This window comes from Wyeomyia smithii, chromosome 3 (genome assembly GCF_029784165.1).
Source record: "Wyeomyia smithii strain HCP4-BCI-WySm-NY-G18 chromosome 3, ASM2978416v1, whole genome shotgun sequence".
NCBI classification, from domain to species: Eukaryota; Metazoa; Arthropoda; class Insecta; order Diptera; family Culicidae; genus Wyeomyia; species Wyeomyia smithii.
The window spans coordinates 203,824,413-203,965,391 of record NC_073696.1 but is presented as its reverse complement, the minus strand read 5'-3'; the positions used below and the strand labels follow the sequence as shown (position 1 = coordinate 203,965,391).

Sequence of the window (140,979 nt, the reverse complement as noted above, 5' to 3'; positions counted from 1 at the left end):
ATGTTTAAAATTCGACTTGGATTTCCAATTCAGATTTCGGGTTGCACACATAGGTTGTTGGTTCAATTCCCTATATCAAGACAAGATCACATTCAAAAGAAAGTATTTGAAATGCGCGTTACACTTTTACTTAGATTTAAGAACTGAATAAGATTCCATGTTGAAATCGAAATACGTACCTGAGTAATGGTCGTGGTCCCCGTGGTTCTGTGGTTAGCGATGTCGGTCGGCTAGCTCTCCCACACTGTTGTGATATCGGGTTCGATTCCCGATCGAGTCGAGGATCTCTTCGAGCTGGAAATTTTCTCGACTCAGCACTGGGCACGGTGTATCGTTGTACTTATCCTACACATGCGAAATTTGCCAAAAACAATATCGATAACGAATTCTCTCAACTAATCTAGTTGATCGAGACCGCTATTAGCCCCAAGGCTAAGCGTGCGATATTGTTTGTTACCTGAGTAATGGGTAAAATGATAAGTGCTCTATAGTGATTGAATTAAAAAGTAAAGAAGAATTGAAAGAGTTGTGCATTAACCCTCTTCCCACGGAGAGAAATCAGTTTTTGTCTTGAGAAATGTCGATCTGTTCTCTAACCGCTTCATTGTTTAAATTTTCAAGCATAGTTGTTAAACTGTATTCAAAGTTTAGATGTCAGGTGACGGCATGATATCGGCATCCTGATGATTGGAAACCAACTGCTGTAGCTTAATTGCCTTTGGCTCTACTAGCTTGCGAATAAAATGGTGTTACCGATCAACTGTTGATTATTAGAAAACAGGACGTCAACGTAAAAGGCCATGATGATAAGCTTTCCTTTGATCACCTTGTATTACACAGCTTGGTATTCTAGACCCTGCTTGCTCTTCAATGGAGGATCTTGAAGATCCACGTGCTTTTCAACGCTTCCTTTGGAAAATCTTCCAGACTCGTTTCGTTGGCCCTCAACGCATTGTAATTGGACTCAATCCACTAGTCACGATCATCCCGGCCTAATGCCTTCTGCACTATTTCAGGATCTTTCATCACCTAAATCATTCAACGAGAGATGCTTGTCGCCATGGTAGTAGCAGGGCTGGTAGCAGGTCTCTTTTTAGAGACTTGGTCTCTATTTTAGAGCTAGTCTCTAAAAAGTCTCTTTTTTCAACGAAAGGTCTCTAAAGTCTCTTTTTTCTTCTAAAATGGTCTCTTTTTCACCTAAAAGTCTCTATTTGATTTCTCGTTCAAAGTATTAGACGAAGTTGGAAGGAGTATCTGTTGTGCTACAGGAAATGATATCACAAATAAGGACGCCCGACAGAATTTAAGAAAATATCCTGAAAAAGAAAGACTCTCTCGTCCCAAGTTATTTTTTCGAAGCGACCAAAAAAGTAGTTGCCAGTGTGCTAGAAGTACGTTGCTTTTATGTGATGTGGAAGCAAATCCCAGGTACATTCCGTTTCGAAATTTAACCTGGCCAGAGGCGAATGCCAAATTAGGCAAAGCCTCTTAAACAAAAAAAAAAAAAATTTAACCTTGTGTTTTTATTTGACACAGATTTCGCAGTCCACCGTTATATTGTACAATACAATTGCGCGGTTAGCACTACGACACTAAATGTCTCTCTTCCGAACTGGATTCAAACCTACGACGACTGGCTTTTTCGACCAGCAACATACTTCAAGACCAGCAAATGATGCAAATCCGGAAACTAAACATTCAAACAATTTGGAAATGCAGTAGTAATCATGCGACCAAAGTAATAATTTACAGGGTGGCCACTTTCTCCAGCTTCATTTGTTGAACCATTTCTGAAAAAAAACATCAACTTGAAAATCTGTGAGCCAATTGGCTCTCTGTTATAAAAACCTGAATTAATCCACCTAGCAGTGCAGAAACCTTTGTTATACTAACTATTACTACACATAAACTTATTATGCCAGTAAACCATAAATCGTTAAAAATTGAATTTAAAAGATAGTTTTCCGGAGGATGAACCAAATACGAACATTGAATCAATCCTCGACGTGGTTTTCACAAATATTGTGAATGTCATCACTGGAGTCTGGGTTATATTTTTCGACCCTAGACCATTTTCTAAGCTGTCTAGGGTAGAAACAATTTATGAATTTTTGACATAATCGAACGCCCAGAAACAACGAAGATAACAATGATGCAGATTTCATTCTAGAACAGTAAATATGTTTGTCAGTTCATTGCAATACTATTGATATAATTCATAATAATCCAAGCTTAAATACCATAATGGCTTCGTTTACAAAAATCACAAAATCCAGGAAAGAACATAATGATTGTAGATTATGAATTAGCATCGAATATTTCCTACGAATTGCAACAAAGTTCTACAAACTTGCTCTTAAGAAATTATGGTCCAGGATTAGCCAGGAACGCGTTAAATGCTTTGTTACCGTATAAAAGTTACTTGAGTCGTACGTGTGATTCTTTCAAGAAATCATCAAAAATCTTGATAAAATTTGTGAGGATCAAATGCTGAAAGATTTCATTGAAATTCATATAACTGCTGTTGAAAGTTGTCAGTTTAATTCCATTCCAAATGTATGATTTGAAAATAAAGGTTTTTCGCAAGACTTAAGGTTTTGGGCTTCTTAAAGTGTATCTAGAACGTTACTCTTTTTCAAGGCCTAGGCTGTATGGTAAAATCCGAAACAATTTCAGAACTTTATAAAACTTGCTGCGACAACGAGAAGTGGGATAACATGGATACTCTGTCTGCACTGACTTTTAAATTAGAAAGCAATATTTATAATACACAAAAGCGTAGTGTATCAGGTGAGTAAGAAGCGAACAAAAGGTTCATTAATTTACACCAGTTAAGACGCACTACATAAAGTATGAAAAACAGTACACATGTCTTTTACTCTTAGTTTCTTTTGAGAAATAAATAGCGGTTGAAAATAGAGAGAGCAAAAGAAAGGGAGATAGAAAAAAAAGAAAGATAGAGAGAGAAATTATCCAAAACGTAAAATATCTTATGTTTAAAAATTCTGATTTAAATATTCTAACATTCAAGCAAATGATAGAAAAAACTCGCTCAGTATGATTTTTAGAAAGCTTTGGAGCTTGCATTTGCACTTGTATACACATTCTCCAAAATCGGATAATGCGTTTTATAAGAAAGGTGGGATTTTTTCTTGTTTTTCTTTGTTCGATTTCGATATACCACGCAGATAAACAACATATTTACACCTACACATGTACATACACACATACACATATATACAGCCAGTGTTCATTTAGTTGAACTGAGTCGATTGGTATACAACACTTGGCCCTCAACAGATTCATTTGGTGTTTAAAGTTAAATATCCTATGCAAAAAAAACTCTTCGATCAAAATTCTATCAACGTGAGATACAAATAACATATTTTGATACAATTTTGTATTTTTTATATAATTTTGATAACAAAATTGAATCTGAATGAGTTATAATAACAAAACGTGAAATAAAGTAGTTCCGAAACAAGTCTAACTAATTTTTCGTTTTTATCAAAACCTGGTGTTTGTAACAGTGTTTGTTATTATATTGTTCTTTATACTATCTTATTTTGTTAGAAAGCTTATATATTAGTAACAAATTTTGATATGTGTTTGATACTAGTAGAATCATTTCTGTTATAATTTCTGTTATTTTAACACCTAACGGGACCAAATTGAAAACGCAGCCTGTAAGGGTTTTCCCGTAACAAACTAACAACTTCTGTTACATTTTTGTTTTTTTTTTTCTTTCTGATCGGGTATCTCGAAACGTAAGCCACTAATCATAATCCACTCGGTAGCATTCTGAGGGAGCACAGTAGCTTTCATTTGCATATAAAATCATCAAAAACAGATATCGCGTTCTATTAGAATGGTGCGTTAGTATTTTGCGGCACATACATACAGACAACACACATACACACACACATACACACGAACAGACATTGCTCAGTTCGTCGAACTGAGTCGAATGGTATATACGGTTCGGACCTTGGATCTATTTTGCGTTTTTCGACCGATTTTATAACCTTTGTTTAGTATAACAAAGGTAAAACCTGGTTGTTGGTTCCAACCAAAATAGACAGCGGTTTAGTAGCTAGACCTGCGAAATCTAACTTAATTAGCCGGATAAGCATCTTTTGCTGTTTCTTAGCAGCTGTAAGCATCGGCGGGGATTAGGGGGACTAAGCACTTTTTAAAATATTTGTCTATACTTTAACTCACCTTTTTGGTTACCGAAAAAAGGTTTACCTTGCGGTTTCGAAACTCGTCAAACATTTTGATTTTTTTAACCACGACTCATTTCAACTAGCCTTTTAAGGTTGAGCAGGTTTAATCACTAAATTTTGAAGTGTTAAATGTTCGTTCATGCCTTGAGTTGATTTACCCAATTGTGCATCAAATACTAATGCCACAGACAAACAGCCGTGCAACTAGTTTTTTGTGTTTTAGCAACATCAGTGGCATTGCTACCTAATAAACAAAACTTCAAAACAATCGCTATTTTTCTGGACAAAGAGTCATCGAGTGGCTCGTCTGTTTGTCTGTGCCAAAACTGAGGCCAAAAATTTATATCGGGGAGGCCCAGCTCTTGCATAACGACACATGTGAGAGACTATTTTACTTAGTGCCACAATAATCTGGGTGGGTGTAGGGGTAAACAGGGTAAGACCGCCCAGCGGGGTAAGACCGTAGTTTTACTACCAAGTTATAAAATAATTGAAAAATTTCTTTAACGTGTCTATTACAGTATAATTACATAACATTTTGCACGTTTTTCTGTGTTGATAGTGTACGAACGGTCGCAGAAATAATCAAAAACAACCTTTCAGCTGGCAACCAGTCAATGCGCTATTGTTCTGCGGCAACGGGACTTAAGGTTTTTCAGTCTAAAAATCTGTTGTTTTGTTCGTGAATATACGTTTAATCACTTGCCTGAATCTATCTTCTTTCGGAAATATCGAAGGCCGTGAGTAATCTTGACTACTTTTTCGGTCAAATATGAAAATGTTCCAGTCGCCCACTATACAAGGGGTAAAACCGCCACGAATCCAACTGCTTGTTGTTTTACTTCAAGACCCAAATGCCTCGACACTACAAAGGGAATATTTACAGGATCAGTAAAGCAACTTCAAGCCACATAAGACATCGATGTTAATCGACCATTTTCGATTTGGTTTAAGCTTTTCTAGTAATATATTTTAACAAGACTTATTTTTGAAAAAAGTAAACCTGTGTTCATGGTGTTATTGAACCAAAATAATTTTAGAGCCAGGACGGTGTGTTTGAAAGGTATGACGTCTCCGGCAGAATTGAAAATAGTAGTTTTTTACTTTCGAAAAAAATACACACTCTAAAAAAATTTAAAGAAAAAATATAGAAATAGAATTAAAAATATATTCATTTTTCAAATTTTTTTGAAAAAAACATGTTTTTGCCTGTAAAATCTACAAAAGGTAAGCTAAAATTTTATGGTTGTTGGATCATGGAGTAATAGAAATATTAATAGCTCAATTTTTGTGTAGAATTTTTTTTTTTGACGGTTGATTTGAACTTGAATTATCAGAAAACAAAATAAGTTAAAACTTAGAAAAAAAATTTTTTTTCAGATTTTTCACAGTGTATATTTTATTTAACAAGAAAAAAAATACCATCTACAACTTCGTCAGAGACACTATACCGATAGAATCAACCGTTTCGGCCCTAAAAATATTGTTTATCCTCAAAAAATGGTGGGCGATCTTAACCCGCTAGTGGGCGGGCTTACCCCGCATGAAAAAGATCTGCACATTTTCAATGAATTTTTAAAATTAAAAAAAAAGCTGGAAAATAAACAAAAATATTTCAGTTCTTAATTTTTAAATGCGGGTATTGAATAGAAGAACCTCTTAGCGAAGAAAAAATGAAATTGCAGCCGCAACTTTTTTTTCTATAATCAGAATTGCTTAAGGGGGTGGTCTTACCCCGCTTACCCCTACGGGTTTTTATTGGCTCCTGCTTCTTTTAAATGTGTAGGAGTCGTTCTAACACAAATTCAGACCATGATGAATTCTATATGACAATAACCAATTCCGATGTAGAAATATTCGATTCAAATCCTCGTTTAAAGTTGCCTCAGGGGCGAAAATGTAAGAGACAAACTAATATGATATAAATTCTTGCCGAAATAGAGACTTACTGTGTCTTTTTCAAAATTATTACACTTTATCAACACAAAATGTACAATTTACAATCAGTTTTGCGATAAAAATTTATGAAACAAAACTTTCTCCAACAAATTCAATCTTCTTGTAAAAGTGCTTGCACTTAATTGAAGAAGAGCGGGCATGAAACAAAAGTATAGCTTGCGCATAGTTACTCCTAGGTCTTGGTTTTGACAGTTGAAAGATGCGTTTATTGATATTCACTATTGAAAAATAATAATAGCAGTACATCATCAACGACCGAAATGATGGCTCTTGTTTCATCTTGTTGCAAAATTATTCTGAAAGAAGGTTTTTGTTAAAAAGCCTCCTTCCTTCAAGAGAACCCCTTTCTTCAGAAGAACTTTGGGCAACTGAATTGTTTGTCTGAAAAAACATGTTTAGATAAAATCTGAGAAAATCGATTTTTTGAATATCACTTCTTGTTTTTAGTATAGAATCTCAAATTCAAGTATCTCAATATTTTTAAACTTTTTTGAAAGTCATCCCTTCGCAACTTTCCTCTATCTCGGTTTTTTATTCAGATATATCGATTTATTAAAAAAAATTAGACCCTTTGCAAATGTTAATACATATAAATTAAAAAAAATGCAAAGTTTCTTAGGGTACTAAGGCCTACACACCCGCAAAGTTCCATTGAATTTTGAAAAGCTACTACCTCAGTCGAGTTGGCGCGAAGCCCTTCTCATCTTTATCGAATTCTTGAAAAACCGTAATGATTTTTTTGCTTTTTATGAAATTTTTACCGTGGTTCTGAGCGACTCGGATTATTTAGAACGATATTTTTGTTAATCATTTATTTGAAGTGTCAGTTTAACTTAATTTAAGGACCTTGAAAAAATTGCTGATACATTCTATTGGCCTCAGCCAATTTTTCCTAAGTCTAAATCACATCCTCAGCCCGTGTTCATTATTCGCATCCTTGAAAAAATCACATACACAACAACAAAAATGAAAGAAACAAGACATAAGGCGAAGTTTGCGAACGATTTGGAGATAAAAAGAGCGAAAATTGTGCTGGACTTTATGTAGAAACTTGTCGGAGCCAACGAACAGCTGAATATAGTGTTTTCATAGTTTTCTAGCACTCTCTTTTCCTAATTTTCAAAAATAAAACAACGGGAAAATTTAAGAGAGATTGGTGGATTTTTTTGGCCTCTTAGTCTGAATTTTATCTTTATAAATTTTCTTCATGGTCACTTTTTGGTCTCTTTTAGGTTCCTTTTTGGTCTCTTTTTTCAGTCATTTGGTCTCTAAAGTTCCTATTGTTGAGTCACTCAGTTACTACCAGCTCTGCATGGTAGTAGAAATTAACTTTCCTTTAACGTCACTGTGTGCCCCACACACATCACTGTGCTCAGTAGTACCGTGCTGAGTATCGCATTACTTACTTCGATTGTGACAGAAGCGCAGCGGTTTCTTTGCTGCCTACGTTGGATTCGCATCATTCATCGTCACGTTTGGTCTTTGAGTTGCAAATACTTGCCTTGGAGACGGCGCTACCTCACGCTGCGCTTAATCGTAGAAGCATGAACAAGTTGCGAGGCGAGCGCAATCTATTGCTATCAGTTGAGTTGGTTCTCGTCCAGTACACATCTCGGCTCTCCAAAATTTCTTTCTCCATTGTACATTCGATGAGCTTTGGAACTAGCCGAATAACCACATCGCTTTGGGTCCAAAAACACGTACAATCGACAAATCTGTCTCCCTTCCATCCTCTTTGGACTTCAGAATACATTGTCCCACGGCGATGATTTCTCCCGTGGATTCGTCCTTGACCACACACGATTTTCTTGTGAAAGTGAGAGATCTGAAACACACGAGCTAGGCTTCAGCTCTATTCGTCTACATCAGCATTAAGCTTAACGTTTCCAACTGCCACAACCGGCGTTTCAGATGCATCTGCACATATGGTCTCCAGCTCCGGAATCCAGTTTGGCTCCATCCTGCCTTGACCATGATTCTTCGGCAAACCCATTCATCATCTAGCGGAATTCCAATTTTCTGCATCTTCTGGCTTGTGGTCAAAATTTCATCGACATACTAGCTGACAAAAAAAACTTCCAGTTCCATCCTCATCCTTTCGCGCAGTGGCTGATCTTACGATATATGCCACAGTCCTGGAAAGCAGTCCTAAGATTTTTCCATGCATCTTTGGCCGATCGCGCATTCTGTACAAGGCTGTCTCAATGCCCAAGCAAATCGTCGCTAGAGTACACTCCGACAACTCATCGCTGACGTCCGGAGAACTAACAGCTTTCCAGGTTCCCTGCCTTATCCTGACCGCAGGTCCGAGTATTCACGACCTCGAAGCTTCTCAAACGATTGATCGGACACGCTACTCGGAATCCTCTGCTCACGCGCCCTTACTGACTGATTCCGTCCGGAGCCTATACTCGCTAGCTCATCAAATCCGTTGACTTGCTCAGGAACACTTGATGCTGATTCGGTATTGGCCGATCATTCATCTTGAGCTGGTAATAAACCGTCTCCCATTCCCACTACGGACATCTTGATTAAACTACTTAACCCTTTCCCGCTCATGGTGACTCTAGAGCACCAAGAATTATAATCATCATACCTTGACATAAAATAGTTTGTTGTGCTTACGATTGTTCCATAGACTTTTATATGCTGTCTCAGAGCATCACTGGGCGTTTTCTTCAAAATACTACAGTTAACAGTAATTTTAGTTAGTCTACAAATTGTTCAGCTTGAAGTTTCTCGTGAAGCTATAAATTTTAATAATAAACCTTGTGAGCGGGAGAGGGTTAAAATCTTCGTACGATAAAAAGATTCCACTTTTCCTTTGTTAGGTTGCTGTTGCTATGTACCAGTTTGCTCAGAGCTATTCAGAGGGGCCATTAATCTGATAGAAAAAAAATCATCTGATTAGGTCGAGTAATGGGACACCCGAAACAATGTTAAATTCTAAGAGATGGCGCTGCAGTGGTAGTGGTAGTAAAATCGAAATTTCAACGAGCATTTTGCTTAAGGGGTTATATCTACCAAAAAAAATTTTTTTTCGCCATTTATTTTTATTGGCCTAAATCATGCTAAAACTATCCAAGAATCAAAATCTACATCGCCCAAGTACAGATCTAAACTCAAAGTTCGTTTAAATCAATTTTTACTGAACAATTTTTATACTCCAAAATCACATTTTTCGTTTAATTTGGCGATGCTCGTTTTTCTTTTTATTTCGAGGCTTTGTAAACTAGCAGAAGTTACCTACGATCGTTATCATGTTTCAAATTTGAATTATAGAGGTCTCTGCATCAAATTTCGACCGTTATAGCGTCTCTACAGAACGTGTTTACTCACAATTTTCCTTTGTTTAGTCGATCAGCCGTTCTCGTTGTGTACATTCTTTGTTTGAGTTTTTCTATACTTTTTAACTGTGAGTTATATTCAAAAGTACTTAAATATGAGTGACAAATTTGAGTTTTGCGTGGGATCGGGCGCTAACTGTGTCAAAGTCGCTAAGCATTCCATGTCCGACATCGCGAAAGAAGTTGGGTGCAGCCATACATCAGATGACAAAAAGGAAGAAGTGGAAAATAAAACCCAGGAAGGACAATTTTACGGCGCAGGGATAGCTGACTGGAGGTAAAAAAAATATGAGGGGCTTTGTTATTGCGATTCTTAAGATTTATAGCATTTTGAAACTTTAAACGCGGCGAGCAGTAGAACTGAAAAAGTTTACATCCGATTGACTTGAAATTTTAACTGTAGCTTCTTCATTAGTTTATCTAGTGAAGAACACACGATTTAAGCGATTGATTAACAACAACTAAAGTTATAAACAATCAAAGTCGATTTTTTTTTTGTCGAAACAGAACTTTTTTTTTCAAACCGTTGCCATTTTGCGATGAAAAATTCTAAAAATATAATCATGTGTACTTCTTTAGCGACACTTATGTAGATAATAAAAAAATTAAATTTAAACCTGGTGGAGTTGGGCACGACTTCTACTGCTCGCCGCGGAACAACTTTAAAAAAAAAAGCGGTTCACGGCAATTGCTGCACAGCCGCCATTTTGTAATGAAAATAGCAATAAAAATATTTTTTCTAATCTGCAAGTGTCGGGAAACTATTTCACGACGAGGTTAGAAAATGAAACACGATCTCTTAGCAAGTGAATAATGCTTTAAGCTGTAAATTTATTTTAATAATTATTTCTCTGAAACCTTTTAATTGATTTATAACTCACATTTTAGTGTTTCAAGTGATTCCGTTATGCGAACACGATCGATTTAATCTTCCCTTTCGTACAGTATGTAACAGTATCCAACTATAGCTACACCACGTTTTAATCAATGTCTTTTATTGTATGACATTTACATGCCCATAGGCGCCAAAGCAGGGGTGGACAATTTATTTATGGCAGCGCGTTGTAATGATTCTGGGGTGGTGCTTGGATTATTTTCAGCGCCCCGACATTCCCCGGCCCGTAAAACAGAGTTGCGCGCATCACCAAACTCTGTTTTACCTGAATCTTCTCGACAAACATCAATTACCGCAAGTCTAACCGCAGGACGACGGATGATCCCACTTTGAGTTTTAACCCAAGCCTGTCGTGCCGTTCTATCCTTTCCCAGGATTACTTTTACAATTTTTCCTCGGGTCCAACTGTTTCGTTTATCCTGATCCACTATAAAAACTAAATCGCCTTCTCTCATTGGTTTGACATTGGAAAACCACTTCGTGCGTCTTGCTGTTGGTAGATATTCTCGCAGCCATCGTTGCCAAAACCCGTCTAAAATACACCTAACCAAATTCCAGTTGCTACGCAAACATTCGATTGGCTTTATAGCTTGTTGCGGGGGCTGTTGAATACCAGTAGAGCTCCCCAACAAGAAATGATTCGGTGTCAGCGCTTCTTTAGCTTCCGATTCGAGCGGTATGTAGGTGAGCGGTCTTGAGTTGATCATACTCTCAGCCTCTAATATGATTGTTTCGAAAGTCTCTTCATCCGGCATCCTTGGAGCGGTCACAAAGGATTCTAACGCCACTTTTACCGAGCGCACCAAGCGCTCCCAAACCCCACCCATATGGGGAGCCGCTGGTGGATTAAAATGCCACTCAGTGATGGTGTTCGTAAAGAAATCAGCGCACTGCTCGTTGAAATATTTCATCTGTTTCTGCAGTTCATTAGCCGCTCCCCGGAAATTAGTACCGTTATCTGAATAGATTTCGGATGGTGCACCTCTTCGCGCGATGAATCTTCGAATGCACATTTTACATGACTGTAAGGATAAACTGTGGGCTACCTCCATATGCACCGCCCGCGTAGAAAAACAAGTAAATAGGGCGACCCATCTCTTGGCCTGACTGCGCCCTACCTTTACAAGGAAGGGGCCGAAGTAGTCCAGTCCGACGTTGGTAAAAGGGCGAATAAAAGCGATCAGTCTCGCCTCCGGTAATGGCGCCATTCTGGGATGAACTGGTGATGTGGCATAAACCTTGCACCACTGACATCGAGCAGCTACTTTGCGGATAAGGTTTCGCAAACCAGGGATGTTCAAGGCCGTCGAAAGGTGTATGGACACGCGGCCAAAAGTGGCGGTGCTGTCTGAACAACTCGATGCCATAATCGAGTTCTTGGCGAACAGGCGAAACATCGCTGGCGACCTGAAGCAGAGCCTCCTCCTGCTTCGGAGCACCATTGACGAAGCCAGAAAGGAGCACGAAGAACTCGTAGCGCGGGTGAAGGCGGCCGAGAAAGCGGCCAGGACCGGGAGGGCGACTGCATCTTAAGAGGTGCAGACAGACGCCCCCTCGTTCGCGTCGGTCTGCTCCACGGGGCAGGTCGCTAAGCGAACGAGGCAATCCCCGGGGGAAACGGCCCCCGGGAACACCAAGAAACGATTGGTCGTGCTACTCCCACGGGAACACACGCCAACCGGTTCAAGGTCCACCGCGGAAAAGGCACAGGTGGAGGCTACGGGCAACCCTTGGACTACCGTAGAGGGTAGGAAGCGTCGGGAAGGTGCGACGCGACATGATGGCGGAGCGGCCAGAGGACCAAAAAAGGTCAAAAAGGCGCGGAGTAGGGGTGATGCCCTCATACTCAAGACGGATGGGTCGAAGTACTCAGAAGTCTTGAAGAAGATGAGGGGGGAAACCCAGCTCAAGGATCTGGGGGCGGATGTGCGGAGTATCCGCCGATCTCGCACTGGCGAGATGATACTTGAGCCCCGGAAGGACGCCAAGAACAAGGGGGCTACCTACAAAACGGTAGCTGAAAAGGTCCTAGGGAAGGAGGTGCAAGTGCGGGCACTCACCTCAGAAGTGACTCTCCAGCTTAAAAACCTGGACGAAATCACTGAGGGGTGCGACATTGCACAAGCCCTAAAAGCGAAGTGCGGGGTGGAGGTGGCTAAGGAGTCAATCCGCCTCCGCAAAGGTCCGGCGGGGACCCAGATAGCTACCTTCCGACTACCGTCGGCGGACGCCAACCTGGCCCTGAAAGAGGGCAAGTTGAAGGTCGGCTGGTCTGTATGTCCTCTGGGCATACTACAGCAACCAGACATTTGCTTCCGGTGCTTCGAGGGCGGACATAAGTCCTGGACCTGCAAGGGGCCCGATAGGAGCCAGCTGTGCAGGCGATGTGGAGGTGCAGGCCATAAAGCAAAGGACTGTGTGGAGTCTCCCAAGTGCATGGTATGTACGGGAAACGGGACGCCAAACATTTATGGGAGGCCCCAGGTGCCCAGCCGGTAAGCCGGCTGCGAAACCACGGGCGTAAGGGTGACGCAACTGAACCTGAACCATTGCTTCGCGGCTCAGCAGCTGCTACACCAAGCAGCCACTGAGTCGTTGTCGGACATCGCCGTCATATCGGATCCCTACCGCATCCCTCCCGAAAACGGTAACTTGGTTGCGGATAGGTCCAGTTTGGCGGCCATATGTACGACGAGCAAGTTCCCGGTTCAGGAGGTTGTCTCAACCTCAGAAGAAGGGTACGTAGTTGCTAAGGTGAACGGAGTGTTCTACTGCAGTTGCTATGCTCCGCCACGTTGGTCTACCGAAAGGTTCACCCAGATGGTCGATCTCCTATCCATGGAGCTAACGGGCCTAACGCCGTTGGTGGTGGCGGGCGACTTCAACGCTTGGGCTGTTGAGTGGGGAAGTCGCTTCACGAACCAGAGGGGCCAGATCCTGTTGGGGGCTTTTGCAAAGCTCAACCTAGATCTGGCCAACGTTGGGAACAAAAGTACATTTAGCAGAAATGGTGCGGAGTCGATCATCGACGTGACGTTCTCCAGCCCAGGACTGATCAAGAACTGGAGGGTAGACGATGGCTACACTAATAGCGACCACCAGGCGGTCTGTTATAGTGTAGACAACAACGAGAGGCGGCAAGCGACGGGTAGAGCCAACACTCCGACCGTTCGCGGGTGGAAGACATCGCACTTTGAGGCCGAGGTATTCGAAGAGGCAATGAGAAGGGAGCGCAAGGGGGTCAGTTGGCTCCGCCCGACTGCTGACCAACTAGTTGCTATGCTATCGCGGGCGTGCGACGCCACCATGCCTAGGACTCGCCAACCTAGGAATGGAAAGCCACCGGTTTACTGGTGGACGGACGCGATAGCCGTTCGCAGTGCGTGCCTCCGTGCAAGACGGAGGATGCAGCGTGCGCGAAACGAAGAAGAGAGGACAGAGCGCCGCGCAGCATTCAGTTCGGCAAGATTGATGCTGAAGAGTGCGATAAAGGCCAGCAAGAGGGCCTGCTTCGATAGGCTATGTGCGAGTGCCAATACAAATCCGTGGGGTGACGCCTACAGGATCGTAATGGCCAAGACTAAAGGCGCGCTGGCGCCTGCGGAGCGATCACCAGCGATGCTGGAGCGTATCATCGAGGGACTCTTTCCACGCCACGAGCCAAGTCCTTGGCCTCCGGCAGTCGAGTCTCACGTCCGACGTTCCAGTATCTCAGACATAGACCAGAGATGGTCGGCCAACCTGCCGAGCATCCAATCCGTGAGCGACGACAGCCGTGTCGAGGCAGGGGAGGAGGCAAGGGTTACGAATGAGGAACTCATCGTGATCGCTAAATCCCTAAAGGTGAGCAAGGCACCGGGACCGGATGGTATCCCTAACCTGGCGATCAGGCTGGCGATAAAAACGGCCCCCGGGCTGTTCAGGGCAGTCATGCAGAGGTGCCTGGATGACTGTCTCTTTCCGGACAGGTGGAAGCGGCAGAGACTGGTCTTATTGCCGAAGGCTGGGAAACCGCCAGGGGACCCATCGGCATATAGGCCTATCTGCCTGCTGGACACCGCGGGCAAGGTGCTTGAGAGGATCATCCTCAACAGACTGGTAAGGTACACGGAGGGTGTACACGGTCTGGCAAGTAACCAGTTCGGCTTCCGGAAGGGCAGGTCCACGCTGGACGCAATCTCTTCCGTCATCAAGACGGCGGAGGTAGCAATCCAGCGCAAGAGAAGGGGAATACGCTACTGCGCAATCGTCACGCTCTACGTGAAGAATGCGTTCAATAGTGCCAGTTGGGACTCCATAGCGCTCGCGCTCAGGAGCATCCATGTACCGGTGTCGCTGTACGAGATTCTGGAAAATTATTTCCAGAATCGAGTACTTGTTTACGACACGGAGGAGGGTCAGAAGTGCGTCCCAATTACCGCAGGAGTTCCGCAAGGTTCTATCCTGGGCCCGGTGTTGTGGAATGTCATGTATGACGGAGTGTTGAAACTCAAGTTCCCTGTAGGGGTTGTGATCGTCGGCTTTGCAGACGACATAACGCTGGAGGTTTACGGCGAGTCTATCGAGGAGGTCGAGTTGACGGCCGCGCACTGTATACGCAAGGTCGAGGACTGGATGCGCTCCAGGAAACTGGAGCTCGCGCATCATAAGACGGAGGTCACGGTTGTGAACAACCGTAAATCGGAGCAACAGGCGGTGGTCAGAGTCGGAGACTGCACCATTACCTCGAAGCGATCCCTGAAGCTCTTGGGGGTGATGGTGGACGAAAAGCTCACGTTCGGGAGTCACGTCGACTATGCCTGTAAGAGGGCCTCATCGGCTATTGCAGCACTATCTCGTATGATGTCCAATAGCTCAGCGGTTTATGGCAGCAAGCGAAGACTTCTTGCCAGCGTGGTTTCGTCCATACTTAGGTATGGTGGGCCAGTGTGGTCCAGAGCGCCAGGTACTAACAGTTACCGTGGTAAACTGGAAAGTACCTACAGGCTCATGTGCCTGAGAGTTGCGAGTGCGTATCGTACGGTGTCATACGATGCAATCTGTGTCTTGTCCGGCATGATGCCTATCAGCATCGCCATCAAGGAGGACAGAGAGTGTTTCGACCAACGTGACACAAGGGGCATACGAGGTACCAGAAGGTCATTCTCGATGCTCCGCTGACAGCGGGAATGGTCCAACTCCACAAAGGGCAGATGGACGCACCGACTCATACCGGAGATATCCGGCTGGGTCGGGAGACGACATGGTGAAGTGAACTTCCACCTGACACAAATCCTGTCAGGCCATGGTTGTTTCAGGCAATATCTGCACAGGTTCGGACACGCGGTGTCCCCAATGTGTCCCGAGTGCGTGGAGGAGGAGGAGACTGCTGAGCATGTCTTCTTCGTATGCCCCCGTTTCGCAAGAGCAAGGAGCAACATGATGGCTGTGAGCGGGCCTGGCACTACTCCGGACAATCTAGTCCGGAGGATGTGCGACGACCCGGACATCTGGAACGCGGTCTGTGCGGCCGCCTCTCAGATTGTTCTGGAGCTGCAACGTGTGTGGCGGGTCAACCACCAACACGCCAGTGGTAGCTAATTACCAGTCTCCAGGTAGTTAGCTAGGAGGTTATAAGAGTAAAGAGGGTGCATCACGCACAAAAGCCACTCCCCGACGTAATACTTAACCGTCGTTCCGGGAAGATCAGGGCTGGAGACTGGAGGGGTTTTAGTGGGTCGGGACAGGGATCAGTAGGTGTCTGGGCGAGTGTAACTACCCCAGCATCTCTCCCCTAGTCTCATCCCCACACCCTGAGTTCTCTTCTCAGGTGTCTGTTTGCAGATTTCCCCGCCACCTTTAAAAAAAAAAAAAAAACCAGGGATGTACGCTACCTGACGAATTTCGTTGCATACCGTCTCACGGTTGCGGTGGTTGAAGCGACGATGGTAGAAATCTACGAATAGAAAGGTTATTGGATGGTTTGCAGCTAGTATAGCGGGATACTTAGCTTAGATCCGCAAGTTAGGGGCGGCGCCGATACGACCATCCAATCGAACCAATCCCTCTTCATCGATGATAACTGTTGTTCTAAACTGCGGGTAGTATACCGGCACCGCCCCCGAAGGCTTTATATTTTTCTGCAACTCGGCAATCAGTTCTGGATACGATTCTTGCTGAACGTTTTTCCACAAGGCTGCTTCGGCTTTTTGCTGAAATATACACTCCAATAGCTTAGGGGATTTTTCTGTATGTCGTCGAGTTATGCTGCCGAACTGGTACGCGTATGCCAACGCTCTTAGCATGCGTTCCCATTTGGAAAAGCGAGTAACATCGATAAGCTTTATTGCAGTTATTGTGTGCACGTTTACTGCATGTGTTTCACGTTCGGCTTTGGAGACTACCGTTGATTGCCAAGTTTGCTGAGGCCATGACTCTTCTGGTTTCCAGAGAAATTCCGGTCCACGATACCATCTACTGTTAGCATCGAAACTAGGACCTTGACCCCACTTCGTTGCCTCGTCGGCTACGTTAAGTTTAGTTGAAACCCATCGCCATTCACTTGGGTTAGTGTGGGATAATATTTCACCAATGCGGCAACCAACATACTGCGGGTATTTGCGTTGGTCTGAGTGTATCCAGTGTAGCACAGTGGATGAGTCTGTCCACAGTAGGGTGGTTTACCGGTAAAACAAAAACCGGTAAAATCGGTAAAACCGATATTTTTTCAATACCGAAATACCGGTATTGGCGAGGCGAAAAAACCGGTATTTTCGGTATATTTCTTAAAATTGAAAAAAAAACTTGTCACAATTTTCATAAATCATTATAGGGCTAATGAATGCTACCAACTTAGGTAGGCGTTAAAAATCATATGACGGTGTATATAATAAATACATTTACACAAAAGCAACATTGAACATGAATTTATTTACTAAGTAAAACAGCTAATCTCTATACACACTCATACTTACAGGGGCAACTAGTGAGTTTCGAACCTATTAGTCAACTACAAATTCTGAAAATCATAGTTTGAGGCCGCATTCACAATCATGGTCGCGAAAAAACGCAAGTCATTATTCGTTTTGTGCTATTTCAAGGTTAAACTAAAAAAATAAGATAAAAATATAAATTTGGATTAGGAATTTATTTTTTGTTTGGCATCTCCGTGTGCATTGCACAGGTTGAACCTAGTTATGGACAAATTGCTCCTGATACAAAGTGTTTACAGGATGAAATAATCAATCAATAAAGAATTTCATCCTAAAAATAACTGTCCCTTGAAAAATTACATTTAAATAGCTATAGCATACTGCAGTGGATTTTATTAACCATATTTCTAGCTGAGAAAAATGTTGTTTTCAAACAACACTGTGACTTTATCGCAGAATAAAGTCAGACAATTACTTTTGTTAACTTTAAAATTGACCTTTTGTTAGTATAATTACTGATAATTCAGACATTTCCACTAACCACTAACCTTATTTTAAAATTTATTTACAAAGACAGTCAGCACCAGTCGGGAATCTCACCATGTTTTTTTTTCGTTTACGAGATTTTGACAGCAAAAATAAAAACAAAACATTCAAATACAGTACTTCCAGCTGTTGAGTTTTCTTCGTTAGAGTCAAGAGAGCTGGTCTAATGAATTATATTTCTAAAAAATACTAACATACGTATATTTTAAAACGTTTTTAGTAGTGTTGTTTTAAAAGCAACATTGCGCATTTAAGGGTTAATCATGAAATTGTAAAGTTGGTCGGAAGCTTCACATTCATGTCGGCCAAGGAAAGGATTGATTGCAGTGATCGAAGCAAGAGACGCAAAACGCAAATGTTAAGAGAAAATGTACCATTGGATGAGTTGAGTTACGCAGTTAACATGACTCAATGATCTACTGGAAGCACTGTGGTTTCCAAAATATTCATATCCTTTTGAAGCGAGTGATTTAAAAAACGCTTTAAAAGTAGCAGAATCAATTATTGGCAAAAAAGTATTCACCAGAACAAGCTCTTACTATATTTGTACTTTTTTCGAATTTCAGAGTGATGGTGATCTAACTTGACGAAAACTTGTTAATAATAAGTTTTTATGTCTAAATATAAAGTTTATTAGAGATAAAACCACTTTAAAACACATTAGAAATGTAAATGATAAACAATGTAAATGATAAACATTTCAAAAGGTCCTATCTGCTTTCATCGTTTTTCCGAAACGTCTTTTCATTTTGGAAATGTTTAGCTTAAGTAACTCTCCCAAGCGTGTTTTTTGTTCAGATGCTAGAGTAATCCCTCCGCTATCAACTTGTGCAAATAACGTGTCAAAAAAGATGTTTAATAAGTTGCGGTGATTGAATGAAAGTGACCGATCAAAAAATCGATCAAAGCAGATAGACCTTTTGAAATTTTTTCTAGATTTGCTATCTGAAAACTCATTAAAAAAAGTTTGGCCAAGTTTTTGTTCTACGTACTCCTATGTGCAATGGTCTAAATCTTACAAAAAAATCTGGATCGTAATAAAGCATAGGTACTCATAAATGCAAAACCATAGTTATGCAGTGACACGTCCATGCGTCCATGAGACGCTGAGCAAAAAATAAATTCAAAATCAAAATAATGTAAATTTTTATTTTTATTTTAAATAGTACAGTGAGAATAACTTGCGTTTTTTGCGGACATGATTGTTATCACTTCCCCAAACAATGATTTTCAGACTTTTGTAGTTGAACAAATAGGTTAAAAAAACACGAGTCGCACCTGGTTTGCATAAATCCGAAAAAATGAAAATACCGGTTTTTTACCGGTTTTACCGGTTTTTATTTTTATGAATACCGAAATACCGGTTTTTCGAAAAGTCGATACGAACACCCAAGTCCACAGATAGCGTTGACTAAACGGTAATTTGTGGTGCTCGATAATATACTGCAAAAATCTAGTACCCACGGTCGCTGCTTGCAGTTAGAGTCTTGGCACAGACAGAGGTTTAATAGGCGCAACTTTGGCCTTCGCACCCACCAAAGTGCATCGAGGTTGTCCTGCTACGGAAAAACGAATATGAATGACACTTGCGTAGGCTTCCGTACTTGCATCCACAAACATGTGCAATTGAAGAGGTTCGCAGAGCTCAGGAATGTTGGAGCAAAAATAAGCACGCGGAATCCGCACTTCATATACTTTAGGCAAAATATTGATCCAACGCTTCCAATCAGCGTAAATACTATCGTTTATTTCGTCGTCCCACTCGCATTTCGTTTTCCAAATGTTTTGAATGATGATTCTGCCATGTATAAGAAATGTTGCTAATAACCCGAGGGGATCATAGAGGCTCTTTACTATTCGTAGCACTTGGCGTTTGGTAGGACGAGCCTTTTCTTTCACGAAGCACTGCAGCTTTGATAAGTCGGTGGAGAAGGTCAACTCATCCGTTTGTGGTAGCCAGCATGTGCCCAGCACAGCTTCCGAATTACCACTATCGGTCAAAGTTAAAACTTTCACCAGGTTCGAGTCTACTTCCCCAAGTTTTTCTAGAACCTTCGAAGAGTTAGATACGAAGTTTCGTAGTTCGAAATCGCCTAGACTGTGTACCCGTCGCACATCTTCTGCCAGCCGGAAGGCCTCTTCGCTAGTGTTTCGGCTATCCAGGAAATCATCCACATAATGCCCATTTAATATCGCCTCTGCAGCATCTGGATGTTCCTCAGCGTGTTCTTCTGCGTTAAGGTTTTTTATGTGTTGTGCAGAGCACGGGGAGCAAGCGGATCCAAAAATTGTCACATCCATAACTAAAATAGTTGGACTGTCTGTTGGCTTATTTCTCCATAAAAAACGTTGTGACTCCCGATCTCCGTTCCTTATTTGGATTTGATGGAACACCGCCACCGCCACCGCTCGGTGTCTGAATCTGTAGAACACTGCTAGGAGCGGAGCAATGAGATCGGGACCCTTTAGCATTTTTGAATTGAATTACACACCCCTAACCAGCGCAGCGACGTCCCAGATCAGCCGTATTTTCCCGGGTTGTTTCGGATTGGTTACTACCCCTAAAGGTAAGTACCAAACCTTCTGTTGATTAGTTTCAGCCAACTCTTCCGTTGACGCAATATGAGCGTAACCTTTCCGTAAGTAGTTGTCGATTTTCTCACAAACTCGCTCCGCTAATTGTGGATCTTTGGCTAATTTCTTCTCCAAGCACTTCATACGATTCACCGCCATGTTCCAGCTGTCGGGAAACACAACGTCTTCGCTTTTCCACAAAAGACCTGTTTCAAATCCACCTGGTACTCTTTTCGTGGTAGTCTCTAGTAAAAACTGCGCTCTTTCTACTTCTTTAGAGACAGGCAAAAGAGCCGACTGCGAAATCCCTACATTTTCGGTGATAAAATATTGCTTCACCAAATCGTGCAATTCATCATCTTTATTCGTGTATACTGAACGACTAGCATGGTAAATGCCGCAGGCTTGACCCAGTCCACCCGAATGTCCACCATAAATACACCAACCTAATCGTGTTTTCGTGGCAACGGGTTGCTCTCGGGTACCTTCTTGAATTTTCAAAGGGGTGGCCAAGTAAATATTTTCCAGCCCGATAAGAAACTGTGGTCTCGCCATGTGGTATTCCTCCAGGGGCAATCCGCGAAGGTGTGGATAATGTTGTTCGAGCTCTGATGCGTGTAATGATTGCAAAGGGAGGTCAAGCTGTTCAACCGTACGTGCGTTGAAAAGACTGAATCTCTGTGTCTTACCTTCCCCAGAAATTTTTACATCAACTACGCGAGAGTTTTCTTCAATGCGCGACACGTTTCCCGTCCATCGAAGATGAAGTGGATCAAGCAATCCCTTTAATCTAAGTGTATCTGCTAGACTTTTTTCAATCATTGTTACCTCAGACCCTTCATCTAACAATGCAAAGGTGTTCAAGCTCTTTGTTTTATTATACACTGTTACTGGAATAATACGATATGCAATCGGTTGACCCATACTGTGATGGTTTTGGCGACTGACTGACGCCTCTGCTCCTTGAAGAGAGTAATGTAGCATTGGATGGTGTCGCAAACGACACCCATCAACTGTACAGTCCTTCGGTCTCCTGCATGGCCAAGGCGAGTGACCTTTAAGGCAAGATCGGCACAAGTTATGCTGACGAAGAGTTCTCCATCTTTCGTCTGGACTAAAGTGTATAAACTTGCCGCATAAGTCTATGACATGCCCGGATATCCCACACGCCGGACAAACTTTTTCTACTTGTGTTGAAATATGGCCAACTTTACTTCCTTGTCCGCTTGTTTGGTGATTGTAAAAGGATTTAATCCGTGTGTTATTACCTTTTGTCTGTTGTTCGTCACCTCTTTCCAACTTGGAGGATGGCGCGCAATATGCGCTTACTTCGCTGGCTTTCCTCATAATTTCCCCCATGAATTGGCCAAAACAGTCGACATTAGTAAATCCAGCAGCTTCTTTGTAATCGACCCACTGTAATTTTATAGTGGATGGCAATTTTTCCACCATTTCCTGCAATAACGTTGCGTTACCTAAATGTTCTTCCAAATTTGCTGCAATGAGGTGATCACAATAATTCTGAACTGCCAGTCTATACGCTATTAGCGTGTCTAATCTTCCTTCTTTTGGCGAAGGGGTATTTCGAATATCCTTTAGCAACGAATTAATCAGCGTCTCCGATCTGCCGAATAACATTCGTTACTCGGGGAACCGCTGCTGGGAGTAACAGTCTGCTTCGCACTGCTGCTAACGCGTCGCCCTTCAAGCACCTTTGAAGGCGAATAAGGTTCTCTGCATTAGAGTATCCACATTCTCTCGTGGAATTTTCCAAGTTGCTATAAAATATCGGCCAGTCAGCCGGGTCCCCCGAGAACGTCGGTAAATCTTTTGGAAGCACTTGACGTGCCGCTAGCTGGGATTTTGATAACGTGCACCGTCCAGTGTCTCTGTTATGACCAGAAAATTCCGGTTTCTGTATCAGCGGTCGTTCCGCCACAGGCTGACTTACTCTTGATCCCTGATCGACACATGGTCCATCAAATGAAGATTGGCTGTCGTTCTCATCATCCGTTTCAAAGCGACCAGTGGACTTAATTGCGGTAGAATTTACTACCGGGTTGTTTTTATTTAACCCTCTTAGAACGGCTCCAGTAGGTTTTACTTCGCCGGATTGAATCTTCGGCGGGCTCGAAATTGCTACCTCCGGTTGTCCATTGTGCCCTGTTACATTTGCGGGAAGTTTTGATAACCATTCAGTTGTTCTTTTTATATCAGAACATCGACTCGATCCCTTGCGACTCCCATCTTCTTCTAAATTAAGGCTCATAATTTTGTACTTAATTTGTAAATACTCTTCTTCCAGCTTTTTGAATGCGTTTTCGCGCAATTCATCAGCCTCCAACTGCTTTCTAGCAAACTCGGCCTCCTTCTCCTGGCGACGGCGTTCTTCTTCAAGGCATTTTCGCTCAAGTATCGCCTTTTTTTCGTGCTGCTCCTTTTGTCTTTGAAGGCGATTTAGTTCCATCTGCCTTTTTTCTTCCAACTGTTGTAATTCTAATGCCGCTCTTGCTGCTCGTGCAGTAGAAGTACTGGATTTGGATCGAGCATCGGCTTCATCGTTCGGTTTTTTCGGTACATTTCGGCACTTGGAGCAGCTCCAGTCACGATCCGCAACGGAATCTCCAACACCAACACATCGAAAATGATACCATACTTGACAAACATCGCACGGGACCATCATTTCGTCGTCCGGATTGTCGCAAATTCCGCAACTGCTTGTTGGATTTTTCGGCATTTCTTTGATGTAATAAGATTCAAATATAGTAATTTCAAATCATAAGGCTCTTGCTGACTAACTTTCGAAATGCATCCATTTTTTAGATATTTCAATGATTAGTTTAGAAAATTCTAATTTTTCTATGAAAATACGCTTTTTGTGAGTTATTTGTCGTTTTCCAGCAACATACATAGATCAATTGAAACGTAATCAATCTAGCAGATACGAGTAATAAGTGCTTGTTCTTCGCAATTCATTATTTTTTCTCTAGACTTTAACTATACAAGTATTACCTAAGCTAGCATAATAAAAATATTAAAATCAGTTTTCCGTTTTTCAGGATGGTTTGTCACAGTTTTCAAAACACTTTTCCAGTTCCTGTATGGGTGGTTACGAATATTCGATTCGAATATTTAGATGAATGTTATTATATAAATAAAGAGTTTGCAGTCGCTCGACGCCTGGGTTCGAATCCCACCGCCGACATAGGTGTCGATGGTTGTGGGGTGGCGTGATCCACTCACAACCAACCCATCTGGTCTAGATTCAATCCTAGCCGACACCGGGAGATTTTCTGAGGCGAAAAATCTCTGGGATCACGCCTTCCATCGCATGAGGAAGTAAAGCCGTTGGCGCCGGTCCGTTAACCAACGGGTCGTGAGTTAGGGTCCTGGGTAGAGTCGCCTTCCCGGGCGTCGGTGATTGGCACAAAAACAGTGGCGGAACTGGACCGACGGTAAATAAGCGAGAACAAAAAAAAAAAAAGAGTTTGCAGTGTGTGTAACAAGAGTTCTAACGCATATTGCAATCCTATCGTACAAGAACGATAATTCCAATCACTATTATTCTAGCTATGGTAAAAGTTTATCAAATCATAGCAGAACGTGCCATCGATAAGCGCCAAATCAGTTGACTCTAAAGAGGGATAAATTTAATAAAGCAAGTATTTTCTACTAAACGAAGGGAAAATGTATCAAAACATGCCCCTGCCTCCCTCTTCGGTTGTGAAACATATGCGGCAGTGGTACAGCTTATTGCCTAACTCTAGTCATTTTCCTTGCACATCGCAATCCGAAACAATGCACCTGATTTGTACTTTTTGACTTCTACTACCACCCCACCCTTCGCCGACCGTAACCAAACTCTCTCGGTAACATCCGTGAAAACTGACTGAATTAAACATCGAAGCGACTTCCAGAACAGCTAAGAGATGACAATGGAAGGGCGGAAATTATGACAGTTTTATTAAAAACGTGAAACGAATCGCCCAGACAAATTATCTTATAATTGAAGAGGGGTGATTTGTGTCAACCGAAGACGTACTTTGGAAGGGATGAAAAGGCGCTTTCCAGCTGAGCAAGCGATGTTCAAACAGGAAATTAGCAGTTTGCTGAACATACGGTTGTAGTGGATTATCCACCTCTCAAAAGGATTAGGTCCTGGCCTGGTTGGTAGCAGTTTATGTTAGGTATTTTTTCCTAGCGATGCAAGGGTAAAAGCTATTTTTTTAAATACTGGTTGGGAGAGAAATATCCCCTCTAAATTTAGATTTAATTGAGGAATACCGTGCAATTGGCGTGTGAAAATCAACACTCGCTTATGTAGTGAAACAAATTTCTGTGGCGTAAACAATTTGAAGATTTATCATCCCTTTCGAGCAGTTTGCTATAAAATAGTTTCAACGCAAGGCGAGAGTTTTAGTTTATAACTTCCATTCTAGGAAAACAAAAAACAGCTACTTGCATCAAATATACGAGACGTCTATTTCCTCTCATTAATCGAAATTCCAAACTTTGTTTAAAGAATAAACTTTTGATTTACAAACAAATTTTTAGACCAGCAATGCTTTATGCTGTCCCAATCTGGCCAAGTTGTTGTTTAACAAGGAAGAAAACGCTTCGAAGGATTCAGAATAAAATTCTGAAAATGATTTTGATACGTCCCTCTTGGTTTGGTACACTCGAATTACATAGACTTACTGGTGTTGAAACATAAGAAGCTATGTCGAAGAAAATTATTAATAATTTTCGACAAAAATCGTTGCAATCCTCAATTGCTACGGTAAGCTTTTTTATAGCCAATAAATTAGCAATTAAGTTAGTTGTAAGTTTACTACCTCTTCGTTGACAAGTAGGTTTAAATCACTACGAACGATAAGTCCTAACTGCGGAAGCAAACAAATCCTAACAATTAAAAATACAAATTTCTAACAGTGTTGAGAAGTCACCATTTGTGATTGGACACACATACTCATTATTTACTAATATTTTTCATAAATACTTAAGCTACTAACAACCCCCCTCCCCCTTCAAAAAACAGCTACTTTTTATCACTCATTACATGACTACCGTAAAGCGCCCTAATTCTGCGCGGCTCTTAATTCTGCGCACTTCGTATTAAAATGTTAAAAAATATCAATTAAAAGCAGATTTCCAAAAATGATGTTTGGAAGTGATTTCCTATATATTAACTTTTCTTTTTTCGACTTTCAGCAAAGTCATGCTATTTTTAATTTTAGTTTAAGGGGTAAATGTAGTAATGAAGATAGAAAATTAAAATAACTGAAAATATGATTGTAGAAACTACTATATATAACCTGTATACTTTCTACTTATGTTTCCTTTTTAACTAAACGGCATCAAGATTTTGATACGAAGTGCGCAGAATTAGGAGCCGCGCAAAATTAGGGCGCCTCACGGTATCTCAGTTTTTCGATTATGAAATTTACTCAATTCTTATACGAGCTGGTATTATCGTGAATTTTGATGGAGCTTTTTTCCATTAACTACAGAAGTATAATGAGTTGAGAAAACTCCTTAATAATTTGGCCACACTTGACATTTGCAGAATAAACACAACAATAAAAAACTAAATGGTGCCGATTGGACCACATTTCGCACCGTGGGACTCTCCCTTTCTTTGGTAAAAGTGTCATTTTCGCCAAAACTTTTATTTTCTTTCAAAAAACGGCCCAATGTTGTCAAATTATGGCTAAAAATATCTAGGTATTTTTGAAGAAATATTGATCTATTGTAAGATATGTCCGGGTGTCTGCTGTCTCCCGCTCTTTTATTATTAGCAATACCGCTGTTGAGAAGCGGCATGCTTGTTTTTATGTTTTATCAGTGCTTATGTGTAATGTGATGTTACCCTTCCTTTTACACGCTTACTGTTCTACTATACCGAGCCTCGTTCCTCCTGCTAAATATCACCAATTATAATTCCCTGGAGGAGTTTAATCGTGCGTCCTTCCGGCCAGTTTTATTGATTAGAGGGATTCATTTTTGTTAAGAGGAAGTCATGCAAAGGTATTGTAGATTTCAGCGTGAAGGAAAGGGAACTGGTGGGAAGCCTGAGAAAAAACCCATGCTTAAGTCCGAATGGCCTGGTTCTACTAAGATTCGAACCTACGACCATCCGCTTGACAAAGCGAACTCTGTAACCTTGTGGCTATGCAGCTCCCCAAAAAAAATTAAAAAATTGACTATTTTTGAAGAAAATTAGCCAAGGTATTTAAACATAGTTTCAATTTTAAGCGACAGTGTGTTCGGCTGAACAGACGGCCGAATGTTCAACGAAACATGATGATAAGATGAGAAAAATAAAAACAAATTATTCTTGACCTAATGTGACTTACCGTAGACAAGCTCATATTGAAACCACTATTCTGTAAACTGAAATTTCGATACTTTTCACAAAAAAACTTTTTCCCAGCCCTATTATTCGGTGCAACGCTAATCTAAACAAATATCAATTTTGAGTGGCAGTGTCGCCAGATATGTTATTTTTTGCATTTGAAAAATTAAATTGCTTTTTTCGACAAATGAGTATATTTTTATTTAAAACTTGACAATCTCATCGAGTTTCTGGGATTGTTTCACATGCAAAAAAAATCCACTGGTAGGTATTATGCGCAAAAACCGATGAATTCAGAAAATATATAAATTTGGACCGAAAGTTTGGATACTTATAAAACCATTTTTTTTTTTCAATAATTCAAAAGTTTTTAAGTTCTAACTTAAACATCGCAGTGAAAAAAAATTATTGATGGTATTTTTTCTAGGAATAGATCCTCAAACCTTAAAAGTATCAAGGTATCCCTCTTATATATTTTCTTTCAAATTTCTGAGTTTCATTAAAATTCTAATTTCGGTTCATTTGGTTCGATTTAGAAAAATACTTAACTGTCCTAAAGTTTGACACGGTTTTTAGAGTTTTAGGTAGCAGCTCCCAGATGGTCTCGAGGTACGATGCTGGCCTAACAATCCAGTCGTCGTAGGTTCGAGTCTCGGTTCGGGAGAGACCTTTGGTGTCAGTAGAATCGTAGTGCTAGCCCCGCAATTGTGTCCTGTCGGTCGGCTGCGAAGTCTGTCTCTAAATAAACCGAAAGGTCGAGTTCCGAATCGGAATGTCGCACCAAGGCTTTGCTTTTTTGTAGCAGCTGAAAGAGAGCGATTTCCTGATCAAAGCGTGATTTTTAAAAAATGTTTATCGTTGTCCTTCGATTTTTGAATGAAGATTAAAAAACTGCTCGAAAGGTCCTAAATGATGGTTCGCTCATGTACCCTACATGGGCGAACTGTTATCTAAGACCTTTCGAGCGGTTTTTTATTTTCCGTTTGAAAATCGAAAGACAACGATAAACATTTTTCAAAAATCACGTTTTGTTCAGAAAACTTATCTCTTTCAAATGATATATGAAAACTGGTACAGCTTTGCTGCCGTGATATAACATTATGACGTACACTACCAGTCATAAGTTTGGAATCGCTTTACTGAGTATTGCAACACCCAGTTTGAATATTGCAACACATCGAAAAGTTTAGCATCACTTAAAATGGGCAAATTTATGTAACTCTATCTTTCGATTCTGGAAACCTAGATAGTTGTGGTCTTCAGCAAAGTTGCTCAGGAGGTCAAGGGCTCGTGATTGGCAGACAGTATAGTGCGGAATTCAGCTGCAACGCCGCGCTAGTGTGCATGTAGTTTCGAGTGTTTTGAACGTTATTTAGCTCAATAACCCCGCCATTTGGAGAGTTGCGATTTTCAGCAAAGTTACTCAGGAGGTCAAGGGCTTGTAATTGGTGGACAGTATAGTGTGGAATTCAGCCGCAACGCAGCGCTAGTGTGCATTTAGTTTTGAGCGTTTCGAATTCAGTTTAGCTCAATAATCCCATCATTTAGAGAGTTGCGATTTTCAGCAAAGTTACTCAAAAGAACAAGAGTTTCTGGCTGGCTGACAGTTTAGTTCGGAATTTTTCTTCAATGTGCTGCTAGTGTGCATAAAGTTTTTAGTGTTTTCAACAGTGGTGGGCACCATTCCGCTAATTCGCTAATTCGCTAATTAGCGACGCTAAAATTCGGTTAGCGATTTAGCGATTTCGCTAATTTTTGAGCTGGTTAGCGAAACTGTTAGCGTCGCTAAAATTTTGGCCTTCGAAACTCTAATCGCTAATTCGCTAAATTTTGTGGAGAAGCGACAATAGAAATATTGAGAAAAACTGTGAATTGCTGATGGCGTACGTAAATTGCTTCGAAAGATGAACATACTTTAATGCGAAAGTTACTTTTGTCAGTTTTTTACCCTAGAATGGAGTTCCAGTTATCGTACAAGCCACAGGAGCATTTTGAAGAACAAGCACAAGGTCTAGATTGAATTTTTGGCACACCAAGAACTTTAGTAAATTGCAATGCGCTTGAAATTATGACAAGTTTGGTTCTACTTTTTCGATTCAGATAATAATTGAATTTTCATGAAAGCATTCTTAAGAGTATCTATTTTCAATGCAAGCTAAATAACTTTTGTTATTCTTGTTTTTACAAAATCAAATATGAATACCGTTTCGTGAACCTCTTACTGTAAATAGCTTTAAAAAGTAATTATTTTCGTTTGTTTAACCAAAAGAGATCAAAGTGGTCCAAATCTTACAAAACACGAGTAATAAATATAGCGATATGACTATTTACATATTAAAAAGTTAGCGATTAGCGATTAGCGAAAGTTCCGCTAATGTGGGTTTAGCGTTTAGCGTTTAGCGATTATCGAGCTAAATTTCCCGGTTAGCGACTTAGCGATTAGCGTCGCTAAATTTTCGGTTAGCGGTGCCCACCACTGGTTTTCAACTTACTCTATCTTAAACTCTGTTTAGATAGTTGCAATATTCAGTAACACAGTACAGGTCGGACTCGATTATCCGGAGACTCGATTAGTCGGAGACTCGATTATCCGGAATTTTATTTTTTAGTGTGCGTTTTCAATTTTTTATTCGAAACTTTACCTTTGCCACCCCTCCTGGCATATTTGTTACCATTCATGTCACTTCCGGCATGTTTGGGATATGTTCGAAATAAGTGAAAATAATCAATGTCCAATTTTTTTTTATGCTTCTCAATAAATCACCCTCTTTTCACCTCTGAAATAATTTCTGGTTACGCCACTGCATCATACAAGTGAAATAAAAAAAAGTTAATATTTATTTTGTGTTCGTTAATCGCAAATTTTAATATTTTTTCTGTGATTCAATTATCCGGAAAACTCGATTATCCGGAATGAAAATTTTGTTGATGTTCCGGATAATCGAGTCCGACTCGTAACACTTTTTACTCACGCGATTCAACACATGACGAAATTTAACCAATTTGAGTGTTGACAGTTTGATCACTTCACACAATACGTAAGCTTGTGTGTGTTTATTATAAAGAAATGCTTTCATTTGAGGAGGTTGCAACATGTAGCATGTGTTGGTATGTTCACAGTTTGATCACAAACATTAACAACCCGTTTTACAATGGGGAAAATTGACAATATCGCGACTAAATTGATGCCTCATGCCTCTAATCCGATGTTGAAGGATTTGAACACCACAGAGATTATTTCGTATTACACTGAATTGTGATGGAAATAGAATCGATGGAATAGTTTGGAACACACATGCGGCGTTATACTGTATTTCGATACGCTTGACCAGACCTGGTGGCACAAGCCGAACACCGCAACTTTGTGGGTAGTAATGATCACGCGATAAGTTGAAGTCTAAACAAGAAAACTGCATGCACCCCAGCGCCGCATAGCGGGGTAATTCAGTATTAAATTGTCTATTATGTAGAAACCTTTAGCCTCTTGAACAAGTTTGCTGAACACCGCAACTTGCTGGCAGGTCGGAATCGTGAGATTAGTTAAGTTCAAAATACGACTCATTGTGTGCCCACTAGCGCCACATAGCGGTAAAATTTCACACTGTATTAGCCACCATACAGTACCCTTTGACCTTCTGAACAAGTTTGCTGAAAACCGCAACTTTCTAGGTTGTCAAAAACACGAGATATCCACCTATTCCAGGTGATGCTAAACTTTTCGGGAGGTGTTGCAATATTCAAACTGGGTGTTGCGATACTTAGTAAAGCGATTCCAAACTTATGACGGGTAGTGTACATCCATTTGATCAGTTTTTCAATACGACCCAAAAACGAACGGGTTACTTGTCACTTTTGTGTTAAAATGCTTTTATGCATGATTTTTTTATGTGATTTGACGCAAAAACAAATTTACTTGAATTTGAACACATTTCATCTTAAGGGGCAACAGTGGCGCCATTATGATTTTTTCGGAAATTTTCTATATTTTTTTTTCGACGCCATTTTTTTAAATTTTGAAATGACTTAACGCTTTGCTGGAAGGTGACGAGCAAAAAAAAGGTCACCACTCTGTTTCCACGTCTGGCTCAAGGCTAGAGGGGAGGGGGGCCTGTGTCGGAAGGCCCGGGGCATTTGCCCCTCTGGGGGCTGTGCTTATCCATTTTTTTAAGAATTTGGAGAAATTTTGGGCTAAGATCACCAATCGAGCAACAGTAGATTAAAAAAAAAATGTTTATAACTGGAAATGTCACTATTTCCACATTTGAAGAGAAAAAAATGGTTAGTGTAAAAAGCATAGACATTTCATTGAACACAGACTTTGCAACCAACTGTTTAATGTACAGGACGATTGCGGAGCTAGCGCTATGATCCTACCAGTACTAATAGTCTCTCCAGAGCCTGGTTTTTTAGGCCCGTATCCACGAAACCACTGTAAAGAGATGGTTAGTGTAGGAATTCCTCTGGTAAAATGCACCAGGTAACGAAAGCAGAGATTATTCTTGTCAATAAAACCAATGTTATATACTCAGAGAATATAATAGGGAATGATTAGTGTCTATTCATGTCGTCTGTGTTAGGAATGTGGTTGGTTCATTGTTCGCGTAAATTTTTCTTTGAAGCTTTTTATCAATTTGGTAAGCTTAGCAATTCAATAATAGTGATAACTTACATATGAGCAATTCTCCCTGAAACCGTCCCACTGGTAACATGAGGTCTTTAAAAAAGGATATTTTTTAAATCTAACTTAACCTACTATATAGTCGCTTATTAGGGCGTATTCTGAGTGCTGGCATTTATGTAAAAAAATGTAGTTTTGTTTTCTGTAATTTTGGCATCTACTTTTGGAGTAGCTGCTTCTTGGTGGAGGTCTGTGATCCTGGTGTCATAGGGACAATCGAGAATCATCCGCAAGATTTTGTTCCTGTGAGTTTGCGCACATGACTCCCACACCGGAGCTGCGTAAAATACCGCGGGGGCAATTATTTGTTTGTAGACTGCCAGTTTGTTTGTTCTTGAGAGGCGAGATCTGCGACAAATAAGCGGGTATAGTGACCGAACCAGAGCTGAGCACTTAACCAGTGTCCTCTCCACATGCGATCGGAAAAGAAGTTTCGCGTCGAATAGCAGTCCAAGATTGGTAACTTCGGAAGACCACTCAACCCCCGTACCGTTCATGACCACAACGCATGATGGAGGGGGCTTCAGTTTGGGGGATTGTCGATAAAGGAACATTATTGTTTGGGTTTTGAGAGCGTTGATCTTGATTTTCCAGGTGTTCGCATACTCGACAAAGGCGTCTAGGCATCGCTGAAGTTTGTTGGTAATCTCACGAGGCATTCTTCCCTTGACGGCAATTGCAGTGTCATCTGCGAACAGAAAGAGCACGCAACCATCTCCCAGGGAAGGAATGTCGGAGGTGTAAATGTTGTATAGCAAAGGGCCCAGCAGACTGCCCTGCGGGACCCCTGCTGGGATGGAAAAAGTATTTGATAAACAACCATTCAGCGATACCCTGAACGATCTCTGCCGAAGGTAGCTACAGATGATTTTCGTCAAATATGATGGAAAGTTGAAGGCTCAGAGCTTGTATACTAGTCCGTCATGCCAGACATTGTCAAACGCCTTTTCGACGTCCAACAATGCCATTGCTGTGGACTTGGATACAGCCCTGTCCCTTCTGATGATGTTGAGTGACCCTTCCTAAACCCAAACTGTTCCGGGAGAAAGATGTTGTTTTCCTCAGCCACCTTCATCATGCGGTTGAGGATCAGTTTTTCAAACAGTTTGCCCAGCGATGAAAGTAGGCTAATCGGACGGTAGCTTGATGCTAACGTCGGATCCTTCCCGGGTTTGCGGATCGGTATGATCTTGTCTATCTTCCAAATGCTTGGATAGTAGTGCAATTCCAAGCATCTGTTGAAGATAGAGCTCAACAACAGGTGAACCCTGTTGCTGAGCTTTTTTAAAACCATATTGAAGACCCCATCAAACCCAGGAGCCTTCTTGTTCTTAGTACTCATCGGCGCTGAGCAAACCTGTTCTGCTGTGATTTTATGTTCTTGAGGAACGGTACAGGGGGAGTTTTCGAGGTCGCGGACGCACTGCTCGACCTGGTCTTCCATTGGACTAGCCATGGTCGAGCCAAGCAAATGCGATGAGGCAATGCAACAAGAAGCCTCTCTCCGACCCTGAGGGGAGGAACCGGTTTGGGGTGCGATTTCAGCACTTTGGCTACTTTCCAGAATGGCCTGGAGCGGTCGTCCAAACTTTGGACTACACGCCCGAAATTTTCATTCCGGAGTGAGACCATCCTGGAAGCAATTTGCCAATTCAGATCGGTCACCTCGAGCTTAATGTCCAGATCCCTGGTCCTCTGGAACTGGCGTCTACGCACATTCCGCAATCTAATTAGCAGCCGGGTATGGGAATTAATAGCAAGGAACTTACCCTTCACAGAAACACGTCGCACACACGCCTCGTCGGCCACGTTTATGGCTCGTTGGAGACCCTCCAACGCCTGGTCGATGTTTTCCACGCTGTCAAGCGGCGGCGCCTCGTCGATGTTGTTGGCCACCATTCGAGCAAAGCGTTCCAGTCGACATGATGGTAGTCTTTCCGCAGACAGCTGGCAGGAGCAACACCGATCCCCACCTCAGCAACGACAGGTTGGTGGTCTGAGCTCAGATCGTTGTGGGCCACTGGTTTGGAGAGCTCGATGTTGGCCAGGAAGAAGTGCAGGGTTGAAGGGTTCCCCGCTGGGGAGATGAAAGTCGGCTCATCCGGAAACTGCACCGTGTAAAAGCCATGCTGCGAGTGTTCGAAGAGTTGACGACCGTTCTGATTCTGCCGATAATTTCGCCAAGCTTCGTGCCGAGCATTTAGGTCTCCCCCAACGACGAAGCGGGAGTTAGTGCTGGTGATGGTTGCCAGGTCGTTCTTAAACTGGGTGGCTGTACCGTTGCTAATTTTACACTGAAGAGGACAGTAGACGACGATGAACCGGATGAACCCGGTAGCTGATTTGATCGCCACACTAAGGGCTTCAATGATGGCTGTGCGAATGTGCGGCAATATGTTATATTTCATCCCCTTTCTGACGATGATCGTGCCCCCCCCCCCCCCCCTAGAGTTGGTGCGATCGCGACGGATGATGTTGTGATCCGGCAGCCGAAAACTGTCGCCGGATTTCAGCTGGGTCTCTGTGAGTAGGCCCACGTCGATGTTGTACTTGCGGAGAAAATCAGCAAGCTCGATACTTTTTGCTCTAACAGAGCAAGCGTTCCATGTGACGATGGAGATGGGCTTAGGATCCATACTGAATGATAATTTTACCGAGCACAGTCACTGTCGATCAGAGCTCTGGTGATCGCCACCACAGTTAGCACACTTAAACTGTACCGCCCGGCACCGTCCACAGGGCAATCCGACGTAGAGTGGTGCTTAGCGCAGATGTTGCAACGCGGTTTAATGTTGCAGTTCCGGGTACCGTGACCGAAGTTGAGGCACCTCTGACACTGCGTAACGTCTCGACGGCCACCAATATAGGGCTACCAACGGATGATAGTGGAGAACAAAGAGCGGATGGCTCGCAATGCGCTCAGTGTTACTGAGCCTTTCGGAAAGTGAACCAGAAAGAGGCAGTCCGGGTATTTCCTTTCGTTTTCATTCCTGCGTTTGATCAGATAGACAGCAATTGGGGCCAATTTGTACCGATCCTTGATTTCGGCTCCGATCAGCTTGAGGTCGAAACCTGGCAAGCCTCTGATGACAACCTTGAATGGTTTTTCCCCGGGAATGTCGTGGGTAAAGAACTCAGTTTTAGAACCTGACCTTCGCAAAGTCCACCTTCGTGTGGAGCATGACCTTCGTGCCAATACCGCACAGTTTGTATTCGGCTGCAACGCCCAGCGATACAAAATCGCTAATCAGCTTGTTGAGTGGGACATTCTTCACTACCAGCAGGGGAAGCTTCACTTTAACCGTATTGGGGCTGGCAGAGTCCGGAACATCCGTCGGCCCGCCAATATCTCTAACGTCGCTAATGTTTATTTATTTATTTATTTATTTCGTCAATCATATATGTAGACTGGTTACAATAATATCTGAACTATACACGAACATAAAACAAATTAATTTTGTGTCCTCAGCCTCAAGGACTTGAAATACTGTTTTAGTTTATACCGGGACATCGTAAAGTCAATGGCTTCGCAGTGTTGATTATAAGAATCCATCATACTATTTATAGGTCCATTTTTTGCGTATTCCGTACGATGATGGTTAAGAGCAAATAAACTACGGTGTCGAAGTTGTCGAATGGGTGCATAAAAGTTCAATTTAGAAAGTAGTACTGCTGAGTCAACGTTCTGCGAAACGATATCGTTTACAAATGAAGCCATCGCGTACTCTCGCCGTTCTTTTAATGTTTGAATGTCAATCAACATGCAGCGTGCTTCATATGACGGAAGACGATGTGCGGTTCAACCTAGCTTACGAAGAGCATATAGTAGAAATTGCTTTTGTACTGATTCTATTCTTTCTTCATGTACGCCAGGACGAGGAGACCACACAATGCTACAGTATTCCAGTATTGACCTCACATAGGCAATATACAAAGTATTGATAGTGTACGGGTCTTGAAAATTGTAGCAGAAGCGTTTGATAAACCCTAACATGTTGTTTGCCGTGTGTATGATAGTGTTATAGTAGTCGATGAAATTAAGTTTAGAATCTAAGATTATTCCTAAATCCCTAACTTTATCACATTTCTTCACATTCTGATCCCCTAATGCAATTACAATTTAGGGCGTTGTTAGTTTTCTGCTAAAGGATATTACATTGCATTTTTTACATTTAATTCAAGTAGGCTTTTCTTACACCAGATGTAAAATGTGTGGATTTCATTCTGAAATACATTGATGTCTTCTTGATTTTTTATTTCCAAAAACAGCTTCATGTCGTCGGCATATATTAGAACTTTAATATTATTGAGGATGAAGGAAATGTCGTTTACGTACAAAATAAAAAGAAGTGGTCCTAAGTGGGAGCCTTGGGGAACACCTGAAGTAACTTGAATGGGATTTGACTTTTTTCCATTAAATTTTATTATTCGTTGCCTGTTTGTTAAATATGATTCAAGCTACTTCGGGAGACCAGACTCAATTCCAATTTTTTGCAGTTTAAAAAGTAGCATTGGTATGTCAATACGATCAAATGCTTTGCTAAAGTCTGTATAAAGAGCTTCAACGTGGTTCCCATTATCCATTGCATTCAATGAGTAATCTACGAATTCAAGTAAATTCGTGGATGTAGAGCGGCCTTTGAAGAAGCCGTGTTGTTTGTTAGTTATTCGATTTTTGACTTGAGCAAATATTTTTTCATTGACAATTGCCTCAAAGAGTTTAGGTATGCAAGAGATAATAGCGATTCCACGATAATTACGTATGTCAGATTTACGCCCAGGTTTGAAAATAGGCACTAAAAATGAGCTTTTCCATATATTTGGGAAGACTCCAGTTTCCAACGACATATTGAACAGCCAGAACAAAGGAGATGTAAGTTCCTTCGAAAGATTTTTCATGAGTGCTGGAGGTATTCCGTCAGGTCCAGGTCCTTTGGAAGGCTCTAAATTTCTCAGACCCTGCAAAACATCCTGTACCTGAAGTTGGTTGACACCAATGTTTCTTGGATATTCTGGATAAAATGCAAAATAATCGCTGTCGCGATTTTCTTCGGAAAATGTGGTATAGATTTCCTGGAAAAATTTTGCAAAGAGATTGCAATTTTTCTCCGAGTTATCACCAACATGTTCATCGAGTTGCATTATTGATGGAAAATTGTTTGATTTTAGTTTTGTTTTGACGTAATTGAAGAAGTTCTTTGGACAAGACTTAATTTCTAGTTCAATTTTCGCATTGAATTCTTCAAATGCATCACTGATTGCAAAGTTCAGTTGATCACATATTTCCAAGTAAATTGCTAGATTTTCACTGCTATTGTGTTTTTTGAAAATTTTGTGGGCTTTTTGTTTGCGGTTTTTTAAATTTTTTATTTGTTTGTTAAACCAGACTGGATGTTTAGTGTTAGCGTGGCGTCGTTTTTTCTTCAATGGAATCTCTTGAGAGATGATGTTGTACAGAATTTTGTAAAAGACGCTAACAGATGATTCGACATTTCCTTCATCTCTAAAAATGTGTTGCCAATTGACACAGTTTAATTTGTTTTTAATATTTGCATAGTTCGCGAGTTTGAAATCAAGGACTTCCTCATACTCACAGTCGTTGGGTCTTTGATATTCATGTAGAAATAAAGAATATTCAATTGCTGTGTGAAACTTTTCGTTTTTCCACAGTGGGTTAACTGATTCGTTCACACAGAAATCTTCATGGATATTCGTTAAGAGTAGGTCCAAATAGCAATTTTCACGGTTTCTTACATGGTTAATCTGGTTCAAACCTAGTTTAGCAATTTCGTCAAACATGAAGTGCAAAGTGATGTTATCTCCAACGACTGGGAGTAGGATGCTTTCGTTTTCAGGGTCCAAGATGAAGTCAGCGGTGTTTTGATAGTCCCCATAGATAGTCCCCATAGAAGTGAACTTTCACTTCTGGAGGTAGTTCAGATAAATTTTTTTCTGCGCAATTAAAAAACTTTTCATACGTAATTTTATTAGCGTTATGTGGAGGAAAGTACACAGAGGCGAATACGTGTGTTTCACCTGCTATGTGCGATTTTATCCAAATGTGCTCGAATTCTTTGAATTTAGGTGCAGCAACAGTTTCTGAATTAAAATTCACAGAGACCGCTATGAGGACTTCTCCGCCTGACTTCTTTTCGGATTCTTGAAGATTCCTGTCATTCCTGAATACATTAAACATATTTCCAAAAATTTCTTCGCTTTTGATACTTTCATCCCAGTATGTTTCAGTCGCCAATATGACTGAAAAGGATGAGCCTAAAAGATTGTTGTAAATTTGTTTCATTTTGGCTGGGCCTTTTATGCGATTGAAATTTTGACAATAAACCAAAATTTCAGTCGCATTTTGTGTTGGTGAAGAAAATTTTGGGGATATGGTAGTTGACGATGTTTGAGAGTTGGTGAGTGTTACCTGTAAGTCTTCTTCTTTCTCATCGAAAGGGGTCGTTATTTCCGAAAACTCGGTTTGTAAAATTTGTCGGTGCTTTCCCTTAGTTGTTGTAGGCGGTGTGTTCGTTCACTGGATAACGATGTCCGATGAGACTGCAGGTCTGCCAAAGCGTCATCGCGTGATATTCCCAGTTCTTCATGTACGTCCAGGAAAATTTCACGTAGCAGGTTTAAGTCAGTTGGTAGTCCTTTGAGCTGCCAGCATCACCGATGCACTAATTTTGGTGATTCCTCGAATGCATACCGTTATTGGCTGATCATGCAGGAAAGCAAGGAAAGTTCGTACCGTATCCATAATTTTCTGATCACGCAGCCGTGCTTTCAGATAGCGATTGTCACCAGCAGCGGATTGCTCCGTTAGTCTGACAATCGGTGGACGCATAGGATCTAGCAGCGGAGCAGTATTTTCCGGTTCTGACTGTGAAGTAGTGCTCGGTGTTGTACCTTTTTCAGATCGATACGGGTTGATAGTTTCTCCTTTCCTGAAGTTGATGAGTTTTGGAGCAGAAAGTGCAGCTATCGGATGGTCGGTTGATGAGGGTGGCCCGGCGAATTGAACTTTTGCTGTGGCTAGTAATTCTTTGTCTGATGCGTGGATGCGTTGATAGTTTTGCGTACCGCTGTGCTGGTTGTTTTGTTTACTGGTATGAGTGATTTGTTGTTTTCTTTTTTTACGGTTTCTTTTGGCTTTTTCGGCAGCTTTTTCTTGTAGTCTTCGAGACCGTTGCTTGGCATCAAAAGTGGACCAGTCCTGCTTCCATTGCCATTTGTTACCCAGAAATCTCCATCCTGGAGATGTATGGTCCGCTTTCGGGTAGAAAGATTTTTCAGCTAGTTCTTCCTGAAGATTTTTTTGAGGTTTTGCACTGCATGTGTTGGTCACCTGAAGATTGGAGACAGTCCCTGAGACAAATTTCACCTCCTCGAGTATTTCAGTAAGTTTTGAGTCGTTATTTGTATGAGGTTTCAATGACTCAGCCTCTGCGATTGAACTAATAAAATTGCTAGTCAGGCTTGAGAGCCGTTCGTCAAAATATTTATGTATTTTTTGTGGCATCGTTGAAAACGACTCGCTGATGTCGGTCAATGTCGTGTGCAATTTATTGTCACACGACTTTATGTGCTGCCCGACCGCACTGCACATGCTTTGATTGCTTTTGTTAATCGCTGACAAAGTTTCTTTGACATCATTAAGCAGGTGCTCAATACTGTCGAACAATTCTGACACTAAGCAGAATTTTTTCATATCCGCGGCAATTCGATGATTGGCGTCCGTCTGTCGATGTATTGCCTCCACAAGCTGCTCCTGTTGATGAAGCAGCTTCCGTACGTCAGCTTCCTTCCGGAGAATTTCTTGACATTCCGTACACAATGGCGCCATATAAGATGTGATGAAAAGTTCGCGGTGTCGTTGTACGCCGATACACGCAGCATGGTAAGTTCTACTGCAGAACTCGCACTTCCAAAGAAAGCGGTCGTCGTTTATGCTGCACGAATTTACACCGCACGGCATGGTTATTTACGTTAATACACTAAGCGGAAGAGTTATGACACGGATGGTCAGCAAAAACACGCGACGTTGTCAAGGTGTGAAAAAGAAAAAAAAAGTAAACTATAAAAGTTAATTGCGGAGCGAAAAGCAAACGCGTCCGCGCCCGAAGACTGTTCGAGGCGAAAAATGTATTTGTCACCGTGTCGCAATTAGCCGCACTTTTCGAAGTGCAACTGCTTCCGTCTCGCTTTTTCTTTTTACTGCCTCCTTCAGCAGCGGGGTTTCGCTTCGCAAGGCTCGAGCCTGCTATCCTTTTCTTCTTTGACATCTCACAGCGATGCAAGCGACGAACTGTCGCACAAAACGAAATACGATTTTTAACTAACCAAGCGTTCCAGAAATTGAACCGTACTAATGAACGGTCGGAGAGCGAATGTCGCGGAAAAGTTTCATGGTCGAATATTTACATACATTTTTAATACAATTGGTATATTTCCCTAACGCAGACTTCAAAAACATAGACGAAATGATTTCACGCATTCAGTCATTGGCTAGCAATGCCAGCTAATTGGCATCGCATTCATCACCCAACGTAAGCGACGAAGAAAGAAAGCAGAGATGCTTCCACGTGATTGGTTTTTCCCCCAATCACCCAAGTTCCCCACACTGAGTGATGCTATAAAAGGACATTCCGTGTTGAGAGCAGATCATCATTATTTTCGCTCCGTTCGTTTTGTACGTTCGTTCGCAAGTTTGTGTGTTCGCGTTGGAAGCCGACGGTACGGTGAACCCTAATATGGGTAAATCAAAAACCAGTTCCAGTACGGGGAAAAGGCCTCGGCCTGACAATACGCCTGATCCTGCGGCTAAAAAGCTTTTGGCCAACAACAGATTCGCTGTCCTGGAAAACGCCACGGATCCCGAAGTAGTGAAGAAGGAGAAAATCCCGCCTTTCTATGTGAAAGGCTTCCCGGAAGGACTACGTGAAGCAATCGTGTTTTATATCGACAAAGGACTGAAATGCACCATCCGCATGTGCACTGAGGGATACAAACTGATGGTTCCGTCGTTGAATCATTACAAGGCGGTGCAAGTGATACTCAGAAACACGAGGTGGAATATTTCTCCCATGACATCGAAGCAGAAAAACCCCTCAAGGTTGTTCTCCGCGGTCTTCCTGACATGGAAGTTGACACCCTGTTGGAGGAACTGAAGGCAAATGGACTCAAACCAATCCAGATCCACAAGATGACGCGGCACAACAAAGCTCGGAAGTACCGTGATCAGTTATATCTGGTACACCTGGAGAAAAATTCAACGTGGCTGGCGGACCAGCAGTCCATCCGAGCACTTTTTCACATTATCGTAGCCTGGGAGCGCTACAAACCAGTGCATCGTGATGTCACCCAATGCTCTAACTGCCTGCTGTTTGGACACGGGACTAAAAATTGCCATATGGCGTACCGTTGCATCAAGTGTGGCCAATCGCGCGCCCCCGATGACTGCCAGCTGATGGTGACCGCCGATCCGGTGTGCGCCAACTGTGGGGCTGCCCACAAAGCAACCAGTAGAACGTGCCCGAAACGCGCAGAGTGCATCGAGATTCGTAAGCGGGCCTCCACCAACAATCAACCAGGTCGCCGAAAGGTGCCCCCAAACAACACAAAGAAGTTTCCTGCCATTGGCTCCCGGCACCCCATACCTTTGCTCGCCCCGCTACCGCTGAATCCAACCACCAAACCAGTCACAGCTGCCTCTACGTATGCTGAAGCAACGAAATCCGGTAGCCGTTCACCCCCACCAGGTCTCCAAGAGAACTCGTCCGCGATGACTTTCTCCCAAGCTGCAACTGGCACAACTGAAAACGAACCCATGTTCACCATGGAGCAATACGTTTCACTGGTCGTGGAATGCATCAACACTTTTCGCAATTGCAAAAGTAGAGCTGAACAACTGCACTCTGTGGTGATGATCGCTTCCAAATATGGACCGTGAAATCATCAAGATTGCTAACTAGAACGCTTGCTCCATCAAGAACAAGAATTACGAGCTTGTTGACTTCCTCAACGTACACAAAATAGACATTGCAGTCATCACGGAGACGCATCTCAAACCTGAGGTGAACATCTTTCTTCCCGATTTCCGATTGGTACGGCTGGATCGAGCATATTCTTCTGGAGGAGGTGAGGCTATTGCTCTTCGGCGTGAAATAAGCTGTCATCTGCTACCAAGTTTCCAACTCAAAGTCATCGAGGCCGTGGGATTGGAAGTAACCACTGGAGTCGGTCCCATTACCATCATCGCAGCCTACTGTCCCAAGCAAGTCAACGTAAGGGACGGGACGGCAACGAACCTAAGAAGCGACATCATCAAACTGACTCGGAGGCAGGGACAGTTCATCATTGCGGGTGACCTCAACGCAAAACACCAAGCCTGGGGCAACAGTCGCCGCAACCAAAACGGCCTGATCCTCTTCAACGATCTACAAGTACGGTTGTACACCAAGAACTCAGCTCGGACCACTTCCCAGTGGTAGTCGAAGTTGGATCCTCTGCTAATCGATTCCAAGTCTCTCGGCGTAACTATCATCGAGTCGATTGGGCGCGGTTCCAGCGATGTGTGGACAACGCAATAGACTACAGCGTCCAGCTTGAGTCCTCACACGCATCGACCAGTGTCTTCAGTCCATCGATGAGGCGTTATCCCAGGCTCGGGATCTACATGTGCCGGCTTCCAGTCTAGTGAGTAACTCTCTGAACCTAGACAACACAACCAAACGATATATCCAATTCCGTAATACTATTAGACGACAGTACCAGCGCTCTGGCCTGCCTGGTAGCGAGCTAAAGTGATCCCCATCCACAAACCCGGTAAGGACCCTACCAACGCTAAAAACTATCGTCCCATCAGCCTATTATCGTGCATCTCGAAGTTGTTCGAAAAATTGATTCTTAGTCGCTTACTAGAATTCGTAAACCAGAATAACATCTTCCTCCCAGAACAGTTCGGGTTTAGACAGGGTCACTCCACCGTTCACCAACTGACTAGAGTTACTCAAATCCTAAGGCGGAACAAGTCCGTTAGTAAAACATCTGCTATGGCATTGTTGGACATCGAAAAAGCGTTCGAGATTTGTCTGGCATGCTGGCCTGGTGTTTAAGTTGCATCGATTCAACTTCCCGATCTTCCTCGTGAAGTTCATCAAGAATTATCTGTCGAATAGATCATTCCAGGTCTTCCTCAACAACATTCCCTCTGATACGTTTAACGTAGATGCTGAGGTCCCACAGGGTAGCCTTCTTGGTCCCATCCTGTTCAACATATTCACCTCAGATGCTCCTTCCCTTCCGGGTGGTGGCATCCTGTCCATGTTTGCAGACGACACTGTCATTACCTACAAAGGTCGAGTGATCAGAGCTTTGACGCGTAGACTAAAAGAGGGTCTGGATGTTTTGTCCGACTATTTCAACAGCTGGAAGATCTGCATCAATGCAGCTAAGACCCAAGCTATTATATTCCCGCATTCAAAATCAACCCGACTTGTTCCACCTGCCAATGTGAGAATCCATCTCAATAACACTCCCATCGAATGGTCGAGTGAGGTTGTCTATCTTGGTCTCTCCCTGAACCAAAAACTTCTATTTAGTTCACACGTAGAGAAAACTGTTACCAAGTGCAACATACTGACCAAATCCCTCTATCCTCTCATTAATAGGAAATCCACTCTTTCCCTCACTAACAAGCTTGCCGTTCACAAGCAAATAATTTTACCGGTCATAGAGTACGCTCTACCTGTCTGGGAGGGCTGCGCTAAAACCCACCATCTTAAACTTCAGATTGTTCAGAATAAAATATTACGTATGATCCTAAACACCTCTCCGAGGACACGAAACTCTGAGATCCATCGCCTGGCTGGTCTTCAGGTGCTGGAAGAACGGAGAACAACATCGTTGACTAGGTTCAGAGAGTCCTGCGCCAGCTGGACTTAGTTTTAAGTTAATTTTAAGCTAGTTATTCATCGTTAAGTAGGTTAAAAAAAATATTTTTCAATTAAAAACAAGTTTTATAAAGGAAGAACTGTAAAATTTTACACAAATAATGTAAATCTATAAAAATAAGTAACCAGCAAACCTCAGAACAAAGATGCAGAGCCTTGAAAGGCTTAACAAATATTATGTAAACCATATGTAACCATATAAAAATATGAATAAATATACTTTGAGTTAAAGAGAGAAGATCATTCCCTGGTCGACCGTCAAGGCGAACAGTTCGGCTTCCCTTTGATTTGAGTTGGACCCCACCAGTGGTAATCTAATTCAAATATCGTTGTCGGAACTCGGAATACCGAAATTGGACGTCAACGGCACTGGGGGGGGACCGTTGGAAGGGACCATTGGAAGACTTGGAAGCCGTTTGGATGCTGCCGGTGGTTTGGATTGTAGGTATAGTGTGTCGTATATCAAGCGTATGTGTCTGAGTAGCGTGTGGGTATGTGAATAGCGTGTGTGTATGTGTGAGTGGTGTGTGCGTGTGTTTATGTGTGAGTGGTGTGTGCGTGTGTGTGTGTGGTGTGCGTGTGTGTGTGTGTATGTGTAAGTAACGTGTGGGTGTATTTGTGTGTGCGTATGTATGTGTGTGTGTTTGTGTGTGTGTGTATGTGTTTGTGTATATGTGTGTGTCTGTGTGTATGTATGTGTGTGTTTGTATGTGTGTGTGTGTGTCACTGTGTGTGTGTAAGTAGCGTGGGTGTGTCTGAGTTTGTGTGTGTGTGAGTAGTGTGTGTGTGAGTAGTGTGTGTGGTGTGTGTGCGTGTGTATAGCGTGTGTGTATACGTGTATGTGTGTATGTGTGTATAACATGTGTGTGCAAAAATGCATTTATTCGAGGTAAATCTATTTATGACAGGATACTTGTATAGGTATTTATATAATAGTGACCATAATTTTATGCTAGTTATTTTCAGCTTGTTTTGCGTTTATTTGTAACATGGGACTGACCAAAATTCATGTTTTTTTAATCAATTTAGCAACAGAAAGCTTTTTCTTGCGATTTTTGAGAGCACCGGGTATGTGAAGAAGTTTTTGAGGTTTAAGCAAAAAGTGATGAGAAATTACATGGGGCGGTTTTGCATGTTATGTTTATATGCAGTATATAAGGTACTAGCTGAAAGTTCTCGGCGATGCTCGGGATCAAAAGTTTTAAAATTAGAAATCATTTTTTATAATTCATTGCATTATTAGCACAACTCACTTCAAAAATATTTCACATCTTATACGTCCATCGTCACTTCAAGAGAAAGCACAGAACGGAAATAGTTTAAGAGAATGCACAGAATGGAAATACCCATATTGGATTGCATTTTGTGATTTGGGGATGTTTCACAGAAACTGGAAGTCGCCGTTTCGGGATTCAAAATGACATATGGAGTTCGGAAGTTTCGCAAGTATTGAAATGGTTGGCCAAATACCACTTTAGATTATTTTCCTGAAACCAGAAGTCGTTATTTTGAAAAATGTTGTGTGGGGTCATCACAGTTCCGAATATACCACACTCGGGTGATAACCGGATATTCGTCAATCGTTCACAGTAAAACCTCTTTCTATGTAACTTTCAGAAGAAAGAAATCAAAGTAAGAAGAATTTAGCGTGACCATTCATGCTTAGTTCTCCTCTATAATCATATCTAAAAAGATAACATTTGAATTTTTTATAATGAAAATATTTGTTGGTGTCCAAGGAACACGTCTGAGAAGAAGTTAACGTTTTAATCCACATAACTACGTAGAAATTTAAAAAAAAAAGAATAAACCAATGAAATGGGGCCTCTCCTCCAGCCAAATGTCCCAAAATCGAGTTTTAGAAAAAGTAAAAAAGTATTTCGAATACCGTAATGTTTGATGCTATTCACAAAACTACGAAAATATCAGAAATGTAATTATTTTCTGCTCGACTCGCACCAAATGAAAACATAATTTTTTCTGCAAGATATTTGCAGATGTTGAAGGAACAACGAACATTTTATTGAAAAAAAAAAATTACAGGCGAACTAAGCTCATGCTCAAAAAGTCAAAATTTTGCATGTATTATATGTATAACATATGTTAGTTCCAAAAAGAGTAATTTAATGTGTTTTTATCTGTATGCAGAAAATCATCTTCAAACATACGTAGTTTTTAAAGTAATATCTTAACTTTTAGCAATAAGATACCTATTATTTTTCCTCAAATGTCTTTCCTGAACATTAACAAACATTTCAATGAAGAACAATTACATATCATAGCTTTGAATTTCGATTTAGAGGCAAATCGAGTTCAAATATTCATGAATTTGCTCGTTAAACGTAGTGTTGTGAATAATAATGAAAATCTCAATTTTAAGTAATCAAAAATCTGTTATTTTTACTCAAAAGTCTTTCCTGAACATAAACAAACATTTCAATGGAAAAAAACATATATAATAGCTTTGAATTTGGATTTATAGGAAAATTGAGCCTAAATATTTATGATATTGCATGTTTTACTTAGTTTTGTGAATAATATCTCTATTTTCGGTTATCAGATAACCATTTATTCTTCTCGAATGTCATTCCTGAATATCAACAAACATTTTATCAAAAAAAATCACGTGTCATCGCTTTGAATTCTGACTTAGAGACAAATTGAGCCTAAAAAATTATGGTTTTGCATTTTCATGTAGTTTTGTGGAAAATATTTAAATTTCAAATAATCAGATACCTAAAATATGTTTCCTAAACACAATGAACATTTTATTATAGTAAAAATCACAGATTACTGCTTCGATTGATTTAGAGGCAAATACAGCATAAAAGACATGATTTTGCATGTTTCACGTAGTTTTGTGAAGAATATCTCGAGTTTGATTACCAAACAGATACCTGTTATTTTTTCTCAAATGTCTTTCTTAAACATCAACGAACACTTCAATGAAAAAAGAATCACATATCATCGCTTTGAGTTCTGATTTGGAGACGAATTAAATATAAAAAGTCATAATTTCGCATGTTTTACGTAGTTTTGTGAATAATATCTCAAGTTTTAGTGATCAGATACTAATTATTTTTCCTCAAATGGCTCTCCTGAACATGAACAAACATTTAAGTGAAAAAAGAATCATATTTCATCGCTTTGTATTTTGATTTAGATGCAAATTTAGCACATAAAGTCATAATTTTGCATGTTTTACGTAGGTTCGTGAATAATATCTCAAGTTTTAGTAATTAGATACCTGTTATTTTTTCTCAAATGCCTTTCTTAAACATCAACGAACATTTCAATAAAAAGAGAATCACATGTCATCGCTTTGAATTTTGATTTGGAGACGAATTAAGTATAAATAGTCATAATTTTGCATGTTTACGTAGTTTTGTGAATAATATCTGAAGTTTTAGTGATCAGATACTAATTATTTTTCCTCACATGTCTTTCCTGGATATAACCAAACATTTTAGTGAAAAAAAAATCATATGTCAACGCTTTGAATTTTGATTTAGAGGCAAATTTAGCACAGAAAGTCATAATTTTGCAGGTTTTACGTAGTTTCGTGAATAATATCTCAAGTTTTAGTAATTAGATACCTGTTATTTTATCTCAAATGTCTTTTTTAAACATCCACGAACATTTTAATGAAAAAAGAATCACATGTCATCGCTTTGAATTTTGATTTGGAGACGAATTAAGTATAAATAGTCATAATTTTGCATGTTTACGTAGTTTTGTGAATAATATCTGAAGTTTTAGTGATCAGATACTAATTATTTTTCCTCACATGTCTTTCCTGGACATAACCAAACATTTTAGTGAAAAAAATCATATATCAACGCTTTGAATTTTGATTTAGAGGCAAATTTAGCACAGAAAGTCATAATTTTGCAGGTTTTACGTAGTTTCGTGAATAATATCTCAAGTTTTAGTAATTAGATACCTGTTATTTTTTCTCAAATGTCTTTTTTAAACGTCCACGAACATTTTAATGAAAAAAGAATCACATGTCAACGCATCGAATTTTGATTTGGAGACGAATTAAGTATAAAAAGTCATAATTTTGCATGTTTCACGTAGTTTTGTGGATAATATCTCAAGTTTTAGTAATCAGATACTAATAGTTTTTTTTTGAATGTCTTCCCCGAACATTAACAAACATTTTAGTGAAAAAAGAATCATATGTCATCGCTTTGAATTTTGATTTAGAGGCAAATTTAGCACAGAAAGTCATAATTTTGCATGTTTTACGTAGTTTTGTGAATAATATCTCAAGTTTTAGTAATTAGATACCTATTATTTTTTCTCAAATGACTTTCCTGAACATCAGCGAACATTTTCTTGTTAAAAAACCTACATATCACCGCTTATTATTTTTGATTTAGAACGATTTAAAATGGTAATGATTATTGTACACGTCAGATACTGAGGGAATAGTATCAATAAGATCAAGCGTTACGGAATTCCATTTTTATATAGTAGATAATATGAATCAGGTATATCCCGAGTAATCTGGAGAAGGTTTGCGCATGCCAGCGTAAATAAAGTAAGAGTAGAATCATCACTTTTTTGATCCCTAGCTAATTCTTATCAACGAAAAGGGTACGTTTGTTACCTAGCGAAATTCAGCCAATTGATTAAAGGCTATTCAAAAATTACGGTGCGTGGGTGCACTTACTACATTTGAACTAGGTATACTGACTGTCCACATCATACTCACATCACAGGATCAGCATATTGCGTTGATTTGATATTGACCGCGCGTCATGCGTGGAACCGTTCGGAGCTCGATTCCGACAAATGATCTGAATGGCAAGGTAAACTCAATGCTCACCTATTTTTTTTTAATGTTTCTCAAAGCATTTTTTCTCAGCATTCCAATTGTGATGTCAAATTTAGAATCGGTGGTTGCGAACTTACCAAAAACATGTTACAAGATGGCGGCTCTATTATTCCTCTTTAAAACGATGTGCTGGTTGTAGGGGGTTCAATGTCAATTTCAAGAGAAATAGATCGGTAAAAAGATCAAGAATTGCTAAAAAATCATTTTTTGTAAAAACCGTTTAACCGTTTCGTGCCCGAGGGGTCCATCAATATGAACAAACCAAAGTGGTTTTCTCATTTTTTCACTATTTTCAATCATTCGGACACAAAAATATCGTTTTTTAAAGACCTCATGTCACCAGTGGGACGGTTTCAGCGAGAATTGCTCATATTACAAAATTTTCCAACATTTTATCTATCCAACAATATTGATTGGTGGTTATTGATACCAATCATGTGGTTATACTGTTACAACAAAATTACCATGATCCTCCTCCTTTTGCGGGGAGAGGGTAACATTCTTGGCTAGGACCAGTCGGAATATAAAATTCTCGCTTAAACTACGAGACAGAATCTTCGGAATCTATTAAAAATAATTTTTAAAATAGTAAAATTAATGAAATAAAAATAAAAACCATTCTTTTTTGGCCCGGTTCGATTTTGGAAACACAGAGTAATCGTGCGTGTTGCCAAAATCGAACAGGATCTAAACCATAGATTCCCATGCATGATTGGAACAAAATTGATATGATAGATCTTTTTCGCACGGATGGACTGCATAAATGGCTTGTATGACAATTTCACAATTTATGTCAAATGAATATTTCATTGATACATTTTAAAAGTATCAACTTTATTGAAGATTCTGTCTCGTAGCTTAAATAAGATTTCTATCATTTTAACCGTTCCTCGTCTTATTCTTTTTTATTCAATGAATTCAACTCGAATAATTTATTAATTTTGCTTACGTATCCGCGTTAAATATAAGGAAAAATCATTGAATTCCGTTTACTATTACACAAGTTAAAATTACAATAAGTTGAAAAACTTGAAAAGAATGTCAAATGAAGCCTCGCACGACGGTACGATAAAAAAAATACCCGATAGAAAGTTAACCCAGTTTCCGATCAGTTTTGTTCAAGAAGTATTACTAAAGGTGATTCAATTTTTTTTAAATCTGCAGAGAACAACTGACAACAAGCTGTTGCAGTATGAAACTCTGGAAATAATAATAGGCACATTTGAATTGAATTAAACCTAACACCATTTTCAGCACCTACCTATATTATATCCCAAATTATGCAAGCTGCCACACCAAAGCATGGAAGCAGTTCTGTGCACAGGACGCTCCAGATAGACTCCGCCCAACTGTGTTGCACACTCTGGCAGCCGCCAATGGTGAAACGTGTTCGCCATCCGTGCGCCTCAATTGTTCGGCTCGGAACAGAAGGCATCCTTCTTTCGCTGGTGTTTGTGGCCGCATCCATGCCAAGCGCCATTTGTGTCACACTGTGCTCGGTACCGTCACCATGGAAGCAGCAGGGTGGTAAACGAAACGAAGAAGATATAAATTCATTTCGTTCCAACGGAACATCCGCGGTGTTCCAATACTGGAATGAGCTTGCGAAAAATGTAACCAAATTATGTATAATTTAATTAGTTGCGCCAATCCAGGTTACCCAACAACAAAACTGCTTGACTGGAACCAGTAATTTTAGAAGCGGAATAAATATTACAGTAAAGTTTCATAGTGGACCCACGTCGTATTCTCAGCAGCAAATCCCCGTCATATTGCGGTAGTTGGTATTCTTATACAGTCTGTTACCCCTGGTCTGCATTGCACTAGCTTCAACGGGAACGGCCAATTCGCATGTGCGCTTTCGAGGTCACGGAGGGATAAATCGTAGCGGCAATATGACGCCCACCGGCGCATCCCAGACGGCCGAAGCGGGCTTTGCGCCAACAAACATGTGTGAGTGAGTGAATTCGGTTAGTCTGTAGGGACACAGATGGAAAAGGATATTAAATTTATATTAAAAAGGATACACGTAAAGCGTTAGACTTCACTGGTGAGGGTTCGTGATTTAATGTTACAGCCCGTCACTGGCAGGCAGTGCACTGAGAGCACTTCAGTCTTCCGTCGGGCGTCGAGTGAATTGGACCGATCCTTTAAAGTTTATTAAGTCGAGTAGTGCAAGTTATGAGTAGTTTTTCTGGTGACTCGCACCATCATTGGGATAACGCTAACGGTGTATGTGATTGATTTACTCATAGCTTGATAGTGCTGTCCAGTTTTAGTGGTGCATTTTGATAATTCTTTGCTGATCTGGATTTCTCACCATTCACGCTAAAGCATATGGAGCCCCCGTTTCCGCCGGAAGTTTCGCCGTTCACCCCAATTTGGGGCCAGGAAAATCCGTCTCCAATGGTGCACTATCCTGAGTTGATGGCCGCCGGATTCCCATGTGCAGATTTAGGTAACCAGCCGAAAAGTTTATGGTGTATCATCCGAACCATCCGAAAAGTTTATGGTGTATCATCTTGAAGATGAAAATTTTTCGTAGATGTTCGTAGATTGTGCGTCGATTGTAAGATTCATTTGTAGTGGATAACATTTAAGATACTTTATGGTGTTTTTTTGTGAATTAGTTACCGAAGCTGTTAGCGTCGTTACGACGACCATTGAATGATAAATTCGACTATATGCAGTGGAACGATGGAGACACAAAAACAATATGTGCCAATTTAGACATATTAATTTGGATCTTCGGAGGAAATTCGCAAATACCGCAAATAAAAATATCACAAACTGCAATAACTGCAGATTGTCGATAATTCCTTACTAATTAACAGCAATTAATTTTTCCAAAGTATGATATGCGAATAATTTAAATTCAGTAAGCAATTGATGAGTATTTTGCTTTTTTCGGTTAGCAATTAGCGGCACTAAATTCTTAATAAATGTTTCTCAACACTGAAATTCACACCATACAAAACTAATTTGTCAAAAAAATGAAAAAAAAGTATTTCTGAAGATAGTTAGAGTATAACAGAGTGTTAAAAATTTTCGCGACATGTCATGCGTTGCCTCGGGTGAAAAAAACGTTTATAATACAACATATTTTTGATAACTTTATTCTCCTCCTTTATCAAACATAGAAAGGCGTTTTCCGTGGCTTCAACACCGTTTCGCCTCAAGAACGCTTTTCCGACTTGGCTAGGAGCACCAAGATTCTCAGGAAGGTTTAAAAACCGCTGACCTTTCTTTTTCCCGAAACGCTTAAAAAGTTATTTTAGTTCATATTTTTCTTGTTTCAAATCTACGGCAATATCTGTGTTGACGAGTGTGATTAATGTAGAAAGTCTTGGCTTCTGATTTGGCTGAAACTCTGCATAAATGTTGCTTTGGGCGAAACTTTTCATTGGTAATATTTATTGAATCGCTCCTTTATTCATCTCAATACCTCTATTCATCTCATCGCTCTCATTTATCCGATTTACCATCAAATTTCACTAACTGTTTCCAAAAAAAACTTTCGACCACTTGAGTCAATCGAGTGATAAAATTGAAATTACCTTTCCTTTAAAAAATAAAAAAAAAAGTTTAATTTGACGTCAAATTGGACAAATTAGCGCGATGAGATGAATATAGGTGTTGAAATGGATATTGGAGCGATTACCCTATGGTTTTTGGAAGGAAAAAATTATTCTCTACAACTTTGCCGAAGATACTATGCCAATCAAACTAACCGTTTAGATGCTACAGGATTTTTTCATCATTAATAGACACTTGGAACGGGAAATTTATTTATATAATTTCGAATATCTTCTTTTCATTTTTAAAAAAATAAATAACACCGGGACGAACAAAATGGAACATTTTCAATGATAAGAATTTGTATTCAAGTTACGATGTTTGTAGCTGACATTCAAATGAAGGTTGGAAAATAACACTTTATCATTATTATTCTGTCAATGGTATTGTTTGTTGCTAAATAGACCATATGCGCTGTCAAAAAAAACAATAATAATAATAAAACGGCTCGAACTTTTTCCCCCCTTCCGATTTTCAACAATTTGGAAAGGTGAGGGGGGAGGGTGACATAAGAGATGAAAATAAAATTTGTATCGGCCTTAACGAACCGTTCGTTCAGGCTATGAAAATCATTACAGTGACCTTTCGGTTATATCACGTTCAGAAAATATTGTTGCGTGATATTAGGTTTATTCAGTATAACCAATTAAAACAATATTTCAAGTTCAACATGCTTATTCTCATCTGTTTATTAACTCAAAATAACCAATTGCAGTTAATGCAACATATAACAACTCAAGAATATATTCAAAAAACTATTGATTAAGTAACTTTTTCATGGTTACTTAACGTATTTTTCGATAACAATATATACACTACCTGCCACAAGTTTGAATCGCTACACTGAGTGATGCAACACCGAGTTTTAATATTACAACAACCCGAATAATTTATCATCACCTAATATGGGCAAATTTATGCAACTCTATCTCGGTAGTTGTGGTCTTCAGAAAAGTTGTTCAGAAACTTGTGAAAGCTTTTTTGGTGCACACTTTGTTCGAAATCTGACTGCAACGTGGCGCTAGTGTGCATGTGGTTTTCAGTATTTTGAGCCTTATTCACCTCGTATATCCGACCATTTAGAAAGTTGTCGTCTTCAGCAAAGTTGTTCAGTCTAGCGATTTGATTTGATACACAGTTTGTTTTTAAATTTGACCGCAACGCGGCGCTTGTGTGCATGTAGCTATGAAAAGTTTGAACACCACTTATCTGCTGCGGTCTTTAGGTAACTTCAGGTAACTTGTCCAGATGTGGAAAACTTTGCTGAGAAGAAACACGAAGAAACGCGTTCACACTAATGCCACGTAGCGACAGAATTCTGCATTGAACTGTTCATCAATCAGAAGCTTTCGACCTTTTGAACAAATTTGCTGAAGACCGTAACTTTCCATTTGCAAATTTGATTGGCAATCAATTTATAATTCATCAGGCAATTAAAAAACGTTAAAACCTAAATTAATCCACCTAGCGGTCAGACCCAGCCTTTCTCATTCAAACTTATTATTTGTAAAAATAGATTCACATGAACGCTTCAATCTAATAAATGTATATTCACTCTTCAGGTTCTAGAAAATTGATGTTGTAATATATCTATACATATAAAAATGCAGTCCGGTCTGTCTGTCTGTCTGATCCATATAGACTCGAAAACTACCGAACCGATCGGCGTGAAAATTTGTATGTAGGGGTTTTTGGTGCCGATAAAGGTTCCTATGATAGTTTGAGACCCCTGCCTCTTCTGGAAGGGAGGGGTCCCATACAAATGGAACATAAATTTCTGCACAACTCAAGAACAAACCAAGCAAATGAAACCGCATTTGGCATGTGGATGTTTCAAGGGGTAACAAATATGTTCATAATAGTTGGACGCCCCTCCCTTTTCTGGATACAAATGAAACACAAATTTCTGCACATCTCGAGAACTAACCAACTAAGAGCAAGCCCACCAGTGGCTAAATTGAAGTTTCTAAAGCTAGTTTGGCAACTCCCACCATAACGCGGCAACCGCACCGGGCGTTGCTATGTTGGTTTGGGAAATAGCAATCCCCACCTCGGGTAATAGCGAGTTATTAAATTTGGCAACGCGATAGCAACGAGCCGAATCGTTGCCGGCAAATCAGTGATGCCAGAGCCGAATCGTTGCTATTTGATGAAATGTCAAACTGTTATTTTTTTGTGCTCGATAGTGAATGTTCGTAATTTACTAGGCTGAGAGCCGCCCCGAATCTTTCCAAAAACCCTTTTCTTAATCGCGTATAAGGAAATTTGTTTGGCGAAATCACTTTCTTCATCACTAGAATCAACCAAATACTCGAAAACAATTTCCGCGTTCTATATTCAAGTTTCTTTTTTTGGTGGCAAATTTTCAAATATTAATAGCAAACTGTGGGAACCAAGACATCATAGAATACAGAATACAATTAATGAAAGTTCGCCAGCTTTCAGTAGAATAGTCGTTTAAGCCAACGTTGCGGGACGTGCCCACTTTTACGAAATTACTTTAAATAAACATGTAAGGATGAAAAAATCCATGTACGCACAAGTAAAAAAACCTGCAAAAGAATTATGTTATCGAGAAAACGGAAACAAAGTTAAAACAAAGTTGCGTGAAATGGAGGGAACATTTTATGAAGCAGAAAGAACGTAGATCATTCCGGAAAAGATTGACTGACGGATAGGTTGGTTATTACTAGATGCGCAAAAAATATGCGAAATACATCACAAACAAACATTTTGCCAACGCTGGCTAGTGACGGTCTTCAGAAATTGGCAACTGCCGGTGTGAAAAATAAATAGTGGAATTGGTAATCCCCATTAGCAACGACCGGTGCGAAAATCGGTTGCTATCCAAAATAGCAACGGCCAGCGTTGTGAAAGTAGCAACTCAAATGGCAACTCACCGGTGCGCTTGCTCTAAATGGAACCAAATTTGGCAGGTGAATGTTTTTAGAGGTAACAAATATGTCCATAATGGTTCGACGCCCCTCCCTCTTCTGGAAACACAAGTTTCTGCAAAAATTTCTGCACATCTCGCGAACTAATCAACTGAATGGAACCATATTTGGTAGGTGAATGATTTTAGTGGTAACAAATATGTTCCATAAACGACCTCAGGCAACATTTTGGATTGTAGGATGGCAACATCGTATCTCCGGATCTAGAATGATACACAGCAGCTGAAATCGACCACAGACCCCACTTTGGATTCTAGGTTGGCGATATCCGGTTCCTGGGAAACAGCCGAAAAAGATCGAATAACACCCAATATGGGTGTTTCTTCAACCAGAATGACGCTCAGAGGCCAGAAATTATCTTAAATACCATTCTGAAATCCAAGACGGCGACTTCCGGTTTGTGGAAAACAGCCTAAAATAACCAAATACCATCCAATATGAGTATCGCTGGAACCAGAATGATGCATTGAGTTAACAATTGACGTCAGGCACCATTTTGAATTGCTAAATGGCAACTTCTAGGAAGCAGTCGAAAATGACCGAATAATACTCAATATGCATATTTCCGTAATCGAGATGATGCATAGAAACCAAACATTGACCCTGGACACCATTTTGAATTTAAAGACGACAGCTTTTGGTTTCGGGAAAACAACCAAAATTACTAGATACATTAGTGAGTGATACAAAGTGAGTGAATTCAAGTAGTCTTCGGAATAAGTTCCTTTTCATAGCTGGATTTCACATTTTTAAACATAACAGGCAAAGTAACAGTCTGATTGCAAAACAAATCAATAGGGTCTTATGGGGCAACTAGACCTTCCATTTGACACTAATTTTATGAAAATCGGTTTAGCCATCTCTGAGAAACATGAGTGAGATTAAATAGTCTCCAAAACACGTTTCTTGTCATAACTTTTGAACCACAAGTTCAATCTTTATGAAATTCAAAAGTTAAGGGTATTTCAGATAGCCCGTTCATTTGAAACCAATTTTGTTCAAATCGATCAAACTACTTTCGAGATAATGATGTTTCATGATTTTTACATTTTGATACATAACCTCTAAACTAAAAACCCGATTACAATGAAATTGAATAAGGTTTTATAGAACAACCAGACCTTTCATTTGCAATTAATTTTATGAAAATCGGTCCAGCCATTTCTGAGAAAAGTGAGTGAGAATAAAAAGCTGCACATTCACACACACACACACACATACACACACACACACACACATACAGAAAATGCTCAGCTCGTCGAGCTGAGTCGAGTGATATATGCCATTCGGCCCTTTGGAGCACTTTTATACTTTCGGTTTTGCAAGTGATTGCTATACCTTTCTAGGAGAAAGGCAAAAACTTAAATTCGTGTTTTTATAATATTTTTCAAATCTCAGAAAAGTGATAAAACCGAAATGCTTTGCGTGATAAATTCGAGAATGATAAAAACGAAACGTGAAAAATCGAATCATGATAAAATCGACACGTCACTGTATACGGTAACAGAATTTCGGAGAGTAACCAATTTATGAACCTTATTCAGTTTCTCAAAGGATTACTACCTTTTTGAAAAACTAAGATTTGATTAATTTAAAATCCGGAATTACTGTTCGCTTTATAGCAGCGTTTAAATTTTCCAAAAAAATGGAAGCCATAAAGGTGTATTTGATTGGTATATTGCCTTTGGCAAAGTCGTGAACAGTAATTCATCCTCCCAGAAAAAAAGATGAACGAAAATTTTAAAGAAAATCGAAATATATAATTAAAATTTATGACTGAATGAAAAGCTACAACTTTCAAGAAAACAAAATCAGTATTTTTTTAATGTTTCTACAGTGTATACATACATTTTTTAATACAAAATTATTATCTACAACTTTGCCGATAAACAAATCGTTTTGACTCCCAACTTATCTTTAACATTAATAGGCACTCAGCTCTGTCAATTCATAACTTCTTTATGCTAACGAGAAATCTGAGTGTTGAATTTCAACCGTTTCAAAATTGGTCGTGATTAAAAAAATCACAGGAGGGTTGTGTGCAAAGCCACGACCGCAAGATTGAAGTAGAATACTTTTACAAGAAAGATAACCCGGCTGCTTGCGTGTCAGTCATTTTGAAATCGGATTTGTTTCGTATATACGCTTGTTAAGCACAGTATCAACAAACCGTAATAAACATCAAACTACTGTGCATTTGCAGCAGCATCAAACCTCAGTTGCAATTCATTAGTAACCATTCATTCTGCTCTTCCAAAAACATTTAGTATCCTTGAAAAAGGCCGATTGCTGTAATTGCAATTTCCATTCAATTATTGCATAAATGCTTCATGATCAGATATACCCGCTGCAACTGCTACGCTATCCGTAGCCTTGCCACAGTTGTGGCCGCTATACGCTACCATTGGTATTCGCTGCCTCTGCATCAGCTGGCCCAGCTGCTATCGATGCTGAGATCCGCTGCAACTAGTGCGCTATCCATTGCTATGCCACAGCTGTGGCCGCTATCCGCTATGGTCGGTATCCACTACACTGCTACTGCTGCTGCTAAGGGATGACTGCTGTTGTCGCTGTCTAGAACTATTATGAGCGGCTTCGGCAGAAACAGGCTCTTATATAGGCCAAATAGCATATTTTCAATTGCAAGGTATATGATTCTGTCGACCGTGCTTTGGAGGCAAATATATAACGACCAATCAGAGGTTGAATTTTTCGTTTTGACAAGGCTTGACTATTTTCAATAATACAATAGTTTGAATAATAAAATTACAATTATCTTTATTTGGAAAGAATCTTAGAAGATTTACCAATCTATTGCTACAAGAATGAAGGAAATCCATCGAATACTAACCGATTTATTAGCGTTTGAAGTTGGACATATTTTCCACTTTTTTCGGTTTTAGATTTTCATTTCACATCCCTATGTAGCCGAACTTCCTGAGAGAAGTATTCTACTTCAAAACTAATCGCACAAAATGACATCTGCAGCCCATAGGAATAGGAACACCAAAATGACTATTGGAAAAATAATGAGGTTGTGTATGCGACACGACTGCAAGATTAACGTAGCATAACGGTATCATGTCTTATGTAAATGTATTTTGTGCAAAAGGTTAAAAAATATTGGGGTTAATCAATTTGATACTCTGGAGTGGTATTTCAGCAATATTTTTTTTTAACTTTATCTATTTTTAATTGATTGGTAAACCTGGACAAAAGTGTTATCTAGTTGGTTTGAAGAATTTTGAACAAAAAATGAAAATAACATTGGTGGTTACTGAAACACAATTGTTGATAAAGCACCTTTGCATCATCAACAGAACAAAAAAGGGTTGTGTGCAGAGCCACGACTGCGAGATTGACGAAAAAACCACATAAAATGGTTTGTAATATTACTCGCAATGTTACAAATTTTTCAATCTAAATAATTCTTTGAATGATTGACATTAAGGTGAAAGAGCCAACTTCGAATTTTCAAAGGCACAAGACTCGGAAAAAGGGTAATGTATCACCTGTAAAACTATATCCTCATGTTTGCTGGGGTGATGCAAACATGAGAATAAATTTTCACAGGTGATGTATTATCTTCTTTGCGAGTGCTGTGCCTTTGAAAATACGTAGTCGGGCGTAACTGGCTTCTATACCGTTTGACATTAATATTAAGAAAGATTCTTGTATCAATATATTTATGTTAATATCCTTTTTACGGCCTCTAGATATCATCCGTGTTCCAAAAGTGCCCATATTGGATAATATTGAGCCTTGTTCTCAACACTGTCTGGTCGTAATTTGCGTTCAAAACAAGAGCATCATAAAATTACAGTTCCGAAGATACTATGGTATTCGGACATTTTAGGTTTTTACTAGATCCCAAGTTACAATCTTGAGTTTTTAAATGGCATCAGAAGTCAATTCTTGATCTCAGAGTATTGCTTTGATTCCAGAAAACTCATATGAGAAGGTTTTGATCATTTTAGGTTGTTTAACGGAAACCTCAAGTCATTTGAATTTCATTCAAATTTATTCGTCTCAGTCCATATATGCATATCATATAACATTAAAACTCAACACTAGGAAAAAACGCATATTTTTTATCTTAATCATTCTAGTAATCCATGGAATGTATTACTCTTAGTCTACTTCAGATTTCTTATAAAGTAGAATCCTCAAAACTTATATAAATTTAGTATTATAATCGGACTTCTACACTCAAAAACTAATTAATTTCGACCACCTTAGAAAACAATTTCCACGCACTGCTCTATAGAACGGGACCTGTCTGGCGGCCAGCCAAAGTTTTTTATCATTAGCGGACCACTTTCCATATTAATCACTCAGCAATATCACTCACTACACTAAGAATACTTCAATTTTTAAAATGTTCACCGTAAATGTACAAAAATAATCTATAAAAAGCAAACATCAATGAGATGAATCTTTACAAATCTTAAACTCTAACTGTATGTTTTTTCATCTGTCTTCACTACGTTGAGGATAATCAATAGTTGCCATATCAGTTTCTGTTGATACGAAAAAATCTTACTAAAAATGTTGGATTATTCCGACATAATTGACCTGAATCGACAGTGGTTACCTAGGTTACCGATTTCAAGCGTAAACAACTACAGCAGATATCTAAATAACCTACTGCGACGGTATGCGACTAAGTTCATTAACGCAAGTGATTAACAATGTGATGAATATGGGGGCGTCGTGAGATGAATAATTGAGCACTGATTTAAATTTTGAGATGAATATGGGAGCATTGTTAAAAATGGTGTGTTTTACGAAATTCAGGATAAATTTAGCTTACTTTACTTTATTTCCAATGCTGGGCGATTCCATAAGAGCATGTAAGCGTATTTAGTTTATTTTTTAATGATTTCGTGACAATTGAGTGTCCGTGCATTCTCTGAAACGTCGGTTTTGAGATGAATAATGGAATATTGGGTGGTATTTGTTCACTATAGGCTGTTCGTCGTGAAATTCGAAATGATGGTACTTATTACGGAAGTCACTTCACGTTGATTCGACCGTGAAGTGAATAAAGCAAAGTGACATCTGCCGTAAACTCTGGGTTACTATGAGTGTCATATCACTAAAGTAAAAACGGAATAAGTGACGTTTCGTGTGGAATTATATCACGACCATTTTGAACGGTGAAATGATTTCACGAAGACGAGCATGGTTTAAGAATCGATTGATTTGTGATTTGTGAATATATATCGGATTTATTGTTCAGTAACAATACGAATACCGAAATACGAAACACCACAAAAGATCAAAATAATGGTCGCAGTAGTCCAAATCTTACAAAAAAAAAAAAAAAAAAACAATACGAATAAGTTATTTTTGGGAAAAATCAACTCTCTGGGACTTTCAAGCAGCGGCCAGAATGTAATGAAACGTATGGGAAAATATTGGCCCTCGAATTTCGTTTAGCGGTAGGGCTCAAAAGTTGTGCCTCAAGGCGCTCAAAGTTTCACTTTTTCAACTGATGACAAAAGGCACAAGCAATTGACGATATCAAAATTTATTTTTTTATGCTAAATGGTTTAGAAATACATAAAACGTCGAGATCTGGTGTTACCATAAAAAAATCGGAAAAAATCGACTCTCTGAGACTTAGAAATTTTTGTGCTGCGAAACTCATTTCACTTTTCCTATTCTCGTTTTCACTTTACTGTCAATGGTGCTTATTACGGGAGTCACTTCACGGTGAAAAATATTTCACTCTCACGCTCACTTCACTTTTTTCAAGTGAGGTGACAAAAATCACCTCCGTGGAGTGAGATTGACAGTGAAGTGAAATTGAGAATAGGACAAGTGAAATGAAATTGTTTACCAGCTCAAAAATGTCTAAGTCCCAGAAAGTCGTTTTTTCCCGCAAAAAAATGAAAAATTGACCGCTTTAAGGCACGGATCAAACTCTGATTCGCTTCGTTACTGAAGAATAAATCCAATATTTACCATTAGATCACAAATCAATCAACTTTAAGACTTATGGCAGCTTCGTGGAATCATTTCACCGTTCAAAATGGTCGTGAAATAATTCCACGCGAAACGTCGCTTTTTTCGTTCTCACTTCACTGATATGACACTCATAATAACCCAGATTCCACGGCAGATGTCACTTCGCGACGTTTTTCTCACTTACGTGAGTCCCGTAATAGGATTGTGTTCACTTCACTCTGATTTCACCGTTAAGTGACTCCCGTAATAAGCACCAATCTCACTTAACGGAGCTAATTTATGTCACCTCACTGTAGGTGGAATCGGGAATAGGTCTCAAAAATTGAAGTGAGCGTGAAAGTGAAATATATTTCACCGTGAAGTGACTCCCGTAATAAGCACCGATATCTGGAGTCGATTTCCGGCCTCTGTATATCATAACGGTGCCAAAAGTACCCATATTAAATGATAGTTGGCCATGTTTTCAGCTCTGACTAGTCGTAATCTGTGTTCAAAACAAAGTTCTACATTTTTCAATAACTACCATAAGTCAATTTTGTGTTATGATTAAGCATTTCTTCCTGATGAGGAAAATGTTGTTCAAGTGAAACAATGGCCAGATAAGTGCTATCGAACAAGGGAGGATTTTTGTGGCAAAGTGTCTGATGTTAGTCGACCAAACCGTTCAAAAACACAACAATAACACGTTGAAGCGTTGGTCAGTAGTTTTTGGATTTGCAAGACATAGTATTCATCGAATGCTTTGAACATAATAAAACAATCAATAAACAATATTGTTGTGCGTTATTAGATCGACTGAACGGTCGAATGTGGCAAAAAGTGCTCTTCCACCAAGATAACGCTCCCGTTCATTCTGCCGCGATACGAGCGATAAATGAAACTACTCTGCAAATTGAATGAATAAACACTATTACAGTCGAGAGTACATATTATAAAATTTAGCATATAGCAAGAGTATATGGAGGGGACTGACCATCAATTAACCCATGCACGTTTACTCTTTCACCTTACTTCCTCAGCCATTTGGCCTCGACAACAAGTAGGTAGTTTCGTGGCCCAACGACTATCGCCCCGAGGTGCACAAGGTGGATCACAATCGACAACCAAAAAGACGCGCCGTCGAGTAGCTTCTTTGGCACAGCGAAGGGCTGCCAACATCCGTGAACGACGGCGTATGTTTAACCTTAACGAAGCGTTCGACAAGCTGCGGAGGAAGGTAACAAATAGTTTTTGTTTTTTGTAAATACTTAATTATAACATCCAATAAACTCTCCTACAACTTTTCAGGTACCAACATTTGCATACGAGAAACGTTTGTCACGTATCGAGACGTTACGGTTGGCAATAACCTACATCGGATTCATGTCGGAACTGCTGAATGGAACGCCTACCCACGATGGTCGTTCTCCAGAACTGTACCCGGCTTTGGTTCATCCACACCACACAAATCACATTCATCCTTCGTTTCATCAGCGAGAATATATATCTCCGTATGGCACCCACACAGGATAAATGCTGTGTCCAAGTGCATAAGCTGAATTTTATCGTTTTGTGATCTATTGTACTAGTTGAAATTCTGAGTTCTTCCACCAAAAAAATAAATATTAAGCAAATCAATGGGAATTTATTGGTACGGCTGCATTTGACGCTGATTGTTTTCATATTGAAGTAACAATGTCATCGTATATAATAGAATACTGCTGAAGGTGACTGTCATACAGTCATGGAATGTTTTCTGATGTACAGCACCAAACGATGGAAACAAATTGTATCACTGGAAAAAACCTTCTACTCAAGCAAACCCCAAAGGTCGAACATTTTCAACAGTGGCTTTAGATGCAGCTGATAAAGTGGATTATTGTAAACGTCGTTTTTAAATTTAACATTTTCTTCAGTTTCACCGAAAAAGCCATCAAAATTAGCATTTTCATTTTTATCCGCCAGTACGACGGGCAGAATTCCGAACAGACACTGCGTTGCAAAAAAGCCTCTTTTCAGCATCTCTATCCGAAAGTCTCGAAGACTAGGAATACGTTCCGGATAGTCTAACTTTTGTAAACTATCTACCAAACACGAATGGTAATACTGAATAAGCTCTTCAAACTGACTCGTTTTCAAATCAAGCGTGGTCGATGATATGAGATAGTAGTAAAGATCGCAAACTGGCGAGCCATAGTAAGGTCCTTGGAGGTCAATCTAAATAGAAAACAAGAATGTAAACTACGTTTTGTATTATAAATTAAATCAAAGCTCACCAGGAGAGCATCGTCAGGTTCATCCGTTCCCTGATAGTGGTACATGTGGTTGTTAGTCCAAACATCACCGTGGCAGAGCGTCACAAAATCTGTGTCAACTTTCGCCGTTGCTTCCATCATTTTATAGAATAACCCTTGTAAAGCTTTTGACTATAAAAACATAAAATTTAGGGTCAGTTAAACGTAGACAAATGTGCCTTACCATTTTTCTCTGATATACTTCATGCCCTGGCCACGCTTCTATTGACTTCAAAAAGACTGGTTCTACTAGCTTTATGTATTGTTCAAACAAGGGTTTCCCTTCCTCTTGCACCATTCCCATGGAATTTCGCCAACTTAGCCAGCAGGACACGAGCATGGTTCCAATCGGCACCAAGCTGGCGGTTCGCAACCTTGTAGCCTTTCGCGCACAGATCATCCAGCACAATGATCTCCACATCTCCGTCCACCGTCTTCCAGCAAGTGGACCAAAGCTTACGCTTGTCCCAGTTGCTGCCCACAGTTTCTCCAACGTCGGTAGAAGCTGTTCATAGGCAGTCTTTTCTTTAACAAATACGCTGAATTGTTTCAGGTCCGGATTAGATATCATTGCTTTTAAAATTAATCGGAGATTTTTGACGGTACCATCTAAAAAAAAATAACAGGGAAATGGCTTCAATTCATACAAAGTTCATATGATAAAAACATAAACACAGAGATAGAAAGATATAAATCTGAGGGTGGTAATAGCAACGTCATAGCAAAAATATCATATCAAGAAGGACTGGCATCTGGATCCATCTTATACAAATGACAAGCGTCTAATCAAACAAAGCACTCCATCTATTGAAGGTGGTAGCTTGTTTTTTGTGGTAGTTACATCGCTACGAAGTCATTATGTGCGTATGTGTGCCTGCGCGTTTGGGTTGCATTCGCAACGCCAGCATACATACTAGCATGGGTCAGTTCTACCTGAACTCAATAGACTGCGCTGCCAAAACTGTCGCTCGATTTCAGGCAGAGTTCCTAGTCTTCTTGATATGATGTTTCTGGTCAATTGACTATAGACCATCGCACGGTGACGTCACTCATCTGACTTCGACAGATACTGGTAACTTTGTTTACCCTCGAGCGATGCAGTTTTGTTCCGGATTTCAGCAGACCATTTCGTTTGTGACTAAAATGCCCTTTAAATGTTTCGTTCGAGGTGCCAGTACACTAAAAACAACTTTAAATTAAGTAGCCTTTTCACTACGCATACGATTGCTCCGCCAGAAAAAAAAACACACAGTCCTAAACGTAAACAAAGTTACCACTACCTGTCAAAAAATTGAGGTTAAAAAGATTCGAGGTCATGGTCTATAGTAGACGTTGTTTTGATCGTCAAATCAGTACACTGTTAAATTCTTTTACCAATTTTCGACAAAAATCTTGCAATCCTCGATTGCAAAGATAAGCTTCCCTTACAGTCAATAAGTGAGCTATTACGTTAGTAGTTAGAATATTTCCCTTTTCTTGACAAGTAGGTTTGAATCCCTACGATTAATAAACCTGTATTGCGAAAGCAGACTACCAGGACGAACACATACGATTCGCATAGATTCTCTAGGATTCCTCACATTGGATTCATGAGCGTCCTTGAAAAGGATTCCTGAAAAAAGAATCCTCAGGAATGCCCTGTATATGGCTCTAGGATTCTTGAATAAGAATCCTGAGTGGGAATCCTCCGGATCGTGTTTGCGATTCCTTTCACGATTCCGTCACCGAGTTAAAGGTATCCTGGGGATTCTTACTCAGGATTCTCTGCGTGTTAGTAAGGGTAATCTTATCAATTCCGATCGCACATCTCAAATAGTGTTAAGAAGTCACCATTTGTGACTAGCAACACAAAATTATTATTTGATAATTTCTTACTTATACTTGAATTTACAACAAACCCCTTTTTAAGCAATTACATTGTTAAAAATTTATTAATTTATATTAGAACACGCCAAAAAACGTCGGTGTAGGCTGAAAATTGTCGTCATTATGGTATTATTAACAAGCAAAAATTACTGTTAGGGACTGAGTTAAGTCAATGTACAGTATGCGACAGAAAAAAATGTGAAAATGGGGAAACACTTCTATTGGGTTAGTTTGTGTATATAGTGACCTGTTTTGTTGGACAGTGTATTTGTTTACATTTACTTTCAAGTCTACTTCAAGCAGCAAATGTGGAGTTGACGATTGAAAAATGTACTAACTGTGAAAATAGTTATTTAGAAATTTACGAAAAATAGGTGGGACTCGAACCCCCAATCTAATCTCCGGTCAGATACGTTTCCGATTACACCACCGAAAGACGTCTAATCGGCCTCGCTGAATAGCTATTTTGTATCGCTTGCACACTTTTCGCACGTCATCATTCACTAAGTAGAAATTTATTACTTATAAGTGTTGCAACAAAATATCGAAATCGCTTTATTGCAAATAAGTGAAAATGTACACCAAAGGCAAAAGTTTATTGCATCAAAAAGTCTCTACAGATTGCAGCACAGATTTCAGATTGCAACAGCGAAAGCCGATTCTCTGACGAAAAGCTGTTCAACATCGATGCTGTATCCAACAGCTGCACAGATCGGTTCATTTCACCGAAGAAAATTGAGAATGTTCCTGAGTGAGTAAAGTTTAAGTTCCAAACCAAACATCCGGCTGTAATGATCTCATTGCTAAAAATGATGTCCTCCAGTAAATTTGTTGGATAGGACCTTTTACAGATAACTAAATTCGAAAATATTGATATGTTTGCCTAAAAGTACTTCAAATTATATTTAAAAGAAACACCATAAATTTTCGCACTTTTTCCCGCCGCACCCTGTATTTTTTGCAATAGGTTAGAACAGCCTGTCTGAAGTCAATGTGTTTTTTGCAATAGATTTAAAAATAAACTCGATTGAGTTTAATCAATTAGATGGTATGAACCGGTAAAGGAAATAGTATTGAGCACGTTGGTGCGGGAGCACCCGTCTAACTAGTTGCTGTTGTGCAATTGCTTAAATTGCTCAAAATCGTAAAAATTGCTGCCGAGTTAACAAGAAAACGATAATCATCCCACGTCATAGGCAGATTGCAGTTCACAAGGATGAGAAATTACACAGACTTGCCGGATGTCACTATTGTGACACACCAATGGAGCTTTTTAGCACCTCAAAATCATTCTTTTAAGTAGTTGAAGAAAAATATGACACTCGTCAATATATAGCGGATATGGGTGACAACTTCAGGAAAGAATACTGTTGTATACATAGTTTTCAGCTATTGAAAACGAAAAAGAAACGTTTCATTGTTTTCTATTATGGGCTTTTCCGCATTTTAGTGAAAGCATAGTTATTTTTCCAAACGGTTTTTACAATAATGAACAAAATCCGACAATTTTCGTGACGCTCTCGATGTTTTGATTTTCATTTTGCACCCTGCTCCCAGAATGTGGCTATGAGACGTAGTTGTACGTCAAAATTCAGTTAACCCATTGGATTTCTTCGTCAATGGCAAAGAAATAAAAACGAGAAAGATTATTATTATTATTAGGTTATTCAAACGAATTGGAGCCATTATGCGCAAGCTGTGCTTTTGTTCACTTTTGTTTACTTGTAAGTATTCTTTCATAAATTTCTATCGCGAAACTGGTAGTCAATTGAACATTTCGTGTTGATTAAGTATAATAATATAAAAAAGTACACAGTAAGTCTCTATTTCGCCAACAATTTTTGGCATTCCAGCTTGCCCCTTACTTTTTCGCCTCTGGGGCAAGTTAAAACGAAGATTCGAATCGACTATTTTTTAAATCGGAATTGGTTATATTCATCTAGAATTCATAATGGTCCGAATTTACGGTAAAAAAACGGTTTTTAGATATTAAAAAGAAGCAGGCAGCAATAAGTACCCGAACGTCTTTCGACATTTTCGAGACGCTAAGTTCCCAAGCAGCAAAATTTGTTTTGATTATGAATTTTATGCATCACAGCAACAAATTCTTATGCGAAATTAAGTTGCAGTTACATCTCAGTTTCTTATACAATGACAAAAAAAGCGCAGGAGGTGGAGCCAATTGCAACATTTTCGTTGTTTCAAAACAAGTTACAAGAATGAAACCGCAATGTGTATGAACTAATGCATGGAATTTAATAACAACATGGTAAATGCTACATGGTAAAATTTCAGCTACGAAGATGCATCGTAGCAGCAACTAGGGCGCACTTCATGGTGTTGTGGTAAGTTTGTAAAATGGCATATGGTCAGAATGGAAAGAGATTGTTTGTATAGCGATTTATCTTTGATTATTTCCAGAAATTTGAGGATTCAACTCCAGTTATCAATTTCTATTCACTTTTCTCGTTTGTACTATTTACGTCATTTGCTGTAGAAACACTTGCAAGTTCATGACTCAGTTTTAAATATTGCTTCCCTTATCATGATAATGGTCATTACCAGTTTTAATTTTGCTTCTTCAATTCATCAGTACCTCAGCATGATGATGAAATTCAAAGCAATTTATCACATTTTGTTTTAGAGACCCACACTTTTCGGACGACTTCTAGTCCAAGTACCCAAAAGTTACAACGCAGTAAATAACCTCATCTCAAAAACAAATATAAGGCGAACGACCGAGCAAAAGTTGCTGTTACATGGCTTCAGAACATGACAGCAACTTTTGGAAGTATTTTTATGTGTTTGTTTTTTTGTATCTCGCAAGCATCACGTTGGCAACCTATATGCTCCACCCACTAGATCTATTCAGTAAAGGATAGGTTTTCCAATGCCGTTTACACGTTTCAACAACAAATCCAACATCGCGAATTACGTTGTTGGTGTGAATATTTTTGAAGCAGCGATGCAACTTTAGTTGTTGCTTGTTTCTTTACAATTTCATCGTAGTAACAAAAAATGTTTCTTGAAACCTCGGAATTTCATTAGTGAAACAAATGATTTCAACTTATTTTTTATTATGTTTCAATTGTTGCTTGGGTTAAAATTCGGTCTCGTTTTTGCAGGAGCAGGACTCTCCCAAATTTTTTTCATCTTCGTACCCAGAAAAATAACGATTATTTTGGAGGCAGTAATCACTCATAGATATTGTTTATTTATTCATTTATTTGTTTACATTCATCGGAAAAACAGTCTAAATGAACACTTAAAAACTAATGACTAGACCTATATCTGCACATAAAAGTTTGTAACACGATCACAAAAAAACAGTAGAAAAAAACATGAAAGTCCAACAAATAATAATATCTATTGAATTAAGCGCACATAGTTCGAATAGGCTCGTTTTGTGAGTAGTCCGTCCTATGTTGTTGGAGCCTCAAAAGGCTTCGTTGACGCAGTGGACGTGGCAGCAGGGTCTCCTAGCAGGGTCTTTCCGACGAAAACCGCTTTTTGCACATTGCGTCGCTTTTCGAGAGTGTCCATTCCTAAAAGTCTCCGCCTTGCTTCGTATGGAGGTAGCGCATCTGGATTTCTCCAAGGATGTAGTCGTAGAGCGAATTTTATGAACTTTGACTGGACTTTTTCGATTCTAGTTATCCAGATGCTGCGAAAAGGGCTACACACGACGGCAGCTGTTTCCAGAACAGACCGCACTAGGCTATAGTACATGGAGCGCAGGCAGTAAGGATCACGAAATTCGGTTGTCTTTCGGAGAATGAACCCAAGATTCCGCCTAGCTTTGTTGATTATATAATTGTAGTGTTCCCGGAAGTTCAACTCTGCATCAAGCATAACTCCAAGATCTCGCACTACGTTAGCTCTGGTAATGGTTTCATCGCCTATACGATAGTTCCACTGAATAGGTTGTTTTTTCCTCGCAAAAGTAATTAATGAACATTTCGATACACTGATTACCATCATGTTGTGTTGACACCAGTCGTAAAATCTGTTAATTACACTTTGCAGAAGTTCACAGTCGGCAGGAATTTTGATTAGGTAATACATTTTCAAATCATCGGCATACAGTAATTTACAGTCTTTTGCAGTGCTAGACAGACCTCGTTGAAAAAAATGGTGAATAGTAGTGGCCCCAAGTTGCTGCCTTGCGGAACACCTGATCGGTTAACGAGTTCTCCTGACTCCACGGAACCCAGTTTGACAGATAGTCGGCGACCAGTGGACAACGTTCGAGGACACATATTTCAGTCAGCGTCGATCATCGCATCTATATCACATAGACGCTACGGCTGCTGGTTGAAACATTCATTGTTATATTTTTGCATTGTTCGTTGCCTTTAGCCTTTGCCGTTGCTGCTGGACAAGTCCGGCCGGCGGTTGTTTGTTTGTTTAGTATGGACTGTGCAAAGTGTGGTAATGTAGTTCGTGTTAGCGACGATCCCGTAGTTTGCGTGGGCAAGTGCAATTCTCGATTTCATCGAGTTTGTATACCGCTCACTAAAATAGCGGCGAAAGTCGTTAACGATAATGAAAATATTGTTTTCAAATGTGCTTCATGTTTATCGGCCCAAGAAGACGGCGGGAAAGATGATGCTATGAGTAGTGAGCTGACGGAGATCAAGAGTGTATTGTCATCTTTGTCTCAGTCGCTCACAGATACTTAAAGTGGAATCGAAACCCAGATAAACAGCGCGATTAATAACGGTATCGATAGTATTTTAAAATCGATCAGCAACTCTCTCCGTGAGAGTATGGCAAGCAACGTAGCTAAGCAAAATGACGAGGTTTTTGTTTCTAAAAATGCTTTGACATACGCGAACGTTTCAGCAGGGTCAAGTGGGAATGCAAATAAATTGAAGCGAGTGGAAAACCGTAAGACTCGGCCGGTCATTGTGATTAAACCAGTCGAGTCTTCTCAATCTAGTGAAGATACTAGAATTTTTTTGACAAATAATTTAGATTCTAAAATAAAAAAAATTAGAAACTTTAGAGACGGGAAAGCAGGTTCGATAATTGCTGACTGTGCAACAGGGGATAACATTGAAGTCGCGAAAAAGGATATTGAAAGCATGAAGACCTCGGTATCAATAAAGTTAAAGTTATTGCTCAATTTGTAAATTCAAGCTTCAAATCTAATAAGTATAACTCTATCATTGAAGTTGATAAGGACACTTTTAACCACTTGATGACTGCTGGTAAAGTAAATATTGGTGTGATAGGTGTTCGGTCCAAGAGGCCGTCAATGTTTTACGTTGCTTTAAATGTGGATAGTTTGGTCACAAAAGCACAGAGTGTGTTAATCCTGAAACATGCTCCAAGTGTAGCGGACTACATAGGACATCGGAATGCTCATCGACTGATTTTAACTGCGTTAATTGTTTAAAATCTAAGAAAGAATTTCATTTGAACTTGGACGTAAAACATCCGGTATATCGGAGACTGTTTGAAAAAAGAAAAAGCAACATGTTGTCAAGTAAATAGCAGCTGAAGCAAATGCAATGTGAGAGGAAGCGAGAGATAGTTTATCTAAATATTGCTGGTTTATCTACAAATTATCTGATATATCTGATGCATTTGATCAATATAACATACCGGGTTACAAAGTTGCTTTTTGTTTTTCACACTCCAGACATACAGGAGGGCTTGCTATTTACGCCAAGGAATCTGTTAAATTCAACACTCCGTTAAACGAATGTGTTGAAAACAATTGGTTCCTGGGTATATCAGTTGAAAGAGGCATGACGATGGGAAATTTCGGAATTGTATACCATTCCCCCAGTTCAAGTGACCAGCGTTTTTTGTAAATTTTAAATAACTGGTGGGAGAGTTTTGTAGATTTAAATAAATTAAACGTTATCGCTGGTGATTTTAATAATAATTGGCTTAATGAACCAAATTCGAATCAATTAAAGCAATTAGCAGATTTTTTCAATTTGCGACAAACTGTTTATCAATATACAAGAATTTCCAGACATTCTCGTACATTAATAGATCACGTGTTTTCAAATTTTGATAATGTTCATTCCCCAACAGGGGCCGATTACAAAATTACAGATCATGAGACAATTTTTGTTTTTATTGAGAATGACCAAAACCGTGATGATAAAGTAAAGATAAAGTGCTGGAACAGATATTAGAAACAAGCAGTGTCTCAACTTGTTTCGAGAAGCTTGGATTTTCAACCAGCAACTGGTGATTTGGACAATAAAGCATCTGTTCTTACCAACAACAAGAATGTACCAATAGTTTAGTTTTAGAAAAACATGTAAACTTGCATAATGCAAACAGCTGGTACTCTTTAAATTTTTTGCGTTTGAAACGAAAAAGAGTTAACAGGTACAAACAGTTTTACAGAAGTAACAGTAGCGATGATTGGTATAGGCAAGCATGGAAAAGTTCACTCACTAGCAATATTTCATGCAAATGTGTTCTTTGATGCATCAGTTATCGTTCAACTATTTCCACTCGCGTACAAGTTTTCCATAGAAACGCTGCTGATTGTTTTTCGCTTCTAAAGCAGGTATTAGATGAAGCAAATATTTGCTATTTTTTAATACAGATTTTATTTTGTGCAAATAAAAATCGTACCAAAAATAGCAAATATTTGCGTCGTCTAAAGCGGCTATTACACGAAGCAAATATTTGTTATTTTTGATACCGGATTTATTTGCGCAAATTTTTTCTACGAGCAAATATATTTGTTATGGTATTACACAACAGCAAATGTTTACCTCAAAACCTGTTTGCTTGGATGCTAGCAAAGTCTCTTTGTTCATTTTATGGTAAATTCGTTTGCTATGCTATTACACGATGCGAAAAATATGAAGCAAATCTAGTTTTCATTCGCAGCACAATAATTCAACTGTCAATCGAAAACATTGTTTCTGTGTTTTAGTGGTTTTGGTTTAATAACGGTAGTGTTCGACATTATATATTTTGTTTTAAGTGAGAATGGCTGATTTCGAAGAAGAAGATTCGCTGTTGGTTCGCGTTGAAAATTGTGACAATCGGAAACGTCGTCGGATGCGCAGTGTGTGGGTGCGTGATTGGGTGAAACGACGAAAAGACCAAGGATTCTACAATCAACTTATTCGAGAGCTCGAAGATGAGGGGCCGCTGTTATATCAGAACTTTCTGCGCATGAAAATAGACGATTTTCTCACCCTTTTGGAATTGGTATATCCATTAATCAAAAAGCTGGATTCAAATATGTGAGAAGCTATTTCTGCCGGTGAAACGCTAGCTCTCACATTGCGCTTTGTTGCAACAGGTGATAGTTTCATGTCGTTACAATATCTCTTTCGTATCCCACAATCAACAATAATTCCCGAAGTTTGTGACGCAATATACAAAGCTTCAAAGCCTGTTTTTTAAGGTAAAATTCTCTCAACCATCTTTTAGCTCAACAATTAACGATGTTATTTATGTCATAGTTTCCATAAACTGAAGAAAATTAGCTGAAAATTACAACAATAGATGGAATTTTTCTCATTGCATTGGCCTATAGATGGAAAGCACATCATGATGAAAGCCCCAGCACATTAAGGAAGTGTTTATTATAATTATAAAGGTTAGAAATCATTCCAATACTGTATGAGAATCACAATATTAGGGGTACTGGGGGTAAGCCCGGCCCCCTAAGAAAAATGATTCTTTAGCAGCACTTGATGGCGAATATTGTTATTTTTCTTTCACATAATCATTGCCCAGATTGTTTTCTACAAGATATGAAGGTTTTCAGTGCTTTCAAACTGTTATTTTACAAGGAATAGTGAAGTTTTGAAACTAAGATAAAATTGACGTTTAGGAATCAGTGCGGGTGAAACCGGCACCCCTTGGGGGTAACACCGGCACCTAAGTTTGTTCATGAATTAACTCGAATTAACTGAACCAATTTGAATTCGGAAACCGCCGAATGGGAAATCTTACATTTCTGTATGTTACTGTTGAATTTGGTTGTTGTCGGTTAGCTGATTCTAGGCAGATTGCCGGAACAAGTTCCGGTGAACATTATGTATAAACAATGAAACAATTTGATACTCGGCAAGCCTATCATGTCGCACTTTAAATGATATTATTAACTAGTTTAATCGAAGCCAGGATCACATTGACCACACCGGAGCATATTCCAAATACCACCGGGAAAGCCGTCAGTTTTGTGACTTGATTCAGTACATTTGGCACCTCTAATAACCCTTGGAATCATTCATAAATCACAGAAGAGCTTGAGTGCATGGTTCTAAGTCGATTAATTAATTTATTTATTAGCGAGACATCGGTAATAGATGAGAAATATGTGTCAGTAACATCCAACTATCCTCTGACCATGTCGGGCTTACCCCACTCACTGGGTGACGGTGTTACCCCGACAGCACACATTTTATTAAAAAAATATTTCTTCAAATTTATGGCTACAATTTACCTCAGATCGAATTCCTGCGATTGCTAACAATACAGGCAATAAATTGCAGAGCAACGAAAAATTATTTTAGTCTTTTCAAATGAATGTAAGCTTAAGTTCCACTCACGAAAAATTACATCCGTTTACGCATCAGCTGCAGTAGCGTATGTTTTGTCTATTATTTTGACGTTTGACGTTTCACAGTGGCTTCGATGTGTCTTAAAATGTCTAAAATATTAAATACCAACACTTCACATATTCCAAAACACAGTTAATTAGCGTTTTATAGTAAAATCCTAGGGGTGACGGTCTTACCCTCAGTGCCGGGCTTACCCCCAGTACCCCTACTTGCTGCGCTCTCCACAACTAGGTACCTTATGATGCGAAGCAGAATTTATTTTAATCCTACGATGGTCGATCGCTACGACGATCACAGAAGTGTCATTGATGGTGATTGGCGTAGAGTTAACAATATGATGAAAAGTTTTTACTCACTCGAAGTATGTCGCACTTTTGTAGGTATCTGTTACCTAACAAACAAATACGTGATGGATTATCCCAATATTTTGTACATGAAGGGGAAGTTAATTTTTAATATGGTCGTATATAAATAAATTATTTAAATTTCGTGTAATAATTGTTTTGTTTATTAGATAAAATTGATAGAAGGAAAAACATGACTTGTATTTTTTTTTAATATTTGTATTATTTATAATTAGTATTTTAAAAATACAAAAACGACAATAAAACAATAAGAACTGAACCGATGTCAAACAAAATTATGTCATTGGTGGAAAGGTTTTCGGATTCAATGCAGTCCAATCAATAGCAGCAGTGAATTCAAAATTACAAAACAAACACACGAAGGTTTTCACGTTGCTATCACGGACACAAACCATAGACAATCCCGTAAATTACAGTCTCAAAAATTATTAATTATGTAGTTTTTTTTTGCACATCAACACTATTTATCGTGTTGAGTGAACAAAATTTATCGTATTAAGTGAATAATTTTTCAATCATATCGATTGTATAACAATTACTCGAAAACTATTCCCCAGAAAATAAAACGTCGAAGCTTTTTCCCCAGAAAACAAAATCCCAGAATGTACCAATCACCAGAAAACTGCTACCCAGAAAGTACTAATCCCCAGAAAGTTATTATCCGGAATGAATCAATGCCCAGAAAACTATTTCCCAGAAAATAACGTTTTCCAGAAAACTGTTATCCAAAAACGAAGAAATATGCATTTTTATTTTTTTAACATGGAAAATCTGTTAAAACTGAGTTTTTGTATATCTGAAATGTATAACGATTCTATCATTTGAATCAACTTATTGTCAACTAATACATTTGTTCTTTCATGGAGTAAATAAGTAAGCGCTTGACACCAGGCCATAGTCATAAAATCAGACAAATTTCAGTAATCGTTTTTGGCTGAATGAGCATCACAAGTCGACCACAAAAACACAGTAGCGAATTGATTTCTGAGGCTCCTTGACCAAAAATCTAAAATACCCCTTCTTATCTTAATTCGGTTAATCTAGTTCACATGGGGGGCAGCCCCCCAGCAGAAATTACCTCTGTAGAGGTTCGTTCGTTTACCTGGGTTGATGCAACATCCACTAGTATATATTGAACGAGCGAAAGGGAACCCGGTTACAATTCCGGAGCCTGTTGAGTATACGTTTGCATTGGCGTGCACACCGGAAACGGTAGCGCCTTTGTAATCATGGCAACATGAATCCTTTCCTTCGAGAAGCCAACAAGAGATATCGGAAGAGTTTTCTTTTCTGTTTAACAGTCATACTAGCCATGGAAGTCTTTCATAGAGAGATATGGTTGGACAAGCTAGTAGAGCATAGTATTAAATTAATGTGTCGATATTCTCTTCTTGGACCCTGAAAATCGAAGACTGAGGCACGCAAACTCTCAACAGCTTGTACCGAATCCGCAGCAGGTCTCCAAAGTTTAGAGACTCTAGTCGATAGATCGATGTAGGTAAGGGAAGTCGGCAAATTAGATCCGTAACTTCGGGATAAGGATTGGCTCTGGAGACTGGGATGACTCGGGCTACGGGGCTGCCGGGTCACGGGTCTGCAGTCGTGCTTCCGCTTCGTGCGGGTGTCGCGCCGTGGGCCTGCCGGCGCTTCTGTCTCAACGCACTCCGGGGCGTTCGGCCGTGTGGTGGTGTGGGCCGCCCGTTCGTCCGCTGCGCCCGGGTTCATACGCTTCCCGGCTTGGGCTGCAGTCACCGGTAAACAGTCAATTCAGAACTGGCACGGGAATCCGACTATCGAATTAAAACAAAGTGGCGAAATACCGATCGTTACTAGTGTTGTTTTGCAAAAACCTAAAGCTTGATATGTGGAAGCAAGGTTTCGTTACCGTTTTTAACTTAGCCTGTGTTTCTTGAAGGGTACTTACTCCACCGTTCCCCTCTATAAATCCGGAACAAATGTCCCCTACTGTCCCAAAAACTATGATAAATTTGTGATCCTTTGAAAAAGGTTCGATCAAATTCGGTTTAGATCTTGCGGAATGGCAGGTAAAAGAATTTTTATATTTTCGGCTCTGGAGGGGTCTGGTACGCAAGTGTTAATTCAAACGTCAAATAATTTAGAATGTTAACAATATAATAACTGAATACTAATGTTTTTTTTTCTGGTTACGGTGATGCTGGAGAATAGTTTTCTGGGCATTGGTGTATTCTGGGAAACGGTTTTCTGGTAACTAGTACTTTCAGGGGTTTAGATTTCTGGTAACTAGTATATTCTGGGATTTGGTATTCTGGAGAATGGTTCATTCTGGGGAAAATCCTTCGACACTTTATTTTCTGGGGAATGGTTTTCTAGGAAAGTCGGACAACCATCATATCATAAAATAACGCACTGGCTAGTCTGCTACGTGAAAAACTGATTTGACACATTGATACTCATTTGCTGTAGTTTGCTCATACTCAATTTCAGTATGGCCAAAGAAAAAAATGCAACCAAATATTCGCTCAGTCGTGAATTTACTAGCAAAGAAAGACATTAGACGAAGCAAACCTTTGCTAATATTTTATTTGGCAAATACAACAGCAAATTATTTTTCGCAAATAATATTTTGATATTACACGGGCAAACAAATAATAACTGTCATTTTATGCAAATATTTGCTTCGTGTAATAGCCGCTTAATACCTGCTTAAGGGTTTCAAATACCATAGAAGGAGACTGAATGATTCAAACACGATAGTATTTTTTGTATCCAAGTTCACTTGCATTCAACATTATCGCGAGAATTTTTGAGATATTATAGCCAGTGATACAGAATTATGAATCCAAATGAACGTTAGATTGCGTTCAATTGTTTGCTTACCGGAGCAAGCAATGCTAACGGAAATTGTAGCATGGTGCATTAGCATGTGATACTTGAAATCACCAAGAATCATCGTGGTATATCACGGTGAAAGCACGACGTGGAGTAGCCGAATTCCGCCTATAAGCAACCAACATTTGAAAGAATCATTGCGATCGCTTGAGTGCAATCGTTTACGATTCTTTCGTGAAACACTCGCTATATTTTGCTCGCTCCGCCCTAAGCAGGCAATACTGAAACAAAATCATCAAAGAAAGCTACCATATATTTCTTTGCTCTAAGTTGTCACTTGCATGCATGAGAATGTGTAAATTTTAATAGCGATGGTTTGCTAGGATTGAAAGCTTATAAATAGCACGTTCAGAAATGATACCCGAATGATTGTTATGCGATACGAGTTTTTCCATCCTTGGGTATAGGTACACCGCGGCGCGTAACATGTATTCACGTGCCTTGAAAAAGGCCCGGTGTGAATATATACAGCGGAAGATTGATCAACATCAAAATAACAGCAAACAGTTATAAAAATTTTTAAAGAAACTAATGAAAAGTAAACATTGTAACCCGCAATCCATAACATTTAATGGCTTAGAAGAACAATCGGCGCGAGTAATAGTAAATAAATTTAACAGTTATTTCGTAAACAGTGTTCAATCGATCAGCCTCCCCAGCTGATCTCGAGGTACGATGCTGGCCTAACAAGCCAGTCATCGTAGGTTCGAGTCTTGACTCGGGAGAGACTGTTAGTGTCAGGAGGATCGTAGCGCTAGCCCCGCAATTGTCCTGTACACTTAACGGTTGGCTGCGAAGTCTGTGTATAGTAATCAGAAGGTCAAGTTCCGAATCGAAATGTAGCACCAAGGCTTTGCTTTGCTTCTGTTCAATCGATCAATCAAAGCATTGATTTGGTCAATGAGCCGGACGAGATAATACAGCCAATCAATAATAACTGTAGCTTTGATGGTTTTCATCCGATTACTTTTGCAGAGTTGAAAGATATTTGTTTTTCTTTGGAGAGATCGGCTGGTATCGACAATGTCAACGCAAAAGTAATACAAGATTGCTTTCATGTCATTGGACACGATCTGCTGGACCTTGTTAATGAATCACTGCAAACGGGGCACGCGCCTGAAGTTTTGAAGGAATCACTTGTGGTTCCTATCTCCAAGATTACTGGGACGGATAAAGCCGAAGAGTTTCATCCCATTAACATGTTGCACACATTAGAGAAAATATTAGAACTTTAAATCGTAATGATTTGCTAATTCCAGAGCAATCAGGTTATCGAGAGGTGCACTCTTGTGAGTCTGCATTGAATCTGATGTTAGCAAAATGGAAGGAAAAATTCGAGGCTAAAGAAATTATTCTTGCTGTATTTTTGGATCTAAAATGCGCTTTTGAAACAATTTCTAGGCCCTTATTGTTGCAAGCGCTTTGGTATCGTAGGGACAGCATATAAATGGTTTGAAAGCTATTTGTGTGCTAGAATTCAGAAGACTCGTTTTAATGATTTTGAATCGGATTCCATTGCTAATACACTTGGTGTACCGCAAGGAAGTGTTTCAGGGCCCATTTTGTTCATAATTTATATTAATGACATGAAGCGAGTTTTACGGTTTTGCGATATAAATTTATTTGCCGATAACACTGATCTGTTCATTGCAGCGAAAAATCCAAACGATATTGTTGCACTTTTGAATCAAGATTTACATTATCTGGCGAATTGGTTAAAATTTTAAACAGCATAAATTAAATATTAGTAAAACACAGTACTTGATTATTTCTTCTGCCAACTCCAGACCAGACGTAAACATTGTAATTGATGGTGAGACGATTGATCGCGTAAATGAAATAAAGTATCTTGGAGTTATTATTGATGACAAATTAACTTTTAAGTCTCACATAAATAATGTCGTCAAGTAAATGGCGAAAAAATACGGTATTTTGTGCCGTTTGAAAAATGAATTGACTGTTAGTAGTAAAATTAGTCTTTATAAGTCAATCATTTCACCATATATAGATTTTTGTTCATCCATAATATTTCTTGCAAACAATACACAAATGTTGAGACTGCAGCGTTTACAAAATAAAGTAATGCGATCAATATTAAGATGTAATAGACACTTTCCTCGAGTTTTATGCTGGACGCATTGCAATGGCTTTCTGTGAAGCAAAGAGTATATTTTTTGACAATGGTATATATTTGTATATTCGTATATTTTACTATAATTTATCTGACAATAGTCTTAATAAATAGCAAAAATCAGAGTCAAGTCGAAAACATATTTGACAAATGGTGTTTCTATATAAAATTTTGAATAATATGCTGCCTCGTTATTTGTGTGATCGAATTGATAGAGGAAGTGATTTTCATAGGTACAACACTAGAAACGCGGATGATGCTAGAACACCACATTTTTTAAGATCGCAGAACTCTCTGTTGTACAAAGGAATAAAATTTTTCAATTCGATGCCAAGACATGTAAAACGTACAGCAACAATGGCGGAGTTTAAAAGGGGCTGTATTTCGCACATAAAGTCTGTCTTGTAGACGGATTATATAGAATTTTTTGTAAATTAATGACGAAGATTGTAAAATTTAAATATTCTCTCCTAATTTATTGGGTACATTAAGTTATTATGTTCATTGATGACGATGGATTTTTGTTTGAATATAGTTATATAATAATTAATATTAGAGTTTAAAAAAAATGAGTCGGCTACACATGTTTGAGCCACGCGCGCGTAGACTGGCATAGACAATCTGGATATTGAGTACATCAGGTTTAAACCCCTGAAATTGAAACAAAAAGCATAACGGGTTGAGAGTTGCCTTTTGGTTTATAATAGTATATATGCTGTTACCTTTATTTTCTTAATTTATCTGCTTTTACGATTTAAAAAAAGGGTTCGGAGAAAAAAACTGAAAAGGCTTGGGTTTGCCTGTGGACTGTAGAGCTCGTTATCGGGAATTATAGTGTCATAGGATCTCTCTCGTAGTTCTGGATCGTTATGCAGAACCAATTCTGGTTACTTAACGCTCCTAAATGTTAGGTTCAATCAGTGATGCCACATTTTTATCTGTATTTTGGAGCTCAAAAAATCTTGTCACCTTGGTAAAATTTCAAAATATCTGTAAAAAAAACTGCATATGTACTGGACATATCCATCTCAAAAAAATAACGCATTATAGCTTGTTTAACATTTATCCCGTGACTCATTCATGCACAGGTTTATGCGTAGCATATGAATATAATAAAACCTCCGACACGCTCAACCGCATTTGAGTTAATTTTTCTTTTCACTTATACGTGATACGGTGAACATGGTAGCTTGTGTACCACTAGTGTCTAATTCAAAAAGCTTTTTTTTGTGTGAAATAAAGTGCTATAGATGATCCGACGGCCAAATTGGATATCTTAACGGATAAGTAGAAGTGTCTTTGCATGCTTTTGATTTATTCTGTTTTTTATTGATTTAATTTGTGCCAGCGCCGACCACCGCGTCTATATCACATAGACGCTACGGCTGCTGATTGAAATTTCATTGTTGTTTTTTTCATTGTTCGCTGCCTATAGCCTCTGCCGTTGCTGCTGGACGATACCAGCGTATTTGTCTGCAGCGGCGTCTGCTTGTTTGTATCGGGATAATGGATTGTGCGAAATGTGGCAATACCATTCGCATTAGCGATGATCCTGTTATTTGCGTTGGTAAATGCAAGTCTCAATTCCATAGAGTTTGCACACCACTGACTAAAATAGCAGCGAAAGTCGTAAATGATAATGATAATATTGTGTTTAAATGTGTATCATGTCTATCAGCCCAAGATGACGGCGGAAACATTGATGCTTTGAGTGGTGAGCTGACCAAGATTATGGGTGTTTTGTCATCTATGTCTCAGTCGCTTACCGATAACCAAAGCAAAATTGAATCAAAGATAAACACGGCAATTTCAAGTGGTATCGAGATGATTTTGAAATCGGTCAGTGACTCTCTGCGTGAGAGTATGGTATGCATTGAAACCAGTGTTGCCAGTAAGCTGAATGATTTCAAAAAATATCTTGAAATTGAAGATCGGGAAAATAATGCAGCCTCAATGAACAGAAAGAGAGCACGTAATGAGAGAACGGTTCACTCTGAATCGGACTCAAATCCCAGTAAGAAAATGTTTTTAGCACGCGATGAACTGATTGTGGACGATTCGAGACGCGATGACGAGGTTTTTTGTTGCAATAAACAAACCTACGCGAACGTTTTAGCGTTGTCAACTGGGGCCGTTTTTAAAAAAATTGAAAGAAAAGAGAACCGTAAGGCTCGGCCGGTAATTGTGATCAAACCAGTCGAGTCTTCTCAATCTAGTGAAAACACTAGATTATTTTTGAAAGAAAAATTGGATCCAAAAATACACAAAATTAGCAATTTTAGGAACGGAAAGAATGGCTCGATTATTGCTGAGTGTGCAACAGGGGATAATGTTGAGGTTGTGAAAAAAGATATAGAGAACAATCTAGGTGAAAAGTATAGTGTTGTTATTCCCACAATTGCGAAACCAAAGTTGAAAATTGTGGGGATGAGTGATCGGTATTCCTCTGAAGACTTCATTGACCTGTTGAAAAGTCAAAATGACATCAACGTCAATGAAGTAAAAGTTATTGCGGAGTACGAAAATACTCGCTTCAAATATAATAAATATAATGTAATTGTTGAAGTTGACAAGGATACTTATAACGCCTTGATGAGTGCTGGAAAAGTAAGCATTGGGTGGGATAAGTGTCCTGTACAAGAGGCCATTAATGTTTTGCGTTGTTTTAAATGTGGAGAATTTGGCCATAAAAGCACGGAGTGTGTTAATCCCGAAACATGTTCCAAATGTAGCGGGCAACACAAGACATCTGATTGCTCTTCAACTGAATTTAACTGCGTGAATTGTTTAAAGTCAAATAAAGAATTGAAAATGAATTTGGACGGTAAACATCCAGCTTCTAGTTCACAGTGTCCGGTTTATCGGAGACTGTTCGAAAAAAGAAAAAGCAACATGTTTTTTAGTAAATAGCAGCTAAAAGAATCGCAATGTGAGAGGAAGTTAGAAATATTATATCTGAATATTGCTGGTTTATCTTCAAATTATGTTGCTTTGCGGCATCTTGTGGAAACAAAACGTCCAATGTTAGTATTTATACCCGAAACTCTTTTTGCCTTTCGCATTCCAGACATACTGGTGGGGTTGCTATTTACGCCAAGGAATCAGTAACATTCAACATTCTATCAAACGAATCTGTTGAAAACAATTGGTTCCTTGGAATTTCAGTTGAAGGAGGCATGACGATTGGAAACTTCGGACTTTTATATCACTCCCCTAGTTCAAGTAACCAGCGTTTTTTAGAAATATTAGATAGCTGGTGGGATAACTTCGTTGATTTAAACAAATTAAATGTCATTGCTGGTGATTTCAATATTGATTGGTTAAATGATCCAAATTCGAATCAATTGAAGCAGTTAGCTAACTTTTACAATTTAACACAAATGGTTTCAGAATTTACGAGAATTTCCAGACATTCGCGTACATTAATTGATCACGTGTTTGCCAATTTTGACAACGTTCATTCTGTTACAGAGGCCGATTGTAAAATTTCAGACCATGAGACAATTTGTATTTTGATAAAGAATGATCGAAACCGTAATGAAAAGGTAAAAATTAGGTGCTGGAATAGATATTCAAAGCAGGCATTGTCTCAGCTTGTTTTGAGAAGCTTGGATTTTCTCCCAATAACTGGTGATTTGAATAATAAAGCAGCTGTTCTCACCAATACGCTGAAAGAGTGTACCAGTAGTCTAGTTTTTTAAAAATACATTGAATCGGATAAATCGAACAGCTGGTACTCTTTGGATCTTTTACGTTTAAAACGTGAAAGAGATAAAAAGTACAAACAATTTTGCCGAAGTAACGATAACAATGATTGGAATAGGTACACTGTCGCGCGTAATTTATATTCACGCGCCTTGAAAAAGGCCCGTTGTGAATATATACAGAGGAAGATCGATCAACATCAAAATAACAGCAAAGAGTTATGGAAAATATTAAAAACATGAATGAAAAATAAAGATCGTTTTCCGCAATCCATAACATTTGACGGTTTGAGAGAACAATCAGCGCGAGTAATAGCAGAGAAATTCAACAATCATTTCGTTGATAGTGTTCAACCGATCAATCAAAGCATTGATTTGGTCAATGAACCGGACGAGATAATACAGCCGATCAAGAATAACTGTAGCTTTGATGGTTTTCATCCTATTACTTTTGCAGAGTTGAAAGATATTTGTTTTTCTTTGGAAAGATCGGCTGGTATCGACAATGTCAACGCATTCGTTGTTTTGCTTTCGTCTCGATTAGACGCAAATTGTTCATCTCCGTTTGAGTTTGCAAAATAACAATACACGAGTTATCGTACGGGTGTTTTTTTGTCGATTAGTTCTTGTGCTGCGCGATAACAATAGCCGGTAGTTTATCGGCAGAAACATCTTCTGCACACTGGTAGGGGCAGGCTACCCCGCCAGTGATCCGATACGCAGCTGATATATCAGCAAGAATAATTCTCCCGCACCGCTGTTACCCCGCTAGCAGCACGGACCACCATACGATCGAGCGAGTGGAAGTCAACTACAAGTGGCATCTACAAGGTCGCGTGTAGGATACGGCCACTGTGTCACAACACGAAGCTGGATCGTCATTGTTTGTTCTGCGGAGACGCTCGATTAATCCTACTATCAGCCGTGAGGTCGTGACTTAGACGTTCGGTGAAGTATTCACTTTAGAATTTTTATCATTATTATTAATAGTATTATTATTATTGTTATTATTATAATTATTATTACTATTATTATTATTATTATTATTATTATTATTATTATTATTATTTTTATTATTATTATTATTACTATTGTTATTAGTATTAGTATTACTGCCTTTTTTTTATTTTGATCTATTGTAGTTTGAAAAATTGTTTTTAAAATTTAATAGCAACTACTTGACCCCCCCCACATTCGAATATTTATCGTTTGTGTGCGGTAGAGCGTAACGCTCCCGCAAAATGGACGACATGCAGGTGCAACTATTCCTGGATGTGGAAACAACTGGGGAAGAGATTGAGATCTCCCCCATCAATTCCCCTCTACCTTCCCCGCTACCTAGCCCCATACCAAGGGTACCGGCAACACGGGTGAAAGCTTACCCAGATGCTTCGAAAGGTCCGTTCGTAGTTTACTTCAGGCCCATAAAGAAGCCTACAAATATAATTCAAATCGGCAAGGACATGGCAAAACAGTTCTCGGACGTAACCGAAATTACAAAGGTTAGACCGAACAAACTGCGAGTTGTTGTGAGTAGCTTGAAGCAAGCAAACGCAATTGCTAGCTACGAGCTCTTCACGAGAGAGTACCGCGTGTACATCCCTGCCAAGGACGTGGAGATCGACGGTGTGGTTACCGAAGGAAGCCTCACGGTCGATGACATTTTGCGTCACGGGGTTGGCTGCTTCAAGAACCCCCTGATTCAAGATGTAAAGATACTGGATGTCAAGCAATTGCATTCAGTATCCATCGAAGAAGGGAAGAAGAAATTCTTCCCTTCGGATTCCTTCCGTGTAACATTCGCCGGATCCACACTGCCGAACTACATCTCTTTGGACAGGGTTCGTCTGCCTGTACGCCTGTTCGTACCGCGGGTCATGCATTGCCAAAACTGCAAGCAGTTAGGTCATACAGCCACCTACTGCTGCAACAAGGCACGCTGCAGCAAGTGCGGAGGCAATCATGCTGAGACCGCTTGCAGTGAGGATACTGAAAAGTGTCTTTACTGCGAGGGAACTCGGCATGACCTTTCGGCGTGTCCCGCGTACAAACAGCGCGAGGAAAAAATAAAGCGTTCCCTCAAGGAACGATCAAAGCGCTCTTTCGCAGAAATGCTGAAGAGTGCTGAGCCACCCTCGACAGGAAACATCTTTTCCTTTTTGCCAACCGATGAGGGTACATCTGACGATCCCGTCGAAGGGTGTTCTTATGCCATGCCAGAAGGATCTAGGAAGAGGAGAATGATCAACTCTCCTAATCTTTCTCGCAAAGGTCGCAAGATAACCCCTAGCGGAATGACCAATAAGCCAACACAAAAAGGAAGCGGTGAAGAAAAACCGAAGCAAGTACCTCCCGGCTTTAATTTTAAATCAAACCAGGAGTAACCATCGCTTCCTGGGGCACCAAAAACCCCTCGTGCACCCATTTCTCGATCAGAAGATAAAATAGAAACAGGGTTCATAAAATTTTCTGATATTGTGGACTGGATATTTAAAACATTCAACATACCAGATCCCCTACAAAATATTCTTCTTGCCCTTCTTCCTACAGTGAAAACCTTTTTGATACAACTAGCAGCAACTTGGCCCCTCATTTCAGCTATCATATCTTTCGATGACTAATACGGCGAAAGAGGTTAGGAATTTTATCACTGTATTACAGTGGAATTGCAGAAGTATCATCCCCAAATTCGATCTATTTTCTCATTTAATAAATACATACAATTGTGACGCATTTGCGCTCTGTGAAACCTTTCTCAATTCAAACGATCAACTCAATTTCCACGATTTTAACATTATTCGTCGAGATCGAGACTCACACGGTGGAGGGGTACTTTCAGGGATTAAAAAGTGCTATTCCTTCTTCCGAATCGACCTCCCCTCGATCTCGAATATTGAAGTCGTTGCCATTCAAACGAATATGAATGGAAAAGACCTATGCCTTGTTTCGTTATATATGCCTCCATCCGCGCGGATTGAACAGAAGCATCTCACTGATATAGCAGAGTTGCTTCCCGCGCCTTTTTTGATATTGGGAGATTTTAATTCTCACTGTTCGCTATGGGGGTCGCTGTACGACGACAACCGATCTTCTTTAATCTGTAACTTGATCGACGACTTCAATATGACAGTTTTGAATACTGGGGAAGCGACACGTGTACCTAATCCTCCAGCACGTGAAAGCGTGCTTGACCTATCCCTTTGCTCGACATCACTAGCGTTAGATTGCCGGTGGAAAGTAATCAACGATCCCCACGGTAGTGATCATCTTCCAATCGTTATATCAATTGCTAATGGTTCAACTCCCCCGAACCCAATCAATATTTCCTACGACCTTACACGTAATATTGATTGGAAGTGTTATGAGTCTATTATAGCGCAATCTATCGAGACTCACGAGGAACTTCCTCCGGAGGAAGAATACGCGTTCTTAGCTGGCTTGATAATCGACGCCGCGACTCAAGCTCAGACGAAACCGATACCCGGGGTAACGATTAGACAGCGCCCTCCCAACAAATGGTGGGACAAAGAGTGCTCTGAGCTGTACGCGCGAAGGTCCGCGGCGTATAAGGACTACCGGGAGTACGGCACTGTCAACCTGCTTCGAAAGTACGAGGCACTGGGCAGGCAGATGAAGAGCTTAGTAAAGGCGAAAAAACGCGGGTACTGGCGGCGGTTCGTAAACGCGTTGTCCAGGGAAACAGCGATGAGCACTCTTTGGGATACCGCCAGGCGCATGCGGAACCGTGACGTTTCGAATGAAAGCGAGGAGTATTCAGATCGCTGGATACTCGATTTTGCCAAAAAGGTCTGTCCAGACTCTGTACCGGAACAGAAAACCTTTCGCGACGCGGTATTAGTAACTACGGAAGAGCCTCCATTTTCGATGTTGGAATTTTCATTGGCTCTTCTGTCGTGCAACAATAAGGCTCCAGGGTTAGATAGAATAAAATTCAACCTGTTGAAGAATCTACCCGACCCTGCAAAAAGACGCTTGTTGAATTTGTTCAACAAGTTTCTTGAGCTAAATATTGTTCCGCATGACTGGAGGGAGGTAAAAGTCATTGCTATTCGGAAACCCGGGAAACCTGCCTCTGATCACAATTCATATAGGCCGATTGCGATGCTCTCTTGCCTCCGGAAATTAATGGAGAAAATGATCCTCTTACGGTTAGACAAATGGGTCGAAACAAACGGGTTACTTTCAGATACTCAATTTGGCTTTCGCCGGGGCAAAGGGACGAACGATTGCCTAGCGTTGCTTTCTACTGAAATTCAACTAGCCTCTGCTCGAAAAGAGCAAATGGCTTCTGCGTTCATGGATATTAAGGGGGCTTTTGACTCTGTCTCTGTAGAAGTTTTAAGCGCGAAACTTCATTCGCAGGGACTTTCACCAAATTTGAATAACTTTTTGCTCAATTTGTTGTCAGAAAAGCATATGTATTTCTCACATGGCGATTCGACAACTTCCCGAATTAGTTACATGGGCCTCCCCCAGGGCTCATGTTTAAGTCCTCTCTTATATAATTTTTACGTCAATGACATCGATGAATGTCTTGCAAATCCATGCACGCTAAGGCAACTTGCAGACGATAGCGTTGTATCCATTACTGGTGACAAGGCTAGCGATCTGCAAGGACCATTGCAAGATACCTTAGACAATTTGTCTGAATGGGCTCTTAAGCTGGGTATCGAATTCTCTCCGGAGAAAACTGAGCTGGTCGTTTTTTCTAGGAAGCATAACCCAGCTCAGCTGCAGCTCCTACTAACGGGTAAAACGATCTCTCAGGTTTTAGTCGCTAAATATCTCGGGGTCTGGTTCGACTCCAAATGCACCTGGGCTTGTCATATTAGGTATCTGACACAAAAATGCCAACAGAGGATTAATTTTTTTCGTACGATTACCGGAACTTGGTGGGGTGCTCACCCAAGAGACCTTCTAAGGTTATACCAAACAACGATATTGTCAGTTCTTGAGTACGGCTGTTTCTGCTTTCGCTCCGCCGCGAACACGCACATTATAAAATTAGAGAGAATACAATATCGTTGTTTGCGTATTGCCTTGGGTTGCATGCAGTCGACCCATACGATGAGTCTTGAAGTGTTAGCGGGTATTCTTCCGTTGAAACATCGTTTTTGGAATCTCTCTTACCGGTTGCTAATTCGATGCACAGTTATGAACCCATTAGTAATTGAAAATTTCGAGAGGTTGGTCGACCTTCAATCACAATCCAGATTTATGACTTTATATTTTGACTATATGGCTCAAGATATTAATCCTTCTTCATACGATTCCTCCAATGTCGCACTTTTAGCTACTTCTAATAATGCTATATTCTTCGACACCACCATGAAACAAGACATTTCTGGTATCCCGGATCAATTGCGACCCCAAGAGATCCCTAAGATTTTTTCCAATAAGTTTAAACATGTTAGTTATGATAAAAGGTTTTTCACTGACGGATCTAATCTAGATGAGTCCACTGGCTTCGGTGTTTTCCACGAAAATTTTACCGCCTCCTACAAACTCGATGCTCCTGCTTCCGTGTACGTCGCAGAACTTGCTGCTATTCAGTACTCTCTTGGAATCATCGAAACCCTACCCATAGACCACTACTTCATCTTCACAGATAGTCTCAGTGCCATTGAGGCTCTGCGATCAATGATGCCTGTGAAGCACACCCCGTATTTCCTGGGGAAAATACGGTGGTTTTCAAGTGCTTTAACAGATAAAAAATTCCGGGTTACCTTAGCGTGGGTCCCTTCTCATTGTTCCATTCCGGGTAATGAAAAGGCTGACTCTTTAGCTAAGGTGGGTGCTCTTGATGGCGATATTTATAAAGGACCAATTGCTTATGATGAATTTTATAGCATTTTGCGACAGAGAACACTCACCAGTTGGCAATCATCATGGAACTCAGATGAACTGGGACGGTGGCTACATTCCATTTTTCCTAAGGTATCGACGAAAGCATGGTTCAAGGGGTTGGATGTAGGTCGGGACTTCATTCGCGTGATGTCCAGACTTATGTCCAATCACTATACGTTAAACACGCATCTCTTTCGTATAGGGCTTGTAGACAGTAATCACTGCGTTTGTGGCGATGGCTACCATGACATCGAGCATGTTGTTTGGTCGTGTACCGAATACTGTGGTCTTAGGTCTGAGCTTATAGATTCCCTTCGGGCCCGAGGAAAACAACCAAACGTACCCGTTAGAGACATTCTGGGAAGCGGTGATCTCCAGTACATGACACAGCTATACGTGTTCATAAAACACGCTGGTATTAAAATATGAAACTCTTCTATCTATTTGTTAGATTACCATTCCCGCTACACGCTGAAAGAAAAAAAAAACTAAAAAACAATGTCAACGCAAAAGTAATACAAGATTGCTTTTATGTTATTGGACACGACCTGCTGGACCTTGTTAATGAATCATTACAAACGGGGCATGTGCCTGAAGTTTGGAAGGAATCTCTTGTGGTTCCTATCCTCAAGATTACTGGGACGAATAAAGCCGAAGAGTTCCGTCCCATTAACATGTTGCACACATTAGAGAAAATATTAGAACTTGTTGTAAAAGGCCAGCTGATGAATTATTTAAATAGTAATAACTTGCTAATCCCAGAGCAATCAGGTTATCGAGAGGGTCACTCTTGTGAGTCTGCTTTGAATCTGGTGTTAGCAAAATGGAAAGAAAAAATCGAGGCTAAAGAAACTATTTTTGCGGTGTTTTTGGATCTTAAACGCGCTTTTGAAACAATTTCTAGGCCCTTATTGTTACAAACATTGGAGCGCTTTTGTATCGTAGGGACAGCATACAAATGGTTTGAAAGCTATTTGTGTGCTAGAACTCAGAAGACTCGTTTTAACGATTTTGATTCGGATTCCATTGCTAATACACTTGGTGTACCGCAAGGAAGTGTTCTAGGGCCCATTTTATTCATTATTTACATTAATGACATGAAGCGAGTTTTACGGTTCTGTGATATTAATTTATTCGCTGATGACACTGTTCTGTTCATTGCAGCGAAGCATCCGCTTGATGTTGTAGCACTTCTAAACCAAGATTTACATTATCTAGCGAATTGGTTAAAATTTAAGCAACTAAAGTTAAACATTTGTAAGACAAAGTACTTGATTATTTCTTCAGCCAACTCCAGACTAGACGTAAATATTGAAATTGATGGTAAGACGATTGATCGCGTAAATGAAATAAAGTATCTTGGAGTAATTATTGATGACAGATTAACTTTTAAGTCTCACATTGATAATGTCATCAAAAAAATTGCAAAAAAAACGGTGTCTTGTGCCGGTTAAAGGATGAATTGACTATTAGAAGTAAAATTCAGTTGTACAAGTCAATTATTTCACCACATATAGATTTCTGCTCATCCATTTTATTCCTGGCAAACAATACGCAAATATTGAGATTGCAACGTTTACAAAATAGAATTATGCGATTAATATTAAAATTTAATAGATACACTTCCTCGAGTTTTATGCTGGACGCATTGCGATGGCTTCCTGTGAAGCAAAGAGTATATTTTTTGACAATGGTGTTTCTATATAAAAATTTTAATAATATGTTGCCTCGATATTTGTGTGACCGGATTGATAGAGGAAGAGATTTGCATACACTACAACACTAGAAACGCGGAAGATGCCAGAACACCAAATTTTCTTTTTGGAAGATCACAGAACTCTCTGTTGTACAAAGGAATAAACTTTTTCAATTCGATGCCCAGGCAAGTAAAACGTGCAGCAACAATGGCAGAGTTTAAACGGCTTTGTATTTCACACATAAAGTCTGTTTTGTAGACAGCATAGATTTTTTGTAAATTTATAAAGAAGATTGTAAAATTGAAATATTTTTTTTTTTAATTTATTTGGTACATTAAGTTATTATGTTCATTGATGATGATGGATTTTTTTGTTTGAATATAGTTATATAATATTAAATAGTAGAGTAAAAAAAAAGAGTCGGCTACACATGTTTGAGTCACGCGCGCGGAGACTGACATAGACAATCTTGATATGAGTACATCAGGTTTAAACCCCTGAAATTCCATTTCAAAGCATATCGGGTTGACAAATTGCTTTTTGGCTTGTAATATTTTCTAAATTATTTTACTTTCTTTTTAACAATTCATCTGTTTTCACAATTTAAAATAGGGTTTGGAGCGAAAACTGAAAAGGCTTGAGTTTGCCTGTGATCTGTAGAGCTCGTTAACGAGAACTATAGTATCATTGGATCTCTCGTAGTTCTAGATCGTTATCTAGAACCAATTCTGATTAGTGCACGCTCTTAAACATTAGGTTCAATTCCTAATCAAGTCCAGATAATTTTCGGGTTGGAAACGTTCTGGATGAGCCTTGGATTGGAAATCCGTCAAATTTTATTTTTTTTAATTATTGGTATTCATTTGAAGGGTTACTATGTCTGAAATTAATAACCAGTCCGTTATTTGTTTGCCAACTGGTTACATTGCATGTTTTTAAAAATATCTCATATAGATAAATCGTCCAGCTCAAACCGATGTAGGGGTATGAGGTGGGACCATCATCATCATCATCATCATCATTTTTTTCAACTATATCATGAAGTTTAATTTACGATCCCATGAAAACCAAAAAATCTGTATAAATCTGTATTATTTCCAGAAAATCTGTAACCTGTATATGCAGATATCTGTATGAAAAATACGCAAAAAATATGTATAAATGCAGACAAATCTGTATATGTTGCATCACTGGGTTCAATTCCTAACCAAGTCCAGATAATTTTAGGGTTGGAAACGTTCTGGATGAGCCTTGGATCAATGTTCTTAAAAATCGTTTTTTTTTTTATTTATTTTCAAATTATTGGTATTCTCTTGAATGGTTACTATGTCTATATTAATAACCAGTCCGTTATTTTTTTTGCTATATATTTTTTTTTGTTTTCCTGTTTGAGCCCTAGAGCAAAACCTTCGTTTACCAGTGTAATTCTTTACTTTAGATATATTGTTATAATTTTTGCCAATTTGGTAACCGATTACATGAATTTAAATAACTAATACTCGCATAGAAATTAAAATTGCAGATGCTGACAAAAATTGAAAGAACATATGTTGATTTTGAAAGACTATAACTGTTAATTGACTTGATTGGTTACACAAATAATTCACCCAATTTTTAGCCGAGGTCGAGACTAATTGAAAATGATATGATCATTGAAGCAGCTAGTGAGATCAACGCTTATTTATCGTCATAACAAATTCAATAAACCATTCGAAGTAAATGTGAAAATTCATAAAACCTAAGATAAAACATACGATGGTTACATCTCGAGACTAGCTGTGGGGTATTTTTTTTTTTTTTTTTGTTAAGCTTCACAATAAAACATTAAGCCGTTTGAGCTTTAATATTTTCCCATATTAATTATAAAAAACGAAATAATTGAAACTTGTATACGTGCATTTATCAATGTAGTGTCTCTACGCCGCGCTGACAGACAATGACGGATGAACATTATTAAAATCACGATAATTCAGCAGCGCGCGATGTAACGCATAAAAAATAATGATAGAAAATCACCTTCACACTCTGCATCGACATCGGCACGGTATAGTAATGATGTATAGTTCTCGCCGGCTCCACCTGTCGGAACGAGAGCTTTGATTTTGACCTTAAACTTGCCCTGCTCCAGCTGCTGTTTGTCTACAAATATATCCTCGAAGAATGCTTCATCCAACCAGGCGGGAATCTTAGGCTTAACGTCGCTCTCAACTTCAACCTTTTTGCACTCTAAATCACCATTCGTCTCTTGAGAAGTCATTTTTTGTTGATGTTGTACTCCGAATGCAAAACTAACAGTTTGAATCTGTATACGATTCACTCTTTACCCGAAATAAACTAAGCAGTGTCTTACCAACACACCGAACCGATAGCGCGCGAGTAACTGACTGAATGGACGCCGGCCACTTTTATGACCCGGTCGTTTGGGAATTTATCTACCCTTGACGTTACAGAAAAAAAAACAATGAAAAATCTACAATTTCATTGTAGTGGTCGACGTCGCGTCCCGGTCGTACGCCTGTCACTGTGCCATGTTTATCTCTCCACCGATGATAGCACTTTGCTGATTACAGCTTCTATGAGTATCTGCTCAGCTGGGGCGGTACGGCGAATGTGTGGAACAAAATGACGTAATGTTTAGTTAGTGGTTTTCGATGAGACCGGGTTGTTTGACCATTCTCGTGGAACAGTATGAGACTCACATGAGTTACGCAAATTATAGTGCCCATTCAGTTAAGTTTATTCTGTGTTCATTTTATTGAACCGTTCGGAATGGTCATCAGTGCTTAATGAAAATCACAAATATTTTAAAAATCATTAATTTAAGTTAATTGTTATGATCCTCTATTGGTAAATTTCATAAAAAAATATATCAAATTGGATAAGTCACGATAGGTAATATGATTTCAATTTCGAATACTCTTCGACATGTACCCGAAATAGTAACATTATAAACTTCCCAATCAATCCGTTTTTGAACACGGTTGATTAAAATCGCATTGAATGATGACTAACTTTCTAAACGGAATGTCGAAACTGTCACACGAAAGCTATGCTGCAGTATTTTTGAGTTAAAATCATTTCAAAATATTACTAGTTGTTTTGTTGTTGGTCCCAGCGGTCCCAATGCATTTACACAATGTTGTGAAATTCATGCAGTTCATTGAAGTTGAAGACAGTAATTATTGAAGAAGTAATCAAAGTATTAAAAATTGAATTGAAAACGAAATGCTTGTTTTCAACGGACGTGCCACCTCAAACCTAAGGAAAATACCAAAGAAATCGACTTAACGCTTCAATCTGAAATTAATCATTTAAGTCTACTTGAACGGAAGTGTCAGTCATACAAAAATCCAAAGAAAGAAATTCTTCACAACTTAAGATGAGAAGAGAACAAAACCAAAACAGTTGAATTATCAGAATACCAATATTAGAGGTAAACAGTATATTTACCCTACATGGAATGGATTGGAAAAATATTCTAATTTAGTTACGATATGTATTGTCTGTCGCCAGTATGATTCCCATAATTTATTTGGCTAAATAGCTGATAAGTGTGCGAGCAAGTTTCATTCACCTTATTCGTAATCAAAAAAATCACTTCCATGAATGGTAACTGATACGAGTGATCCTTTTGACTATACATGGTGTATAGGAATATTGGTCGCATTGAACTGATAATGGTAATGATTTGCGGAGCTTAAACAACCCTTATGAGAAAGCAAAAATATACAAATTTATCAGGATGTTAATGATTGTGTCATTTGCAACAAACAAATATATTAAAAAAAACTCACAAATATGATACTCAGTAAAACAAAAAAAAACTTAAACTAGAGTTATCGAAAAATCATAAAGCAGATTTCCTCATTTTTATCAGGAACAAAAGATTATAGAAATTGTTATTGCGCAGAGGGTTGATCAATTGAATTACCAAATTTTTGTAAATGACATTTTCAAATCAAAATGGCGACAAAATGGTAAAAATCTAAAATATCCTCCGTAGTATGGGTATTTTCGGAATCGGGATGACGTCCAAGGACCACATTTCGATGTTCGATGCCAAATTGGAATCCGAAATAATAACTTCCGGCTACAAAAAGGCTGGGTGAAATTGAGGAAACTATTCGAAAACCTTATATTGTTGGTATTTCCGGAATAAGGATGACGTCTAGAAATCGTAAATCGAGGTCCGACGGCATTTTAAATTCAATGTGGCCACTTCCGGTTTCAGGGAATCCGTGAAATCCGATAATATTTTTTTCTAGTATGGGCATTTTTTTGAGAAGGAATGACGTTCATTAACCGAATATCGATGCCCGTTACAACTTTTTAATTCAGGATGGCAAAATCCGTTTTCTAGAAAGCTGGACAAAAAGAAGAAAAATGCTTAAATACTCCACAATCTTGGTATTTCCGGAACTGGTATAACGTCAAGCATCATAAGACTAGTGTCTAACGCCATTTTGAAATCCCGTTTCCGATTTCTGCAAATCTCTCCCTTCTATGGATGCGAGTGCCATGTAACGAGAGCATTACAGTTCATATTGGTTTATATGTGAGTTTATGTTCTAGCCATTTTAATATTTTTTACTCTTTGATTTTTTAAAGCTATTTTTGGGCATACAATAACGTTTGCGGTAAAAAAAATAGACAAAAATTGCCGATTTTTCATTGGTTCACCTTTAATCGCACTGATGAAACTTCTCATGAATCATCAATCATAGTAACCCATGAGTTAGCAAAAAAAAAAATTGACAGCTCTATCAGTCAAAATCTAACTATGATGGCGAAAAAAGTAAAGCTACTCCGTTCAGAGGTGTGCGCGTTTAAAGAACGGTACCCCGCCGCGTCAAAAACGGACATCGTGCGGTACTTTGTGGACGCCGGGTATGCCCGAACCGGCATCTACAACATCTTGACACTATTGGACAACGATCAGAGCATCGAAAGAAAGCCCGGTTCCGGACGGCCAAAGACCCTGAGCGACAAAAAGCTTCAAAGGGTGCTGAAGAGGAAGACCGATGGAAATGTGGCAAAATCGCTGCGTGCACTTGACCGGGAGGTTGGTGCTTGCGGTAAAGCAGTGAAAAGTATCTGGAGAACATGGACATACACGTCAGGAAGCGGCAGTCCTGTCCACTGGTCTCTGAGCTGCAGGCAATGACGCAGCGACAGCGGTTGAATAAGATGGTCAAGTCGATTTTCCCGGCGAATCGCGACGTGGCAGTGGTGATGAACGACGAGACCTATTTTACCTTGGATGGCAACGACTGGCAGGGTACTTCGTATTTCACTTCCCCCACAAAGAAAGTGAGCTCCGTGGTGAGTTTTATTCACACACCAAGTTCCCCAAGAAGGTGCTGCTGTGGCTGACAATCAGCGAGAAGGGGATGTTAAAGCTTCTCTTCTTTCGCTCCGGGCTGGCCCTGAACGGAGAAATTTATAGTACGAAGTGCCTGCCAGAAGTTGCGTCGTTCATCAAGAAATACCATAAGGGCGAAGACACGGTGTTCTGGTCAGATTTGGCGACGCACAGTGGCAGGTCTCTATACAAAAGTCGGAAAAAACCTAAAAGTCTTTTTTTTATAATTGGAAATTACATATTATTACAATTTTGGATTGGTGAACTCATTTCTGATATCAGAAAATGTCGAAAATAGCAATTTATGCACCTAAAGTACCTTTAGACCTTTCTCATGATCAAGTTTTTGTTTTTGCTTCAATCTTGCTTAAAATTTTGATAGGAGAACTGCTCTTATATTCATCTCAACACCTACATTCATCTCATTGCTCTTATTTTTTCAATTCACTGTAAAATTTAACTTTTTTTTAAGTAAAAGTAGTTTTATTTTACCTCTTAATTAAGTCGAGTAGTCGGATCTTAAGAGCGATGAGAAAAGCGAAATAAATGCGACGGGAAGAATATAGCTGCTCAGATGAATATTCGGGTGGTTCCCACACTTGTTCTTTATCGAAAATCTTTAGAATCGCTTTTTTTTTTGTTTGTTTCTTAGGGTACTTCTTTCTGCATTAGGGTGGTGCAAGAATCATCATAATTCAATTTATTTTATTTTGACAATTTTTCAGCTTTTAGGCCGTTTGACCAATTCAAAATCTTTCTGCGACAAGTTAGATGTCTTTCAAAGAAAATTATGAGATGGTATCGTAGTTAATTTCAACGTCATTGAAAATATAAAAGACGATATGTTTTTTCTCATCAATTCAACTTATTTTTTCTTTATACATCTTGCAGTGCTGAAAGCGGTTTACAATTTTATATGAAAATGCTCGAAACTTCTGGAAGAAACTTCATGTATACTTCCCAGTCAATCATGTTGTTTAAATATACGAAATTGAATATTTTACAGCTGACCACCATACGTCTCCATAGTTTCATTTTCAAAATATCTCCCTATGAGCAACGATGTGCAAAACGGGACCCAAAAATCTGAAAAGTACAATAAATTTCCCATTGAATGTTGGTTATCCGATCGTTCCGAACTGTTTCACAAGATTGTACGGTAGGAATGAAATTAGAAATACATGATTTTTTAGCTTCCCTGCAATATATTTTACCTCTATTGAGAAATTGGTTAGATTTTTGAAAAGTCTTGAAAATCATCCAAAAAGTACACAAATTTCCCTTCAAAATGAAACTTGTTGAATCAAAATTAGATCAAAACTGAGGAAGTTTCAGGTGTTTGAAGTTGAGCTAAAAATTGTGATTTCAAACATGAAAATCATCGAAATTGCCTGATATAGCAACATTCAAAGTGCGATTAAAAATTGATATCTCAACCGATTGTCATGAAACTTTGGAAAAAGGTCATTAACACTTTGAGAATCTTTGGAAAAATGCAAAACATCAGAAAAGTTGACATGAAAAATCGAGGTTTTTTCCGGCTTCCGACCACTGTGCGACGGCCCACTACTCGAAGCGGTCGTTGGAGGAGATGGAGCGGCTGAATATCGATGTAGTACCGAAGTCGGTGAATCCGCCCAACGTCCCCCAGCTGCGTCCCATCGAGAATTTCTGGGCAAACTTGAAGCGCAAGATCTATTCCCACAATTTTGTCGCGAAAACGGAGGAGTAATTAATGAAAAAACGAAGAAAGATCCTGAAAACATGCCTACACGCATGTTTCGTCCGCCATGGCGAATGTTCCAGTTAACTGCTGGAAGGCCGCACGCAAGGGCGTAGAATTTTTTTGCACATAAAATAATATAATTACCATTAATGGAAATTTAACCAACTCAATCATCTGTCTTAGGTTTTTTTCATCACCATCTGAAAAAAGTCCATTTTTTTACCTTAAACGTTATACAAAGCATAAAGTTTCCGAACTCTGCATACATTTAAGGTTCTTTTTAAGTGCTTTTGAAAAATAAATTAACTTTCTAACATTGGACTTCAATGAGTCTTAACTTAAGGCATTTTTTGACATAGGACTACGTATTGCCGTAAGGGGTCTATTTTGAGATTTCTTCGCATCTTGTAAAACATTTTATATGTAACATTCCAATTATGTATAGCGATGTAAAATATTTTATAATATTTTTTATTAGCATCAACAGTACGACATAATATTTTATAATAGTTATTATTAAACAATTAACAAGAAAAAACTTAATTCGAAATTAATATCAATCAACCAACCACGTGCACGCTTCCCATACACAGATATCACAAAAATGTACCAAATATTGGTTCAAACCTCACATCTTCATCGCTACCACATGATTAGCCGTTTCATTAATCATCCAAGTGTTCCCGTGAAAGAGATGGTCTCATTTTCATACATAAAAACAATGCAGGCATGCGACTCGCGTTTATCTCCAATCTGGCTTCTGAAATAGAAGCATCAGCAGCAGCTGGTCAATATCTTTCGAGAGATGATGCACATACAACTACATAACTTTTCCAAGTTTCATCATTCTAACTTTTTTAAGTTCTGTCATTCTCGCTTCTGCGATTACCAAGTTGGTCGTTTTTTCCTCTAAAACAATGAAAACGACCAGCTTAGTAAACGCAGAAGCGGGAATGACAGAACTTGAACAAGTTGTATAGTTGTATGTGCTTCATATGCATCATCTCTCGGAGGACATTTAAAAAGTGCTGCTGCTGAAAAAGTGAGCGTCAGATTTCAATAGCAATGTTGTTAGAGGACCGTGGTGCGGGAGCGGGAGAAGCGAAAGACAACCGGATCGGACTGTGCCTGATTGTTTTCGGTTCAATTCTTGTGAGGCAGAAGACAGTTCCCGACTGTAGAATACACAAAATGGATGATGTCTGCTGTGAAAGCAGCAGGAATAGTGCTCATTAACTACTAACCGAAACGACATTCAATTTTTGTTCAATGATTGAGGGTAATTGTTCCTAAACAAACATTGTCCTTCTTAGGACAAACAAATCTACAATTGAAAAGTTAAAGAATTTTCTCTTTTGCTCATACCCATAGTGGTAGGTATAGACCAAATTGACACGAGCTTAGAGAAATATTCTTTCTTTTGTGGTGGTAACAGCACAGACTAACAGACGTATCACGAAATTTCTTTTCGTGAATCGAAAATACGGTCAATTTGTATGTATTTCAGTAATGCGGAATATTGCCGCCAGCAGCAAAGGTGGCGCACATCATTTGCCCTTCGAACTCAGTTGACAGTTGTCTCGCGCCGAGCTGCCAGAAACAGCAAATAAGGGATATGATTGCTAGGAATGCTGAAAGTTTATCTTCTGCGAAATATGTCCGACAGGTGTCGCACTAGTTATTCAGAGCCACATTGTTTGAGAATTTCGCATAGAGTAGCACGCCTGCTTGTTTGTAGTGATAGCTCGAGCACTGGTGAACTGTCCTCTACAGTACAAATGGATTTGAAAACTAACCGTTATGTACTCGGCAATTTTAACACACGTGAGTACTCGGCAGTACCCAGGTACCCACCATAATGAAATTCTTCAATTCTTTACCGATTTTCGACCTTGACCCGCCAAAGATTGGAAAATTTGTTTATATTTATTATACGGGACCTAAAGAGTCATTGGTCCCCATATGGTTTCCGTGAATCTGGTTCTTCGACACTATGTTCAAGATCAGGAATCGGGGTCAGATGTGATCACTGGTTCATGTCGGTCTCGGATTCTAAAAGTAGACAGATGTTCCAATCTATTGACAGACCAAGATCGAAAATTGGTCAATAAATGAAAAAGCCAGAATCATTTCATTTTCCGGGTACCCTGCCGGGTACTCATGGGGTTAAAAAATTTGAAGCCTTCCCCTAAGAACCCCCCCCCCTCCTTTTGCTATAAACAGTCGGATGATAAAAAATGGTTTATTTCAGCTGAAGCTCCAGAAGTTTCAGCTGACTGAGTTCAGGTTATCCTTGTTTTTAAAGGCAATAAAGTCTGAAAAGGTACCCGGGTACCCTGCCGAGTACATATCAGTTAATGACGCGCCGCACAGGATTTCGTTTCAACGACTCAACTGGTTTTAAAATATTTGATGGCTCAAATGACTTATTAAGCTAATTTAAAACCCAGAAAATAAAGTTCACTTTTCCGTAATAACCGTCAGTTCAGATTTTTGTTTTAATCGGAAAACCATAAAGCCCTCCGAATTTAATCTATTTTAAATATGTGTTGGTTTTTTTCAGATTGCCTGGCGGGGCTGTAAAGTGTGCAGCAGTTGCATATTGCTTATCGTTTGCAAGGGAATTTTGGGAGTTTTTTTTACGTAAACATTTACGTTTTTTACGCTGCTGGTAACCGCAGATCAGTCCCATCTGTGAAAATATTAAATCGAGAAAACAGCTTCGAAAGATATTTTATTCACGCTCAGTTATCACTTATTTTTTTTTTTTTTTTTTATTCTCGCTTATTTTCCGTCGGTCTAGTTCCGCCACTGTTGTAGCCAATCACCGACGCCCAGGGAGGCGACTCCACACCCAGGACCCTAACTCACGACCCGCTTATTAACGGACCGGCGCCAACGGCTTTACTTCCTCATGCGATGGAAGGCGTGATCCCAGAGATTTTTCGCCTCAGAAAATCTCCCGGTGTCGGCTAGGATTGAATCTAGACTAGTTGGGTTGGTTGTGAGTGAATCACGCCACCTCACAACCATCGACACCTATGTCGGCGGTGGGATTCGAACCCAGGCGTCGAGCGTGGTTGGCGGAGACGTTACCAACCACACTAGGCCCCCGCTCATTTGAGTTATCACTTATGTGAGAAGAATTATTTTGACAATATTCATGCTAAAATATAGTTTACTTACTAGCCTGCACTAATCACGTTGTAAAAACCACTGAAATCATTGATTTCATGATAAAAATATTAAGTGTGACTGACTTGCCGTTACGTTCTACACCGAAGAGAAAAGTAACCGCTAGTCAATCACGTTGCCATATTGATGCTATAGTGCGTGTTGACGTGTTGTTATTCGTTGCCGTGAGAAGCCGTCAATTCTTAACAGTTCGGAAGTGTATGTCTATAAGAACAGTTTAAAAAATGTAGGCGTTGGAAAATCTCATAATGTACGGAACCGATGAAAGCTCATCCGGTAAGGATTTGGAGGAGAAACGTAAGCTGGGGGACTACGATTAGTTTATCGGACAACAAATGTCAAGATGATCGAAATCCGTGTGAGGTTCGAGCATCACCTTTGAAGATATCTTGAACGATTCCCTGGATTCTGATGGAAGTTTTTTCGGTACTGAAGATTTTCCGGATGAATCCACGAAGAAGCGAACCATAAAAATGGACTTGAATTCGTATTAGCAGGAAATTGGTGCATAGAAACTTATCACCAATTCAAACTAAAAAATAATCCCAATAATTGATAATTGTTACTAGATAACTTATTTTTATATGAACGGTCATATCAAACTTCTCTTCTCTACTCCCCATTCATTTTATTGTACCTATTATACATGTTTTTTTTTTTTTAAATTGGAACTGACTTTTGGATATTTTTCCTCTGGGACTGACTTGCACACCCAACGCAAACGGGGAATATTTTATTACTTTTGGGCAATTTTTTATTACTTTTCGTGTCTTATGACTGCGCATTATACACAAAAAGTAACAAGTTCTCCGGGTTCGAATCACCGTAACTTTAATCTTTTCGGGTTTCAATTGATTTTTTTCGGTGAGATTTATTGAAACAAAACAACTAAATAGTTTACGTTTCAGCTTACTAATTTTTCAGCCATCCTCAGAACTTTAATTATACGAAAAAAAAAATATAAATTAAAATAATGTCACATATTCTTCGAAATATCACAAATGTTACAAGACTTACAAACTATTTTTTCGTGTGCATCACCGTGTGGATCACTCTAACTTCTATCCATTCTCATTTTGCGCGCGTTGTCGATCAGCAGGTTGATTTTTGTTCTCGTACACCTCTCTGAGTTTTTTAACCATGCCAATGTATGTATTGGAGAACCCAAGTGCATCGCGTTGTAGATTCACTGATCTGTTCCCGCTCAGCTTAATGTGGAGAGCTTCCGCCGATATTCTGCTTTGCTCTCTGGTAATCTGCTCTAGTATTCGAGTGCGGGAGAAATCGAACTCGTGTCCGTTCTCTATTGCGTGTTGCGCTAAGCCTGTTGTAGTTGTTTGTTCCCGTACGTCATATCGATGTAGGCGAGGCGCTTTTCCAGCGTTTGTGAAGTTTGCCCCACGTATTCCTTGTCTGGACAAGCTCCACATGGTACGCTATATACCAAGTTAGTTTTTTGCATTTTTGGTATGTTGTCTTTAAGTTTTGAGAAAACAGTGTTCTTAACTTGGTCCCGAGGTTTGTGCGACGCGATGATGTTATGTTTGCGTAGTACTTTACCCACCTTCACGCTCAGACATGGGATATACGGTAACGATACATATTTAGTTCTCTCTCTGGTCTCCCGCCTATCTTCGAGAGTATTGTACGCTGCAGGGACTCGTTGTTTGGGTATTCGCTGTAGGAAATGTGTCGGGTAGTTGTTCAGCAGTAGTATCGATTTAGCTTTTTGTATGCTTACAACTCTGCTCTCGACGTCCGTCAGTTTAATCGCTTGGTCGAAAAGTGCGATTGTAGAGTTTTTCTTGTGGGCATATGGGCTTTTCGATGTGAAGTCTAGGTACCGACCTTTTTCGTGTTTCGGAAACCACATTTTCGTTATTTTTGCTTCTGTCCTTGTTAGTGTTATGTCCAAAAACCTCAGTGAACCGGATTGTTCCTTCTCCACCGTGAATTTGAGTGACATTTCGATCGTGTTAAATTCACGTACAACGGCATCAATTTCGTCTTCTTTCCCTATCACGAAGCAGTCATCAACGTATCGTTTGTAAGTTGTCAACGAGATTCCCTTGTGATGTAGTTTTGCCATGCATTCTTGTTCCAGTTTTTCCATAACGATATTTGCAACTACAGGTGATAAAGGTGAGCCCATTGGGACGCCAAAACATTGGTTGTAGACCTTCTCTTCGTAGTGGAAAAACGACGCACTTAGTACCGTTTGCATCGCCTTTTTGAAGCTGTCCCATGGAACGGTTGTGTAATTACGCAACTGGTGCCATTTCTCTTCAATATATTCATATACTTTGTGCACAGGTACGTTTGTATAAAGAGAAACAACATCTAGAGAGTACATCACGCATCCCTCCGGTACTTCTATATTCGAAATTTCTTCCGCAAAATCAAAACTGTTCCGAATATGGTACTGTGTTTCCCCCACAAGGTTTTCGAGAATCCCCGCCATGTATTGGGCCATCTTATAAGTGGCAGATCCCACTGTTGATACCACTGGTCTGAGCGGACGGTTCTCTTTGTGTAGTTTCGGTAGGCCGTAGATACGTGGTGGATAGGAATGAAACGTTTTTAGTTTGTTTTTGATGTACGTCTCTATATGCCCTTCTACCCACCATTCCTCTACAATGTCGTTCAGTTTCTTTAGTGTTTTATTCGATGGGTTACTTTTCAGTAGTGTGTATGTGGCAGCATCGCTTACTAGCTCCGTCATTTTTTGTCGATATTCGTCTGTCGTCATCACCACAGTTTTGTTTCCCTTATCCGCTCTGGTTATGCAGATCTCGGGGTGTTGTTTCAGAAAGCGTTGGCTGTGCATTATGTCCTGATGTATCCAGTTATTTTCTTTTGTGCGTGGTTGTTTCTGATAGTTGATGTAGTTTGAAACCATGGTTGAGACCTTTGACCTTATTTCGTCCGCTTCTGGAATGGTTTTGATCGCTGTTTCTACATCTGCCACGAATTGAACGTACGGTATGGTTGTCTTATTCTGTATGTTGAAGTTCGGTCCTAGACGTAGTGTTCTAGTGTAGACGTATATATTGAAGAGAAATGGCACCAGTTGCGTAATTACACAACCGTTCCATGGGACAGCTTCAAAAAGGCGATGCAAACGGTACTAAGTGCGTCGTTTTTCCACTACGAAGAGAAGGTCTACAACCAATGTTTTGGCGTCCCAATGGGCTCACCTTTATCACCTGTAGTTGCAAATATCGTTATGGAAAAACTGGAACAAGAATGCATGGCAAAACTACATCACAAGGGAATCTCGTTGACAACTTACAAACGATACGTTGATGACTGCTTCGTGATAGGGAAAGAAGACGAAATTGATGCCGTTGTACGTGAATTTAACACGATCGAAATGTCACTCAAATTCACGGTGGAGAAGGAACAATCCGGTTCACTAAGGTTTTTGGACATAACACTAACAAGGACAGAAGCAAAAATAACGAAAATGTGGTTTCCGAAACACGGAAAAGGTCGGTACCTAGACTTCACATCGAAAAGCCCATATGCCCACAAGAAAAACTCTACAATCGCACTTTTCGACCAAGCAATTAAACTGACGGACGTCGAGAGCAGAGTTGTAAGCATACAAAAAGCTAAATCGATACTACTGCTGAACAACTACCCGACACATTTCCTACAGCGAATACCCAAACAACGAGTCCCTGCAGCGTACAATACTCTCGAAGATAGGCGGGAGACCAGAGAGAGAACTAAATATGTATCGTTACCGTATATCCCATGTCTGAGCGTGAAGGTGGGTAAAGTACTACGCAAACATAACATCATCGCGTCGCACAAACCTCGGGACCAAGTTAAGAACACTGTTTTCTCAAAACTTAAAGACAACATACCAAAAATGCAAAAAACTAACTTGGTATATAGCGTACCATGTGGAGCTTGTCCAGACAAGGAATACGTGGGGCAAACTTCACAAACGCTGGAAAAGCGCCTCGCCTACATCGATATGACGTACGGGAACAAACAACTACAACAGGCTTAGCGCAACACGCAATAGAGAACGGACACGAGTTCGATTTCTCCCGCACTCGAATACTAGAGCAGATTACCAGAGAGCAAAGCAGAATATCGGCGGAAGCTCTCCACATTAAGCTGAGCGGGAACAGATCAGTGAATCTACAACGCGATGCACTTGGGTTCTCCAATACATACATTGGCATGGTTAAAAAACTCAGAGAGGTGTACGAGAACAAAAATCAACCTGCTGATCGACAACGCGCGCAAAATGAGAATGGATGGAAGTTAGAGTGATCCACACGGTGATGCACACGAAAAAATAGTTTGTAAGTCTTGTAACATTTGTGATATTTCGAAGAATATGTGACATTATTTTAATTTGTATTTTTTTTTTTCGTATAATTAAAGTTCTGAGGATGGCTGAAAAATTAGTAAGCTGAAACGTAAACTATTTAGTTGTTTTGTTTTAATAAATCTCACCGGAAAAAATCAATTGAAACCCGAAAAGAAAAAAGGGAAAACGTAACAAACAAAAAGTAATAAAAATTATGACGGCCACACGCTTGTATGTGTTTCTGCAGGAGAACATACAGCCAAGCACCGCAATGCATGTGTTGGCAAGACTTCACTCGCTGCATTTGTATTGATGCAACGATCTGGTTCATTTTTGTCTCCCTTCATCCACACATAATCAGAATCTCAACCGTCAACCTCAAATGTCCAATTAGAAACACTTTCGTTCCGTCCCCCAGTGTTTACTTGAAATGGAAATATGTAATACTGTCTGGATGGGCACGAGTTTTGTATATTCAAACAGGTCCAAATGAGTTTCCATGAACCAATGATTATGTGCTGTAAATAGCTTGCAAGAAAGCGAATGTTTTTATTTTTCTCTAACGCAGTTTACAGATCGTGATGTCATTTTAAGGCGCATTTCAAGTCTTTGAAATCATCAACGTTTGCATACTCTATGACGGGGAAAATGTTGCTTGGCAGCTCTTGTCAATTTTTTTCGCTACTCCGTATGCATACAACGAGCGAACTAATACACGCCCACCGGATGAATTGGAGATTGAAAAAACTTGTAACATGTGCAACTTATGCGACGGTGTGTGATTTTTTTTGACTTGAGGTGGAAAGGGAGCATTTTTCGACAGAAAAAACGTTGCATGTGGTTGAAACGACCATTATTAGATAGTCGTACTCTCATAACACGTGCTAAATATATGACAGTATGTGTTGTTACTTAACTGGGGAAGAATTTTATTGCTTTTTAAGTAATGGATTTGTTACCTAAAAGGTAATTTTGCGCTATTGCTTTTAAAGTAATAAGGAAAAGTTTTGCGTGCAGTTACTTCTCATAATGGGACAATTCGACTTGGTATTGATTTCCACTTTTGTTGAACAAACCACTATTTTTTATCGGTACATTTAGAAACACACTCAAAGATAGGCCAAAATCCGATGCTAACTCAAAATCGACAAAATAACAGATAGGACTGACTTGCGGTTACCGGCAGTACGTCTCTCAGGAAATTCTGATACATAAAGGTGTGAATTAAAATCTGAAAACGGAAAATGAGAAATATATGTCCAAATTCAAAAAGTTTTCAATAGATTGGAAAATCATTTGTGCATCCACCTAACAGCAGAATATTGTAATTCGGTTATTCGAACTATTGTACTATTGAAAATGGTCAAGTCTTGTTGAAATGCAGATTTCGACCTTTGATTGCCTATTCAGTGCTTACTTTTCCTAACATAGTCGATAGCATATTATATCTAATTAACCGGAAATGCACTCTTTGGGTTATATAAGGCCTGCTTCTGCTCTAACTAATCATATTACTAGTGGATGGTAGAAAGGGCGGTTCGAGCCTAGTGATAACTAGTAGCGGCAGCGCTAGCGGTAACGGCAACGGTAGCAACAGTAGCAGCGAATACGAACAGCGTTCCGGTAGCGTTAACAGCAAACTTACCGAGTCTGCTTTCGGTTTAAACAAATCGCTACAATGAAGGGTGTCCACGATGAAATTGCCACACCATGAAATTGCTTTTACTTTTTAACCGTTGGGTAGAATTTAATGACAATTTGGGTGGATTTAGTTCATAGTGCATTATTTACATCCTGCAAGTTTTAAAGTCCTGTGATCAAAACTCGCGGAAATGGAGTCGAAAGAACAGCTCGTGCGTGATAAAATCTTGCGCATTCATCACGAGAACAAGGATCTCTCGCATCGTTCCATCGCTGAAACATTGGGAATCGCGAATTCCACGGTGTCGCGAGTGATTAAGCGGTTCGAGGAAGGATTGACCACCGATCGGAAGCCCAGAAGTGAAGGAAAAAGTATTCCGTACAACACCAAAAATCACAACCGCGTAGTTGGGGCCTTCAACCGAAACCCGAACGCCTCCGTTCGGGATGTGGCTAAGAAGCTGCACCTAAGCCGAAGTTTCGTCCAGAAGGCCAAAACTAAGGCTGGGCTTCGAACGTTCAAGGTACAAAAGGCCCCTAATCGCGACTAAAAAGCAGAACAAGTCCGCCAAAACCCGTGCTAGGAAGTTGTACTCAACATGCTGACGAAAGTTGAATGCTGCATCATGGACGACGAAACATATGTGAAGGCCGACTTCAAACAGATCCCCGGCAACCTATTTTTCACGGCCAAGGATAAGTTCAGCGTTCCGGAGCATGTCTGCACTCAGAAGATGTCCAAATTTGCGAAGAAATTTCTGGTTTGGCAAGCCATCTGCACGTCCGGGAAGCGGAGTGCACCTTTCGTGACCCAGGACACGCTGAACGGACAGGTGTACATGAAAGAATGCCTCCAGAAGCGTCTGCTTCCTCTCCTGAAGGCCCACAACGTCCCAACAATCTTCTGGCCGGATATGGCCTTATCCCACTACTCCAAGGACGTGCTGAAGTGGTATGCGGACAATAAGGTCAATTTCATGCCGAAAACGTTCAACCCTCCCAACACTCCAGAGCTCCGCTCCATCGAAAAGTACTGGGCGATTATGAAGCAGCACCTTCTTAAACAACCTAAGGTAGTGAAGACAGTCGAGGAACTGAAGAAAGTATGGGTTTACATGCAAAAAACGGTTGATTCACAGGTTGTGCACAATCTTATGGCCGGGGTTAAGGCCAAGGTGCGGGCATTTGCGTATGGACTGTAAATAAAATACGAGTAAAACGGTAAAATGAAGTTTAATAGTTATTTTTCAATTCCTGAAAATTTGATGGCAATCGGATGAAAACTCGAATTTTGCGAATCAATTTTGTGTGTGGCAATTTCATCGTGGACACCCTTTAGCAGATGTGGGAACGCAGACGGACACTCCTTCGTTGAACCTTCGACTTGCTTTGGGAACAACACAAGCTTTCTGGATCCTGAGAATCAAAATCTGCCGGCCGTCCAATTTTCAATGCGAGAACAGCTTCGTACTGTTTCGTCAGAGTGCTCCAATTCCCATTGTCGGGGTAGAACAAAAATATGATCAGCATCATATCCGATTTTAAATTGAACAACAATTGTTCTTGAATGAAGCAAATAAATGATCGAGGATTTATTACTTTCTCGTTTAGCGCTAGAATTCAAAGTAACATGATATTCTAATCTGCATGCAATCTAACTTTTAAAACTTATTTGCACCGTTTCAATCGCGTTTGCCTCGAAATTATGAATTTTGAGTTGTATGTGAAAATTTAAGTCCAGTACCTAGTACTGTAACTACTGTTTTTACATCCGCGTAAGAAAAAAAACGCGTAAATTCCGGAATCCGCGTTGAAAAAACCGCGTAAATTCCGGAATCCGCGTAAAAATAGCCGCGTAAAAAGCGACCTTAGTGTATTGTAGAATACCGTAATTCAACCCCGGATGCATTTTGAATCTTTTCAGTGCCCTTTGATTATTTTTAGAGAGTTATTTTATTAGTGCTGGATAAAATTTCGTTAATTTAGCCTCTATCATTCGAAGAATTCGCAATCACTCTCGAATGGAACAATGTAAGTGTTATAACAAACAGCTTCATGTAGTTCTACGTCAAAAGTACGACCGCTTTGCATACAACCCTTCTGTTATTTTTCAAAAAACATTTCCATTCACCCAAAAATATCATGGAATGACTTAAATTTGCTGGCCATTTGACTTGAACCTTCCCCCAGAATGAAGTCTAAAACAATCTCAGAACAAATCACCCTTAGCTCCGTGGGAGCTCTACTCAACTTTAAGACGTCATACCTATATCAAGGCCGAACGCACAATGTTGCGTTGACTTGCCTATTCATGAGCCAACGCAGACTAACAAAACAGTTGATTACACCCTAATCAGCAACTCGAATTCGACAATGTCTTGCTGTTTGTTATTTGGTAACCTGTTGATAAATCAGTTGCCCGTTGAGCGCCGTTGACGATGGCAGGAGTCGCGTGTACTGAGATCCCAACGTCGATGAATAAAGATTTTTTTACGGACGTGATTGAAACGAAACTCAATTCTCGTTCCAATGAGTTTAGCATCGAAAAGCTAACGGTAAAACATGCCACCGAAGCCGGTGATAATTATATCTCGAAGCTGTATCGGGTAACAGTTGATGTTCAGTGTCTGGATGGATCCTTCCAACAAGTGCCGCTAATCGTAAAAACGAAGGCTGATTTAGGACCATCGGGAGCGTTTCTTGACATATTGGATGTTTTTACCAAAGAAACAGAAGTTTATACGAAGCTGCTTCCGGCGTTCGAACAGCTGTATCGTGATCAAGGGCAAGAAGTAAGATTTGGTCCCAAGTGCTTTAAAAGCACTAAAAAGCCAACCGACACAATAATACTAGAGGATTTGAACGAACGGCGTTTTAGGATGGTAAACAGAAGAGAACAGTTGGATCAGTCCCACGCCAAAACTTTTCTGAGTAAAATTGCTCAATTTCATGCAGCATCCGTGGTATATCGTGAGAAAAACGGAGCCTTTAGTGCCATTTTCAACGAGGGAGTTTACAAAGAGCAGTCGGAAATCGTATTTCAGGAGCATGCCAAAACGCAGCAAGAATCCACTATCAAAGCGATTCGGTCGTGGCCGAATGGGGATTTCTATGCTGAGTTAATGGTTTGTTTAACGTTTTCACGCTGACTGGTCTCGCTAATTTCATTTTTAATTTTTTACAGATCGATGGGGGACATCTGATGTTCCGTGAGCTGATAGCGGTTACGCAACCCAATGTTAACGGTTTCAACGTGCTGAATCATGGAGACGCGTGGTGCAACAATATGATGTTTCAGTACGATAACGATAATGCCATTGAAGATATGCTACTGGTGAGTGAACGAAAAGATAACTAAGTGTAGGGGACGAAAAGAACCTACGACCTAATGTTATTTTTTTATAATGCGATATTTGAATATCGTTACTTTTTGAACCACAATAAAAGATCCTCAATAAATTACATGATTTCAGGTGGACTTTCAGGTGGGACTTTGGTCATCGCCTGCAATCGATCTGCTGTACTTCATCATATCCTCCGTGAAAGGAGAGGACAAGCTTTCTAAATTTGACAGCATGATTCACTTCTATCATCAGAACCTCGTATCAAACCTTAAACTCCTGGAATATTCCGGTCAAGTTCCTACTCTCAAAGAGCTACACTTAGATTTGATCGATCGCATCTTCTATGGATTTGGTACCAGCATGGGACTGCTGGCCATTTGTCTAATGGAAAAGACAGAAGATGCTTCCATTGATACGATGATGTCAGATGGGGATGCCGGTCGAGCTTTTCGGGACAAAATGATGGGTAATCCTGCTTACACTAAACAAATGGCAGAGCTGTTGCCATTTTTCCACAATCACGGTGCATTTGATATGCGACACAGTGGTTTCCAGACGCCCAGCGGCATTCAAAGCGACTTTCTAATGTTACCTGGTTGGTTGCGTAGAGAGTTTTTCCACGACGTCGTCGAAAAGAAACTTCATCTACGTACGGATCAGTTTAGCATACAGAACATAAAAGTGGAAATAGCCACAAAAAATGGAGAAAGTTATGGTTCAACCATGTATCGTGCAAAATTAAAGGTAGAAAACAAGGTCACTAATACTGTCGATACATTTTCCGTCATTGTCAAAACCCGCCCGGATGGAATGGCCGATAAGTTTAGTCAACATCTAGCCACCTTTAGTAAGGAAATTGATGTGTACACCAAACTGATTCCAGCTTTCGAGGAATTATACAGACAGAAGGGAGTTCATGTTGAAATCGGTCCTCGCTGCTTGAAAACATGTCAATCCATCCCCAGTGATATTATAGTATTGGATGACCTCCGTAGTGCCAATTTTAAACCACCATCAAGACTAAACGGCTTAAACACGGAGCAGCTAGAAGAAATAATCGATAAACTTGCACAATTTCATGCAGCATCTGCAGTGTACAAGGAACTGAACGGTGATTTCTCTACTGCGTACAACGAAGGATTATTCAATAGGAACAGCCTGCCTGTAATGAAGGCCACCTTTTCCCCAGCATATGATGCATTTCTGGAAGCCGTTGAAACTTTCCCTTTTGCCAAGGATTGCGTTGAAAAATTCCGTAACCTGCGACCAGTTGTGTTTAGTAGAATATTAGACACGGTCGTCGTCGATCCAGATGGTTTCAATGTCCTCAATCACGGTGATTTGTGGTGTAACAATCTTATGTTCAGACCCCATAGCGATACTAATCGTTGTGAAGGAATGCTTTTCGATTTCCAAGTGTGCTTTTACGGGTCTCCGATGCTCGATTTTAATTTTCTCCTCTTCAGTTCAGCGGCGAAAGACATTAAGGTTTCCAAACTGAATTACTTCATTCGCTTCTATCACGAAAAACTGGTGTCATATTTGACGCTGCTGAACTATGGCAAGCGACTTCCAACTTTAAAGCAGCTGCAGTTTGATTTCAACGATCGAATAGTTTATGGTTTGTTTAACAACACAAAATAAAGGTAATAATGACCATTAAGTACCTTCTAATTGATTTTCAGGTGCAACAACTATTTTTGGAGCAATGGCCATTGCCCTAATGGAACCATCCGAGGATGCAAGTATCGAGATGCTTCACCTGGATAATGAAGCAGGAAAACGGTCACGGCAACACATGTATACCAACGAGCGTTACGTCAAGACGATGGAAATTGTTCTACCATATCTAGTTCAAAGAGGCGCTTTTGATTTTGGAGCAGAAGTGTGCAATATTGCACGGATGAGGAAATAGTCAGTGTGTTATTTTTTGTAAATGGTGATGGTAACTCGTGTTATCGACTGGAATTCGAGTGTTCAAAGATGCGAAATCTTAATTCGTATCTTTTATTAGTATTTGAGTGTTTAGTATGGGCTATGGGGTTGTCACTGTGATCAACATCAATCAAACCGTATATTTTATATTATTTTGGATGTATCGTTATTATGTCCGTGAAAGGTAAATCAGAGTGCTAAGAAAAAACAGAACAGTATTAACATAATACCGATTTGAACTGTTTTTTTTTTTAACTTTTCAAGGCCCTGGATATGTGCATACTAACAGAGTAAGTTTCTCTTGCAATAATGAATACAAATTAACGCGTGGAATTTGATAACGTACATGCAGACAGAAACAGGTTTGGATAATTGATGAACGTGATTGTTTAATTATACTCAACTTCGCTCATGGCTGCGGATATCTCAAAAATCCTCTTTCCCACATAAATGGGATCAGCTTGTCGAGCGCTTGCACGTAATTACTACTGGAATACGCCTTCTTTCTATACTCAACAGCTTCTGGTTCATTCGACATTACCATTTCCATATTTACTTCAGTTCCCTGCATAGCCAACAATAACGCTAAGGTTTCCATCGCTAGCACACATGCCAAGAGTCCATGCTCTGTAATATCGTCTTGCAATTCCTGTAGAGATAACGCAGTTGTTTGAGCACCCATTTGGTGTAGTGATTGAACCAACTGACAGTGATAGTGTTTGACGAGATGATCAAACTTTTCCGTTCGAACTTCGATGCCAGCCGAGGTAATAATAAAGTAGAGCACATCAAAAGATGGAGTTCCATAGAATGCGATCTGGTAATCAACCTAGAATGGAATTGTTTCCAAGTTGGTTAACATTGAATGAATTGAACAAGATAAAAAATTAATTGATCTGAAGTAAGCCCCATTTCATCAAATTTGCCAATATATAACATACCAGAAGAATATCATTCTCGCTGAATTGAAGATTGTTGATCCAGACATCTCCATGATTCAAAACATTGAATTTTGCTGGATCACACCGGAACAATTTACTGAGAGTTGAATACATTTTGCCTTCCCAGAGACGCTAAACAAAAATAGCTCATTTTACAAATCACAGTCATGAATTCAATTGGATGATCATCCTAACCAGCGTTTCAAGTATATGAGGTGGGTATCGCAGGTCTTCCAGAGTTTCCATGAACGATCTAAATAATTGGACGTAATATGCTTCGAACTGGTTCACCATTCTATCCGCGAACATTCCGTCCTTGAACTTATCCGAGTATGGACCATTCTACAAAGTTAGGGCATAGCAATCATAAACATCGCACCACCAAACATTTTAAATAACATTACCTGTTCTTGATACACGACCGAAGCTGCATGAAATTTAGCTAGTTTCCCAAGGACATTTTCGCACTCAACAAGATCCAAACCAACGGAACAATCCTTCATATGAAAACCGAGTGGCTTTAGATCTTCCAGAACAAGCACTGTGAACGGTGAGGATGTGGTTTTAAACAGTCTAGAAAAAACATAAGATAGAAAAGGTGGCTGCTCATAAAAATTGAATGTTTACATTTCCAACCTGGGACCAAATTTCTCTTTACCATCTTTGCCCATCTGTTCGAATACTGGTAGAAACTTAGAATACACCTCAATTTCTTTAGGAAAGACTATCAAATCATCAACCAGTTCGCCCCCAAAAACCTCCTCCGATTTTTCTTTTACTACATAACTCAGAACTCGATTTTCGCTGTCCAGACCGCCAGCATCAACAGTAACAGTGACACGGTGCGTTAACGACATGTAGCCTGCAGTTTTCGCGGCAACATTCGCCACCTGTACGTCCACAATCCGAAAGTGTTCCGGTGACATAAGTAAATCCGCAGCAACAACATTTTCGAAAAATGAGCCAATCTTCCAACCGGCGACTTCCACCGCGGACGAAGTTATTTCACAATTCTGCGACATCGTGTAAAGAAGCGTCGTGGAAGAACTGTGCGTATGTCGTACTGACTGAAGTGAAGCGTAAACTGTGACTGAGCGTTCGCCACAGAGCAAAACCGCCTAGGTAGCAGATAAGACCACATTCAGAGTGCAAAGTAAAGTTCAACCCGATCGCTAAAGTTTAATGGAACTTCACAAACATTTGGTTCATGAGAAAATACTATTAGTAACTATTTATAATTGTAAAATAGTAACAAACAAAATCGATTGTAAAGACTTTCAAACAGCAACAGATTATACTAAATTTAATATTTATATTTTAATCTCCTAACATTCACATTTTGTTAGAATGCAATGCTCGGGTAAAGCGCAGATAACAAACATCAGCTTACATTAAACGCATATCCCTAAAACACATAGACAAATAATACAATCATACAATTTCGGTACTAATTGAATTATATAAAATGTGGAGCATAGTAAAAAATTAGTAAAAATATTTTAATTCTTAACTGACATTGACTAGGCTGTCCCAAACAAAATCGATGTTCAAAAAGTCAAGGTGCTCAGTCCTAAATTGAAGAATGATGTTATCTATAGCATTTTTGTAGAATGTTTCGACTTTCTAAAAAATTGTTTTCAAGTTGCCCAAACGTGATTTATGAAAAAAATGACTTTTTCAAGCTACAAACCCACTCTTTTGCACTTTTTGCAAATCTATTCGATTCCTACATTTTTCTATATATTTTTTCATTTTTGTAGGATTGTTTTTGAATATTTTGCATGGTTTAGTTCAGCACCACATTCAACTATTTGACTCACAGAGCCCATTGAACATCACAAAAAAGTGAATTTTTCTCGTAATTTTCAGATGAAACCCTTCAAAACACAAATAAAATTTTTTTGGTTAGGTACTGAAATATTGACTTTTTAATCAGAAAAAGATAGACGCAAGATGTCTTCGACAAAGTTTTAGGTTATCTTGAAATAAGAAACTTTGCTGAAGACATCATGTTTCTATTTCTTACATATTACGAGCAACATTAAGTTTTCTATTAGAAGGCACTAAAAATCACAATTTTCGTTCTAACTTTTTTCGCAAATTTTTTCGAATTTTTAAACCTTCTACCAAGTTATCAGCCATCCAAAAACGTATTTGTTTTCTGAACATTGTTATTTTTTATCTCCTAAAATGAAACAGTTATTTGACATATTTTCTAAAATGCATAGTTTTTGTCATAAATCCTGCTTTGCAATGAAAGTTTCAGTTGTTGATCAAAAAAAAATATATTTGTGTGTTTTTCTTTTCTTCATAAATCGTTTATTTGACACGGCGAAAATACAATTTAATGTTTAACGGCGCAAATTATATCTCATGACTTAAAATCTCAAAGCAAATTTTTATCCTCGCTGCCGACTACGAGCTGAAATTAAGTCTATCTTAAAACTAGCATGTTTCAATCAGTGTTTTGTAGTTAAATGGTCGTCTGATGGTCGTCGAATTGTCATGGATATGCAGTAATCCTCGGGTCCTGGTGGTATTGTGCGGGGTTTAGTTGCGGGTTATGGTTCGTTGTTTTTGTTCGCTGGTGTTTAAGTGGCTATATGGTGTGTGCCGCTGGGCATGGAAGGCCTCGGGTTGGAAAGGAATGGGACTAGACTGGGGCATGGATGGATTTCAGGAAAATGTATATAAGGGGCATGTAGGGTAGGTAACGACTTGCCAAGACATCACGAACAGGAACAGCTGGCCCTCTACCCTCGGCCCGGAGGGAAGCTATTAATTAAGACCTGGCGTCACGGTGTACAGGGCATGACCAAACAACGTGCTCTTTGTCGTGATAACCTTCACTAAAGGCACAGATACCACTTTCCCCGAGCCCAATACGACGGAGATGCTCATCAAAACTATAGTGATTGGACATAAGCCGAGACATCACGCAAATGAAATCTCGACCTACATCCAACCCCTTGAACCACGGATTCGTCTATACCTTGGGTATAATGGAATGTAACCACCTTCCCAGTTCCCCTCTGGTCCAAGAGTTTTGCCAACTGATGACCGCATTCTAACGTTTAATTGCAAAAAATTCATTAAAAGCAATTGGTCTTTCATAAATGTCACCGTTTGTTGCACCCACCTTAGCCAAAGAGTCCGCTTTCTCATTGCCCGGTATCGAGCAGTGAGAAGGGACCCACACTAAGGCTCTCTGGAAAGAGACAATATTGTTATTTGGTAAAGCCTTATAAGGTCTCCTGGTTGGGCTCCCCACCATGATCCGGTTATTGTACGAAGAAAATTTACTCTTTGCTGACTTTTCTTCATCAGATACCTAACATGGCAACCCCAGGTGCCCTTAGAGTCGAACCAGACACCAAGATACTTGTGTACCAAAACCTGAGAAATCGTTTTACCCATTAATTGTGGCTGGAGCTGAGCAGGTTCATGCTTCCTAGAAAAAACTACTATCTCAGTCTTCTCCGGAGAGAATTCGATACCTAGCTGTAGAGCCCAAGCAGACAAATTGTCCAAGGTATCTTGCAATGGTCCTTGCAAATCGGCAGCTTTGGCTCCTGTAACAGAGACCACGCTGTCGTCTGCAAGTTGTCTTATCGTGCATGAATTTGCCAGACATTCGTCGATGTCATTTACATAAAAATTGTAAAGAAGGGGGCTTAAACATGAGCCCTGGGGAAGACCCATGTAGCTAATTCGAAAAGTTACCAAATCGCCATGCGTAAAATGCATGTGCTTTTCAGACAACAAATTGTGCAAAAAATTGTTTAAAATTGGAGAAAAACCTTGTCGGTGAAGTTTACCCGAAAGAATGTCAAAAGAAACGGAAACAAAAGCCCCCTTAATGTCCAAGAACGCAGACGCCATTTGTTCTTTGCGAGCATACGCCAGCTGAATATCTGTTGAAAGCAACGCAAGACAATCATTCGTCCCTTTGGCACGGCGGAAGCCAAACTGAGTATCTGATAGCAGACCATTTGATTCGACCCAATGGTCTAAGCGACGGAGTATCATTTTTTCCATCAATTTCCGGATACAGGATAGCATTGCAATCGGCCTATAAGAGTTGTGATCAGACGCTGGTTTTCCTGGTTTTTGGATGGCGATCACCTTCACTTGCCTCCAATCCTGCGGTACAATGTTTTGCTCCAGGAACTTATTGAACAAGTTCAACAAGCGCCTCTTGGCATTGCCGGGTAGATTCTTCAACAAGTTGAATTTGATTCTATCTAACCCAGGCGCGTTATTGTTACAGGACAGGAGGGCAACTGAAAATTCTGCCATCGTAAAAGGTGATTCTATCGCGTCGTGGCCCGGAGACGCATCGCGAACAATGTTTTGCTCAGGAACAGAGTCCGGACATACTTTCCTGGCAAAATCAAATATCCACCGACTTGAAGACTCCTCGCTTTCGTTGACCGTTACGCGATTCCGCATTCTTCGGGCTGTGTTCCAAAGAGTGCTCATCGATGTCTCCCTCGACGTCTCGTTTACGAACCGACGCCAATATCCGCGTTTCATTGCTTTAGCCAAGCTTTGAAACTTGGTATCAAGCTCCGAATAACGTTTAAAGTCGCCGGCACTGTCTGTATCCCGGAAGGTCAGATACGCGTCGGATCTTTGCGTGTAGACATCGGAGCACTCTTTGACCCACCACGGAGTGGGAGGCGGTTTTTTGATCGTTACGCCGGGGTATTTCTTCATTTGAGCTTGCAACGCGGCGTCGAGAATCAAGCCCGCGAGGAGGTTGTATTCTTCAAGTGGTGGATGATGTTGAATCGACCTGACCGCCTTTGAAATCATTTCCTCGTATAACTTCCAATCGACATTCCGTGTGAGGTCATACGGAATGTCGATTGGTCGCATGCGAGATGACCCGTTAGTAATTGATAGAAGAATAGGCAAATGGTCGCTACCGTGAGGATCGAGGATTACCTTCCATGTGCAATCCAACCGTAGCGACGTCGAACATAAAGATAGATCCAAAGCGCTTGGGCGCGCTGGAGGTTTCGGGACACGTGTCATTTCACCGTTGTTCAAAATCGTCATGTCGAAGTCATCGCAAAGGTTATAGATTAAAGAGGAGCGGTTATCATTGTAGGGGGAACCCCAAGCCACACCATGAGAGTTGAAGTCTCCCAAAATCAAACGTGGCGAGGGGAGAAGTTCTATTAAATCAAAGAGCAGCCGTTGCCCAACCTGTGCTCTGGGGGGAATATATATTGAGGCAATACGAAGCTCTTTACCTTGTATTGTCATTTGACATGCGACAACTTCGATGCCTGGAATCGAGGGGAGGTTAATACGATAGAAAGAATAGCACTTTTTAATCCCTAGAAGTACTCCTCCATATGGGGTGTCTCGATCAAGGCGAATAATATTAAAATCATGGAAGTTGAGATCAATATTTGAAGTAAGCCAAGTTTCACAAAGGGAAAATGCATCGCATTTGTTTCTATTTATTAAAACTTTAAATGAATCCATGAATGCTTTGTGTGCACGATGGCTCGACCAGATCGGAGGAGACTTGCGAGTGATAAGATGTCTAGGAAACCAACGAATCCGAGCAACGCGACAACTTCGTTGTAGAGCACGAGATACCACGGCTCTCAACTGATTGACATGGTATGTATTCAAAAAACAAGAACCGTTCTAAAAAGAAATCTCACCTGTTAGCGTTGGTAGCCTACGCTTAGAAGGTGTATTTCGTATTGATTTTGTGAGTTTTGAATAAATGGGAAGTGTTTGTTTATGTTGGTGTCACCCTCCAGAAGCCCATGCCACTCAGTGACTCACCGGTTCACCGTACAAACGCAGCCTCCCACCCATCTGGTTGGTGTACCCTGCCAATAGAAGACGAGCGAAATGGAGCCGCGAGAGATGATTAAATAGGATCTGACGGGAGAGAGATTACTTGGCGAGGGTAATGACCGTTAGCGTAGAGCAATAACCGGTTGATCCCATCGTGGATCATTCGTTCACTCTTCAAAGGTCGATAGCTCGATCTTTAAGCCAAGAAAAGCAAAATAAAAAGTGTGATAGTAACTATGAACAATAGTTAATTGGAGGACAACAGAACCCCGAAGCTTGGATTTGAGAATGCCGCAGTTTTGGTTGACAAAAAAACGAGCAGCACTTACTCAGGATTACCCCTTGAACACGGCGCAAGTTCCAGACGTTTGCATTCACCAACAAGGGCGGCCAAGGCCACAAATGGATGGAGTTTGGTGGTAGCGAAAGCGAAGGACATCGAGAGTAGACAGGAGCCGTCAAGTGAATACACGCTGAAAGAAAAGGTGCCCCGAAAAGTGATGGTTAGATAGAACATAAGAAAGTGGGAGGTAAGAAGAAAATTATAAGAATAAAAGTTTGTAACCGCTGAATACGTATTAACATCGGCATTTCAAGCATTTCCCAGGTAACTTGCAAAAATCAAGAATAAACGTGCCAACCGTGAGGCATTGTTCAGGGAATCTCACCAACGCTCACGGTTGAGACTACTGGCAACTTACTTAACTTTTTCGTCTTTTATTCAGTTGTGTTTATTGTATTGTTCATATTCGGACTTTGGAATAAGTACGAAGGAATGCAACGTTCCACAGTATGCACATTTTTTTAAAACAAATGATAAATTGTTGTAATATGGCAGGCTCAGCCAAATAAATACCAAATGAAAACGTTTACTCAGATCAAACGATTGATACTCAAGGACCAGCTGGGATGTCAAATATGTTGAATATGTCAAATATGTCGAGTATGTCAAAAATTTAAAAAGAAACAAATTGCAATGGACATAATGTTGAGCTAATTAATTATTCTGATTTGGTTTTTAGTTCAAGATTTATTTTTAAGGAGTGACATCACAGCTCCTTTATCTGCAAGTTTTATTAACCGCAATTATATTTTCAGCCAATTATATACTATATAAAGTTCGTTAATGATAAGATCTCAACGGCTTTGGAAATTTGGTAGAAATACCGCTTGCGCATTCGAATATAAGTATTTGATAAAAGTCACAATCTGGCAACTCAATGTGTGTATTTCATCTCTATTTGAAATTTTATGGTCGGACTATTCTTTTTTTGAAACAGCCAAATAAATTTTAATCAAAATAACCTAGCAAATCGAATAAAACTAGTGCCCGCTTAAGTACAGGTTCATACTTTGGATTAGCAAAAATAGTTTTTCGAAATGTCTCGCCGACGTCATTATCCTGCAGGAACACGTCCATCTCTGCGTTATCCGTTTTCTCCATCATTGCTAACGGCAATAGGCAGAACACTGCGTTGACACCTGAGAATGATATCATGCAGTGAATAAAGGAAATCGTTTTATTCATTAGAAATGATAAGAAAGAGATCAACCCAGCAACCGTTATCTTATCACATTGGGAAACGGATGGATCTAATGGGTTCATTGCAAATAATAAGCACTTACTGTGGAAACCTGTCCGTATTAGTTCAACGTGAATTTCTTGTAATGACGGTATGTGATCAGTGTATTTTAATTTTACCAGCGTCTCCCGAAGAACATCGTAGTACTCCTGAAAATATAATAAATAGAACAAATTTAACTTTAATCCAATTTACATGTTGAAAACCTTACTCTAATGAATTCTAACCAATATTCCTCTCGAAGCTCATACTGAACAGAACCAAACAGAAAGTAATTCAAATCTACACCAGGCGAACCGTAATATGCCAATTGATAGTCGAGCATCAGCACATCGTCCACAGCTCCATTTTTGAACTTAAACATCAAATTGCTAGTCCATAAGTCATCGTGATTAAGAACGTTAAACACCGTATCGTCCCTTGTGTATACTTGACACCCCTTGGCTATAGTCGTGAGGGGTAATTTTTGTAGCTTCTCCAAAATTGTTTTGTATTTCGGTTCTTCCCAGCACTCCACTAACCGTGCCACTTGGCGAGCGCACATTTTATGGAAAACAAGAAAATCCTGTCGATTTGGATTAGTGTTTATAGCTCCTTCCAGCACTGGTTCCATGATTTCTGGTTGTTCTTTGTACACTAACGCCGAGCACGCATGCAGTTTAGCCAACTTTTTCAAAACTAATTTTGTTTCTTCTATACCCAAACCACGCTTTCTATCAACCATTTCGAAGCCGCTGTCCTTTAAATCCTCAAACACCAACATTGTTTTCGGGTCGTTCGTTATAAATGAACAATTCGGAGACAAAGGAGACTCATCACTCATGCTGCGCAGCAGCTTATGGATTTTCGGCAGGATATCGCGATAAACAGCGATCTCTCGCGGGAAAATATTATTATTTTCCATCACGATTCGTTGAATTTCTCCAGAAGGAATCACCTAAAATCGTAAACATATTTAGATTAGTTACTTGGACACGCTTATTGTATCATTTCCTACCTTCAAAATTCTGGAGCACTTTTCAGGGCGGCCTTCACGAATGTACTCAATTAGAACTCTGTACATTTCACTAGCATAATTGTCTCCTTTTTTCGTTGCAGCACTAACATCGAAACTCACTATTTTCAGTTCTTGCTGCCCGTTGGATCCCTTCTCCGACCGTAGGATCTTCTCCAACAAGTCGTGATCAATCCAGTCGCAACGGAGGTCCATTTTTGAATTTCACAACTTGTACACAGCAGAATAGTGAATGAAGTGCCTCCTCGCGACCGGCTAAGCAACAGCGTGTATAGCGTGATTTGAGTCGCCTAAATGTTAGTGCTTATGTTTATGATTGTACGCGGTTTCGCGCCGGCATCACAACGCGGAATGCGGCATCACACTAATACCTATCAAGACAACTTGCCGTATGCTCACCTATGATGCTGAAATAGAGAGCATCCCAAATCAAGTTTCAAGCACAACACGCTCTTCGTTCTGTTCCTATGACCGCTTGCGTGAAATTTTGTATATAGGGATTTTAGGGACCGAGAAAGGTGACTAAGATAGTTCGAGACTCCTCCCGTTTCTGGAAGGGTGTTGCAGTGTACAACGCAGCAAGCAATGCAAATCGAAGTAATCGCTACATATAGCATAGAGTTAAAAATCAGTTAGTTCGAATCAAACAACCGTTGAATAAAGACATACTTTTAAATTGTTCTTCAAGATATTCTAGTCCAGTCCGATTATTCCACTTTGTCAGCCAATAGGTTATGGGCTTTAGCAACCGGAGTCGGAACTGGTGAAGAAAATTCAGAAGTTTGGAAGTCAAGATGGCAGAAAAACTGGTGTCGTTTCCGAAGCTCAATGGTTCCAACTACGATAATTGGAGTTTCAGAGTGAAACTGTTGCTGACGAACGAGGGCAATTGGATTGCTGTAGCGGGCACGAAGCCAGAACCGGTCACGGAAGTGTGGAAGTTGAAGGACGAGCAAGCGCTTGCACCAATAGGATTGGCCGTGGAAGACAACCAGTTAATCCACATAAGGAAGGCCAAATCGGCAGCTGAGGCGTTGACGACGAAGGTATCCGTGATGCAAAAAATCTGCAGTCTACGCCTGGAAAAACACGGTGACATGGGAGCACACGTTTCGAAGCTGGCGGAGTTGTTTGAGAAGCTTAACAATCTGCAACCGGAAAAAATCCTTGACGACGAGTGGTTGGTTGCTATTTTGTTTAGCAGTCTACCGGAGGAGTACGAGACGTTGGTAACCGCTAAGCTTATCGATGAAAGGCATAAAAAGAAACAGCGCAATGGCGACGAAGACGACTCTGAGGCCGTGCTGTATGCTGATTCGAAAACCGAAAAGGATCGGTGTTGCGTCGTCTTGCAGTGGACTGTATGATTTTGCAGGCTGCCTTGCATGTAGAGATATGCAAATTCCCCAGTGGAATCTGCCCAAGCCATGATTACCAATCCGTGAACGAAAGCTGCCTTCATGCAGCTTTAGTGTAGCACCAACCAATAAAATTCAATTCAAAAATTCAATAAACTCCTCAGGCCCTAATAAGGACCGATTGTGATCTCTTCAATAAAAATGTGACCGAACGAGGGAATCTTCTTGCTGGAAACGAAACATCACACACGAGCACGTTTCAACTAGTTCAATATATTTGCTCTTCGGTTGTAGGTACAAAAACAAAGGTATTTTTCTTCTTGGCCGTTTTCCGGCTATAGCGTCTTTCTCCAGACAAGGGTTTTCTGCTACTACTGCTTTCTCTGCTGCTTCCGCTCGTTCCAAAGGTTATCAAAAAACTCACCTGACGCGCATTTTTTTTTTTTTGGATTCAATATTCTTTATTTTTCTTACGGTATTTTCATTATACATTTGTTTTTTGAACATTGTGAGAGATTCAATTTTATCAACTTTTCAACTCTGATGTTTTTAATGTACTATAAGTGTTACTACTTTTTCCTTTTCTACGTACATGATTTACATTTTAATGCTCGGCATTAGAGTTTTAATTATTAAATAAATATACCTAGCTACTTATAAATAAAGCTCACGAATGAGCACCGCACTAGAGTTAAGTGCATTGTTTTTAGTGTTTTCAGCGTTTGCAGAGATTATGTTTTCGGTCATATCGATACCAGCTATTTGATGCACTTCTGATGTTCGGGTTCCGAAGGGCACGTTCAAGATCATTTTCAGGAACTTATTCTGGATCCGTTGAATCTTTTGCAGGTGCGTTCTCGCGCAGGTTCTCCAGATCGACGAGGCGTATAGAAGCATCGGCAGGATGACCTGTTTGTATACCGTCAATTTATTCACGACGGATAAATTCGATTTTCGGTTGATTAGCGGGTACAACTTCTTCATTAGCACTAAGCTTTTCGTTACTGTTTGTTCAATGTGGGGGCGATAAAGTAGCTTATGATCATAGGTCAAACCAAGGTAGCGAACATTTGACGACCAGGGAATATCCACATTGTTCAACCGAATCTTTGTTGTCGGCACCAAACGTTGACTATTCCGATGTGGGAAGACTATGGTCTGAGTTTTTGCTGCATTCACACAAATTTTCCATGAGGTGAGGTAATTCACGAAGACGTTAAGCCCAGTTTGCAGCTTTTTAACTATTTGGTTGATCTGTCTGCCCTCGTACATAATGGCGGTATCATCAGCAAACAGCGACAGGATGCCTCCATTGGGTAGTTCAGGAATATCTGATGTGAATAAGTTGTACAGAACAGGACCAAGGATGCTGCCCTGTGGAACACCAGCTCCTACGTCGTATGGGTCAGACAGGCCACCGAGCACACAGACCTGAGATTTGCGCAGCGTAAGATAGTTTTGCACAATCTTCACTAGATAAACGGGATAGTTGTAGCGCTGTAGCTTGTAGATAAGCCCGTCGTGCCACACGTTGTCGAATGCTTTTTCTATGTCCAGGCAGGCCATGGCAGTTATTTTAGATAGCTCCTTGTTCCGATTGATGAGTTTTGTTACTCTCTGCAGTTGATATGTTGTTGAATGGCCTCTGCGAAAACCGAACTGTTCGTCCAGGAATATGTTGTTCACTTCTGCGTGGCACAGAATACGGCTGTAGATGCATCGTTCGAATACCTTGCTGAGGGCAGAAAGCAGACTGATGGGACGGTAGCTTTTGGGGCATGTGGGATCCTTTCCTGGTTTCAAAATGGGAATCACTTTCGCCAGTTTCCACTTTGTAGGAAAGTACGCTAATTCAAGGCATCGGTTGAACACTTTTTCCACCACAGACAAGGCTGTTGGTCCAAGGTTTTTGAGCACAAGGTTGAACACTCCGTCAAATCCGGGAGCCTTCATGTTCCGAGAGAATTTAATGTTGTTTTGTACCTCGTCCACTGTTATCCGCTGATCAGGTGGTAAGATATTCGGTGTGCGGGCCAGAATTACGATCGATTCACTGACAGCTGGTTCGATTCCACTCACAATATCACGACCAAGATTGTGGGAAGCGGCAACATGCTGAGAGATAGCACAAGCCTTTTCGCGGGAAGTTAGCAAAGTTTCACTATTCACTATTAATGGCGGAACGGGTTTTGGTTTGTTCTTCAACACTTTAGCCACACGCCAAAATGGCTGTGAGCAGTTGGGCAAATTACGTAATCCGGTTGCAAACTGCCTGTTTTTCACTTTCTCCAGTCGTTCTTGAACGATCAGCTGTCTAGCGTAGAATCGGTGCCTAGGGTTGCGGGTACGTTGATATTGCCTTCTCAGCGAGTTTCGCAAGGAAATTATGCGCTTGGTGTTATCGTCGATTTGCGCAAACTTACATGTCACTGGAACAGATGGGATGTAGCGGCACTCTGCTTCCTGGATGACGTCTATCATGGACTGTAGAGTACGGTCGATGTCTCCAGTGCTGTTCAAAGTGATGTCCGCATCAAGATGGTTTTCAACATACCGCTGCAGCTGAACCCAATTTGCACGATGGTAATTTCTTCTTTGTTGAACTTGACGCCGCTCTACGTTAGCACCAATCTCAGCGATGACCGGAAGATGATCCGAGGAGAGCTCTGTTATGGTTTTCGGAATCGAAAATCGATCGGTGATGTTGGTCAGAAAAATGTCAAGCTTAGAGCCTACACCACCAGGAGAGATGTAAGTTGGCAATTCCGGATGAGCGGGATAGTAATATCCAGCTTCGGAATCTTCTACGATGATGTTACCATTTGAGTTGCACCTGGAGTCACCCCAAGCGGAGTGGCGAGCATTGAGATCACCTGTGATGACGAAATTGCCTCCTCTTCTAGACAGCTCTTGGATGTCGTTCTTCAATTTCACCGTGGTTCCATTTGCCCGACGAGACTGCTTCGGACAATAGACCGCAATAAATGTGAGTGGTCCATCAGTGGTGGTAATTTCGATTCCTACAGCTTCGACAAAGGTTGTGTTGAAACTCGGTAGTGATTTGTATGGTAGTCCTCTCCTTATGGCGATTGCAACCCCGCCCCCAGCTGAGGTTGTGCGGTCCAGTCTGACTACCGAGTGTTCCGGCAGGCAGAAGTTTATGTTTGGCTTCAAATGTGTTTCGGTTATTGCAGCGACATCGATGTGGTGTGTGTTCAGAAAATGTAGAAGTTCTAACTTCTTGTTGGCCACAGAGCGGGCATTCCAGTTAAGGATTCGAAAGAATGGATCCATGACGGTAGTAAAAAGTCATCATGACCGCAATCTGTTCCTGGTTGGTGCGACAAGCCTTTGTTTGCTGATCGAGTTTAAGAAACAGCGTAGCTAGCTGTTCCATCGAGTACAAATTGCTACTTGCTGGGGACATGCTGGCCGCCTGTGCATAACTCAAAAATCCGGGGGGGTCCCGGCTAGGAACACCACCAGTTGGAGAAGGTGGAAACGGCAACGTACTTGAAGTCGCTGGCGGGGTTGGTGTAACGCTAGGTTGTACACTTTTTCTATTCGACGGTCGCTGGCGATTGGCGATTTCACTTCGAATTTTGATAAATTCTGCTCGTTTTGGACAGGAACGGCTGTTCGTAGCATGCTCTTTGTCACAGTTGAGACACTTGATTTGCTCGGCTTCCTCAACAAGACAATCCACTGTTCGATGCGGACCTGCACATTTCATGCAGCGACTCTTGATGTGGCAATTCTTTGTGCCATGTCCATAGTTCAAGCAATTGGAACACTGCGTGACATCGCGATGAATCGGTTTGTATCGCTCCCATTGCACGATGATGTTGAATAGGGCGGTGATTGTTTTCACTGTGCTCAGTGTAGTTGAACCCCTGGTCAGGTGGATCAGGTATAACTGATCACGATACTTGATGGCTTTGTTGTGTCTTATCATTTTGTATACTGCTTCCACTTCTAGGCCGCAAGCGACAAGCTCCGTTTTTAACTCGTCCAGTTCCAATTTTGGTAAACCACGCAGTACAACTTTGAATGGTTTTGTAGCTGCAATATCGTGAGTAAAATACTCCACTTTTGTTTGCTTCAGGTAAGCCTCTACTGCCTTGTAATGTGGGGTGGATGGAACGACGATTTTGTAGCCGTCCGTGCATAGCCTCAGGGTAGCTATCAGCCCTTTGCTGATAAGTTCATTGAAGTGTTGCCTTAGTCCAGGCGGGAAACCTTTTACGTAGAAAGGCGGCATTTTCTCCTTCTTTTCCGTTTTCTCGGTAGTTTGGTCAGCCAGCGATGCAAACTTGTTAGCAGCTAGTATCTTCTTGGCGATTCCATCATCCTTTTCAGCAGGGTCACGAGGACGCTTATTGTTTTGCTCCTTACTGGAACCCGTTTTTCCCATTTCGTTGGGACACGACAACGTACTGTTGTATAACGAATGCGATAGGTAAAATAAACGAATGCGATAGGTAAACTAAAACTTTCAGTTGTTGTAACAAACACGTCTATACACACCAAGCGTGAGACGAAGAATGATCACCTGACGCGCGTTTGGTTCGCCTTATTTATACGCGCTGCTGTGGCGTTTCCCCTACTTTCTCCTCATCGTTCGCGCGCTGCTATTGGCTGACGCAATGTTCTTCAGTTCGTTGCGTTGCGGACTGAACATACTCCCGCCGAAAGATGGATGGCCTCGTTGATTCTATGAAATATTCTGCAGTATGACATGTGCTGGTAGTGTTGTTATCGATGATCGGCAAAGGAGCTAACTTATGAATTGGTCGTCGAAATGTGTTGTTTCCGACGCGAACATCCACGACCCGCGTCATTCCATCGGATCCAGGATATGTTTTCAAAACTCTGCCCAATTTCCAATGTTGCGGTGGCAAATTATCTTCTTTCAGCAAAACTATTGTATCGGGAGTTACATTAACGTGCTTTTTTGTCCATTTTGATCGGCCAAAAATGCTGTCAAAGCTTTTGAATATATTGCCATTTTGACAGTCGATTGATGGGAATGTCTTGATAAGAAGGCTCAGGGATAGCAGTCAACGGTCTATCGATCATTAAGTGGCCAGGGGTCAGAACTTCTGGGTCATTAGGATCAGGAGAATGAGCAAAAAGGGGTCTTGAATTTAGAATAGCCTCGATTTGACATAGTAAAGTCGCAAATTCCATTATTGCAGATTTATAAGTTTTCTTCAACACATTTTTGACGCTTTTTACACCCACCTCCCATAAGCCTCCAAAGTGAGGCGCGTTTGGCGGAATGGTTATCCACTTTATTTCTTTAGTTTGACAAAACACTGATAGTTTCTCCACCGTGTAATCAGATTTAAAAAGCTGATATAGCTCGCGAAGCTCGGATCTTGCACCAATGAAGTTAGTTCCATTATCGCTATACACTTCCTCGGGTACTCCTCTTCTAGACACAAATCGGCTGAAAGCGGATAAAAATGCCTCTGTTGACAAGTTTTCCACTGCCTCTAGGTGTATTGCCTTCGTTATCATACAAACAAACACACAAATGTATCCTTTAACAGGGGACGACTTTCTAGCAGTTTGCTTGATGTATATCGGTCCCGCGAAATCGATGCCAACTTTCAAAAACGTGGGCGCCATATGCGTTCTATATGAAGGCAGGTCTCCCATAAGTTGATTAGCTAACCTTGGATTCGTTTTGAAGCAAGTAACACAACTTCTGGTTACCTTTCGTACTGTAGATTTTGCGTGTAATATGCAGTATCGTTCTCTAAGGGCAGCAATCACACTATTCGGACCGGCATGCAGGTTTTCTCGATGGACGTCAGCGATCAATCTTCTTGTTACGATATGTTTGTCTGGCATTATCAATTGATGTTTTGTTTGATATGGCAAATTAGAATGACGAATCCTTCCCCCAACACGTAACAATCCATTGTCCAGAAACGGATTAAGATTACCAATCTTCTTGCAAGGCTCTCCATCTTGAACACGTTCAATTTCGTCGGCTAGATCTTGTCTTTGAATAGCCTGAATAATTCTTTCTGTAGCCCTTTTCAACTCAGGAATGGTAGGAAAGAGGGTAATTGTGCGTTTTTCTACTTTGAGACGGCAATTTGAAATAAATCTTAAAACATAAGCGATAACCCGTTGAGTTTTACGAAAAGATTCAAACTTGGTTAGCACAGGAAGTTCCTGGAACTCGATAGTTATGTTTACTACTGCCTCAGATTTCAGTTCGGGAATTTCACTGTCATTCAATGCTGCTGGCGATTCATTTTCATATGTTGCAGTATGCAAAAAAGATGGTCCATTCCACCATAAATTGTTTCTTGAAAGAGCTTTGGCTGACATGCCACGCGAAACAATATCAGCTGGGTTGTCGAATGAACGGACATATTTCCACTCGAAGTTATCTGTAGATACAATTTCGGCAACTCGATTCCTAACAAATATTTGAAGTTTTTCCAGTGGCTTGCTGAGCCACGCTAGTACCACCTGACTGTCAGACCAAAGTATTACTGGAATACCTTTCAATTCCATTGCGTCGATGACTTTCTTTACCAAACGATACAGGAGGCGCGCTGCTAGTAGTTCCTTTCTTGGAATGGACAGCCGGGGAATGGGGCAAACCTTGGACTTACTTGTTACTAACTGCAAACTGGCAAAGTTTTCGTTGTATATTGAGCGTAAATACACACATGCCCCGTAGGCTATTTGAGAAGCATCTGCAAAACCGTGTATTTCAATTTGTTTTGCTTCGTTCGGAACTACTTGTGCACCAAGAAAGTTTCTCCAATCATTTAAAAGCTCGCCATCAATGGGATCATCCCACTTAAGTTTATTTTTCCACAAGCTTTGCATCAATGCCTTTGCCAAAACTATAACAGATGATAACAAACCTAACGGATCAAAAAGTCTCGCCATTGTGGATAGTACCTGTCACTTCGTTGGTGTTGAGTTGCTACAGTCCGGTTGGGCAAGGAAAATAAATTCGTCCTTTACAGGATCCCACATCAACCCAAGAGTTTTGATTGCTTCGTTAGCACTAAATTCTTCTATTCTCACCATCTCGTCTCGATCTTCTGCAGGAATAGCGTCCAGAAGTCGCACATCGTTAGCTGCCCACTTATGCAAATGAAAACCACCACGATTTAGTAAAGAAATCAGTTCTTGCTGAAGCTTTATAACTTCATTCAAATCATTTCCACCAAATAATGCATTGTCGACATAGAACATTTTTTTACTACATTTGCCACCATGGGATGTTAGTGTTGCTCATCTATCTCCAATTGATACAGCGCCCGAATAGCCAAAAACGGCGCTGCCGCTGTCCCGTAGGTAACGGTTTTTAATTCGAGTACTTTAATGGGATCTGTGGGGTTTTTCCTTTTCAGCACTTAAAACATAACGGTATAATCGAAATTTCAATATGATAGTTAATAAATCTGGTTGAATAGTAGGACCAATCATCATTACATCATTTAGCGAAATCCCACCTACTTTCGCTGAAGCGTCGAAAACCACACGACATTTTGTTGTAGAACTAGTAGGTTTTAGAACTGCGTGGTGTGGCAAGTACCACTTCTTTATACCTTCGGGATCATCTTCTTCATTCACCTCCTTGCAATGCCCTAACTGCTCATATTCTTCTATAAACTCGTCGTACTGCTTCTTAATTTCTGGATTCCTCAGTAACCTATATTCGAGAGCGTAGAATCTCTTGAGTGCCATAGATCTTGAATTTTCAAGTTGATTGAAAGATTCTTTGAGTGGAAACTGGACAATATATCGTCCTTCCTTATTCCGTTTGAATGTTGATTGAAAGTGTAGTTCGCACTGTTCAGCCTCTGATGCAACACTTTCTTCGTTGTGTACACTCTCTATTTCCCAGAACCGTTGTATTTGTTCGCTTAACTCACTTGTAGATACTGCGACGTGAAAACATTGGCCTATTGAATTCATAGAATTTTCCACATTTACACATTTTCCACCAACTAACCATCCAAATTGCGAGTCCTGTAGCGTAGGTAAATCATCCGACAACTTCAATCGGCTAGGTTTTAATATATCGTCGAGCCATTCCATTCCGATCAATAAATCCACTTCTCTTGGTTGGTAAAACATTGGATCCGCAAGTACTATTCCCGTTGGTATATTCCATTTGGCTGTATCAACCGCAATAGTAGGCAGCATTCCTGTCACCGAACCCGAAACTAAGCAATCCATCTCAATCTTGAAATCGTTTTGTCTTAAAAGTACTTGTACTTTGACTCGTTGTCGTATGTTGGATTTCAGACTATTAACGCCGGTTATAGGAATATTAACCGCTTCGCTTTCTGTTTGAATCTTCTGATGCATTGCCTTTGAAATAAAATTAACCTGCGATCCGCTCCGAATTAACCTCGAAAAGCGCTCGACATGTATGCTGCTGTCCAAGTTTATCTAAGATGACAACCGTTGCCGTTAGCAAAAATATTTGAGAAGTTGGTACTCCACCCATGTTCGAAGCTGCTGTAGTAGATACATGCTCAGGTGCAGCCTTGGTATCTGAAGGTTGCACAGCAGCCGATGACTGCGATACTGGCTGTCCGATCGCTTTGGAGGCGCTCGAATCGGTGCCTTGTGCAGGTCCTCCTTCTGCATGTAGCAAAGTGTGGTGTCTTCTTTTACACTTTGAGCATGTCTTAGTAGATTTGCATTCAGCTCCTCGATGACCACGTCGTAGACAGTTAAAACATACTTGTTTCTCACGCACTAGCTTAAGTCGATTTTCCACTGATAAATCATTAAATGTTGAACACTTGAACGCAACATGTTCACCAGTACAGAATTCGCAACTGATAGAAGTAGCGACATTCGATTTCACATTTGACATATTTTGACCCAGTTTTGCAGTGACACGGGAGGAATGTTTGACTTTGCTATCAGTTGTGGACTTTTGACATCGTTCTAATATGGAAATGCGACCTTTTAGAAAATTGACTATGTTATCATAATGAGGCATTTCTCCACGTAAAACTGTGGCTTCCCAAAGTTTTTTCGTTTCATCATCGAGTGAATTTGTGAGAAGATAGGTAACAATCATCTCTGATACCCCAGAAAATTCTTGACCCAAATATTTCAAGTTTTCGACATGGCCTATGCATGAATCTGAAAGTGTTCTTAGCTCGGAAAAACTTTCATGCGTCATTTTTCTTAATTTCAACAATCCTGATATATGATGATCAACTAGTCGTCTTTTATCTTCGAATCTTTCTGTTAATATTTCCCAAGCGCGGTCATAATTGCCATCTGAAATGGTTTTTGCATCAATTATACCGGCTGCATCCCCAATCAGAGCCTTTTCTAAATGGTAGAGCTTAATACGAGGCAAGTCGTTTGATCGATCTACAACGTCTCGAAACATAACTTTAAACTTTTCCCACTGATCGAAACGACCATCAAACTGTGGGATTGCACGTGGAAGAGATTGTTGAACTATCAATTGCTGATTTGGAATTGCTAGAGCGTTTACAGGGGCTTGAAGTAATCCTTCGCTCAGCGTTTCAACCGTTAATGACACATTATCATAGAGAGATTCAAATTCGAGGTACTTACAATCCTGATCCTTCCTTTTGTTGGCAGGAGTAATTGCCATGATGCGCTCATGACAAGCATTGAATTCACTGTATGCCGCTTCTATCTTCTTACCGAGCACTTTTACCTTGGGCAGCGTCATCTCTTCACCAGCAACTTGTTCCAACATGTTCTTAACGCGAGTGAGTTTGCCTTTTGCAAGCCCACGCATATGGGCAAGCGCGTCGAGATCATTCGCTTCTTCTTCGTGGCGGCCACCAACACTACTGTTGCCACCACCGCCAGCAGCGCCTTCATTTTTTGACGGTGTTCGTCTCATAGCAAAACTTTTGTTTTACACAAATGCACTTAGTCAACTGATTGTTCGTAATCAAACTTTTTCAAATGTTCACTTTTACTTCGTTTTTATTAAAATGTTCACAAGCACTTTCTATTTGTTTCGTGTGTGTGTGTGTGTGTGTGTGTGTGTGTGTGTTCCGTCTCCAAGCAATCAATTCCCCCAGATGCAGCCGAGCTTTACTGCTCTAAGCAGGCGAATTTTCCAAATCCAAGGGCTATCCGGCTCGAAGGACCAAAAATGTTGCGTCGTCTTGCAGTGGACTGTATGATTTTGCAGGCTGCCTTGCATGTAGAGATATGCAAATTCCCCAGTGGAATCTGCCCAAGCCATGATTACCAATCCGTGAACGAAAGCTGCCTTCATGCAGCTTTAGTGTAGCACCAACCAATAAAATTCAATTCAAAAATTCAATAAACTCCTCAGGCCCTAATAAGGACCGATTGTGATCTCTTCAATAAAAATGTGACCGAACGAGGGAATCTTCTTGCTGGAAACGAAACATCACACACGAACACGTTTCAACTAGTTCATTATATTTGCTCTTCGGTTGTAGGTACAAAACAAAGGTATTTTTCTTCTTAACCGTTTTCCGGCTATAGCGTCTTTCTCCAGACAAGGGTTTTCTGCTACTACTGCTTTCTCTGCTGCTTCCGCTCGTTCCAAAGGTTATCAAAAAACTCACCTGACGCGCGTTTGGTTCGCCTTATTTATACGCGCTGCTGTGGCGTTTCCCCTACTTTCTCCTCATCGTTCGCGTGCTGCTTTTGGCTGACGCAATGTTCTTCAGTTCGTTGCGTTGCGGACTGAATAATCGGTGTTTCTTCTGCAAAAAGTTGGGACACCAGAAAGCAAATTGTGAAAAATTCTGAGTGTGGAGAAAGCCGAAAGCTGGGACTAAGCAACAAAAAGTGGTAACCAAGCACCATAAAGCCAACAACGTGTCGCAGCGCAACGAAGATCACTACGCGTCCCTTACTGGTTGCGGCAATCAAACGGAAAAACTGTGGATATTAGATTCCGGTGCGACTTGTCATATTGCAAATTACCGGGATTTCTTCGTAGATCTGGATGATGCAGTTACAGAAGACGTTTGGGTAGCTAATGGAATGAAAATTCGTTCAAAGGGCCGCGGTGCTGGGCGGATCAATGTCATCGATGGGACTGGTCGAGAGCGTGATGTGCCGATAGAATGTGTCTTGTTCGTTCCGGAAATGAAGTCGCAATTGCTTTCTGTGAAAAGACTCGTGCAAAAAGGATTCGTTGTAATATTCGATGCCAGCGGAGCGAAAATCATGAGAGGAGAAAAGGTTTGTGCGACGGCGGAGTCCGTTGGAAATTTGTTTGTGATGCGTCAATCATCAGAGCGTGTATCCATGACAACGACGAGTGATGACTGCGTTCATGTTTGGCACAGGCGGCTGGGTCATAGAGACTGCGAGGCCATGTTGAAATTGCAAACGGTAGCTGATGGTGTGAAGGTGAAAAGATGCAGTTGCACCGATACGTGTGAAGTATGCGTTGAAGGAAAAATGCATAGGACTCCATTTCCAAAGGCATCCGGAAGTGTCACATCATTTGTGCACTAAATGACATTTGTGACATTTGTGGGCCAATGCGTACAAAAACTATGGGCGGCAGGCGATACTTTATAACATTTATCGACGATCACACCAAGTACACGGTGGTATATCTCTTACGTGAGAAATCAGAAGCGCTCCAGAAATTCAAAGAGTACGTTGAACTGGTCAATACGCAGTTTGGAAAGAAACCTAAAATTCTGCTGTCAGACCGCGGTGGCGAGTACATCGGTAAGAAATTCAAGGCTTTCTTGGAGCAAAACGGTATTGTTGGACAGTTGACGGCACCGTACACCTACAGCAAAACAGGGTGGCTGGAAGGAAAAACAGATACTTGGTCGAAATGGCAATCTTGACAAGCGTTTTTGGGGAGAAGCGGTGATGAACATTCTCAGCAAACTACATGCAAAACCGATTGCCGTCACGATCGATCACTAGCACACCATATGAGCGATGGTTCGAGAAAAAGCCCAATCTCGGACACATTCAGCGATTTGGCGTAAACGCATATTGTCATATGCCAAACACGAAGAGAGGAAAGCTGGATAGCAAAGCAGTCAAGCTGAGGTTCGTTGGGTACAGTGAAGCATCGAAAACATACCGCCCGGTGGACGAATCAACAGGGAAAGTGACAATTAGCCGTGATGTGAAATTTTTAGCGACTTGCGATCCTAAGCCAAGGCCAGTGGCAGAAAATTTGGTTATTTCATCTATCAGTTTGCAGCAAGTGGATTCATTAAATGAGAAAGAGTCAATGGATTCTGACGACGATGATGTCTGGGACGATCCTGAGAGAGCAGCGAATGAGGCGCAGTCCGATGCCGAAGAGGTGCATATTAATTTACCTCGCAGGTCAACAAGGTCCAATTTTGGTATTTTTCTAAACCGTTACGCGTGTGCGGCAGAAACTTTGGTTCAGGAGGAGCCGAAAACATTGCAGCAAGCGTTACACAGTCCAGACAGCAACGAGTGGCGTCGCGCAATGACGGAAGAGCTAGCATCAATTGAAGAGAACGAGACCTGGGATTTGGTTGATCTTCCTGCGGGTAAACGAGCCATCGGATGCAAGTGGGTGTTTAAAGGAAAACGCGACGAAAACGGTAATGTAGTTCGATACAAAGCCAGACTGGTAGCCCAGGGGTTTAACCAACGTTTTGGGACGGACTACGATGAAGTTTTTGCGCCAGTCGTTCGTCATACTACGTTTCGCACGATGATGTCTGTTGCAGCAAAGAAAATGATGAGCGTCAAGCAATTCGACATAAAAACAGCGTTTCTCAACGGCAACCTTGGGGAGAAGATATTTATGAAACTATGGCGCAATGGTATGGCGTAAACGGCGTGGAAGGCAAGGTATGCCGTTTAAAGAAAAGCCTGTACGGGCTAAAACAAGCGGCTCGTTCATGAAATCAGCGACTTCACGGGGTGTTAGAGGCAGACGGTTTCATGCGAAGTGAGGCAGATCCGTGCCTGTATACTAAACAAGCTCATGGCTGGTGGTGCTATGTTTTGGTATACGTAGACGATTTAATTGTGGCCAGTAAGGATGAACGTTTGATCAGTGCATTAGAGCAAACACTTGCTATGAATTTCCAAATCAGTAGTCTTGGGGATATCAAGTTTTACTTGAGCATTGAAGTCGAGCGAGATAATTGTGGAGATTTCTTCATCAGTCAGCGGAAGTACATTGATGATGTCGTACGTTCTGGTGGTCTACAGGATACAAAAGTTTCAACCGTGCCAATTGATCCTGGATATGGCAAGACAGAAGAAGATGAACTCTTGTTACCTAGCAATCAACAATACCAAAAGGTGGTTGGTCAATTGTTGTACATTGCAGTCAACAGCAGACCAGATATCGCAGCGGCCATTTCCATCCTTAAGCGCAGTATGCAGTTCAAAAAGGAATTCATTTTCCTATCTCAATCTAATGTAAAATTCAGGCACTGAATCAGGCAATGAAATTTCTTCTGGTACCTAGTACGCAGCTAAAAAGAAATCATAAACCGAAATGGAAAACAAAATTCACTTGCTGTGAACACTGCTGTGAAGCAAAATGTCACTTTTTCTTGCACGGAATATTAGCATTGACATTATTCAGGTACTGAAAGTGTCAGGCAGTTGGTTGGTCGTCTCACACCCAGCGATGCCAGATTGGAAGACATTAGCCTACATTCAAAATATTTATCACGTTATAGTTACCGGAAAAGTTACGTGAATATTTTCCACTATCATTTTCTAGTAGATTCTACGTGATTGTCATTTGAGTTCATGAAATCAAATGAAATAATTATCGGTTTCCGACGAGGTAAACGACGAATTTGCATACCTGATTTATAGCGCAACATATTTTGATAATTTCTAAAACCCGTTTCCTAGCTCATAAAAATTAGAGCAATAAATGAAAATTGTACATTTCGTAAAACGTTATTGCTATCAGATATCACTCAGGTATGCAAATTCGTGAATAAATAAAACAACAACAAAAACTGATAAATATTACGACTTTCCCGGGGATTATCCGCTGCAGCTGTTTTCGTTCAGGTAACTCTTCCACCTTTGAACTGAAGCTGTGTGAAACCTTTAAGCTCAAGTCTCGAGTTTATTAGGATTCGAAAATTCACTTATTTGCAAGCCATCCAAAAATTCTGTTCTATGTTCAGAATCAGACAACAGCTTCGCCATTTTGATTTCTGGTTCATTTCGCACAGAGAATTCACGCGATACATCCTGTTTGACATTGTTAAGTTCACGTAGATGGTACGTGATTAACCATGCATGAGATTTTCACGTAGATGTTATGTTTGTCACATAAATCATGCAAAATGACAGGAAACGAACAAGTATAGGAACTTTCACGTAACAATAACGTGAAAAATATTTTGAGTGTACGATGAAGACATCCACTTTTGTGACGACAACGTGAAGACATTGGAGAAAACATGTGAAGACATTGAAAAATATGTGAACGACCCGAATTTTGCATTGGTGCATTATTGATGACCTGTATTTTGTTGCTAGACAGTTTTCGATTTGCAGGAAAGTTTTTTCAGCCTTCGGGCTTCGGGTAGGAAGACATTTTTTCGCAGACCATGAAGACTTTTGAAAAAATTACCTGGCATTCCTGCTCTCACACCAGATCGCGGTAAACAAGTGTGTTCGAGTGTTCTAGAAAAAAGGAAAAATCATGCGCTCACTCACGTCAGATATCGTTACTGTGAAGCATTCTCAGCTGTCAAAATTCCGTTTGGTAAAAAGGACAAAATTTCGTGAACCTCTTTTCTTTTCAACTGCGTGTAGGAACCAAGACAGACACAAAACAAGAAGTTTGCGTTTTCCCCTTTATCAACGCAACTTTATTTTAATTCTGTAAACGTCGAAGTTCGCGTTCATCATCAATAAATGCTGTTGAAAGATTTTCCGTTTGTGCGTTCGTAGTATCACTGAAACGAATTGATTCGCTTATTTTCTGGGAGTAAACATCAAGCTCAATACCTAGAAATGATTTCTCTGTCTGATCCTAATACTTTCTTCAATAACTAAGCAGAATCGAATAACAATTCAATACGGCGTTAGAAGTCATTCATATTATTTTGGAGCAAGGATTTTTTTAACTTATAATTTAAGTAATTGCTTGATACCGTGTACAACATCACGCAACATTTTAAGGTTCTAACGATCCTGTTGGTAACCTGTCTGTAACTAATGAGCTCTCATAAGTTCTGTTTTTGTTTTATGTCTGTCAAAAAAAAAAGAAAGAGAAAATCGCTACTTAAAAGAAAAAGCTCTGGGTGAAATACAACGTTTGGGATACTATAGCCCAACTGACAAAATTGAGTTGTTCGTTGATGCGTCACCGATAGGCCTTGAAGCAGTCCTTACCCAATTCAATGATGCAGGAAATCTACGTATCATAGCATGTACTTCAAAGACGCTTAGTGCTTCCGAAATACGTTACCCACAAACACAAAAAGAAGCATTAGCGGTTGTCTGGGGCGTGGAGAGATTTAGTTACTACTTACTTGCTAGATCGTTCGTCATTCGCACCGATTCTGAAGCTAACCAGTTTATTTTCAATCCTTATCACCGACTAGGAAAGAGAGCCGTCTCTCGGGCTGAAACTTGGGCCTTAAGACTACAACCGTACGATTTCTCTATACAGCGTGTTCCCGGTGACGAAAATGTTGCTGACGTATTATCACGTTTGATACCGGAATCGCAGAAGACCGAAGAATTTGATGTAGACGAAGACAAACATTTTCTTTACGCGTTGGACACTGGCTGTATGGAGTTAACATGGGCAGAGATTGATGTAATGTCAGAGGAAGATGACGAATTGCAACTGGTTCGTGAAGCTCTAGAAAAGAAGGAATGGCCAAGCGCATTACATCCCTATGAAGCACAAAAAAATAATCTCCAAACTATGGGGTCTCTACTGTTCAAGAATGAGCGGGTAGTTTTGCCAATGTCTTCGTAGAAAGGCTCTAAACTCTGCTCATGGTGGTCATGTTGGAGAAATGGCCATAAAACGCATTATGAGGCAATTTTTCTGGTGGCCAAAAATGTCTTCTGAGGTTTCAAAATTCGTTCGAAATTGTGTAACATGCACACTGCTTTCAAAACGAAATCCGCCTTTACCATTAGTATCAAGGGAGTTTCCTGATGGACCATGGGAAATCTTACAGATCGATTTTCTATCAATTCCTCACTGTGGTTCAGGTGAATTCCTGGTGGTGATCGACACGTATTCGAGGTATTTTTCCGTAGCTGAGATGCGACACATGGACGCGGCAAGCACTAATGCGGCCCTGTGTGAGGTGTTTGTGACGTGGGGCTTACCGTTAATAATCCAAAGCGACAACGGGCCACCCTTCCAAAGTTCTGCTTTCAACAATTTCTGGAAGGAGAAAGGGGTTAATATTCGTAAAGCTATCCCGCTTAGTCCTCAGTCAAACGGGGCGGTTGAAAGACAGAACCAGGGGATAATAAAGGCATTGTCAGCTTCGATGTTGGAAGGAATAAATTGGCGAACCGCCTTACAACAATATGTACACAGGCACAACACTTTGGTACCTCACTCGCGATTAGGTGTAACTCCATTCGAGCTCATGGTCGGTTGGAAATACCGTGGAATATTTCCAACCCTGTGGACCAAAACTAGCAAAAATGACATTGATCTTACTGACCTTCGAGAACGGGACGCTGAGGCGAAGTTATACAGTAAAAAATATGCCGACCATAACCGTGGGGCAAAGAACTCAGACATCACTGTGGGTGACGTAGTGTTACTTGCGCAACAAAAGAAAGACAAAACCGATCCCGTATTTTCTCTGGAGCGATACAAAGTCATTGCCAGAACCGGTGCTAAGGTAGTAATAGTTAGCAGAAGGGGTGTCCAGTACTCGAGGAATATTCAAGACGTCAAAAGGGCCCCTGATTTTGATTCCGAAGAAACCGATGAGCAACCACTCGGAAACGGAATACCATCTGCCAACTCTGTTACAACTCCTGTTGAAAAAATTCGGGACCAACTCAACAATCCGATGCTTTGATGTCTGGAGAGAACTCTTCTTCGGAATCCAGGCGGCTTCGTAGTAAGGATTCGATCAAACGACCTTTGAGATACAATGATGACTTCGTGTACTTTGTGTTTGACTAGAATTCTTGAAATGAAATAGTTCGACGTTGCTTCACTAGCCTAAGTAAAGCGCTTTGTTAATTTTTAATCACTATAGTTCCTTCACTCGTCTATGAAAAGTACTTTGTTGATTTTCCATCACTATAGAAACAAATAAAAGAACAGAATAAAAATGAGCGGCTTACTTTACCAACTTGAAAATTCTTGATTGTTTGAATCTATGACGACAGGGAAAAGCTTGTAGAAAATCCAAATTCGCTACGTTGCTATCTTCGTAAAAAGGAATAAATAAGCGTTTAGTATAATTTACATAAAAAGTTCATCGAAACGGATGATTTTTAACTGGTATTCAAAAGATTGCTTCAAAATATTCAATATATATTCACCAGAGTCTATAGCACAGACTCTGTTAATCACGAGTCCCGTTTTTAGAGTAGAGTAGGAGAAGGATGTAGACAGACAGACACAAAACAAAAACAGAACTTATGACAGCTCATTAGTTACAGACAGGTTACCAACAGGATCGTTAGAACCTTACAACGTTGCGTGATGTTGTACACGGTATCAAGCAATTACTTAAATAATAAGTTAAAAAAATCCTTGCTCCAAAATAATATGAATGACATCTAACACCGTATTGAATTGTTATTCGATTCTGCTTAGTTATTGAAGAAAGTATTAGGATCAGACAGAGAAATCATTTCTAGGTATTGAGCTTGATGTTTACTCCCAGAAAATAAGCGAATCAATTCGTTTCAGTGATACTACGAACGCACAAACGGAAAACCTTTCAACAGCATTTATTGATGATAAAGGGGAAAACGCAAACTTTGACCGAAACGGGAGTGAAAAGGAAGTTGCGTCAATGGAGGAGAAAAATCCCATTAGAGGAAGACTTCCTAAGGCGATCATTCTAGAAACGATTGTCGTACAGAGAAGATGGCTGAAGATAAAGCGAGTGTTTCAGGGAATCACGACACTGCGTACCACGCTTTAGTCGTGAAGTAAGTTGCCCGACCCAAAGAGACTGGAACGAGCTGAAAAGAATGGTTCGCTACCTGAAGGAGACTAGTGGTCTGAGGCTTAGACTGAGCAGTAGAGGTGACTCTTCTGTCCTGATTGGATTTGCTGACGCCGACTGGGCAGCATGTGGTAGCGATCGAAAGTCTAACAGCAGATATATTTTCAAGTACAGCGGCGGCACTATTTCATGGGCTTGCCGGAAACAATCTTGCGTTTCATTGTCTACAGCAGAAGCAGAATTTGTAGCGCTTTCAGAAGCATCCCAAGAGGCAGTTTGGCTGCAGATACTGTTACATGATCTGGGAGAGAAAACCGAAGTTGTGTTGTTCGAAGATAACCAGAGTTGTTTGAAGATGCTGGAATCCGACAAGTTCAGTAACCGTACAAAACACATTTCGACGAAATTCCATTTTGCCAAAGATTTGCAGAATAAGGGTGTTGTTGAATA

The 140,979-nt window shown here is 40.1% G+C and overlaps 5 protein-coding genes across 7 annotated transcripts; 2 read left to right on the top strand and 3 right to left on the bottom strand.

Moving 5' to 3' along the window:
• The first annotated feature begins 50,325 nt into the window (after positions 1-50,325).
• Positions 50,326-62,437, top strand: LOC129732729 (protein Fer3-like). Its single transcript, XM_055693861.1, has 4 exons — positions 50,326-50,520; positions 50,623-50,746; positions 61,811-62,007; positions 62,079-62,437. The coding sequence occupies exons 1-4, from the start codon at positions 50,470-50,472 to the stop codon at positions 62,301-62,303; spliced, it is 597 nt and encodes a 198-aa protein (XP_055549836.1). The 5' UTR covers positions 50,326-50,469; the 3' UTR covers positions 62,304-62,437.
• On the bottom strand, positions 62,396-92,644 carry LOC129732728 (uncharacterized). Its single transcript, XM_055693860.1, has 4 exons — positions 92,141-92,644; positions 63,249-63,673; positions 63,047-63,196; positions 62,396-62,987 (listed from the first exon to the last, which is right to left on the bottom strand). The coding sequence occupies exons 1-4, from the start codon at positions 92,379-92,381 to the stop codon at positions 62,580-62,582; spliced, it is 1,224 nt and encodes a 407-aa protein (XP_055549835.1). The 5' UTR covers positions 92,382-92,644; the 3' UTR covers positions 62,396-62,579.
• A 9,081-nt stretch (positions 92,645-101,725) lies between these two features.
• On the bottom strand, positions 101,726-103,306 carry LOC129729010 (uncharacterized). The gene has a single exon (XM_055687489.1). The coding sequence runs from the start codon at positions 103,304-103,306 to the stop codon at positions 101,726-101,728; it is 1,581 nt and encodes a 526-aa protein (XP_055543464.1).
• Positions 103,307-108,516: 5,210 nt separating this feature from the next.
• Positions 108,517-112,296, top strand: LOC129732723 (uncharacterized). Of its 3 annotated transcripts, XR_008729328.1 has the most exons (5): positions 108,519-109,503; positions 109,563-109,712; positions 109,852-111,343; positions 111,408-111,841; positions 111,922-112,294. XR_008729328.1 is itself a non-coding variant. In XM_055693856.1 (4 exons), exons 1-4 carry the CDS (start codon positions 108,817-108,819, stop codon positions 111,635-111,637), a joined length of 2,226 nt encoding a protein of 741 aa, XP_055549831.1. In that variant the 5' UTR covers positions 108,517-108,816; the 3' UTR covers positions 111,638-112,296. The 3 variants fall into 3 exon arrangements, 2 of the variants coding, with proteins under 2 accessions (XP_055549831.1, XP_055549830.1); XM_055693856.1 differs by having other exon boundaries at positions 108,517-109,170; positions 111,408-112,296; XM_055693855.1 differs by having other exon boundaries at positions 111,408-112,295.
• LOC129729009 (uncharacterized) lies at positions 111,800-121,235 on the bottom strand. Its single transcript, XM_055687488.1, has 9 exons — positions 121,005-121,235; positions 120,219-120,944; positions 120,051-120,156; positions 119,722-119,906; positions 113,226-113,716; positions 113,003-113,171; positions 112,794-112,940; positions 112,599-112,730; positions 111,800-112,486 (listed from the first exon to the last, which is right to left on the bottom strand). The coding sequence occupies exons 1-9, from the start codon at positions 121,215-121,217 to the stop codon at positions 112,067-112,069; spliced, it is 2,589 nt and encodes an 862-aa protein (XP_055543463.1). The 5' UTR covers positions 121,218-121,235; the 3' UTR covers positions 111,800-112,066.
• Between the last annotated feature and the right edge of the window lie 19,744 nt (positions 121,236-140,979).

What these genes read in the sequence shown, in the direction of transcription:
- LOC129732729 (XM_055693861.1), top strand. Translation starts at nt 50,470, where the DNA reads ATGAGTAGTTTTTCTGGTGACTCGCACCATCATTGGGATAACGCTAAC. An exon ending in ATTCCCATGTGCAGATTTAG is followed by an intron (nt 50,747 to 61,810) that starts GTAACCAGCCGA and finishes TTACTTCCTCAG; the next exon opens with CCATTTGGCCTCGACAACAA. An exon ending in TCGACAAGCTGCGGAGGAAG is followed by an intron (nt 62,008 to 62,078) that starts GTAACAAATAGT and finishes ACAACTTTTCAG; the next exon opens with GTACCAACATTTGCATACGA.
- LOC129732728 (XM_055693860.1), bottom strand. Translation starts at nt 92,381, where the DNA reads ATGACTTCTCAAGAGACGAATGGTGATTTAGAGTGCAAAAAGGTTGAA. An exon ending in TGTCGATGCAGAGTGTGAAG is followed by an intron (nt 63,674 to 92,140) that starts GTGATTTTCTAT and finishes ATTTTTTTTTAG; the next exon opens with ATGGTACCGTCAAAAATCTC. An exon ending in AAGTATATCAGAGAAAAATG is followed by an intron (nt 63,197 to 63,248) that starts GTAAGGCACATT and finishes ATGTTTTTATAG; the next exon opens with TCAAAAGCTTTACAAGGGTT.
- LOC129729010 (XM_055687489.1), bottom strand. Translation starts at nt 103,306, where the DNA reads ATGGTTTCAAACTACATCAACTATCAGAAACAACCACGCACAAAAGAA.
- LOC129732723 (XM_055693855.1), top strand. Translation starts at nt 108,817, where the DNA reads ATGGCAGGAGTCGCGTGTACTGAGATCCCAACGTCGATGAATAAAGAT. An exon ending in CCATTGAAGATATGCTACTG is followed by an intron (nt 109,713 to 109,851) that starts GTGAGTGAACGA and finishes ACATGATTTCAG; the next exon opens with GTGGACTTTCAGGTGGGACT. An exon ending in CAACGATCGAATAGTTTATG is followed by an intron (nt 111,344 to 111,407) that starts GTTTGTTTAACA and finishes ATTGATTTTCAG; the next exon opens with GTGCAACAACTATTTTTGGA.
- LOC129729009 (XM_055687488.1), bottom strand. Translation starts at nt 121,217, where the DNA reads ATGGACCTCCGTTGCGACTGGATTGATCACGACTTGTTGGAGAAGATC. An exon ending in TCGATTTGCTAGGTTATTTT is followed by an intron (nt 113,717 to 119,721) that starts GATTAAAATTTA and finishes TCTGCTACCTAG; the next exon opens with GCGGTTTTGCTCTGTGGCGA. An exon ending in TTTGGTCCCAGGTTGGAAAT is followed by an intron (nt 113,172 to 113,225) that starts GTAAACATTCAA and finishes TGTTTTTTCTAG; the next exon opens with ACTGTTTAAAACCACATCCT.